This window comes from Rhamphochromis sp. 'chilingali', assembly GCF_963969265.1.
Source record: "Rhamphochromis sp. 'chilingali' genome assembly, chromosome: 3".
Classification (NCBI taxonomy): Eukaryota; Metazoa; Chordata; class Actinopteri; order Cichliformes; family Cichlidae; genus Rhamphochromis; species Rhamphochromis sp. 'chilingali'.
Window position 1 is genome coordinate 8,835,947 of NC_137931.1, and position 121,896 is coordinate 8,957,842.

A 121,896-nucleotide genomic window follows, 5' to 3' on the forward strand; every position below is an offset into this window, starting at 1 on the left:
GCAACACACCTATAGTATAGATTTAAATCCCATGTCGCCAGGGCTTCTTTCTCACCTCTAACTCCTGGAGTCATCTTTGTTGATTGATCAGGTAAGGTAGAGGGTAAACATAATTTCTGGATTTCTTCCATTTGTGCACAGTTTATTTGACCGTGGATTGGTGTAATCTTTAGAGATGGTAATGTAATCTTTTCCAGCTTGATGAACATCAACAACTCTTGTCTCAGGACCTCAAGTGTCCCTTTTTTCACGCACTGATTCACTTCGTCAAATGTGAAGTGAAAAGAGGGGTATCACTCACCACTCATGTACATATTTTTTCCTTATCTACACTATCCAGTGTCAGAGCAGCTTGTGGTATAGTCACGACCTTTAGTCTATTAAATTGTGTGATCACGAATTTCCTATTTCTTTATGTTCCCCAACACGAAAAAAAGAGATGGAGGAAAAATCTAGGAAAGGACACGAAATGAAGGATAGATTATTAATATCATAATACCGTGTAGTTTAGTGGTTAGTCTGCGGTACTGTGATGAAGTTTACAGTGATGCACTGTGTTGGACTAGTGCAGACTGGCTGTGGTGCTCATAGTTCAATGCTAGGTTAAGTCAAGGATAGCAGACAGCTTGAATTCACCAATAACAGATATTTAGGCTGAACACATTCATTAGAATGAGAATTTAAACTAAATTTAAACTTGTATTCTCTTGTAATAACACTATTTTATTATTACATTGTTAACATTGCATGGGGTTCAGTTTCCTTTGGAAGACATTTCTACCTTCTATTTTTATGCAAAGAGCTACATTTTAACTTTATACTCTGAGGAGTGCTACTTTTTCCACTCTTACTTAAGTAAAGAACTTGAATTAGTGCTTTTACCTCTGCTGCTCTCATGCGTAGTCTACTCATTATTAAAAACCAAAAAGGTTGCACTTGTTGGATGAAGAGATCGTGGAGGAGTAACTCGTCTTGACTTTCATCTCAGAGACCCACTTCGAGTCAAATGCATCGATCCTATAGCAAGTAAATACAGGACCATTACTGTCAATACCAATACGACGAGATGAATAATCACCAATTTGCAAATTCTGAGCACTTTTATTCTAACGACTACTAAATCACAGATTTTTACTCATGTGATTTATTTATTATAATTAGTTAATACAACAAAAACACCTTTAAGTGTTTCATGCATTTTTAAACCATTCTTAGAAAAGTATTCACCCTACTGTTCTAGTATCGATACAATATTTTTACTTCCAACCCACCTCTTCTTCAGGTATTAAAAATGACTGGCTCAGCTTTATAAAATATAAGATTTTGTTTAAAATACAGCAATTGTCACATCTTTTAAAACTTTTGTTTGTATGTTTGACACAAGATGTTTCCTGTTTAAATGCATTCCTTGCAATGGCTAAGTGGCAAATTTTTCGTATTTCATGAACTGTCATGAGACGTGGCTGACCTACACGCATGCAATAATGGGTAATTTTCCTACTGGATAATTAAACATGGGTTATCCTTGTGTACTTTTTGGCAGATTTTTGTGAAAACCTGATATTTTAGGTCATATTTGTGCAGAAACATTAAAAGAAAAAAAAACCCAAGCTGGTCACACACCATCAAACACGCCATTGTAGTGAATATAATATGCTAATGGTTTAATACGGCCCCTTAAATCTCTCAAATAAACCCCATAAAAGCAGCACCTGTGCAGACAAAAAAAAAAAAAAAAAAGATTTTTAATTTTACAACTGAACTGCTGAAGCTTAGCATAAACACTTTACCATCAATCAGCCACAAAGCGAAGGCCTCATCTCTGGTCCTTGCATTTTCCACTCAGGTGAGCTTTTTGGGACCTCATTCGAGATAATCTACAAACATGTGCAGATTCAGTTGTGCGAGTTGTGTGCCCCTGTCAAGTCATGGTAGTTAACGCGAACAAAGCGGCCAGGTCTTTGGCCTTTGCTTTCCGGTCTCCTGACTCTCAGGGACAAACTCTGCCCCCCTCCACCTTCAAAAGCTTGCCTCTTGCCCTGAGCAATGCACTAGGTGACACATTCTATCCATCAACTGCTGTGCCGCAACATACGAGGCAAAAAAGTGCAGGGATGGCAAATTTTTCATGCATATGATATTCGGGCTACAGCGCATCCACCCACGATAACCCAGGAGAGCGAGAGAGGAGGGGGGAGAAGCTTTGAAGATGGATTACCAGATCACGTCATAAGAGAAGCTGCTACGAGCGAGCAGCAATTTCACAAGAAAGCACGCAGAGTGAGTGGAGAGTGTGGGGAGAGGAATACGGATACTCATTTGCTGCGAAGAGTTTATTTTCATGTCAACAGAAGAATACCGTGTATCAGCGGTGTCAGACACTTTAGTTCGCAGCTAACGGCGCTCTCCCGAAGACTAAAAATAAAGGCTACTCCTTTAAATCTGAAGTTGTAAAGGCACTCACATATTCAAAGATAAGTGGCGATAACGCAGATGAATTTTTGCTTTCCTGTATTTGGTTTTGGCAATCAATTTTCTTGCAGCTGGGCTGCATTTGGCATGTTAAAAATCTTCACTTCAGCACTGTGTTTTATGACTGTAATTCTATTGAGCGAGAAATTAAATGCATAATTCAGGGCTGAACAGGCTGCCCAATTCATTTTACAAAAGGGGATACAAGCCAAAGGAAGAAGGGGGAAAAAAAGGCAATTTGTGGACTGTTTCTTAATATATCATGACTGAAACCACAGTGACGAAGACGGCAAACTTCAGATGTTGCTCAGTTTCTCCTGCTGGCAACTAGTCTTTAAAAAGCAAATAAAATTTAAGAGGGAAAAAAATACTTTTGTGCCCTTAAATGACAAGGCTATGCTGATGAAGTTGCTACTAAATAAAGAGGGACCAATATAATGAATGCACAGGTCTCCATCTTGCCAAAAGCTGCATTACAGTGCTCCTAATGCTTTCCCCTTGTCTGAATCCAACTATGTGCAGACGTGCTCTGAGCAAGAGCAATTTTAACTCCCATTGAGGAATTGTGAGAGGGAACTGGAGAAGGGGAGGGAAAAAAAGTCCAAGATACATGGCCCCATTCACAAACCATGGGCAGGGGCATTAATTATTATAAGCTCTCTATTATAAGTCCATCAAATCCAAGGTCAGCAGCGCTCACTCAGCAGTGCTTTTTTTCATCGCAAGGACATCATGTGCTTAGATGGTTGTAACACCAGTACTATTATGCAACTTCATAATTTCACTACAGCTGATGCTTCACCTTCATGTCCTTTTAAACTGCATAAATTAAACACATAAATAGGGAGATACAGAAACACGTCACCATAACAGGCAGTTTCTAAGAAAGAAAAAAACCAAGTGGGTTATACGTCCATGTGTCGTGGGCACAAATAATCCCGACTATTAATGCGAGTGAAAATTACATCACTTAAACCTTAATGTTGCATAAATTAAAATTCAGTTATTCTTATCTAATACAGGCACAGACGAGGTTGAAGCCAGATAGTGACTAAAACACATTGATTCAACATATTAACAGCCAGAGGGCCTTTAGAGAGTAGGATGACCAACTAATGCTGGTTTTCTGGGCAGCCGAAAGTGAATTTCAGCAGTTGTGAGTTGCATAACTAACATCTACACAAACCATATGGAAATATGCTTTTGTTAATGTGAATTCCGTTTTTTTTTTTTTAACCTGCTTTAAACAAGCCTTTTATGGCACATACACACACAAAGGCACAAAAATCCACCTGCAGCGGACTCTCTTAAGCATAAAGTATTGCTATGTTCTATTAGGAGTTGGCAGAACCCCGGTTTCCTACTGGAGTTTTGCATTAACAGACAAGTGGATGAAGAAGAAAAAGCTGAATTCAGTTTCACAAGCTACTGATTTGGTGAGAAACTTCGCTAAATTTGAGGAAACACTGAGATTGTCCCTCAAGAGGATACAAAAGTATTAGTTCAGGCAGGCCACAAACTCATGATCAGCCTGCACTCCCAGCACACCAGCCCAAATCAGCTGACCTTCCTACCAGTTTGTATATAGGATGCACTTTAAGCTGCTTTAACCTGCCTACATTTAATGATGCTTCTTAAAGCTGCTTTGCAACCCACGTCCACATGCTACTTTCACTGATGCCTGCTCTGCTCTGTATACTGGGGTTACTTACTGTAGAGTGGTCAGGTTACCTGCTCAATCCAGATCCCAACGGTTCTCATTGGTTTAGCTTGTATTAGAATTAAGCTAAGACCTGTAATGACCTCTTATCATGTTGTAGTGCTGAGCAAGGGCAGGAAAGTTGTCAGGTTTTATATTGAGACCCCTCAATAATTTCTGACCTTAAACTGTTACCCAGTGCCTCCAGTTTGAAGTGCTAACACTCATTTTTAACATCAACTAACATTCTAATTTAACCCTTTAAAACCTACCATAGAACCAAGTCCGCCAGAGCTTATATTATATTTTTACATGTGTGGAGCCATTTTTGGGAGCATTTCAAGTTGCTATACATCAATACAACAATTATAGCCCAGATTTTAATAATATGTATTCATTAAGTGCATAGTAATTACATAAATTGCAAAAAAGTGCAATAAACTACCAAAAAATTGAAAATCGTTTTTGCTTTTTTAACATATATTTCTAGTTAGAGAAATTTAAGAGGCTTATCCCTCAAAACTAAAGACAAAAAAGTTTCCCACCACAGGAAATTTATTTTGAGTGTCTTCATAGTTTTATTTTTGAAATACACCAATTTTTATATACTGCAGGAAAAACGAAAATAAATATTATACTGCAAATTTGCAAAAAAGCAGCATATGCATCAAAATAAACTATTTCCAGCAGTGCAATATGAGTCCTAAGCATCCCAGAAAAGACACAGAAAGTCATAAAGTCAAAGATAACTTTTAAAAACACCAGTATAGGCCCTAAGGCCCTGATGGTAAAAAAAACAAACAAACTACATTTCCGCGAAAATGACGTCACTTCCGGTTTCGGGCAAGTAATGGCGGACATGCAAAACTTCGCGGTGACGTCTATTCCAACGTAGGAAGTGTTATGAACAGCTGATCGGATCGGCAAAGCATGTTTCTGGAATATTATGTTTTTGTTGCTGCAAGTGCTTTTTATGCAGTTTTTGCAAAGCTATATGTGGAAGGAAACTGTGACCGAGGACAAGCTGATGGCATAAGATGTAAGTACAACTCCTCCGGTTTCATATGCAAAAAAAAAAAATAATAATTGCGCTAGCTTACGTGGTTGCAGTGCTACCAAGATTTAAAAATAGTTACGCAAGACAGAGTGTGCCCGCTCCGACCGGCTCTAAAGGGTTAAAGAGTCCAATGTTTAGTTGTTTTCATTTGGAATTTAGTGTAAATATACTCAAGCCACTAAAGCCAGAGATTTAACTCAGAATGTTTTAGAAATATATACAGTCATGGTAAAAAGAAGGTGCCCCCTCTTTCAGTTCCAAGCTTCTTAGTCATTTGGTCCTTAGTAGCTCTAGAAATTAGGGAAATACAACCTCAGTTGTACTATAAAAAAAAAAAATAATGCAGTGTGTCTAGGGCTGCCAGAAACGATTATTTTGATAGTCGACTAGTCAACGATTAATTTTGTGATTAGTCGACTAATCAGATCATGCATCCATTGGACGTAAAACGTACAGTTTATTGCACCAGCATGCATCTATAACTATCATTAGCTTAGCTTTAAGTGTTTCAGGTATGTGCTAACTAAAAATAAAGACAAGATGATAGTTTATTAAATTTTAATGAAATTTGCAGATTGTTTCAGTGAAGTTTAATAAACTCATTGCTATCTAAAATATAACGGGACACCGGAGTAAATTCTCGAGCATCTCACACTTCTGATAATCAGTTGTCTGCTTGACGTTTATTCAGCTGTGTAAAAACTATAACTTTGATCTCAGCCAAACCGATTTACTCAGGAACAATTAAAATACAAACAAAACAAACAATAACATTTTTAAGTTATCTAAGTGACTAATACATGTTTAACCTGAGTAGCGAAAGACGGCGGTGGGTTTGAAAACGATTTGCCGGGAGTCCGGTGTTCTCACGGGCTCTAGTGAGCCTTGCCCCCGGCTAGCTATCGTGCTAGTGGGTAACTATGGGCTCAAAATGTGGTCATAAATATTTTGTACTTGTAAATCGGTTTTGTACTTGTAAAAAGATTTGTATGTGTAAAAAAAATTTGTGCGTGCGTAAAAAAGATTTGTATGTGTAAAAAAGATTTGTGCGTGCGTAAAAAAAAGCGCCCCTCCGACAGCCAAACCCATCTGTTCTCTGATTGGATTGTTACATTTGTGATTGACATGACATTGACCAATCAGATGAAAGGAAGAAAAATAGGGTCAAAATTCGTAGTTGTAACTTGCAGGGGTTTTTGGCTAAGTGCACACACAAATCTTTTTTACACATACAAATCTTTTTTACACACACACACACACACACACAAATCTTTTTTACGCACGCACAAATCTTTTTTACGCACGCACAAATCTTTTTTACGCACGCACAAATCTTTTTTACACATACAAATCTTTTTTACGCACGCACAAATCTTTTTTACACATACAAATCTTTTTTACAAGTACAAAATATTTATGACCACATTTTGAGCCCATAGGTAACAGACGTCTCCGAAAACGTCGGAGCGCTTTTGAAAATATGTGGTGTATTGATAAACTGAGCAGATATTTGAGGTTTACACGGTTACATTCTCACCTGAACATATGTTAAATGTTTATTTTGTGACCCAGAAAGAATAATACGAGTAACATTAAAACTAACAAGCTGCCGCCATTGTTGGAAACTGAGCTGGGCTGCGCTATGAATTCTGAGACAGAGCTACTTCTTCTTCGGGGTTTAACGGCAGCTGGCATCCTTGTACATGCAGTGCTGCCATCTTCTGTTTCAGTCCGTTATTACACTCTTAAATCCTGCTACTTATTCCTGCGTCTTTTGTGATCTTACAAAGCTTCAAACGACGCATCGACTATTAAATCAGTCGTCAACGATTTGATAGTCAACGTAATCGTGACTAGTCGACTAATCGTGGCAGCCCTAAGTGTGTCATTATTCAAGAAAACCTAAGCCAAAATGCAGAAGCAGTGTGTTTAAGTACACACTGTCATACACATCAGCATAGTTATCAGCAATAACTTGAAATAATTGTTTTCTGTATGACTTTATCAATCTGTCACTTCATTGCAGTGGAATGTTGGTCCATTCTTTGCAGATTTGTGGGTATCAGTTTATGCACATTTCAATTTGGTTGAGGTCTGGACTTTGTCTAGGCCATTACAAAACCTTGATTCTTTTCTTTTTTTCAGCCATTCTGGTAAAGACTGGCTGCGGTGCTTTGGATCTTTGTCCTTTTGCGTGACCTAATTCTATCCAGGCTTTAGCTGTCAAAAACAAGGGCTCACATTTTACCCTAGCATACTTTGGTTGACTCAGTGACTGTGAGGTGGCCAGATTCTGAGGCTCCAAAACAAGAACCAAGTCGTCATCCCTACAACACAGCTCTTAACAGGTGGTATGAGGCTGTGATTGCTTTTCACCAGCATGGCGCCGTGAATTATGGTCAAACATTTCCATTTTCATTATTGGAAGGACATTGTTCAGATCTGACTTGCAAACCGAAACTATGCTGCCGTGTAACTTTTAGAGAGAAAAGGCTTTGTCCTGGCAGGCCACATTTGATTGTCTTTTTCTAATTGTACTGTCATGAATTTAAACCTTTAACATGCTGACTGAGGCTGTAGCTCCTGGGGGGGTTTATTTTACAGTTTCTCTTAGCATTGCTCAATCTAATCTTGGGGTGAATTTACTGGGGATGTCCACTCCCGGGAAGACTGGCAACTGTCTTGAATGTTTTCCACTTCTGAATAATATTTCTAACTTTTGGCAGTTTGGAGATTGTAAGACCTTTTCCAAACAATTTAGACTTTAGGCTCAATCAACCTTTGACTCATCACTATTTGATTTGCAGCAGATTGTTGCTACTTACCCTGTTAATTTATATGGAAGCAGTAAAGATATCCTTAGTTTTCCTCACACTGATTGTTCATTTTGGCTCCGTTTTTGTTAAATAAATAATTAAACAGTGGTAATATGACACGGTTATTGTTTATCTGAGGTTGTGTTTACGTAATTTTAAGAACCGCTAAGGACCAGAATATTTTTATTATGAACCAATACATAAAAGGGTGCACTTTTTCTTTTACCATGACTCTAAAGTATGCATTTATTGCTAATATTAGAAGTCGCTTTCCTGAGAACTACTAAGCTCTTCAATATATGACCCAAGATCAGGCGGCAGACTGTCTGGGACACTGACCTTACAACTTATTTTCAAGCAGGGCTTGAGCTGTATAAAGGAAGGATCAGTTTAAATCTGTGGGCTCATTTTAAATTGGGCGATATGAGAGATTTTTATATGTATATAACCTTGTGTGGCCTTGGTGTTGCTTTCTGGCTGCCTCTGGTTCTATCGTCATTCATGCTTCTGTCCTTTTTCCTATTGTGTGATAACAATGTGCCTGACATTTACATTTTGCCCCGCTGATGGAGCCTGGATATAGCCCACACTTCATTGGCGCCACTTTATTAAAGTTAAACTTCAATATAGCTCTTCCTCTCTGTTTCAAACATCAGCTTTTACAATTTTTGCATTTTTTCAGGATGACATTGTATGAGCCGTCTGATGCCAAAGATGAGAGTGGATGCCACAGAGCAATGACATCAAGGGAGATTTAACCTGACGAGTGGGAAGAGTTGGTAGAAGAAGACAATGTATTTGAAGGCCACCTCTGCCAGAGCCCAGCGGTTTGTCATTTGAGTTAGACAACCGCTGCAAGCTCAGCAAGTCAAGTCAAACCCCGCAGCTCATTATGGCACACCAGACCACTGTAGTTTGTCCACTGACTCAGACTGCTGTAACTCATTCTTTAAAATTGGCCTTTTGTTTTAAAAAAAATGTCACCTGAAAATACACTTGAGTCAATACAGAGATCCAGAGAACTGAACATGCCTTTCTTTTGGGTCCTTTGGGACTTTGATCACTCATACCCCATCTCCCACGTTCTACATCCATTTCATTAGATTACCTCTATATACCCATCTGACTAATATAGCCCCATGGGAGCTTCAAGTGAGTTTGGGACTCACTGGCTGCACATCGTTCCCTCAGGTGAAATGCTGAAACAGCAGAGGTGGAGAGAGTCTTCTTTCCTTGCCTGCACCATCATCATTTCTATTCCCTGAGATGGACAAGAAGAGTATAATTAATGCTATGCTTGTCTTAATGCCTTTTCTTCATATTTTCTGAACAGCTCCATTAAAAATACCACAGGATATATATTGTAGTCCATGTTTCCATTTTAAAATCTTGCCTTTTAGATACCGGACTGCTTGAACAGCCAAAAATGTAACCATCTACACACACATACACATTTAACCCATATTCTGATTATTATAGCCTAACCCATTAATAGAGATCTGCACACGGCAGGCTGGCTTTTCCCCTCCATCAGACCAGCAACAGATGTTGGTAAAAATCTGTGTAATGTGAACCGCAAAAGCATCCAAATGCCATTTGTAAATGCCTCGCCGACAAACATAGCTCATAGTATTCACAAAGTACACTTTTAACATTTATTTTAGACTTACAGTTGATGTTTGCAAGTATTTATAACAGTTAGCTTGAGAGACAGAATAAAACGTTAAAAGACTGCTTACCTGATCATTAGGTAAGCTTACAGCTGGCAACATGAGTGCGGGATCAGACAGGCTGTTGTCAGACAAACGAGAAGGCAGATGCACCATCGGAAATAAGCTGGTAAACAGCCCTTCAAGGTAAAAGAGGTGGTTCAGCTGTCTGATAAGAGTTCTGTAGAGCTCTCCATCTACTAGTGAAGCTAAAGAGCAAATGAGGAACAGCTGTGGAGGCAGGTGCCATTCATGATGTGCAAATATAAAGTCAATGAGGGCACACAGTGGACAGGTGACATAATATTTACTGAAATTAAAGATGTGGACCCCCCGATATTGATTTGTTTCACCTGTTGGAAACACTTCTCCGGACGACATCAACGTGTATTCTTCTTTGGCAAACCTGCCAGGATCGGACAATTTAAGCTCGTCACAAAATTGTCTGGAACAAGTTGTTTTCCAGCAGTCTATTAAACTGGAATATGTCAAAACCCCTGCTTGTGTGCAGGGCCTTTTCATAAATAGCTCCACTCTTTCTCAGGGCCAAGGTTTTAGTCATTATCTGAGCTATTCTTCTGCTATGGGTCATTCAATCCAGCATTTAGAAGATCATCTAAGACACAATTAGAGATATTGATAGAAATAATTGTTTTATTTCTCCATCTTGTGTACACATCTTGTGTAGCACTCCCCAATTGCGTCTTTCATGAAATGAATGAAATAATATACAATTATTGACATTTTATTCTAACATTCAGAGGATAATCATTTCCATCACACCACAAAGTGGTGATTTTTTTTTATTAAACACTGCGTGGAGAGAAGTCTACCAACAACTAGACAGAAACAGTAACAGCGTACATTACCAACTCAAACTGATCGGTAAAGAAATTATGAAGAAGCACAAGAAGCACAGCACCACCTCAGGCAACCTAAAAAAACCTGTTGTCTTTTTTATTTTTTTGCCATATCCAAGAAAATTTTAAAACATTTGTCATATAGTTGGGTTTTTTACACTACTTCTGATGTATAAAACAGTGTTGCCATTGACGTTTATCATAATTTCTCTTTATTTTTGGTCATTTTTTTTCCCTCGTGGTATCGAAAATAGTATTTAGCATGTTCCTGGTATCGTTGGATGTGCTATTTAACAAGCAATCAGAGTACAGCAGTTTAACTCGGGATTTAATCAATTGTATTTATACAGCTTGAAATTAATAACAAACACACTAAAATCTAACATTTCAGTGTGTTTGAAATTAAATTTTATTGCCTTGAGTGCTACTTATAAAAGAAGGGAGGGTGTAACTCTTAACTCCTGTAATAGAAAATTCTGAGTTCACTGGATATAAATTAAATATGATATAAGTTAGGTGACAAAGTAATGTGTGAAGTTTTTATCCCTTTTTTTACCAGCCACAGAAAAAGTCCACAAGAAAATTGGAAATTTTTCAGTTTTACATGCTGTATTGCAACTTTTGGAGTATTTTAACTTCCTGTGCATTAATACAACCTTTATAGCCCAAATTTTATTAACATGTGTGTAATCAGGCTGATCCGATCGGATAGCATGTTCTGGGACATGTTGATTGCATGATAAGTAAGTATAACTCCTCCGATTTTCTATACAAAAAGAGTTATTGCTCTATCTTTTCTTGGTTGGAATTCTACCGCCATTTAAAAATAGATATGCAAATGGAAGTGTGGGCGCTCCCGTCGATCATAAACAGTTAATTTATTATACAATATTTTCAGTCATATGAGTGAAAAGCATTTACAACACTGGCACTGTCATTTCCATCACAGTATGTCGTTTCCTTCAAAACTGATGGAAAATGTCGTGACACATTAGCCTGCTAATGCTCCTTTTAGAGTTAGCATTAAATATATACAAAATAAACAGTACAAAATGGTTTTTTCTTCTTACTTGTACATTCAAAGAAAATATGAGCCGTTTGGAAATAACATCCAATAAACACATTACCTTAATTTTTTTTTAATTTCAGTTACTTTAGTGGAAGTAACTCTGTGCTCCAGCTATGTGTTCTGCATTTTAACGTTGGAATCTATAGGGACTGGCTCCCTTTTACAGCCAGATGGTTTTGCTTTTTAGCTCTTCAGCGTGTACAAGATTATAGCTGCAGTCCAAAAACTGAAAACTTACATGTAGATTATAACTATAACAAACACTTTCGCAATTAATTATGAAAAACCAACCCCCTTGTTGAGCTTTATGCAAAATTTAAAATGAGGTGCATCATTTCATCCCAAAATAGTGTACAACTAGCCTTAATAACATTTAGAGAAGAATCCAATCTAGTCTGATTACAGTTTTTCTGAAGGCTGAAGCTGGCAACAGAAAACAACAATGTACAGTTGACAACAACTATTGTAAAACAACTCTTGAATATATATAGACTATATATGTGTAAATGTCTTATCTAGCACATGTCACAGGCCTAAACCTGGCAATGTAAACTACTGTGTGGAAAGTTTCATTAACAAATGTATTTTTCCTGCAGATTATAGGTCTATAGGTCTACCCATAGTAAGTTCAGATCTTCTAAAATTCATGGTACACATAAATAAACTCTTTTGGGTTTAATAATAGTAGTAGAGTAGTCCAGCTTGTACCTTTCTCCTATAATAACTGTAATAATAAAAACACCTGGGGGAAAAATCTTTCACTTTGAGTACTAATTTTATCAGTTTCTCTGTTTTATGCCGCAGCAGATTCCACCACATTCGACGAAGGCAGATGTCAGAGTAATCATTAAATGTGGCGTGTACTCAAAACACAGCCTAATTTGGAGAGGATCTTTACTGTTATGCAATTCTCAGTGATCTAGTGTCATAATCAGACACCCCGAAAAAGCAGCGTGAAGCTGGTATATCTAGCTCCCAACAGAACATATCTAATCAAGTTTGCTCTGTCTGTTTGTCTCTGCATTGTTTTGCCAAAACAATAGAGCAGCGGGGCGTCATGGTGATTAAGAAGTGGTGGATGCTGTGCTCAGGCCCTCATGTTGGCAAGCATCTGTCCCACTTTTGTGCTCGCGCGTGTGTCTGAACGACACGGCGAACACCCCCCCTCCCCAGCAAGCTCAAGGAGAGGTCTGTTGTCGTTACCACCTGGGGAGAATTTCCATCAGAGTCTTGCTAACTTTGAGGAAATGAGCTGGAATGTAGATTATGTGCAGCATTTTCTGTAAACACCATGCAGGAAAATCTCAATATATGCAGACTAGTCAGGGGATTGTACCATATGCTAAAAACGTCACCAACAAATAAACTTTTATTGTGTGACATTTGGTGACTAATTAGCCCCAATTTTCTTTCTGCTATCATCACGTGAAACTGCACCAGCATCGTCACGCCCAAATGATCCACCTGAGGCCGCTTGGCCTGCAAAATTAGACGCTTACTTTGAGTGATGAAATCATAAAAACAGATGGAAAAAAATCAGGCTGATTTGACAAGCAAAAGAGTGATGGTGGCTTGTTAATTCATAATCACCCTGAATTAATGATTGAGTGAGACTGAGAGGCGCGGGGCATATGGAAAAGAGAGGGCTGCAGATGCTCCCTGGCGCCTGGGGGAGCTTCGAGGAATGGGAGCAACTCAGTGCCGTGTCACACACAAACGCGCCTGTGTGCGTGCCCATAAGCACAAACACACATGGATTATCTCAACATGCAAACATCTCTGATATTGTTGCAGTTTTAGTCTGCATTCAGAGCACATCAGACATCTTTTTTTTAGTTTAAATCTTAGTGATTTGGATGCTGATAGCCTGAGGGAACTTGAATGATGAAAGAGAGATATTTTCTCATCCCTGGACAGTAAACTGCAGAGGGAATGTTTGACACAGGGTTGCTTTCCTTTTCCGTTCATCAATTAAACTAATTAAAAGAGAAGAAAGTTCATCCTTGAATATCATTTCCGCAGATTTACCTCAAGTGCCTTCTCTACTTGAGCTCCCCAGCCGTTCATCGCATATCTGTAAACTGGATCGCGGCGCGGTAAACAGACGCCACGAGTATAGGCCACAATTGAAATGAAAACCGCCTCCTTCGTGAATCCCCCTCTACCCACACGCCTCGAGCGAAAAGCAGAAGGTTTCTTTTTCTTTGACCAAAAGGATTATCTGGACAAGCCACAAAGAAAATCTCGGTGGATTCATTTCTTGGTCTGAGAATATTGCACATCCTATCTTCTGACGTACAATATAGCCAAGGGATGCTGGAATAAGTGTCCAGACTGTGGCACTGTGAGCAGCATCTAACTGTCTGCTATCAATATGTACAGCTGGCGTTAAAAAAGGCAGAAGAAAACCCTTCATCCCTTGACAATAAAGCAGGGGATGGATGCCGTGCTGGTATTTTGTAAAAATGAAAGATTGCAACCCAGAAGAAGCTGCCAGCATTTTTTCATGTTCATAAAATCAGCTATGCATAGGGATATAGGAATGACTGCTAGCTAGTTTTACTTCTTTTATTTCCAACTTGTTCTCCAGCATCAAAGAGTGGCCATATCATTAGAGTATCAGCTCATCTAAAAAAGAAAGAAAGAAAAGATGAATGGAATTCATAGCTTCCCACTTGAATGGAGGAGCTTATTTTAAAAGTATATTAAAGTTACCAATACATATCTTACGGATATGCTAGCTTAAAATCTCAATTTTACAGAGCATGTAAAGGAATAGTAGAAAGCTACTAAAGAACTGTGATGTTATTTTCAGTTGTTTTAATGCAGGTTTCATTTATGTAAGAATAACAGACATTTGTTTAAGAACTTAAAGGGAAAAAAATACATAGATTTCTGCCAAACACCTAGTTTTTGACTTTATTGTACAAGGCACGTAAAGTACATAGTCATCCCTGAGTTTCCATACTGAACCTGGAAAATCCCTGATTTGGCACAGCAACTGGGTCCAAACGCCTAATTACCCATGATTCCACTGTTCTCCACTATCTCTACTCAATTCAAGGAATAAACTGGAAGCCTGGATGCCTGATTTCAGATTCTTTCCATTTGTATAAATTATCTAGTTTTAAACAGAGTTGGGTGTAACACGTTACAGGACTAAATTTAGTCATCAAACGATCACACTTTTTGCCTTCCTGTACACTTGCGCTGCAGTCTGCTGATTTCAGTTTATGTGCAAGAGGAGGAAAATGTTGTACTGGTCTATAACTTTTTATGAACATCAACATACTTTGAAAAAAATGCACAAAAGCACAATGGTAGGGCACAAACTGCTTCCAAGACTGAAACTACCGCATTCAGGGGTAGGCAACTCCAGGCCTCGAGTGCCGGTGTCCCGCAGGTTTTAGATGTGTCCTTGATCCATCAACTTGCAGGATACCGGCACTAGAGGCCTGGAGTTGCACACCCGTAATGTCAAAGATGTCAACAAGTTTTATGTTTATTAATTATTTTTTTATATGTGGGTCCTTATTTGTCCCTTACATCATACACAGTCCTTTAAAGGGTTATAAACAGTCCTCTTATACAATGAATGGCTTTTTCCTTTGCTAATGAGGCGGAGGAAAAAGCTATTCAGTTTTGTTTTTGAGACATACTGTATCTGGCATGAATTCACAATATCTCCAAACTGCAAGTACAAAAAAATCAGGCATTACTATGGTAGCCCTGAGAGGTCAAATACACTGCAACTTAAGAAATACAAGCAAACAGGAAAATGCTCCAAAAGCACACAAAGCTAACCACCAGCAAAAGAAAGTTGAATGAAACAATAAAAATAGAAACAATATCAGATAAGCTCACAAAATAACTCCTTTTCACACCTTGACTCGTGTTATTAGGCAGAGGAACAATAGGGGGAACACAACCCTCTTAGTGACACTCCCAATAGGGCTTAAAAATCTGGGACTCTCCACCAATTGCTCTTAGAACTGAAGAAGCTTTTTGGATGAGAGGAGAAACATATAACACAATAACGTGACAGACTAGCTAGCTGTGACAAACTAACAGTCAAAGGCTACTTTTAGCTTTTATAACATGAAATATGCGATTAAAACTCTCCTTACCTTACATCATTTTCTCCATCATAACACAGATGGATCCTACGCTTCTTCTGAGTGTGTCTCAGTGAAATCCTCGGTTTTGGTTTCTGTTACTTGTTTCCGTACATTATCTTCTCTCCAAAAAAATGTCAGTTGCGTTTTGTGAAATTTTGTTTTATTTTTTCTTCTGTTGGATTTATTTAACATCTATTGCGTTTTCTGTGCTTTTGCTGTGTTTTTCTATTTGTTGGTGTTTTCTTAAGTCACAGCTTGTTTGACCTATCAGGGCCACCATACGCTAAGACAGGATACGTCCCATAAGAATCCGACCGGAGAAACTAAAACTCAGAAAATAAAACTGGACTTATGAACAGAATGTTACCTGACAAGAAAATAAAAGACCGGACTAAAAACACACTGAAAACTAAATGCCTAATAGAACATAGGTGGAAAAGGACAGGAAAAAGACAAAGACAGGAAGTAAAGAAACAACAAAAACAGTACAATGAAAACAATTACCAAAATAAAACACAAAAAGCATAGCTAGATATACAGAGGGAGAAACAAACAAGGAAGCACAGGAGACACTAAGGAAACAATCCTACCAAATGAAACTTTTGACAAAAATTGCTAAATTTACAAAAACCCTGACACACTCCTTCTCTTCACCACGTTCAGAAACCCATATTCTGACTTTTTTCCACTTGCACAGGAGCAGAGACGGTGGAGAGTTTGTTAATTCTACATCTCTGACTCGGACTTGCTGCTGTGCAGATATTAGGATCACGCTTTAAATAACTTTGACTTTTTTCTGGGCTAGGTCATGCTGATTAAAATAGGATGGCCTTCATCTTAATAGAATAAAGTCTCAGATGTTGCCTTAGACTATTAGCTACTGCCTGTGCTGCTCTAGTCTTGTAGGAAATGTCCCCCACCCTCAAACCTTTCCGTTTGATGATGACTTCTCTTACCATATTGCAATGTATATATTTGCAAAAATCTCTGCTCACCAGTGTGGACAGGGCTTCTTTTTATTTTTAGCTGGTTACTTTTTTATTTTCTAGTTGCACTCTTAAGTTATAATGAATTCAGTCAGTTACAATATTCTTTTACATGGTCTTTTCTGTGATGTGAATGCAATGAAGTATAAATCACATTATGCACAGCTAAGTCTTGGTTCAGTCTTCGTGTTGATTTAATATTAACAGCAATGGGAAGTCATATGTAGAGCATAAGAAACAGAAAAAAGTCTGGGCCTTTGTTATTTTGCCTCAGATGTCATAAAACAATTGTTTCAGGTTAAGGTATATTACATTTTACACTAAAACTCGCCTTTAAAAAAACAAATTCTATTGCTCCATTTCATATGAAGCAACCCAGCCTGGTAAATACTGTCTAAAAAGGCCAAGAATAAAGCATAAATATTGACTTGTAATTTTAGAGTAGGTAGCAGCTCGCGCTATTTCTTTTATTATTTCTTCTTTGTTTTTGCTTTGGGGAGGCAATAACACTCCAGGTCCAATACAGTAATAATAGGTGGTTCTATAATTCATATTATATTACAAACAAACACCCACATCACTGTATAAGCACCATTTTTCATGAGCCAATTCCATCTCCAGCTTGGTCTTAGGCAGAAAAGCCACTTAACCCAAAACAGGCTGTGGGAATAACAGATAGGGCTCTGTCAATCTGGGAGGTATTTGTATTTGGATTCATTCACGGATCCCTTTGTATTACTGGAGGGATTTTATTACGTTTGCTTAAAGACCAGTTTTACTGCACTACCTATCTCTTGATACACACCGCAAGATGGAGCGTGGGGCACTCTGTCAGTCGAACTTGCATTAGACCAAAGTGTTTTAGAAGATTAAAAGGATGGTCAGGAGTATTAGCAGAAGTGTCTTCAGACATCAGAAGCTTGAGATTCCCTAATGCAGCATGTACACAGGCTGAGGTAAAGCTACTGGATCTTGAAAGCACAAGAGTAATTGCTATAGTTACGCCAGATAATGGAAATACATACAAATTTGTAACACTGTGTCAGAGATAGATGCAGAGAAAACTTGCCATTCCCAACAGCAGAATTGAGATTTTTACAATAGTGGGTGGATTCCTGAGGGTTTGCCCACTCGGACTTTGAAAAACAAATTACATGGCACTACATATAAGTGGAATGTATACTTTCTGGTGCCAGGGATGATGACATGAGGATATATTCTGTTCTTCCACCATTATACTCAAAGTCATTTTTCAGGTTTAAATACACTTTTACAACGTTGAACACATGTCAGACCATTCAATTCTCACATATGTCTTTTGCAATGATGTTGTTCCACTACTGGTGCCCAATTCTGAAGTGCTTTTCCCTGGAAGTCTTTTGAGAACCAGCCTACATTCAGGCAAATTTGAGAACTCAAAGTTACATCCATATGTAGACAGATATAGATATGCATATGTAGAGTTACTAGTGTTTGCAAAGGTTGGGGCCATTTGCTCTCAAAGCTGCAGCTATAAATTATCCATAACTTTTGGAAGGCAGCTCCATCCATAAACACTAACATAAGTGGTCTAAGTCTTAGGATCAGTAAGTTGGTATAATTGCATATTGGAAGTCGTTCTTGGCACCAGCATCATTATTTTCCTATTTTTTTTTTAAATGAAAAATGAATTAAACCAGCTGTACACTGGGCACCAGCAAACATGAGGTTTCCTGTGTGCCAAGATTTGCCAGTTCTTAAGGTAACAACGCCATTGTAAATTTCAAGATTTGAACTTATTCACACAGTTCAATCATTTTGATATCCGGCTGTAACAATAAAAGCTCATGAGGCTATTTTCTGGGCAATGTCTGTCTTCAGTAATATATATGATTATCTAGTAGCAGCTGCAGTTTTACTGGCTTTTCAATGAGTCAATGACTGATTTTTTAAATTTATTTTATTGATTAAATATACACTTTCCAAACCGGTTCTACGACCGCAGTTGCTGTCATTGGTCTCGAATTCTCAACAGCTGAGCGAGTGCGCTGATCCCAGCTCATTATTACAGGAGTATGCTCTCCTCTGCTGAAGGGGTAAATATCAAACTGCTCGTTGGCGTTCCTTCGGAGAGGTAAACCCACAAGAGGTATGAGACCAAAGCTGCACCTCAGTGGTCATTTGGCTTGTTTTTTCACTGCCATTCCTGTTTGCCTCTGAACACAGATGGAGATTCATCTGTAGCCTGTTCCCTCTTGACTCGTTTTCCTTTTCTGTTCCCATCTTCTCCCCAGCCCCCAGTCCCCCCCTTCTCTCTCAAGAGCCCCCTTTTCCTGTGGGCGCCGTCCTCCATCTGTGGCTGTGACAGCCAATCGCCACACCGAGGGTCCATTCCAAACCGTGATTTAGACGCTCAGCCTTGCCAGCACTGCTCTATCAACCCCCCCGGTCTCTCATGTGAATTTTTCACACGCAAGGCACTCTGTCTTTACAATCCTCCATTGCCTGACTTGCACAAAGTTTACCAAATGCGCGAAAACCGACAATTAGCAGCCCTTCCTGTGTTTCCATACCTGTAGACAGATAGGTGGTTACAGCATGTACGTCTACTACATCTTTTCACAGATAGGAAACACGGATATACCGTATTAAATTCAAAGTGGAGGAATGATAGGAAGGGCCTAATGAATAGGCCCTGTGTTTACATCCCTCCAAGCTTAGGCTCTCACTCCCTTAATAGCCTAGCAACAGTTGTACCGCTCAGCACTTGCAAACATCCTCAAGAGGTATCTTCGTTAATATTTTACTCAGTAGAGATAGTAAATAACAAGCAAGGCACTTCCAGAGAGCGCGAGCAAACAGGACATGTCGAGAGAGGGAGAGAGAGCGAGCGAGGAAGAGACAGAGAGAGGGAGAGAGAGGATGGCTGTCTCCAGGGTGTCAGCCACAATTGCTTTCTCATTTTTAACTTGTCAGGAAGGCTTTATCTGTTTTATCGCCAGTGGAACTCCAAATGCACCAAAAGGCTAAGGCAGCTTGACAGAGCAAATATGGCTATTACAAATTTCAATGGGACGGAGGAAGGGGGAGGGGGGGGGGGCACCAAACAACTGTTCTTTCAAAGAAATACAGTAAAATTCAAAACAGACACTAAACAAAGGACAGGTTGCTGTCTGCAATGTTTCATAATGTTTCATAGTGTCTCTCAGAAAAGTGTGTAAAATAAAAAGTATCATCGAGCATTCCCAAGATGCTAGAAAGCAAATTTAAAAGTGAGAGCTCCCTGTGACGAGCAAACAGAACTATATAAATAAAGTAAAACTCGAGCCAAGGTTGAAGTGCACCACCAATCCCCGCACAGCAGGTGAGTGAGAGAGAAACATTTGTGCAAAGTCGGCCGGGTCTAGTCAAGCGGCTGCTACTCCTGGTTCATTTGCAGTTGCCAGCGAAGTGTTAAATGGCCATCTGTGACGGGGTGAGAGCCCCTGTAATGACTTCCTGTCTGGGAAGGAAGACTGGCGTGTAGGGAGGGCTGAAAAACACAGTCCGTTTGAAAACATGAAAGGTGTGGTTGGAAGTGGCAAAACAGTGAATGTTCATGCTTTTTTAGGTGGTAAAAGTCCTGTCACTGTGGCTCTTTGAAGTAAAAATGGACAAATTTGTCAGAGTGAGCTGCTGAAAGTTTAAAAAGGGGAGGATGCTGATAAAAGGAATGAGTTATCGCCGGGACAATACAGCCAAAATGTTTCACATTATACTCCTAATGGACAAACAATGTTAAAGTAATTCTGTAGCTAAAGCGCTGGCTGCTGCTAATATAAAATATGCAAGCATAGCAATGCTGAAAACCCCCCACAATTATAGCACATTTTAATTATGATTAGTCTGTGTTTGCCAAGTACATCTTGATCAAAATATTATACACATTTCTCATCCAAGTATATAATATGTAATAAAAATTGTACACCGCCTAGAATTAAATGAGAGTGCCACTGCTCATGTTGAAGCTATATAGAGAATTTATTTTCCAGATTTCTTCGTTTTTTGTATATTTGTCACACTTAAATGTTTCTGATCACCAACCAAACTTTAACATTAGACAAAGATAACCCATAAGAATACAAAATGCAGTTTTCAAATGATGATTTCATTTATTAAGAGGCAAAAACACCATGTAAACCTACTTGGCCCTTTATCAAAAATGTGCTTAATCACAGTTAATTCATGATTTAACAAGGGGGGCAGTTGCTTTTTCACAAAGTGCAGTAAGATTTGAAAAAAGAAAATCTCAAAAAGCATCACGCAATGATCTAAAGAAAGTCACTGACATTTATCAGTCTGGAAAGACTCACAAAGCCATTTTTAAGAATTTAAGACTCCAGTGAACCACAGTGAGAGCACTCTAGGAGGCTCGTCCCACTTGGGTAAAAAAACATCTTGATGATCCCCAAGACGTTTGGGAATATATGCTGTGGAATGACGAGACAAAAGTTGAACTTTTTGGAAGGTTTGAGTCCTGTTACATCTGATGTAAAACTAACAACATTTTATAAAAAGATCATCATAGCAACAGGCAAACATGGTGGTGGTAGTGTGATGCTCTGGGGCTGTGTTGCTGCTGTGATTGATGGAACCATGAATTCTGCTCTCTACTGCAAAATCCTGAAGGAGAACGTACGACCATCAGTTCATGTCGTGAAGCTCAAGAGCGCTTTTAATTATGATGAAACAGATCCAAAACACAGCAGCTAGTCCACCTCTGATTAGAAGGTGGACTTGCTTATTAGAAAAAAACACTAAAGGTTTTGGAGTGGCCTTGGCAAAGTCCAGACTTAAATCTGATGGCATGACCTTAAACAGCCTGTTCATGCTTGAAACCCCTCCAGTGTGTCTGAATTAAAATGCCTCTATAAAAAAGAGTGGGCCAGAATTCCTCCACAGTGAAAGATTGAATGAAAGTTCTTCAGTTCTGAAGAAGCTTCTCGGATGAAAGGTGAAACGTCTTCAAGCAACTTAAAGAAGTCCAGACGCTTTTCTTTGCAAGCTCCTTTGATGACCAGGAAGGTTTGTATGAACACTGGACTGCATTTTATATTTACTCAGGTTATCTTTGACTAAAAATAAAATTTCTTTGATGATTTAAAACATGTAAGTGTGACAAATATCCAAATATAACAAAGAAATCAGGAAAGGAACTTTCCTGAACACATTTTCATGAAACTGTATATGATAATACAGCTAACAAAACTAGCAACAAACAAAGCTATAACACTTCTCCAGCATATAACCCTGTCCTTCATCCCTTTTTATTGTTTACTGATTTCATTTGTTCATTTTTGGCCTTTTTTCTTAACATATCTATGAAAAATTCCCAGTTGATTACTAACATAAAAGCTATTTTTGTACAATGATATGAGGTAGGATTTTAAAGAAGGATACCAGGATAGCACATACATCCAAGTGAAGTCGGGTAAACGAGTAAATAAACAACTACCTACAGATTAATCTTTGTTCATAATTTTTCCTGATATAATAAAGTGATCAACATGATGCATTCATATATAACCACTCTGCTAGCACACACATGAAAATATTTAATTGGTCCATTTTAAGCTTAATGCCCTCAGTGAGCAACTGACATGCAATTGCATTCACACACATGAGACCGCACAGTTGTCATGAACAAACACAGCAGACGCTCAGCTGTATTGCTGTTTGTATGTCCATCCCATCCAACCTTTGAAATGCGGAAGGTCTCCCCTTGGAGGGCATTTGCGGCTGCATAATTGCCCGTAATCATCTTTTCACCCAGCTTGCTGTGTAATTTTATAGCTTGGCAGCTCTCTACTTTTGTGTTCCACTTTCAGCACCATCAACACTTCTGTGTTCAGGTTCTGTGGCAGTAATTTAGCTTTCACTCCAGATCTTGCACGCCTATCAGCGTGACTCATGATCTAAATTTAAATAGTATCGTCGCTACGACTGAGAAAAGACGGACAGCAGATGTAAACTCCATCTCCGATTGTGCTCTTTATTTACAAATCGGTTCAGCCGTCTTCAGCCTTTGTGCTGCTGATGTACAGTAGCTCCAGGCTACCAGTGCACAATTTGCTTAGATATGTTGAACGAACTCTAATAGGAGCAGATTAATGTAAACACTGATTGTTTTTATGCCTGAAAATTAAATTACCGCTGCCAGTTTTCCACACAACAACATGAAATTGTCAAAATAAGGTAATATGCACTCGTAATATGCATCTGGCAGTGCAGCTGAGGGAGTGGGAGGAATCTTCTGCTCGCCTGACACTGCCTGCGTGGAGCTTATTCCCTTGGAAAGAGGCAAAGTGAGGACAGGCGATGGCCGCGAGCGCTTTCCACTCAGCCATGAAAACAGCATCGCCGTCCCCGCTGCTTGGCTGTCCCATAGTCTGCCACCAATTCAGACTGAGCTAATGACACATGACCCCAGGATGGGACCCCTCGGGGTTGATCAGCAGCTCGTCTCTGTCATTTTAAGACCCCACCACCCACCATTATACTTTCCATCGCAGTTGCCTCTCGCTCACTCTGTCACACACACAGCATTACCTCGGTGAACCCAGGTGCTCACCTGTCTAGCTGCTGCTATTAGAGCACTGCTCTGGATAACGTGTTGTCAGAGTTTTTAGGATTTTTGATGGGTTTTCTGATTTCGCTCTTTAATCATGCTTACAGTTTCTCTGGAAAGTAGGCGGAGTTCAAACTTTTCTCATTTATCGCACACCAAAAATTTGATTTGACTTCATTTAAAAGGGCAATTAGACGGTAACCGCTGCAGCTGAATTTTAACAACCTCCGTGTGATGCGTGTTCAAAATGGGGACCCAGATGCAGGACACAAAGTAGGAGTTGGGTTCAGCTTTAATATAACGCTGATTAAACTTTGAAACACAAGGCGAGTTTAGGCATGAGGAACACGAGGAGAATGGATGAGTAAATCGACAGACTAGAAATACACAAGCAACAGAGCTGAAATCATGAGACTGGGTCCTGTAATCCCAAACACTGGAAACATATAGTCTGCATACAAGGCATAACATACATTTATGCTCACTTTTCACTCTTATTTACAAAATAACCATCTCGTTATATTTAATGTGGTTTAAAACTAATGGCTGAGACCATCACCTACAAAGGTGACAAGCACTTGAACTTCAACACAACAAACTGGCTTCACTATTCAGACCTGGAGGCTATCCATCCATCTTTTATATGCAATCAACAGACAAAGATAAGGAAAAACAAAGTGAAACAGGAAATTATTATTAGGGAGACAAACATGGAAAGTCAGGAACCACTGAGAAAAGGTAAGGCTGAATAGTTTTCAGCCAATACAGTGGGGCAAAAAAGTATTTAGTCAGCCACCGATTGTGCAAGTTCCCCCACTTAAAATGATGACAGAGGTCAGTAATTTGCACCAGAGGTACACTTCAACTGTGAGAGACAGAATGTGAAAAAAAAATCCATGAATTCACATGGTAGGATTTGTAAAGAATTTATTCGTAAATTAGGGTGGAAAATAAGTATTTGGTCACCTCAAACAAGGAAAATCTCTGGCTCTCACAGACCTGTAACGTCTTCTGTAAGACGCTTTTCTGTCCCCCACTCGTTACCTGTATGAATGGCACCTGTTTGAACTCATCATTTGTATAAAAGACACCTGTCCACAGCCTCAAACAGTCAGACTCCAAACTCCGCCATGGCCAAGACCAAAGAGCTTTCGAAGGACACCAGGAAAAGTATTGTAGACCTGCACCAGACTGGGAAGAGTGAATCTACAATAGGCAAGCAGCTTGGTGTGAAAAAATCAACTGTGGGAGCAATCATCAGAAAATGGAAGACATACAAGACCACTGATAATCTCCCTCGATCTGGGGCTCCACGCAAGATCTCATCCCGTGGGGTCAAAATGATCATGAGAACGGTGAGCAAAGATCCCAGAACCACACGGGGGGACCTGGTGAATGACCTGCAGAGAGCTGGGACCAAAGTAACAAAGGTCACCATCAGTAACACACTACAACGGCAGGGAATCAAATCCCGCAGTGCCAGACGTGTTCCGCTGCTGAAGCCAGTGTATGTCCAGGCCCGTCTGAAGTTTGCCAGAGAGCACATGGATGATACAGCAGAGGATTGGGAGAATGTCATGTGGTCAGATGAAACCAAAGTAGAACTTTTTGGTATGAACTCAACTCGTCGTGTTTGGAGGAAGAAGAATACTGAGTTGCATCCCAAGAACACCATATCTACTGTGAAGCATGGGGGTGGAAACATCATGCTATGGGGCTGTTTTTCTGCCAAGGGGACAGGACGACTGATCCGTGTTAAGGACAGAATGAATGGGGCCATGTATCGTGAGATTTTGAGCCAAAACCTCCTTCCATCAGTGAGAACTTTGAAGATGAAACGAGGCTGGGTCTTCCAACATGACAATGATCCAAAACACACCGCCCGGGCAACAAAGGAGTGGCTCCGTAAGAAGCATTTGAAAGTCCTGGAGTGGCCTAGCCAGTCTCCAGACCTCAACCCCATAGAAAATCTGTGGCGGGAGTTGAAAGTCCGTGTTTCTCAGCGACAGCCCCAAAACATCACTGCTCTCGAGAAGATCTGCATGGAGGAATGGGCCAAAATACCAGCTACTGTGTGTGCAAACCTGGTAAAGACCTATAGTAAACGTTTGACCTCTGTTATTGCCAACAAAGGTTATGTTACAAAGTATTGAGTTGTATTTTTGTTATTGACCAAATACTTATTTTCCACCCTGATTTACGAATAAATTCTTTACAAATCCTACCATGTGGATTCATGGATTTTTTTTTTCACATTCTGTCTCTCACAGTTGAAGTGTACCTCTGGTGCAAATTACTGACCTCTGTCATCATTTTAGGTGGGGGAACTTGCACAATCGGTGGCTGACTAAATACTTTTTTGCCCCACTGTAAATAAAAAAAAAACACAAAATAAAGACAAACCCAATGGGAGATGCTACACCTGAATTCGTGTAATTTAATAATGGAAGCTCTGATTCATTCCAAACCAGGTGAGACAGAGGACAGTGGACTCCTCTACATGTCTGAAAAAACAGAATGTCACTATCTTGATGTATTGAGGAAATACAGCTCTACAAACACACATGTACAATAGGCTAACATTTCAAATACTATGTGAATAAGTGATGAATTGATTCATATACTTTTGACAGTTTTTTGCAGAGATTTTCCCAGAAGCACCAACCTAGATTTGCTGGAAAGGTCTGACCGTGCTGAATCAAGCACCACATGATATGTGACTGTAACAGATGTGGTCGATTTTTTTTTACATTAAAAAGACTGAAGAAGAAGAAAGAAGTGCATGTATCCAATGAGCCATTTAATGTACCCATTTAATCATTAGCTATTATTCATCCACAGCTGTCTTCCGTAGTGTCTTTTGTCCTGTCTCCCTCCTGTTGCCCCTAATCAGTCGTAGTAGACTGCCCGTGGCTGAGCTTGATTGTGGTGGTTTCTTCCTGTTAAAAGGGAGTTTTTCTTTTCCACTGTTGCCATGTGCTCATGGGCAATGTTCCCTCTAAGCTGCACACGTGCGCAATTGCGCACTGTTAGCACGGTCTCTGCGCAGAGAGATTCTGCGTTGGGCACACAACAAAAAAATCTAACCTGAATTGAAATTAAAGTAAATATGTGCTGACACCAGTGATTTAGCTAGCAAAGCGGCATGGCTGATGTGGAGTGAAGCCACGTTAATGACAACATGTACAACCACTGGAGATGTGAGCAGGACAGACGGAACAAGTGTGGACTTCATACCAGTTTTTAAATTGTGTTGATAGGCCACCAAAAACCAGAGTTATGATAAAAATATTTGCAATGTTTGGTTTTCTTCCTGAATACTATTGTTGTTCATATTTACTGCGGGAAGAAACGGTAATAACTGTGTTTTATAAGGAAAACGCTCAAAAGCACTCTCCGCCTGTGAGCAAAGACGAAAACAAAAAAACCCACCACACTTTCCCATTGGTCGAAAAAAATGTACCATGTCGACCAATCAACACATGGCATTTAGTTGTTAAGAAACGGGAGGAAGTTTTAGGAGTGACGGCGGTGTTTTGAGATGTGAGAGATTTACAACGTTTAGCGCAAATCTTGTGTAGTTAGTGTGTAGTGTAGTCAATAGTTTTGTTGTGTGTGTCACTGCTGAATGTTACAGGTGATACAGCAGTGATACAGCAGTGATACATCTCCTGTTGTCAGGCCTGCATGTATCAGGCTGTTGTTCTCCTTCATCTCATAGTGGACAGAAATTATTTTTTTGGAGTGGCACAAATAATTTGTGTGGCATCAGATTTGATGCAGAACAGCTGATTGTTCTGTAAATAGTTTGAAATGTTTATTTAAAAACGCCTTGGCTGCATTTTTAGGTAAACAGCTGCAGAAAACTTTGTTGTTTGCATAACTCAGTAACTTTTTTGAGTAACTATAGAATTAATTGCCTAACATTGGTCATTATATACTGTATTTTGTAGACAGAGAAACGTATAGTCTGCATACAAGGCATAACATACATTTATGTTACAGGACTCTCTCCCAGACCACAGACTCATAATACAAGTCAGTTTTATTTAAAAAAAATTTGGAGTTCAAGTTTTTTTTAACTTCCAATAGTGTTGACATACTACACAGGTCATGAACAAGATTTTAAATTTTTTATTGTAAGTGGGCTAAAGCAGTTAATTAAAAGTAGTCTAACATAAATGTAAATGCTGTAATTTGATTATTTTAATAAACCATGTAACTTCGTCAGACGTGTGACCACAGTGCACACGTCTGATGTCGCTCACAGTGGTCCATGAGATCGCTCAGGGAGTTTGTGTGTTTGCTCAGACACATGAAAAATTAGAGGGAACATTGCTCATGCGAGTGTCTGATTGTTGTGTCTTTGCCTTATAATTGAAAGTACCACGAGGTGACTGTTATTGTGATTTGGTGCTATATAAGTAAAACTGAATTTTCCTTCTGTGGGCCAGTTCTGGCCTCCAGGCCTTATGTTCGACACTTCTGATTTAAAATATTCCAAAAGCAACAACATCAATCTAAATGCTATTATCAGGATATTTTCTATGGAAATGAAATCAGCATCCTGGTGTGTTGTGTTTTGTGCTCATGTCGTTACAATTATTCAGTATTATCATTACAGCCACATCTAACGCAACTTAGGACAGCAACCCAGCCTCACATTTATTAGTCAACTATAGCTGACCACACGATGAAATGTTAGACAGACTTTGAATAGTTCAGAAAGTTCTTTGTCTTTCTGGCCACATCTCTATCTCTGCTGTCACACCACCTTCAAATCCCAGTGTCCTGCCTTCTTCTGTTCCACTGGGATAGTTACATGTTCTCTCCCCTCTTTTGACGCCTTTTTATCTTTCAAAATTAACATATAGGCAAGAGATTTTAAAAAAGCAAGGTGTAGCTTTTAAGGTGGAATGTCTTCTTTTGTTTTACTCAGTGCAGGAGTTGGGGTTGTTAATCAATCAAAACACCTTAAAAATCATCAGCTTTGATCATTCCATTTAGTTGCTGTGGTGGTGAATGAATTTAAACCACATTAACCTTTTATTGAGTGAATATTCCATTTCTTGAGAAAAAAATGGTGGAGCATTTTTGTAGTGCGCTACAGCAACACCACACCAATGATTAGCATTATTGTCATCCTTCATTGAAAGTGAGCATTGACTCTTTAGGTCAGTACTGATAATTGTGACTGAGACATGCAGCAAAATATACTCACTTATCCAGTAAATCATGGACATAAATGTCGGCTAAACAGAGGAAATGCGAGAAACTTTGTTCAATGTCTTAAACAAAGGTCAGTAAAGAAAACCCTGACAATCCTTGGTGCAGCTGTTTTGAATGTGTCGTGGTGCATTTGCATCCTCATCTTATCATTTTAGCTTCAGGCACTAAACAAATGCTCCTCACTGACCGGCGCTGCATAAAACAGGAATAAGCTAAAACAGATTTTACAAAAATAATCACAGTTTGTGCCAAAGGAAAAGTCTGAGTGCCACTTTAGCACTGGGACATTGCATCTTTGTAGACCTGACAGCAGGCTGTAACCAGCTTCAAAAAGAAAAGGTGAGGGAGGAAGACAAGCCACACAAAAGGCACGAGAAGAAGAACTGTATTGACAACCGTGCCCGACTGGCCCAGGTGAAAATACAGAGACGCCTTGTAAAAATATCAGGCTTGTAATTAATAACTTCACGCATATTTACCATCCTCTTTATTCATGAGCACCTGCTTCCTTTGACCTGAGGGCTGCGCAGAATCAACCTGCATTTTAAACATTTGCAGTCGAGAGACTAGATGCGGGAGTCAAACATTTTAGAGATCTAAAACAGCTTGACATGATTCGTTTTGACAGTGCCATTACGTGGTCATTTATGCTCTCTGAAACACATCCTGCCAAATGATGCTCACTCTTTGTCAGTAGTCAAAGACATTTTAATATGCTTAGTGTTCGAGTCACGTAACCATCCGAGTCTTACATATAAGCCAAGTAAGCCTGAGCCTGAGCCTTACTACAAACAAGACTTTTGACCTTTGTTACATTCTTCATCCTCCTTTTTTTTGGTCTGCTTCTCTCTGCTGTGCAGACTCTTTAAAAGAAGAAATGTCAGAAAAACAATGTAAAACACAGCAGCAGATCTCTTTGTGAAGCTACATATTATTGCACATTCTTTCATTCCAAGTAGACTAATTTCTTTTGACCTTTTGCCACAAAAAGATTCTTCTCTAAAAAAAAATCGAATCGCATAAATACTGGGTTTACTATCTGGAAATAAAATAAATTGAATGCTTTGTACATGTGAGAAGAAAAAAAAGAACAAAAAATTTGACACCAAACACTTCAACAACAATAAAATCAAAATTAGCGTATTGATTAAAAAAAAGAGTGATTCAAGTGCTCCATTGTGCTTTGAAGTGCAGTTGACAGAGAGGCTGCTGATTACATTTGCATGTTAATCTCAATGTTTGGACACCACACTGCAGTACCATTGGAAAAGATAAAAAAATGATGATATCTTTTTTTTTAAACGTGAAGTCATGATATTGTCATTCTATGGTAATTCTGACTTGATTAAAGAGGGAGTTTCATTCATTTTAAAGAAAAAAATGCTTGTTCACTCTCCTGTCATGAGTTAAACGAGGAGACTGATTCCATTATTATGTGTGTGTTTAGCCAGACACAAAGCTGGATAGCTTATCTTAGCAAGGACGTGTAAATAAAGGGGCTGTCTTGTGTAGCGACCTTAACGCATTCAGTGTTTCCCTAGTTTATGTGAGCTTGATTAATTTAACCACAGTTTGAAAGTCATCATTTGCAGATTCTAACTGATCTGAAATGACTGCAACCTGGGGGGCAGGGAAGTCAGTCCTGGCAAGAGTACTAGAAACTCTGGAAATCGACCTCTTTGATGCCATAATACACACCGTGTTTGGAGGTCAAAAGGCACTGCCTGTCACTCCAAAAGCACCACACCAAATATAAAAGCTGCTTCCATCAACTAGGATGATGAAGATGAAATGAGAGTGGATGTTTCAGCGAGAAGACGATCCTGAACACAGCCAAGGAAACTCAACTAGTTTCAGATAAAAAATAAAGCTGGCCGGGCCAATCATCTGACCAGAATCCAGCCAACGAGCTACAGAAGGAACTAAAGCTCAGAGTTCACAAAAGGGACCAATGAAAGACTGTTTGTGTGGAAGAACACCTGAACAATGCATTCAGCATTCTCAAAGCTGTCATCAGCAAAGGCTTTTGTACTAAGTAATAAATAAATCTCAGTAAGCGTGTTCTATACTATTTCCCTTATAGACATTTATGGTTTGATTTTTTTTTTTTTTTTTTTTTGCATGTGTGGATTGGATGGGCTGTTACCAACGTTGCCTTTAAAATATATATTTACTTAGAAATTTGGTGACGTGTTCAATACTTTTTTTTACCTTCTGTAACTACACATTGCATCAACACAGCTCACACCAAGCTGACTGATTCTTCTGACTCCATGTTTCTAATTGACTGGAAGAGAATAAATTAACTCAAGCAGACAAAATCTACCAACAACTAGTGTTTTGGCAACAAAATTAATGAACAACAGAGGCGCACATCGTGTGAATGCTGGCAACAGTGTCAGCCACTTGTGTGAAGGCACATCTCATAATGATAAATTCAGCTTTATATCATAATCCAGGGCATGACGGCACACACGCTAAAGGACATCCTATATGTAAATGTGCCTTGTCAGTTGGTTTGACTATGTGGTGCTCATTTATGCCCCAGGGTTGAGCATGGTGCGGGATAATGGAATCCGAAGGGGTGTTATAGTGGGAGATTGATCCCGTATGTTGTAAAGAAGTGACTCATTAAGTCTGATCTCAGCTACCTGTAAAGTTTCATGACTGTATCCTTAACCGTTGCTATACTCTCCGACTGAAGTTACACCTAGTAGAAAGCTTTGCGACAGCAATGCTCTGTCTAGCATCAAAAAAGGTTGCTGTTGACAGCAATGGCAATAGGTCAACAATCAAGGATGTTGTTTTCTTCAAACAATTATTGATCATATTATTATGCTTTTTATGAAAACTGAGATGAAGCTGAGGGTAAGGTACATCAGAGATTGTTAGTTGTGAAGGATATTTTACAAACATTACGAGATGTCTAAAAATGGACAATCGCCCAAGAGATATTCACTGCCTAAATCTCTGATAGCTACAAACACGTGCCGAAGAACTCCACCAACAACCACCTTTGATGTAGTTCCCCTACAGTAGGTGTGCTCAGTTTTTGCTATGCTCACACATATACACGCACACACACACAGCAGTGTATGAAACTGCTTAAGTCTGCAAGCAAATTCTTCACCTGTCAGACTTGATGTTTCTCTTAGACCAGAAAGCGCATGTTTTTACTATCAGGTTAGTTTTTGATGCACTTGTATGTAGTTTAATTCTAAGCTACTTACCACCAAAGCACACACACACAAACTGACAAGGTAAGAAAATCAATACAAGCTTGACTCCAAAGGTAGCAAAACCTACTGGCAACTGTAATAAGCTCACTAATTCTCATACAGAATTTCATTTTTTTATTTTGTGTGCACACACAGACATCATGTACCACTGGCAGATAAAAGGAGTGGGTGATGTTGAAAAATCCTACTAGTGGCTTGGCAAAACTGGACTGAAAGCCAGAACAAAGGCCCCAAACGTGGCAGCAAAGGATCAAGGTCCAAACACAAGTTCGATAGACACGGGGTCTAGATCTCAGATGCAGGCTGTGCAAAGATCCCTCTGAGACAGTCCGGACATAACAACAGGGTGCAAGATGCTAGCAGGCAGGGAACGCCATAACCAAGCAGCTGGCATAGTGTACAGGAACATTTGTACCGAGTATGGCCTGGAAGTTAAGATCCTGTGGGACTTCGAGATACAGACGGACAAACTGGTGATGGCTAACCAACCAGATACATTAAGAAGTAGGAACATGAGAAGCTTTAGAGATACCAAGGGTTGAGAGAGGAGCTAGAGAAGATGTATAGGCTGGAGGCAACAATGGTAATTAGAGTAGTCAGAGTACTCAGGGCTCCTAAGCTGGGCGAGTGGCTCCAGCAGATTCCAGGAACAACATCCAAGATCTCTGTCCAGAAGAGCTCAGTCCTAGAAACAGCTAAGATACTTCACAGGACCCTCCACGGGCCTCTCGTGGAGGAGCCAAGGTTAAAGACTATAGATATTTTTAATATATATCAGAACCCCATTTAGAATTATGTGTTATGCAACACAACAATATGTCATATGAAATCAGAGTAACACAGCAGGCATTGTCTTAAAAAAGACTTAACATTGCTGGAAAAGCACAATTAGCTTCCTGGGTAACTTCAATGGAATGAAACCCTGTTGTTGTTACCTGCACGTTCTCCTGCTGTGACATGTCAAAATATTTGCTGGGAGAAAGGTTTACCAGATAATTTAGACCAAAGATGAAAAAATAAATGTTTCAGGTGTCAGGATTCAGAGTTCACGCCATTTATAGAAAACGGTTTCGCTTATTTTTGTTCTATTTCAAACACCTTTGCCTGTGAGCGCTGCAGCCTCAGCGCTTTAAATCTTATCAGACAGAAATGATTAGCTTCAAATCCAAATCAACATTCAGTAAGAATTTCATTAAAATTCCGACAATCAATAATATTCCCCTGCAAACAGTAATTAGCGGCGATCTGTATTATACAATGCCAGATGACTTTTTAAATAGTTAAAGCAACAACTCATAGTTTCAAAAAAACTAAGAGAAAGAATTGACTGCCCCTGCCGGCCATGATAAAACCTTGATCTTGCATGTTTTGAGGTAGCCCATGGAAGATTCCTGGCTCTGTTTTGGATCATTATCACAATGAGATCCTTCCAGAATTTTGCTGGTTTTTAAATGAATCTATCCTTCTCTCTACCATTGCCACAGGCTGCAACTCAAGCCAGCAGCCCGACTGATTCAACCCCATGCTTAAACCTAGGAAAGATAATCTTTTCGTGACATTCGGCACCACTTGCTTTGAAACTTTCATAGCTTGGCCTTTCCTTATAATGATTGTTAACAAGCCATAGCCCTAACAGGCTAATTAGGGTCTGAAAACTTATCTTAAAGCTCAATTCTCATAGGGTTCTCAAAATTGTACATGGTGTTCCTTCCTTTTTTTCTTTTTTACCCATTGAGTTATTAACTTTTATCCCTTTCAGAGATTACTAGCAACAGGAAAAACTAGCTCATAGCTCTGCTAGCACGAAGAGAAAAAAAGACAATGTTTATTATTTTGAAGGAGACTACACTTATACAGCATTATTAAAGTTGAACGGTGTAAGACTGTAAAGGGCATCTCTAGGACTGAGGCAGCAGGTTTTGTCCTTGCTTTTCTTATCACCGTCCTTGGTACCTGCTCAGGTCTTTGAAGCCATGTAGCTGGAATTATAATGATAAATCCAAAGTGCTCTTTCTCCCCCCCTTCCAGCTCTATTTGCCCAAGCTGAAGTGACAGATGTTTGAATGCGAGTGCAGATGTCTATGAGAGGAATTTAGCTATGTTAGGACTATTGAAGTCATGTGCAAACACTCTGTCACTGTGTTCGCTCATTCTGAGCCCCTTCTGTAACTCCTTGGGACTCACGGGTGTTGGTTTTCCATCCTCACAGCTAGTTAATTACTGTTAATTACACTCACCTGGCATCCCAGGTGTAAATCAGTCCCATATTAGACAGCTAGAGAGGAATGAAAAGAAGCTCTGCAAGAAGATAAAACCCACCAATGCAAACCTGACATTCTAGCAGCGGGAATTAGTCATTCCTTGGGTGCACAATCCATCTGTGATGTCCAGGGCATTGCAGGAGCTATTTTAGGATGAAGTGTTGTAGCTTTTTTTTCTTTTGGTACATTCAGTTTTCTTTATCCTGTGTATTTATTTTATGCTGCATTTCTTTTTATGGTTTACAAATTTGCTACTTGTTTTTCTAATTCAGGCGCTACATATAGCAAAAAGGTGTTAATCCTTAATAGGGATGGGTATCGTTTAGGTTTTATCCGATACCGGTGCCAAATCGGTACTTTTGAAACGGTGCCGGTGCTTAAACGGTGCTCGAACCGGTGCTTAAAGAATGGAGAACACAAACTTTGTCCAAAAACCTCTCATGTTCAGCTGTTTGTTTGTTTTTTGTAAAAAGATAACAATGTTAGCCTTTTCTGCAGCTATGGGGCATATATGGTATCACTCTTGGCTGGAAGCAGTGCTTAAACAATGGTAAAAAAACACAAACTTTGTCCAAAAACCTCTCATGTTCAGCTGTTTCCCACTTTTTCTTTGGTCATTTTAGCCTTTTTGTCCAGGGTGAAGGGAGTATCTGCCATCAAACAAGAGGACAGCCGCATGTAGCTATGATGATGTTTGCTATTTCACCTTACATGCATTAATGTAATAACGTGGTTAGCCTACTCAACGTAAATTACACTCGAACAACATTAAGCGACTCACGCAGAGAAGAACGGCTGCTGCTGCATCAATATCCTCATCATTTCTGCTACACTGGCAGGGCTAGGGGCCAGGACTCTATTCTTCGGGTTTTTGGGGGATGTTGCTCCGGGTCCGATAACTGGCAACCCACCCAACGTGCACAGTGTGAGGTCTCGCAGCAAGCTATCAAATACGGCGCATTTCTCGGCTTTTAAAAAAAAACGCTATGCGTCGCCAGGTGTTTCATCGGATTTGAGGGGTTTCCTCCTTTGACAGTATCACAGTATCAGCTTAAAGCACTTGTTGCAGGCTGCTGAGTTTGCATATTTTGCTGTGAAGTACAACCAGACTTTTGACCGCTTCGCCTTGGACATTTTTAATCTGTAGCTCAGAACGTACGTACCTGGCCCCGCCTACTATCTTGGGAAACGTAAAATGATTGGCTAGAAGTGTATCACAGCTCAGGAAAAAAAAGCATCGAAATAAAGCACCGAAATGTGCGCTGCTTTTCGGTCTGGTTACTACCGTTTATGTCAGAACCGGTGCCATCATGGCACCGGACACCGGTACCCATCCCTAATCCTTAAGCTAATGAATGGTCCGTATTTAAAGGTCAGTTCAGGTAAATGTTGCTATCTAAAAATTTAAATAGCATATGGGTATCTTATTTCCAGATTGGCTACAAGTATGTGCTAGTATAAACAACAAGCCTTCCAATTTAAATAACAAATTGTGCTAGTACCTGCCATCCAGGATAACACGTTTATGCCACTCGGAGACCTGGAGCCTCACAGCTTTGGTTTGAATGTGCAGGTGGAAAGAACAAAAGTAGCAGCAATACTGGAGGAACTGCCTCTTCCATCTCATAAGCAGACACACTGTTTATTATGGCTCTATTATGTTTGAGCAGGTACTGTAAGAATTTTCTGTGTTAAATTACAACATTACATCTTTTTAATGTTAAAACAGTTACAGTACTCTGTTGTACAATACTGTTAGCTGTTTGTTAGCAGTGCTACTCCTACTTTAGTGTTGCTACTGTAGCCTCCATAAACGTTTTTTTATTTTAAAATATAACTGCACATCTTAACTCCTGTTACCTGATGGCCTGTACACACATACATGGGTATTTTTGTTAGCTTAGCTTTTCTGTGTGTTTTACACCTTTAACCTACATGGAAACATTTCTGTACAGTTAGGGATAAAAGACTTTTCTTTGTCAAGTTCTTGACATCATTATGGATGAAGATGGGGTTTTTTTTAAAGGAAAACTTCCTGTTTAAAAGACACCCATGCATGTGTAGAAATAAATTTATACACTAATTTGTGCTTCTTTTAAGACAGATATTTCAATATTTCACTGTTTTGTTTTAGCTTTATTATCTTTTGTAAGATGAGACACCAGAACCATGAAGACTAGGTACAGATAGTGTTTCAGGGTGGATGTTTCCTTTGCTGTGGAAAACAAAGTACTCTGCATTTCCAATTTGATATAAGAGACACACTGGAAACAGTTCAACATAAACATAAAAATCTTAGCTCCGTAGAGTAATGCGGCTCCTTAAGCCCGAATTCGAAGGCAATAATTGAAAATGTGAAATATTCTTTCATTCCCTCTCGGACTAACCTCGAGTGACAGAATCTATTGGGGATATAAGCGGGCACTGTTTGGGGTGTTTATAGTGTGGAGATAAAATACAGAATTTACTGCTATGCAGAGAGGCAAGCAAACAGGGAGGTCTTTCTTTGTAGCTCAAACCTCTGTGATGCTGGCACTGTAGTGAAGACAACCTCAAAAACACATCCAAGGCACAGGGGAGCTGTAATGCACTGATAGTTGTTTTTGTGTGTGTGTGTGCACTGCATCGGTGTGGACTTCTTTAAACAATATTTCCTCTACAAGATCACAGAATATTACACACATTCAACATTGTGCATTTGATTCCAAGTTTCTGATCTCGCTAAGGATTTCATGGTGGCTTCTCCAGAGATCCTTTGAGACCCATTTTCTTGTAGTGCTAGTGAAAGGTGAGAACCCCATCATGCCTTTAGGGTATTTGTGAAAAAGCTCAACGCTTACAGATTGAACAAAATGCACAACATGAAATTTCTGTATTACTGCTAAGCTTTTCTTTTTTCTATCAGTGCAGTCTCTGAAAGCTAAATTGTTGGGATGGCACTGTTCTCTTCTTTGGTATTATTTGTTTTGTAGGTTGGAGGTCTGTATGTGGGCTATGTTAACAGAACCAGGACTATCGTGAGCCTAGCCATTTCACTTCCAGCCTACGGATAATAAATTAACACCAAAGTTACGTGAGTGGGTTAGCCACATTTGCATGAGTTGCCATAGGCAGTAATATTAATAGGTTCCACTCTGCAACACCATGGAGACAAATAATTGTATTAATCTTGGATTTTGTGATATCCTCTTACAAAAGCTGAAGATATAACAGGAGATCCAACTCTCCAAACAGAAATAACATTGCTGCAGCAGGAAGTCTGCTTGTCATCCAGCAGCCTCTCACCCTATCATCCGCCCATTCATTATCTCAAACCGTAAATAGCATTTAAAATTATTTAATATTCACTTTACAGAGTGCCATGGCAACAGCTGTTTCTCCAGTGGCATTAATATTGCCTCTCCTCTGAAGTCACAAGCCTGACTCTGGAAACACAAACACCTGTGGAGAATCGTGCTACATGGGCTCCACCTAGTGGTACAAAATGGGAACTCAAAGAGCACGACAACTCTGACACTGCCAAGATAGACTTACGATCAACTTATTGGTCAATTAATTCTATAATGGCCTATCTTTGAGAAACTGTTTCCAATCAACTTTACAAACTGAACAATACAAATCAACTCTCGGAGCCTACAAGCCACAGCCTATGATCCATTTCAGATAAAACTGTGGGCATAGAAACAGAGAGGTTGGGGGGGGGGGGGGGGGGGAACCCCCCAAAACAAAACAAAAAAAACAAAACAAAAAAACAAAACACACCACACTTAGAAACTTTAGAGTTACTACATGAAAACAGCACTGTCCTCAGATCGTCTAGGTTCACAGTGCTTGGCATGCATGCAAAGCACTCGCACAAAACAAAGACACATGAGTGCAGTTTAAAGAACGTCTTTAATTAAATTAGGAGTCTTATCAAAATTGTTCAAGTTTTCAGGACAAACAACAGTGCAATCATTGACAGATGAGTATCTGTACACACAAGATAGATTACTATAGTCTAAGACAAAGGCCACAGCTTCAAGTAATGTAAACAGTAACAAGAACATATATACACTACCCTGCAAAAACAACAAGCAGGGGAAATTTCATACTTTTTATATTTCAGCCCTCGACACAGATGAAACTATATGATGTCTAAAAGTATACAAACATTTTAACAGTAAGCACCAAGTGGATGCTTTTCGGAATGTAAATGCTCCTTCTCCATTTTCATATAGGCTGGTAATGTATGAACAAACTGTTACATTAATTAATACTCTGCCATTGTGCAGTGCAACAACTCTTAAAATAACACTTTCCACATGCTGTTAAAATGCCATTTTCAGCCATTTAGGAAGTATTATTTATTACCCTTTGAAACCGGCATTATTCATTTTGTTCATTTTGCACTTGCCACCGTGCCCTTTGGAAGAATATTGTAGTGGTTTAACACAAACACTAATGTGTTCAATGTTTCTGGCCCATCACCACACATAAAGCACTTTTTTTTTTTTGGTCATCCACAGTTTGCACTCTTTTGCCGGTTTCTCCTTTCATTTTGTATCCATGGATGAGTCATCGAGACATTCCATTATCCTCTGCAACTCCTGTATGCAGGGAACAATTGACTGGCTATACAGCTGAGCCATCTTCATTCTAGAGACAAAAAGATTAGAGCCATCTGTTAGGGTTGATTGAAAAACATCTAGTCACACTTGCACTAATAACTCCCTGTTATATATTATTTTTTGCTCTTAAATAATCTTAAATCTATAAATAAAAGCTTTTTTGCACCAAGTTTATTTAGAGTCTACACAGTGCCAACAGAACATTAGCAAATGTTAGCAACAACCTCAGAACACAAAGTGAAGCTCAATTCACTTTAGCTGCTAAAATGACTGACAGGCGCATGGAAGAAAGTGGAGAGGCAAACACATTCGTGATCTGTGAATCGGTGTTGAAAGGTGTGTAAACTTGCACTCAACAGGTGACAGACTTCAGTAGGATGTCCATGATGCTTTGCTTAAACTTGATATTCAAGTCAATAGTTTGTTGCCAGCCCATCAGCAGAGAGGTTGCGGAAAGCCGTTGGTGTATATAAACACCACCCACATGCATGTACAAGTATTATGTTCTAACCAAACTGAGGTGTTTATAGTGCAATCCTCTGCCTAAACCTCACTACAAGGAAGGGGGCGGGTGGGTGCCGTGGCATCCCGCATCAGAGCAAAATGAGTGTTACCTTCTGAGCAGCTCGCGTCCTCTGTTGGGTTCGGGGGAATAGTGCTGGAGAGCGGTGAGGCTGTGAGCCACCAGGATGCTGTAACACTGCTCTCGAAGGGCGTTGTGGCTCGCAGTGTCCCACTGCGGCAGCTCACTGGTGTAACGCCACGCCATCAGTGAGTGCTCCAACACGGCGTCCCAATCTTTGTTCCTCAGCAGAACTTGGCCCCACTCCTGACACGAAACCTGAGGTGGAAGACGAGGAGGTGTTTAATGTGACATAAATGTACTTAAGAATAGCAAAAGGAGATCTCCACTGGACACAAATAGCAGCCTTAAAGAACCTACTTTTAAAGGCCTAAAAACACAACTGTGCATGACAAAGACTCACTTTGAATGCCACCAGGTGAGGGTATGCCTTTCTGTAACAGTGAGCGTCCCTGTTGGATCCAAACCGTGAGTAAGGTATGGACCTGTAAACATTGGCCTTCTTTAGCTGCAGGTCTTCCTGTAGATACTTCAGGTCTGATGCCATGACCCTGGGCTCTTGGCTCTAGGGTACAACAGGAATGCACGCCTTGTTAAATTATGTCAATCGCAGCGTTTCTTCAAAAACACTGCCGCATTAGCTTTACTATAAGCTCAATTGTCCACTGATGAATACCTGTTCGACCAAGATGAGGGATCTAATGAGCTGCACAAGCTGCTGTTTGGAGAGCGGTGTGTGGTGCTCATCCATCTTCTCACACTGCTCCTCTAGCCTTCCTCTCCACGCTCCACCAACTGCCAAGTCCACTGCAAAACCAGGGAACACCAAGCAAAGTTAGCCCTTAACTCCCTTTCTAATATCAAGCGCGTTTTGTTTTTTGCCATGTAGCTTCCAATAAGGTCAGATCACAAAATCAACCGCATATCAGCTCAGCAAGTATAGCTACAATTAACTTAAGGTTAACAGCGTAACTTACATGACTGCATACGCTTTGTGCTTGCGGCTGTGTTTCTTCCTCTTGGAAGTGGGGACGGGGTCGGGACCATACGTGAACTTAATATTTCCAAGTAGGACCTCCTCATTCGAGCTGTAAAGAATTTAATATTTTTAAAAGTTGCATTGTTAAAATATTTAACATAATTTTACACTCACAGCATGATACGAAACTACCAGAAATACTTTTAATTGTTTTTTTTGTTTTTTCAAATTTGGCGCTGTTATCGACATGTAGTGGGCGCGAGCGCCTCGATAGCTCGAGCAGGGTGGCGCCTCTCTCCAAACAACAAGTTACACATGTTAAATGAAAAGCTAAAAACTCACCGGCAATTTTGGGCTGTGGAGCAGGTATTTCCGCCAAGGCCCGTCGTGGCTGGCACACAGCTGCCATTGCGACTTAACTTACGGTTTATAACACTCGGGGCTTACAACCTGCTTCGGCCTGGGGCGCTTCTGTTAGCCGAAATTTAAACCCCACGGAGTGGCGAACAATAACTTCTCCACGCTGGTAGCACTTTAAACTCGGCAGCCACGAGCTTGTTCCGAAGACGTCCTCGCAGTTCTTTGAGCTCTGCCTGAGTTTAACTTGCTACACAAAAAGTCCTCCTGTCAGGTAAACCTGCTGAAACGGTGACAAAAAGACGCTTGTAACTTTTGGTTCTTTCACTTGCACACTAGTACAATGCTGATTGTGAAGCGCGCGACACGAGTTACCGCGCGGGCGTGGTTTGTGGGATTCGCTGACCTGATTGGTTAGACATCACGACATGCTCAGAACAGGCGCCCAGTATGCAAATTAAACATACTTCTCCGTCCTGCACGTACTCTTCTCTACTTCTCTTTGGCTCTTGGGGAAAACATCACGTGAACGAACAGCCAGCTGTGGCTGAACCCAGAGCCCTTTAGGTAGTAAACTGCATGGCTTGAGACCCGCGTGCATGATACATCTCTGCCATGGACGGAGAGAGGAAGTGCAGTACATATAGCATATGTGAGGCAATGCTTACTTGTAGGCCTGTAAGAATCTTGCAGATTCGAACATTTGATATGGGGATAGTTTTGCATGGCGACCCCGAACTTCCATTTGGTTATTATTATTATTGGTATTTTTAAATGTCATATCTCTTCTCTTACACACAGACATAGGGTTACAGAGACTATAGTACAAACAAAATAGGGTTTTTAAGGCTGACATCAATGCCGATATTTGGTGATTTAAAAATTGGATACTCCCATATATTGGCCGATTTTCTTTTTCTTTCCAATACACAAAACACAAGTAGATTTCCCGACTGTTCTTTATCTGTAGTTATTTACATACTGATCGCCTGGTTGTTGTTTTTGTAGTATTACAAACTTGTATTACCAACTAGGAAGTTGCAGAGTGACCTCTAGTGGACAAACTATGCAACAATTGGGGTCAACGCTCACCATATGTTTGACGGGTGTTTCTCCTGTCTCTTCTTTACTTTTTAATTTCCATTTATGGGTCAGTACCGATAACACCAGCTGCTGCTATGGGGTTCTAATAGAGACACTTGGTTAGCAGAGATCTCTTCATTTAGGATTGTGTATGATTGTCAGAAGTAGTTAGATACTTAATTTCTTACCTTACAGTTACAGTTACAAATCGCCAGATTTGTAGTTTTAAAACTAGCTAAACTATACTTGGATATCTTTTCATTTTAATGCTACTAGGCTGCTTTTGACCAAAGTCAAAGTGGACTAGAAGGATACTGCAGGCACATTAACCTGGGTTCTCTGCTGGAAGGTCCGTCTGTCTCAGCAGGATGACACTATCTCTCCTCTTCTCCCGAGTTGATTCTATTCATCTGGATGTAGTGTTTTCAGTGGGAGAAACGTTTCGTCACTCATCCAAGTGACTTCGTCAGTCTCAGCTGACTGCAGGTTTCCCCAATCTTATAAACAGTACATTTGCATAATGACTGAAACTAGCACCACTGAAGGAACAATGGGCAAATTCTCATGACCATTGATAAACAACCACTGATCAAAGCCCACTGATCAAAGCCCACTGATCAATGGCCATGAATACCATTCACAGAGAGTGGGGGAATTGCTGCAATCACAGCATTGCAAGATGGCAAAAGATGTACTCTTAAGCCCCCTCCTCGATTCAGAGATGGTCTTTCCCTTTTCACGTAAATGGCCTCCTTGACTCCCTGCTCAAACCAGCGTTCCTACCTGGAACAGAATCAACTTTTGGAGATTTACTTACCTGGATGATTGAGCATGCATTAAGATAACACTCCTCTTCTTCTTTTGGCTCCTCCCCTTAAGGGTAAACACAGCAAGCCATCTGCATCCATTCACCCTATCCCTAGCATCGTCTCCTGTCTGTACCAGTTGATTGTTAATGCATGTATGTCAAATTACCTGTAATATATAGCAATGTGCTTTAACACCCAATCCATACCTCCTCAACTGATATAAAGACTGAAATATTACTGTGAAAAGACAACTTAAAATTTCCACTGTGTGAGAGAAATATCAGGAAAATGAGTAGTTTTACACTAGACATTAGTTTAAATAGATTCACATTTCACTGTCAGTTTAAAAAGGGGGGTATTTTAATATATCCCCCAATAAATCGCATGTAAACTGACAGACAGTACCTTTTATGAAACAGACATTAAAATAAATGGCTGTTGATTTTAGGATGGCAAACTTTACAAAACAAATCACAGCATGATTGCATGTTGTAGTAACTCATTCAAACCAAAGCTGCATGGAATAAGACAAGTTTTTCTGCAAAATATCTTTTAATAGGTTGGTTGGTGGGTTGCTGAAAAAAAGCAGTGATTTCTTCTTTGTTGAGAGACATAACCACATCTTGATACACAGCGTGGTTTAGTAAATCATTCACGCACAAAACTCATTCCAAAAGCGATGGTAATAAAAAAACAAACTAAAAAAGTAATCGGATATAATCCACACAGTGTGTTCAATCTGAAATATGCCTTTAAACTTTGCTAAGTTATATATATATATATATATATATATATATATATATATATATATATATATATATATATATATATATATATATATATATATATATGTTGATGTTGATGTTCCCCCAACATCAAATATAAACTTTGCTAAACTTTTGCTAAGTTAGCAAAAGTTTAGCAAAGTTTATATTTGATGTTGGGGGAAATTATATATTTCTTTTTTTAAATATATATATAGCAAAATAATCTAAGTGGTAGTAGATTAGTGGTAGAATACAAAGTGGTTGTGTGAATGAAGTGCAATGTTTAGTGTAACCTGTATGTTCAACACTTTTACTGAATTTTCCAGTCATCTTGTAAAATAAACAAAAACCAAAGAAAGAAAAACAAGCATCATAATGTAATCTGTTAAAATCAGCTCACTGTTACACAGTCATTTTAGAGCATTTAAATATAACTATACCGCTTCCTCACTGGACTGACAATGAAACTTGTTTTTTTACTTACATGTCTAGAGGTACATTTTCTTTTAAAATAAATACAGTTATTGTAAAACTGCTGCTCGTGAACTGATTGAACTGAAAGTGAAGTCACCCCTAGCCCTGCACAGTATCAAAGCAAATTAACCCTCTCCAGGCAGGTGTTGCTGATTTGCAACATTTAAAAACTAACAACCTGATTACCCCACATACATATTTTATGAGTTTTTTTTTACTCAGATGTACCACTGCAGGACTTGGTTGTGCATTAGCAACAAAAAGTTTAATCTGAGCCTGAGAGGGTTAAACTGAATACTCGATGGCTTCTTGAAACTGCTACAGTAAATTTGATAATTAATTATGTACATTATATACACATTTTCTAAATAACTTACATAATGCACACTTAAAAGGGTATAATTTCTATTAGGTACATATCATATTACAAAGGTCTGTGACAGTATGGCTTTGTAAATATGCATTACAATATTGTCATCAGAAAAAAAGCAAGTGCAGTCAGAGGACTCTTTAAGCATCTTATACATCTATTCATTGTAAATGTTATGTAACTTTAATGTTTAGTCTAACTCCTGCCTTTTGCTTTTTAAACTTTGATATGGAGACAGCTCTAAACCTTTATGAAAAATACATGACTCTTACAGCTGACTCAAAGACGACAAGACGCTTAAAGACATACTCCCGCTGACAGCAGAGGCCACACTATAAATCATAAGGAGTAGCCTCTACTTGCTAAGCAGCGTTTTAAGGGAGCGGGTGAGTGCGTTAGCAATGGCTGACATGGTACTAGAGTGGCGGACCAGGGCTTTCATGCTGTGCTCCCCTGGCGCTCCAACAGTGGCAGCCTCAGCTGCTTTGAGCAAACAGATATAGTTCATAACAACCTCGTCAACCTTTGCCACGACTTCTCTCTGTTGGTGTGAGGCTGAGGCTCCGAGTCCCCTAACCAGACACATGCAAGCTTCGCAGAGACAACAAAGCACCTGAAAGCTACAAGTCACGGCTAGCAGCATTTCCTCTGGACTGCTGTGGGCCTGTGCCATCCTCCGGCACGCCCGGCCTAATTCTTTTGACTCAACGGAGAGGAGCTGTTTATACTGTGATACATCCTGGTTAGGCATCTGGATGCCGCGCTCACAGCGACCTATGCTGGATCTCACTAATGCGATGAGCTCGCTGGCATCACGGCGGGCATCAGTGAAGCCGGAAGGGAAACCGTACATGTGGTCTTTGAGGGCGTTGATTCGTGCCAGTCGGTCACTGAAGCTCATGTTATTAAGGACCTCGCCATACAGCTGCTCGCCAGCAGCGTCCAGTGCGGAACCGCAGGGGAATATGGCTGAAGCAGCACCGTTATCCTCGAAATCAGGTCCACTGCGACTTCGTCTGGGCCTCTCCCATTCGATCTCATCCTCTTCGCCCTCACTCTTACGTTTAAAGAAACAGTAACTAAAGGGCCCATTACATCTCCAGGGACTTGTGTCCAGTTTTTGAGAGCCCTTCATTTGTTTCGCATCTTTCTGCAATGGAAAAGCCACAGATGCCCTTCTACTGTCTACCCTACTGCCTGTGGACCAGCATGTGGTGTGGGAAGACACAGAGCCTTGGGAGTAGCTCTTGGAGAGCCTCTTCCTAGTTGGTCTCCGCTGGACTTTGGTGTCACCTTGCGGGGGCAGAGACAGTGACAGGGGCTGCTGGCTCCGGCTTCGGGTGGGCTTCTCAAATAGAGCTTCAACACTACCAGAACTTGCAGTTACATTGCTAGAGCTCCGTTTAAGCTCCCGGCCCCGTTGCAGGCTACTGAAGGGATCTGTGTGTGGTAGCGTCGGGGTGACAGCCTGAATGTGGTTCTGACTCGGCCGGGACTGGACAGAATGATTGGGGTCCTGTGTGCATCCTGAATTGCTGGAACTAGTGTTGACTTGAACAGGCTGGGAAAAAGAAGGAGGTGGTGGGGGAGGTGGTGGGGGAGGTGGATTCTGAGGATTGGGTGTTGGAGATGTAATGCAAGCTCTTGGACCAGCTGATGCCTGCCTGACAAAAGCAGAAGGGTGGTCTCCCCTTCCTAGTGAGATAGTGTTGAGGTCTGCTCTTTGACCACCGGGGGCAGCAGAGAAACAAAGAGAATCGTTAGGGCGGGACTGACGAACTGCATGCTTTGACTTCAGGTCTGATCTGAACCATTCCTCTTTGCTGCTAACTTGGCTTCTTGATCGAGGTGGATGACGGCTAGTGGTACCTCCCCCCTCACGGTTTCCGCCTGTAGCAAGTCCTCCGTCGCGGCTGTTACAGCCCTCTCTCTTATAGAGGGACAGAAAGTGCTCTGGGTCCAGACCACTCCTCTCTAGCTCACTTTCTAGGCCAGAAAAGGAGCTCCTCCTCTCAGAAGTAGCTTTCCTGAAATCTAAAGTCTCATTCCTTCTCTGAGCATGCATATCAGGACTTCTCTTGAGTTTGGTAGGAAGTGTTGCAGAATAGTATGACCGTGCATTTTTGTTTGCTGCCTGCATGGCAGCAGCATTAGGGTTAACTACATTTGGGCTGAGGAATGGAGATGATATGGATGAAGGCATACACGGGCAGCGAGCGATGGTGTTTCCCCTATTTTTAGCCATTTCAACAAGCTGGGGGTTGCTAGTAATAAAACGCCTTGTGTCCTTTTTAACTCCTCCTCCCATGCCCGCACTCTGCAACTTCCCTCCCTGATGCATCTGGCTGACTGTTAGATAGTTAATCAATTGCCTGTAGGCCTCGCTGCCTTCCTTCTGGTTCAGCCCTTTCAGACAGGCCTGTTGTTTAGCATGCTGATCATTCTGGAGTCGCTTGTTTCCTAAAGGGTCTTTATGCTTAGATGGTGTGGCTGAGGACGGCCGGCCCGGTTCTGACCCAGGGGAAGGTTGGTGAATATTGGGCAGCATTTTCCGAAGGAGGGCAGGATCTGCATGAGGGTGGAGGTCTTTTCCCTGAGTACTCTGGGCAGGGGTGCCAAAGGGGGTTCCGGGTTTGTTATCTTCATAGTTTAACACCCTGAGTAACGAGGAGGAGGAACTAGAAAGCGGGTGCCTTTGCAGATGGTGGTGTTTTGATTCAATGGCACCAGGGCCAAGGGGTGAATCATTTGGGGTAGCACAAACGCTACTGTTCGTGCTGCCACCAGCATCCAGTGATGAGCACAGAGAGCCCTGCAGTGAACTGTGTGCTTCTCCTTGCAGATTTGAAATCCTTTTTGCTAGATGGTATTCACACAGCCGGGCCACACTCTGTTGTCTCGAAATGGGCTGATGGTCACTCTGTAGGTCTGATCCCTGGTCTGATCCCCCTGATCTAGATTTTTTGGTTGGGGATAGCAACGATGCTACAACTAGATGTTCATCTTGCTCAGCAGCTGAAGCTCCGTTATCTGCATCACAGCCCCCCAAGTTGACAACATCTGAGAAGCGGTCAGAGATAATGGAGGAAGGGCGGGGACTTCTATGATGATCACGAGGGAGGCTGTTGACTCCATGGCTCTCGGCTACAGAGTTTTCTGCTAAAAAAGAATCCTGCCTTCTTTGGCTGTCTTCTCGTTCGCAGAATGAGGTGCGCTGGTCCAAGTCAAGATGGCTGCGGCTCCCAATGCTCTCTCCTCGATATCCTTCCCTTGTGCTGAAGGTGTTATACTTTCCGCTGGAGTCTGCTGATTTTTTATGGTGCTTGCCTCCTGGTGTGGTGGAGCTTGGGCGCTGAAGAGTGGCTGAGAGATTAGTCTGGGGCCTTACTTCTGAGCTGTCCGGCCGTGATGATGTGGTGCTTAATTGAGGGCTCCGTCTTGGAGGAACTGCTGGAGGATGAAGGTGTCGTGTTGGACTGCGAGGTTTCTTTTGTATTGTTCCTCCGGTACTGGGGGAGACAGGAAATTCAGTTTTTTCTTCAATTAAAGGTTGGTATCCTTCCCTTGTGGCCACCAGAAGACGCATGTGGCTCTCGCTCAGTCGGTGAGTAGCAGCTAGTTCAGAGATCTCAGTCATCTCTGAGGAGTTGGTCTCATTACCAGAGTCTGAGGATGACTCTGGACTAAAGCCATGAGCTATATAAACACCTAGGTGATAAGAGATACAAAGTTAAATGTAGATCATTCAATCTCAATTTATCTGCTGCTGAAAGCTTTGACAGTTAGAACTCTGAACATCTTTGGGTTTTTTTTCCATAGCTTATAGTGAATCCCAAATGAACTTGTGAATCTACACCAAAACAATTTTGTGCAGAAGTAGCAGTTAATATGAAATCTTAGACAGTAGTGACAGAGAACCAAGCTAAACATATTGTTAATTCTATTTAGCAGGCACAATGCACAACACATGTACCTGATATGGCTAACAGCTAACTCTGCTCCATAGACTCCTAAACAAAGGCCCTGACTGGCAGGTAGCATTAAAAGTTAGCAATTAATTGTCGTAAATCTAAATATGAAAGAAAAAAAAAGCAAGCAAATGGTAAAACATTTAAAATAGTTTGCACTGATATATGATGTAAATAGATACATAGTGGTCAAAAAGTAAGGAAAATGGTTGAAGTAGTTTGATGTAGTAGCTAAAAGTATAGTTAAAAAAATAAAATGCAAGCTAAATATACTAGAAATTGACATAGATGTCTGAAAATAGGAATATGATTGATTTTTAATTTTTAAGCCAAGGTATGGCTAACTGTCGAAATTCCTAGCTAAAAGTCTTGAGAGCTTGAAAAAGAAGGCAAGTGTACTTCTACAAGATGTTTCACCTCTCATCCCAGAACCTTTCTGAGTTCTATAAAATGGTGTAGAGTCTCAGGTATTTAACCCCTAGTGGGAGTTGTCCCCTTTGGAAGTAGTCCTGAGCACTGTAGATCATATGAGTCATCACATGAGCTGAGGTATGAAAAAGGGCATGAGTATCATCACATGGGGTTATGGGTGAAACCACTGCAAGACCTTGCCCCAATCCATCATGTGGCCTATGGAGATCACTGAGGCAACATATTGGGGTCGCTGAAGGTTGACACTCCATCATTTTTAAGAACTAATGAAACTGTCCAGTTGTCTTCTTTTTCAAGCTCTCAAGACTACTATGCCCTAGATGACTGGGAACCTAGAAAGACATAACTAGATATTTGTTTTTGCCAACTGGTTAGGGAATATGCATTTTTCCTTAGTGACAGGTGGATGCCAAGAGGTCATTGATCAGTCTTTAGGCTTGCGTGACTAGTACTTTAGCAATAATTTTCTCAGAGACTGCCATTAACTTCCAGCCGCTCCTTGTGACCAGTTGAGAATATAAACTTTTTCCTCATAATCGGTGGTTTTCAGAGGGTTGGACCAGTCTTTAGACCTTTGCGACTGTCTTACATGCTTGATCCCACAGTGTCAACATGGTTGTCACACATCCAAAATGGTGGGCAAGTTAATGTCACGTGGTCACTTGTCTGCAAAACCTTAATTAGCAAATGTGTAGCCAGCAGTTGAAACTGAGCTAAAACGGAAGATGAACATATGAAACTTTTAGCAACAAGTAATAGTTACACTTTTGAAAGTATCAGTAAACATAATTAACAGCTTAAATGGATGTTGAAGGTTAGGGTGGAACTGTAACTAAAACTAGTGGATTAATGTTTGAATTACTCCACTAGTTGCTACTCAATGTTGACCAAGCTAGTAGTTATGTTTAATGATTGAGGCAGTTTACAGACCATAGCTGCTAAATATGTAATTGTTAAGACTAAATTGTAAGCTGAAAGCAATTCAGATCTAGTTTAAAATGAGTTTAAAGTCCATTTGACAGAGCTAGGGAGGGAGAATTTAAGACAAAGAAAAGTTGGTAACCACTGGCTCAGTCAAGTTAAAGTGCTGTAAAATCAGTGCTAAATAAAGGCATCAACATTACTTTGCTGCATTAGTATTCAACAGACCTGGATTGTTACCGCTGGGTGGTGGCGGTGGTGGAGGCTTCTGTTCAGAGACAGAGAGAGCTTGCAGCGCTTGCAGTGTATTCATGACCGCATTTTCCAGTCCTCTCTCCCCTCCCCTGCTCCCTTCCCCCTCCCCATGCGTTGGAATGGCATCGATTAGTGAAACCGGAATATCGTCATTTTCACGTGTGCTTAGAGGCCTTCCCTCGGGTGCAACGTCCTCATCCAAACTGTCGCGAAAGCCTGGTGGTGGTGCTGCGATCGCAAGGTTGAGTGTCTGCAGCAGGGTGTCGTCTTCATCATCGTCAACACCATCATCGCCCTCGGGAGGAGGCAGCGACGTCAGGTCGATAATGTCGTCCGTAGAACCGGAAAGTGTGAGAAAGGTAGCTTTGCCGGCTGCTGTGGGTAGGCCCTCCCCTTGGATACCATCATGTGTCTCATCACCCACTGGCGTCCCCCCAGTGGAATCTTCTTCACAAGAATCCTCGTCTGGATCGCTTGTATTGCCACGATAAACTAGTTCCCTTAGCTCCTCACTACTTTCCTCGCTTATGATGTTACTATAGACGTGCTGAAATGGCTCTCTGTCCTGTTGCTGAAAGTATGTGTTGTTGTGCAAGTAGGGCGGTCCGTAGTTGGGTACCTCCGGGCTCTCTAACAGTCTTTCATAGCGTAAGTTCTTAAATTTATTGAGGGGTGGGTTCCCCTCAAAAATAAATGACACTTTGGCGCTCCGAGGTGAGTCTTGAGTTTTGTGTCTGGTAGCTGGAGGCAGAGGAGGGGGCAACGGACTCCTTCGGTTCTCAAGGTCTCTGTCAGGGTTTGGTGGTTCGTGGAAGTAAGGAGAAATGCTGTTTTCCCTTTGCCCATTGTCTGAGTACTCAGAGTCTCTGCTGTAGATCTCTACTTGACCAGGCTCCTCATTGTCCCCAAAAGATGTGCTGTAAGGCCACTCCAGGACACGTTCCTGACCTGCAAGGAACACAAGATTTTATCGCTTTACCTGTTTTGTATTTGATTTTGATTCAACTTTAAAGACCTGTTTCAGTTAAGCACTCTATTTCAAAGCAGGGTTTATGCAGCACTGTAAAACGTCAATTTTTAAATGTGTGACCTCGCAACAAGTTTTCATAGTTTCATGTGGAGTATTTTTCCAGACCATCAACATCTACTACTCAAGTGAAACTTTAGATATCCACCAATTTGTCCTAAACAGATGGCTTGTAATCCATATTATGTCACATACACACAGACAGGGCTGGGCCATATCATACCATACCATATCCTATTCACGGTAATACCGGTATAATGTTAGGCGATAAGAAAATGAAATATCGCAATGGAATATGGTTAAAACGCGCCTGCGCAGTGCCTTTGTTTTCAGACGCACATGGCAGAAAAAGCATGGCGGCAACGGAGAATGGTAAATGGCCTGTATTTATATAGCGCTTTACTAGTCCCTAAGGACCCCAAAGCGCTTTACATATCCAGTCATCCACCCATTCACACACACATTCACACACTGGTGATGGTAAGCTACATTGTAGCCACAGCCACCCTGGGGCGCACTGACAGAGGCGAGGCTGCCGGACACTGGCGCCACCGGGCCCTCTGACCACCACCAGTAGGCAACAGGTGAAGTGTCTTGCCCAAGGACACAACGACCGAGACTGTCCAAGAGAACCGGCAACCTTCCGATTACAAGGCGAACTCCCAACTCTTGAGCCACGATCGCTCAGAATGGGAAGGACAGAAGCGGTTTGTTGAACGAAACAGATGAACCAGGATTGGTTTGTTAAAATGGTGCAACTTCAGTGGTGTGGAACTGGTTTGGCTTTCGTCCATTAGATACACACCAAAGCACAATTTTTGGTAGCGCATGCAAGCGGGCCGTTGTTATCAGTGTTGGGACTAACGCGTTATTAAGTAACGCGTTACAGTAACTACGTTATTATTGTGGTAACGAGCACGGTAACTAGTTATTATGCCAAAACCAGGAACGCGTTACTCGTTACTGGGATTTAGATAGGGTCGTTACTCGTTACTTCGTGTGGTGGCTATCGCGGAGCTTCCACAGATTCAGTAACATTAGCAAGTGGTGGAGGCCAGCAGGTGGATGAAGGAAAGGGGACGCAGAAGGAAAAGAGACCCGAGGCGGCCGCCGGTCCAAGTGTGAACTGAACTTCAGGTAAGAAGTTATGACCTGCAGTCTATCTGGGTCAGATATAAACCAAGTTTAGGTGGAGTTTATTTTCGTTATTCTGACTTTTTCCGTACTGCGTGCTAGCTAGCATGACGGAGTTTCTATACAGCTGGGTGGGTGCTATGAAGTTAATGATGTTGAACTTTATTTTGTTCATAAGTTATTAGAGTTGCCAACCGTCCCGTCTGGTATTCAGAGAAAATATTACGCGTTTCGTATTGAGGTGAAAAGGAACAGTTTGTCCCGTAATTCAGCTACAATGAAAAAGGCACAAAGCTGCAGTTATTCTGTGTCTTTGTTGCACAGCTGCCTCTTCTTTCATTCTCCCCCTCCCTCTCCCGTTTCTACTTCAATCATGAAAACTGATCAATGATCAGCTGATCGTCTTTTCTCTCTTGTTTGTTTATCGCTCACTTTGCGCCGAAAGAGGAAACCAGCGGATGTCGCGCTAAACAACAGCAGCACGTTTAAGCTTGATCAGCTGTTGTTAGAATTTATTTAATATTAATTTCTAGTATCAGCTGATGTTTGCTGGAGCAACAGCTGCACAAAAGCTGCTGGTCATGATATGGTTTGGTTATCTGGTGAGAGGGAAACATGAAGATGAAACCAGGAGATGTCCTTACTGAATCATGAGAGCTGAACAGGTGATGGAGAAACAGGTTTACCTTTTAGGTGACATGAATGAGTTGAAGGGAAGTTATGAACTGTTTCTGAGAGACAAATAACCCCAGGATCCTTTTTTAGGTAGCTGACAGCTGGTAACTGTGCAGGTGCGGATCTAGTGAAGTGTTGCCAGGGGGGCAGGTAGGGCATTAACGGGGAAAGGGGGGCACAAAGAAATACTTTTCTTTCTTATTCTCATTTAAAATGTCTAGCTTTTAAAAAATAATTATCTGAATCTTACAACAAACGATTGATAGATTGATGCATACAGTGGGGCAAAAAAGTATTTAGTCAGCCACCGATTGTGCAAGTTCCCCCACTTAAAATGATGACAGAGGTCAGTAATTTGCACCAGAGGTACACTTCAACTGTGAGAGACAGAATGTGAAAAAAAAATCCATGAATCCACATGGTAGGATTTGTAAAGAATTTATTCGTAAATTAGGGTGGAAAATAAGTATTTGGTCACCTCAAACAAGGAAAATCTCTGGCTCTCACAGACCTGTAACGTCTTCTGTAAGAAGCTTTTCTGTCCCCCACTCGTTACCTGTATGAATGGCACCTGTTTGAACTCATCATCTGTATAAAAGACACCTGTCCACAGCCTCAAACAGTCAGACTCCAAACTCCGCCATGGCCAAGACCAAAGAGCTTTCGAAGGACACCAGGAAAAGTATTGTAGACCTGCACCAGACTGGGAAGAGTGAATCTACAATAGGCAAGCAGCTTGGTGTGAAAAAATCAACTGTGGGAGCAATCATCAGAAAATGGAAGACATACAAGACCACTGATAATCTCCCTCGATCTGGGGCTCCACGCAAGATCTCATCCCGTGGGGTCAAAATGATCATGAGAACGGTGAGCAAAGATCCCAGAACCACACGGGGGGACCTGGTGAATGACCTGCAGAGAGCTGGGACCAAAGTAACAAAGGTCACCATCAGTAACACACTACAACGGCAGGGAATCAAATCCCGCAGTGCCAGACGTGTTCCGCTGCTGAAGCCAGTGCATGTCCAGGCCCGTCTGAAGTTTGCCAGAGAGCACATGGATGATACAGCAGAGGATTGGGAGAATGTCATGTGGTCAGATGAAACCAAAGTAGAACTTTTTGGTATAAACTCAACTCGTCGTGTTTGGAGGAAGAAGAATACTGAGTTGCATCCCAAGAACACCATACCTACTGTGAAGCATGGGGGTGGAAACATCATGCTATGGGGCTGTTTTTCTGCCAAGGGGACAGGACGACTGATCCGTGTTAAGGACAGAATGAATGGGGCCATGTATCGTGAGATTTTGAGCCAGAACCTCCTTCCATCAGTGAGAACTTTGAAGATGAAACGAGGCTGGGTCTTCCAACATGACAATGATCCAAAACACACCGCCCGGGCAACAAAGGAGTGGCTCCGTAAGAAGCATTTGAAAGTCCTGGAGTGGCCTAGCCAGTCTCCAGACCTCAACCCCATAGAAAATCTGTGGCGGGAGTTGAAAGTCCGTGTTTCTCGGCGACAGCCCCAAAACATCACTGCTCTCGAGAAGATCTGCATGGAGGAATGGGCCAAAATACCAGCTACTGTGTGTGCAAACCTGGTAAAGACCTATAGTAAACGTTTGACCTCTGTTATTGCCAACAAAGGTTATGTTACAAAGTATTGAGTTGTATTTTTGTTATTGACCAAATACTTATTTTCCACCCTGATTTACGAATAAATTCTTTACAAATCCTACCATGTGGATTCATGGATTTTTTTTTCACATTCTGTCTCTCACAGTTGAAGTGTACCTCTGGTGCAAATTACTGACCTCTGTCATCATTTTAAGTGGGGGAACTTGCACAATCGGTGGCTGACTAAATACTTTTTTGCCCCACTGTATATACCATCAAAACAGTGTACATCACTGTCACAACAGTGTTTATTTTCATTCAAAGGCTTTATGATTTTTCCTATAATGGTGGGCTGGTCTCTAGTCAAAATGCCCGGGACGATTTTTTTGTCCCAGTCCAGCTCTGTATGCAGCTCAGCTGCAGTCTGGTGTTACCTACATCTTCCTATTCAGAAGGCAGAATTTCCGAGTTCTGAGTACAATCGAAAGCACCACGACTGCAGTTTTTGTGTTGGATGTAAAAGGCGCACATGATTCTGTGACGTAGGCTAGAATCATGGCAGCAGTCAATGACGGTCCAGGCGTGGGATTTCTCTCGTGGAAATATGCACATTATCTTTTCCTTTCTATTGGTAGGTGGCACAGTGCACTTGTGGCAAGTAAGCAAGCTAGAAGACTGGCAAAGTTATGGAAGCAACACATTAACAAGAGAATTCTGAGTAAAACCAAAGTTACTTTCCCTAGTAACTAGTTACTTTGAAAGTAACGAGTAACTTGAAGTAACTGAGTTACTTTTGAGAGAAGTAACTAGTAATGTAACTAAGTTACTATTTTAAAGTAACTTACCCAACACTGGTTGTTATTACCGTATTTTTCGGAAAATAAGTTGCTCTTAAAATCCTTTGATTTTCTGAAAAAATCGACAGTGCCCCTTATAATTCTTCTGTATGAATTCTGGTTGTACTTACTGACCTCGAACCGATTTGTGGTACACGGCGCTCAAAAATCTGTAAAAAAATGTTTTAGTACGACTTTGCTAAGCTACGAAGCCACACCGCTTGAGGGATTGTCGGAGCATTACAGCTATCGTAGTCGGGAACCTTGCAGAGTGATACGTACTGTGCTTCAATATTACCGTATTGTGTGTGTATAACCTCATTTTTAAGTTTTGTGGATATTATCCATGGTTATGCTGAGGATACGTCGGCCAATTTCCACTGGAAATGCCTTTTGGCTAAACTGCCAGCAAGGAATTTGCATTTTCACTGTTAAATTTTTATGTAGCTTTAATGCACATTAAAAAACAGCTGCTTGCTTTTTTGTTGTTGTTTTTTTTTTGCACTAATAAAGTTGCAGAGTTGCAAAGTATTGTGTCTAGTGTCAATTATATCGTCAGTTATAAAGTTATCGCAAATTTTCAAATATATATCGTGATAAATATTTTTGGCCATATTGCCCTGCCCTACACACAGACATGGATCATACTTACTAAGGTCATCCACTCCTGTGCTATTGCAGTGGGCCATGCTGAAAATAGATCTTCTCGAGTCCACTAGGAGGCGATAGTATCCTGCTGTTAGACAAGCCAGGTTCATTGCATCACTTGACTCCATGATCAGTGTGATGGGCTGTGAAAACAAAAAAGGGAGGATGTGCAGAAAAAAAATAGTTAAAGAAAACAACAGATGCTAAAATTAATGCAAGGCATTTTTGGGGTGGGGGGAGACTTGTTTTCAAAGACAGCTGTGCTCTGCTCTCACCCTGACGTCCAGAACATGCAGCTCCAGCCGGACATTGGTCTCATCCTCAGTGAGGATCTCAATGCGATTCACATGGCTGAAGTCAGCCAATAGGGCCACCAGGTTTGTGCGGGCATTGATGACGTGGCTGATGCCGTAACGTGGGCCCACTAACAGCGTCACCTCTGTCTGTTTCTCACCTTGCTACGGATTTCAAAACAAACAAACAAATTAAAATCAGCGAAAAGCTCAAGAAGAACTGACATTTACTCTCAAATTTTTCACAAGGCTTCCTGGATCAAATGGGCTTACCAACAGTATTGATTTGAACTCCCTCCCTCCAAAGAGTCTGAGTTCACTGAGGTACCTCAGGTAATGCACCTTGGCCTGCAAAGCGGTCAACTGTGCAGAGAGGAGCAAGGACATTAGTAAGAATCTGAAAAGGAAATAGCTTCCACCACAAGCAAATGCAATTTGTCTTCTAATGTCAGGATGTAAAGCACTCTCAAAACTATTTTGATCTGGCCCGCTGATTTTCCATTATATCCCATCATGTCATTTATATCTGATAAGGTTCCAAAGAGCTGCTCCACAGCAGTGCCACTCTTTACACCCTGCTTTTGTGGAGTTGTGCCTCTCCTGTGAGTGTGATTTAAACTCGAGATGCCAAACATTACAGCTGCTTTCATTTTACTCCAGTGTTCATTCATTCATGACCTGAGGTTTTATCCCTTCACTCTTAATTCCAAAGTGTAGTCCAGCAATATTTTACTGTGCAGTCAGCCTCACATAGAAAATGCTAATGGGAACGTCTGATCTCTGTGAATACATTTGATTAGCTAGTGCCAATCGAGCCGCTTGGCCTTATGCACATGGGCTGAAGCTTTGGTGTGTTTCAACTGATATACATTCATCACCTACAACATAAAGCTGCATTACTTTGATTAAACTGGACAATTAAACTGGAGTAATATCAGTTTGCCTGCTGATAATTGATGTCGCCAGCATTCAGGTTCTTTGCCCACTTCTGCTTTAGAGTGGCTCTTTGTATATTATGATGTACAGACGTGTTATAAATCAAATAAGCACAGGCACTGTGCCTGGCTTGGTGCTTTTTGAGACCCAGCCCATGTTTCAACATGCTCGGGAAGTTGTACATGAGCTTATGATGTGTTCTGGAGTGGAGAATGGGGGTCATTTGAAAAAAAAAAAAAATCATGGTGGACATAGCCTTTGCACCTTACTGTTGGTTCTTGATGGATTAGGTCAAGGGTGGTAAACATATGACCCAGGGGCTAAAATCAGCCCAGCAAAGACTCCAATCCAGGCCACTGGATAGCTTTAGGAAAATTTTTGTATTTGCTTAATTGAAGTTTTAAAGCATTTCCTGCTGATAAAGGTGGCCCACATCACCATTCATATTACAACAAAGTACCAGGACCTTTTCTACAATTTTACACATTTAGTTATTGCACTTTAAGCCCAAAGCTGTCAGAGTGCTTTCATTTACTACAGCATTTCTTTATCATGTAGAAAAACTGAGACATGCTGTTAAAATTGTACTTTTTTAGTTAAACTTCTGGAAAATGGGAGTTTCAGTGGTCTCACCCACTTAAGATCACATTGGGCTCCATACAGCCCATCGTGTAAAATGAGTTTGACATCCCTGGATTAAATGACGGATCCAGACAGATGACGCACTATTCTTCTAGGTATTGCCTCACTTTGTGTTTAGATAATGACAGTTGGGCCTAAAACGTTAGCACAAAATGATCCCATAGCACAAGACAGCCATTAAATCCCCTTCCTATAGGAGTCAAAGGCTCAGGTTTTGCTTTGATTTGTCTGTCAGATGCAAATGGTTTCATTTATTAGTTTAGAAAACTGAGAATCTGACTCTAAATATGCATCATATTTCATAGCAAATAACAGAAATGAATGATCAAGAGCTCGGCTGCAATATGAGACTTGTTTTGTGGGGTCGTAAAATGGTATGAAATATGTGTATCCTCGAGGAGAAACTTGCGCATACATAATATTCAGTCGGAATGAATACATGTTTGGTGCTCCAGTGAGCATTTGTGGAGACTCGACTATGCATGTGAGATCAGCTGTGAGCATTAGGGATATATGTTCATCGCAATAAATGAAAATTTCCATCAGTGCAATGCTGTGGTTCATCCATGTGTTTTTAATTGAATACATTTAGCTTTTGTTATTTATAGAAATGAGCTACAGCATGGCCTAGTTCAGTGTAACTTAAATGCTGCACACTATGTGAGATTTGTCCATTCTATGTGTAGAAGAGAAGCCATAGCCTGATATGGGTTAGTATCGAAATCAGCTGATCTGCTGGGATTGTGGCTGAACTTGAGCTGGTGGTCTGTCTGAACTAATGCCATGCTCAATTTGCTGTTTCACAGCATTGCTTTGGAGCTTTTTTAGAATTTAAGAAATAATATCTACTTCCTACATCATGCATCAAATACAACATGTCCAGAGTTGATTTACGCAGCGAGGCTCAGAAATGTGAGCCCATGGCCTATCCCATGACTCTATGGGACATTAAAGTCCGCAAGAACTCACAAACAAGTGCCGATGGCTTACCATGAATACACTCTATCTAACTCTGATTCACTAACAGAATTTGCATGACAGCTGATTGTAAATCACTGGGTGCCGCTGAAACTCTTGCAAGGGTCGGCTGCTGATTTGTACTTGTCAAAGTTAATATGGGTGCTGGAGAATGAGAAGACTGGCAGCTGCTTGCATCATTGAAACAGTTTTTGTTTGTTTGTTTGTTTTTTTAAAAAGCTAAAAAGTTCAGCCCAAGTTTGATTAGCTTCCCCTGACTGGAACATGTGTGCGCTTTTAAATTTAAATATCTTATTATGCATAAAGTTTGACAATCCATTGTTATTCACATTAGCATTCAAGGTCTAGCTTGACAAAGGGTCTTAGGTTGACAAGGGTGAGAACCTTTACAAGGTGGAGTATGGCAGCGATGCTATTTTAGGATATTGCGTCAGAAAACGGAGAGGCAGTGTGTTTGCGTGCATGTGTGTGTGTCAGAGTGTGTCAGCTTATTAACAAGGGCAAGGAAAGACAAAGAGAGCTGGTTACTTTTTTCCCTGGAGGCACGAGGTTCTGGTTGGTTTTGAGGATGTGTGTCAGAGCCTTCTTGACGTTTTTCTCCTTCATGCTGGACAGCACAGCAGGAGGCAGAAACAGTGACAAACCCCACTCTTTTCTGTCGAGAGAAGATTGATTTCAGCATAAAGCAGCCCTTAGAAAAAAAAATCCTTCCACAGTGGTTAAAAAACAGCTACAAATTGGGAGGGAAGCTGTTAGTAACAACAAAACGATGAATTGACTTTCAGGTGGACAGCTTTGTCAAAGGGGAAAGTGTTTCCTCAACAGGACCTTAAAAATGTGAGAGAGCTATATGCGCTGAGACCCTAATATTTACAGTGCTTTACTCAGTGCTGGAGGACAAGTTAAATAAGGGCAGCCAGGCGGATTCCCTTACTTACACTGGGACTGCACAGAAACAGATGTGTCAACATTATATTGCCATATAAAAGTACAATAACAGCATTTTCTTGTAACTCTCAATTGATTAAAAAACAAACAAACATCCTGACTGTTTGCTAAAGTCATGCTTCTTCTAAAGGTGACCGGTTATGCTCATTTACAACTCTATTTTTTTGTACTTAGACTCTACAAGGGTAGCTTTGCATATTTCATAATTCGAAGTACTCTTCATTTTTCTCATACTGAGCCACTGTCTCCTGTTTTAGCTCCTCTCCCTTTAATAATAATAATAATAATAATAATAATAATAATAATAATAATGATGGATTGGATTTATATGGCGCTTTTCAAGGCACCCAAAGTGCTTTACAATGCCACTATTCATTCACTCTCACATTCACACACTGGTGGCCTTTAAGGCCACCCTGCCTCTAACCCAGGTTTCTCTTAATTGGCTTTCTAATTGATGGGTGGGGCTTCCTTAAAACATTCATATTAGGGATATCCACACTGAGTGACATTAAATAAAGTGTGAAACAGAGTGAAAGGGCATATAAAATCCAGCCGCAACCTGACTTCAGCCCATTTGGGCAATATGATGATTTTATTATTTAATCCTTTGGCCATCTTTAATATGAGCATCCACCACTAAAAATAACGGTTTAACTGTTGTCAAAAAACAGGAAATTTACCATTTAAAAAGGTGTCTTTAGTGTTAAAATTTGTCTACGTGGGTAGTAGTTACAGTAGTTACTCCATGTAACCCCGCCTCTTCGAGTACTGAGCACTGATTTCTTTTACCTTTGCTTGTGTCGGGTGACTAAACTTTATTCTATCGTGGTTCCTTTGGCACTCCTTACCTGTGCCTCTGGATGCATCATCATCCTACTATTACAATGTATGTATGTATAATCGTTCCCAGACCTCCCAGAACTGGCTCAATCTTGATTAAACTTGGCCTAAAAACTACTTTGGGTACCAAGATTCATAAATGGTAAATGGCATGTATTTGTATAGCACTTTACTAGTCCCTAAGTACCCCAAAGCGCTTTACACAACCAGTCATTCACCCATTGATGATGGCAAGCTACATTGTAGCCACAGCCACCCTGGGACGCACTGACAGAGGTGAGGCTGCCGGACACTGGCGCCACCAGGCCCTCTGACCACCACCAGTAGGCAACAGGTGAAGTGTCTTGCCCAAGGACACAACGACCGAGACTGTCCAAGCCAGGGCTCAAACCGGCAACCTTCCGATTACAAGGCGAACTCCCAACTCTTGAGCCACGATCGCCCCATAACATCAACATGGTGATTGATTAAAGTATTTATCTCACATAAAAAGTAACTGTTTCTGTTTATCTGTATTTGGATATAGAAGTTGCATGATTAGGGCAGGTTCAAGAATCTATGCCATTTTCAGGTATGCATTTAGCAGTCATTTAGTAGTAATTAAGCTCTTACGGTTTTATGGGTAGATCATGCAACAGAAAAGATATCTATAACAATCAACATAAATAGCTGACAATATTGGTTGTACCACATACACAATGGGGTATGACTACTATTAAGTTACATCTTCCTATTGTATTTCTAATGGGTCCAAATTGTTGGTAATTGAATGGACTTCGATTACAATTCTCAACTGTAACTGTATCAGGTTTTTACAAGATAACTTTTTTAGAGCAAAACTTGCATCAATGGTGATTATTAATGCTGATCACTTAATCACTGATGACGATTTAGAGGTGGGTTAATATCTCAACACTGAACTGCAGAATACTGAAAAAAACATAATTTAAGAAACTAGAAAATATTACCTTTTAAATTCAAGTCTCTTCATTATAGGCGAATATTTTCTAACCCTACACAGTGTGCTCACTGCTAGTCATATATTCATGTACAAAGATTATTCGAAAATATTTTTGTATTATTTGGAGTTTTATTTTACCCGTATCATATTCAAACTAATAATCAGCCATGAGTTTTGATGTAAGCACATCTGAGAATGCCATAAATTTTCTCAAGTTGCCATTAACAACAGCCTGACAGTGTCAGCAAACTATTCAAGGAAACATTTCTTTCTGTTATGTGATTTTTTTTTGTTTAGCCAGAAAGATGCATTCATCCAAGAAGGGAACAAGGGCAACGAATTCGAATAATGCCAGATAAACTTTTGCAAAACCATCAGAAAACTTTTAGAAAAAAAACTCTGTTATTTATTATTAATGATGAGCTGCAGCCTGTACAAGAGTTTTACATTTACAGACATGTTAAGAGTGTCAAAAACACACTCGTACCCACAGCTGCATTTACATGCACACTTACTGGATGTATTTCAGGGAGACCTTCTGACTCTGTCTGGTTGTCATGGTGAGGATGTACATCTGCAATGCAGCCAATCGCAGCGCAGCATCATACTTGAGCTCCTGGCCAAACCGCTCTAAGACCACATCGTTACAACTCTGCAGCAAAGGAGAAAGTTACGTAAGAGTCCTTAAGTTTTTTGGGGCTTGTGAAGCGCATTTCATCTCTACAAAGAGCTATTCGAGCACCAGCGCATCCCCACTGAGCTGTAATAAGTTGTTCACAACCTCTGTGGCTAGAGATCCCTTCAAAGGGATGCGCTGTAGCTTCCAGTCCCAGATGAAGGACTCGGAAACACAAAATAGTGAACTCTGACAGAAAGAAAAAAAAGATGATTAACTTGGCTTCTCTCAGGCTATTTCACTTGACTAATTATCAAAGGAATCCTCAGGAAGCAATTTATTATTTCAGAGGGAAGTAGTTCATACAACAGTTGATATAAAGACTTTATTTGCAAATGAGGATTTTTGTCTTGAAAGGATTAATTCTCCACAAAACTAAGTAAGTCTGTAGATCATGAAAAATAATTTCCAAACCATCTGGCAGCAGAGGATTTGGATGTATTTATATTTAACAGTCGACAAGTCTCACCTCGTGCTCATGCTGCTACTGTTGCCACCGCTCACCTGAACATAGAGGTATTCAAACGCAACAGCGTCTCTCCGCAGCAGCTCCACTGGGTCCCTGGGAACAAAGCTGATTCTAAAGAAACACTTCATCTTGTCACAGCCGGGTCTCTGAGTCACCTGGGGTTGAAAAGCACAGACAAAGAGAAGTGTGAACATGTGAAAACACAGTAAACAAGCTATGTGTAAGTATATGCAGAAACTCAAGTTTTTCAAAAGTTCATGTTGGATCATTACGAGCTTTGAGAGTCATCGTACCAATCACTATCAGAGGTCATGTGGGGTTTTTCAGTAAGTGCAACACCCTATATCATGTCCCATTTTATTGCCTTTTTTTTTCTTTTACATGGGACAAAGATGAACATCATCCTTTAATTAAAAAAAAGACTTGAAGCTAGTTTGATTTAATAAGACTGGCTTCACGTCTTATTAAATAAGATCATAAACCCAAGAAGAAAAGTCTTATTGTTGTATTCATTCAAGTGAGAAGAAGGGTCATTTTTAAAAGGAGATTCAAAGGGTCAATCATTGGTTTCTAGGCCTGTGTGACTGGGGCCTAAGCTGCTCAAATATTCTTTCAATTTCAAAGAGAAGTAGTGAAAAAGTAGGATGACACTCCAATTAAGTCTACTTCCCGGATTTTGGGAATGCACGGACGTCCTGTTATCTTAGTGTTTGTATATGTATGTAGGTATGGGTGGGCCAATCTGAAGCAAGCCTTTCACAGACATCATCACACATACATTACTAAGATCTATATGTTCTTAAAAAAGAGTTATCATGAATCTCAGTCCTTTTGATTTTTAGTTTATTTCATCATCATAACCGAGTGAATGTTATGTTACTTTCCATATGATTCAAATGTCCTACTTATGTCACCTGTTCAAAACTTCACATTTACTAAAATTTGTATTTGCGATTAAATTTTTGTTCGAGTCACTACTAAATACAGAACGTAAAAAAATGGCATTTGTGTCTATGTAAAAAACTAACTCAAACTAATTCAAAGAAATGGAGTTAATAAATAGTTATATGAGAAAATAAGTTAATAATTAATAATGACTGCATGTCAGCTTAAAAGCTCAGGTTCATTTTGTGACAACCTATAGGGTAGTTAACTAGTTTTTACCAGGCGTCGTATTTTAAAAACCAATTAAACTAAATAAACTCTGAAAAATAACCACTTATTATGGGTGTCAAACCAGTGCAAAATCAAACTGCCAAAAATGTGAATCTTCAAGTAAAAGTCTTAAATTTATGAATACATTTATGACCAGTGGTGAACATATATAGCATTGGCTGCAGAAACATTAGTAATGGTACAAAAGCAACGACAGCAGCAGCGGCACTGTTTTGTTTTGTATATTCATAGCCATATTAGTTGTATTAAGACCACTTTGCAACCTAAAGACATGCTTGTGCAATCCAGCAGCAGTAACCTAGAAAAACCTCACTTTGCTTGCTGTGGTTGTTCATGCATTTGCTTCCATCCTCCATTCAAGACAAAACCACAAGACTGGCATCGTCTTTTAAATATTGATCATATTTTGTAAATTATTTAATATTGCGTCGTGTAGAAAGGGCAAGAGTTTTTTTTTCTTTTAATCTATACACTTCAAGAGTTACCAGCTTCCTCAAACACACCTGTCCTCAGTAGTGACACTCGGGTGTATTACAGTATAGAGAATGGTTTTCAGACTCTCAAAGAGTCTTCAGCCATTGTGTGTGCCACGTGCAGAGCTCTTCACATCTGAACTGTGTGGCATGAATATTAATATTGTCCTCCTGTGATGAACCCTATTAGAATATACTGGGCACTGTGTATGTGTGTGTGGTTGTGTAGGTGTAATGTGAGCTGTCGCCACTGCTGTGCAAGTGCTGATAAATGACACTGGGGTCTAAATGCTGCTTGAATACTGAGCAGGAATGTGTGTGTGTGTGTGTGTGTGTGTGTGTGTGTGCCAGTTGTTGTGTGTGAAAGACAGAAAAGAAGGCAAAGAAAGTGAAAAGAACAAGGCAACATCCCCGACCTGAGTAAGCATCTCCTGTTCGTGCAGGAGAAGCAGTTTACTCTCAGAGCCTTCGGTCCTCTGTTCCAACACCAGGGAGAAGTGCTCGATGCATTTGATTGACAGCTTCTCTTGCAGGGTCAGGATAACTTCCTGAAAGAATAATAGAAAAACTCACAATAACAGATTTTAACTGTTCTTGAAAACCTTCCTCAGGATACCTTTAAAATAAAAAAGACTTTTAAGCACACTTAAAAGGGACCTATTACGGTTATTTCCAACTTAATATTTTAAGTCTAGGGTTCTACTGAAACTTTTTATTCTTCATTGGCTATCAAAAAAACCTACTGCTCTTATACTGGGACTCTCATGGGCTTCACCCATGACAGTCAAACATAAGGCATGAGGGCCATAATCGGCCAGACAAAGACAGCAGTCCAACCCACTGGACTGTATTGCAAAATATGACAAAGGTGATCAAAGGTGTTCATAAATGTTGGACTTTTAATTGTGTTTTCATATGTTTTACACATACTATTGAATTTGCACTTCTTTTTCTTATATTATATTTCAGAATTTAAATGTGTTGTTAAACTTCTTCACACTGACAGAAAGAGAGGTTTCACTAATTTGGCGAGTCTGAAATATGTCTTTTTTTTTATCATCCTTCCCTTCAGGACAAATATCTTCCGATTTGCTGCCTGTTTGTGAGAGTCAGCCAATCAGACAATTTAAAGCAATTTAAAGGGTGAGGGTTCCACTCATACCCAAAACTATGTCTTATTGAGATTACTTTCTATGACATCATACATAGCCAAAAGAAGAAAAACAGTCTTAAACTGAGTGATGAAGAAAAGTCTGTAGAAAACTCTTCAACCTTCAGTAATTCTGTTATAGATTTATTGCCTTGCCTGGGTTTATTGTCCTGTTGCATGACCCAATTTGGCCAAGCTTTAGCTTTTGAACAGATACATATTTGACTCTAAAATACTTTGGTAGACAGAGACGTTCATGGCTGACTCAGTGACTGCAAGATACCCAGGTCCTGTAGTTCCAAAACAAGCCCAAATCATCACCACTCCACCACCGTGCTTGATAGTTGGTATGAGGTGTTTGGGCTGATGTGTTATGTTTGATTTCCACCAGACATGATGCTGTGCATTATGGTAAACATCTCCATTTTGGTCTCATCTGTCCGAAGGAAATTGCTGTTGAAGTCTTGTGCATGGTGAATCATTGCAAGGCCTGACTCTGGAGTGAATATATAGAAGTGCTCATACTTGGTGATGATTAGCATCTGATCAGCAACACTTATGCTGCTAATTACCCTCTTAATTCCTTAACATATTCTGCACTGGATTACAATATAAGCATATCTAAGTGTTTAAGTAGGTCATGACTACAGTTCCATGCAGGGAAGATATGATGGCATTACGCCTGAATTTTATGCAAAACTGTTATTTTTCCTGTGTTTGTAACATAAACTAAATGACAGAAGCAACAAAGCGGTGTGGAGTGCAGGATAACTTATTCTGGTGGTAACTTTATATAAAAAGGTCAAAGCATGTTTTAGTAAGTAAGGTGTCTTGCTTCCAGCAGGCCTGTCACTCATCTGATTGCTGCTTGCTTTTGGAGCTTTGGTAGTAACACATTTGCATGAGGTGTACCTCAACAGCAGCAGTTCAAACAGTAGCAGTGTGCAGCGATCAAATAGGTGAGCTCAGGTTAAAAGAAAATGTAGCAGCTGTGACTGAGTTCATCAAAGAATCGTCCACTTTGACCAGGTGCAGCACCTCATTCTGATCCCGAAAATCTCTTTAGTCAGTAAATGCTGTCTCCTATTCACTGTATACCCCAACTTGATCATTTGGCATCACCTGGCAGCTTTATTCTACTGGTCATTTCTGTCCCACCCACTGGAGAGCGGTGAATAAGAAAGATAAAAGGCAATTTCTGTCCAGGTTAGGATGACATCCTTTGCTGTGAGGTTGAGAGAAAAGAAAGTCATTATGCCTCTTGCTTTCTGAATTCGCTCTGGGAGTTTCAGAGGATCATAGCTGAATAAGAATTAACAAGTCAAAAAATGAGAATACGCTCTTTGTCGCCTTGACTGAATAACTAAAGAGCTCAAACAAATGGAAGTGAATTTCACAGTCCGCGCGTGTGTTAAGACTCACTAATTTGGACTCTTGATAATAATAATAATAATAATAATAATAATGGATACTTTATTGATCCCCATGGGGAAATTACTTGTTTTTCTCTGCATTTGACCCATTCACTCTGTGAAGCAGTGGGCAGCCCACTAAGCAGGCGCCCGGGGAGCAGTGTGTAGGGACGGTACCTTGCTCAGGGGTACCTCAGGGTAGCCGTTAAGTGGATTCAAACCGCCGACCTTCCGATCATGGGGCGACCACTTTACCTACTGAGCTATCCCTGCCCCCTACATCCCCCTACTGTAATTACAAATGCAGCAGAAGCTGCTTATTTCATGACGTAAGCCTTAAGTTGTTGCACACGCATACCTTGATGGAGGTACTACAGTCAAAGCGAAAGGACTTTGTCTGCCCGTTCTCCAGGTAGACCTTTAGGACATTTGGCATGAACAGAAGAGAGTTGTCCTTCATCGGGTTCTGCAAAGGAGGGACAGGATTAGTCTTTTCATTCTGTGCACGTGCCGTGGGTTCAATACATGGAAGGAATTCATAAAAGTGCCATGTCGTAACTCATTTATGTGACTGTCTTACATCCATTGAAATCGCTGTCTAAAGTGGAAACCAGCTGGCATTGCCTATATAGGTCATACAAGCTCGTGTGTATGCGCGAGTGCATGTGTTTGTGTGGTAGAACTGACCGGAACCTGGCCGTTTATAATGACCTCCTCAGCAAAGCGTACTTTGACCGGATTGGACTTGAGCATGGCTTTTTTGGCTGCACTGATGAACGCTGATTTAGGGGACTAGGAGGCAAGCGTCCAAAAAGTGATAGAGAGAAAGCAAGCAAGAGAGGAGAGGAAGGGAAGAAAGAGACAAACAGATGGAGAGAAAGAGATCAACAGGAAAATCGATGTTCAAACAAACAAAAAAAACTGTTTTCAGTCCCAGTTTATGGACTATAAGAGCTATGTTTGACTCTTCCCCCCCCCCCCCCCCCCCCCCCCCCCCAAAATCAATCAAAAACAGCACTTTTACAGCAGACTCTTCATACTTTATTTAGCAGAAATGTAACCCAGGAGGAAATTCTGAAGTGTTAGGAAATACAGGATCATCACTTCCACTCCTTTAAACGATTAAACTTAAACTCCTTTGTTCGTGACAGTAACAAATGCCATGAAAACACTGACATCATAACCTTTCTGTTGCATTCCACCTAGAGCACATTTCCTCCAGTGGAAGGAGGAGGACATGTTTTCTTTAAAGAGAAAGAAATGGTGCAGCTGTTAGGAGCTACAGGGAGTGCAGAATTATTAGGCAAATTAGTATTTTGTCCACATCATCCTCTTCATGCATGTTGTCTTACTCCAAGCTGTATAGGCTCGAAAGCCTACTACCAATTAAGCATATTAGGTGATGTGCATCTCTGTAATGAGAAGGGGTGTGGTCTAATGACATCAACACCCTATATCAGGTGTGCATAATTATTAGGCAACGTCCTTTCCTTTGGCAAAATGGGTCAAAAGAAGGACTTGACAGGCTCAGAAAAGTCAAAAATAGTGAGATATCTTGCAGAGGGATGCAGCAGTCTCAAAATTGCAAAGCTTCTGAAGCGTGATCATCGAACAATCAAGCGTTTCATTCAAAATAGTCAACAGGGTCGCAAGAAGCGTGTGGAAAAACCAAGGTGCAAAATAACTGCCCATGAACTGAGAAAAGTCAAGCGTGCAGCTGCCAAGATGCCACTTGCCACCAGTTTGGCCATATTTCAGAGCTGCAACATCACTGGAGTGCACAAAAGCACAAGGTGTGCAATACTCAGAGACATGGCCAAGGTAAGAAAGGCTGAAAGGCGACCACCACTGAACAAGACACACAAGCTGAAACGTCAAGACTGGGCCAAGAAATATCTCAAGACTGATTTTTCTAAGGTTTTATGGACTGATGAAATGAGAGTGAGTCTTGATGAGCCAGATGGATGGGCCCGTGGCTGGATTGGTAAAGGGCAGAGAGCTCCAGTCCGACTCAGACGCCAGCAAGGTGGAGGTGGAGTACTGGTTTGGGCTGGTATCATCAAAGATGAGCTTGTGGGGCCTTTTCGGGTTGAGGATGGAGTCAAGCTCAACTCCCAGTCCTACTGCCAGTTTCTGGAAGACACCTTCTTCAAGCAGTGGTACAGGAAGAAGTCTGCATCCTTCAAGAAAAACATGATTTTCATGCAGGACAATGCTCCATCACACGCGTCCAAGTACTCCACAGCGTGGCTGGCAAGAAAGGGTATAAAAGAAGAAAAACTAATGACATGGCCTCCTTGTTCACCTGATCTGAACCCCATTGAGAACCTGTGGTCCATCATCAAATGTGAGATTTACAAGGAGGGAAAACAGTACACCTCTCTGAACAGTGTCTGGGAGGCTGTGGTTGCTGCTGCACGCAATGTTGATGGTGAACAGATCAAAACACTGACAGAATCCATGGATGGCAGGCTTTTGAGTGTCCTTGCAAAGAAAGGTGGCTATATTGGTCGCTGATTTGTTTTTGTTTCATTTTTGAATGTCAGAAATGTATATTTGTGAATGTGGAGATGTTATATTGGTTTCACTGGTAAAAATAAATAATTGAAATGGGTATATATTTGTTTTTTGTTAAGTTGCCTAATAATTATGCACAGTAATAGTCACCTGCACACACAGATATCCCCCTAAAATAGCTAAAACTAAAAACAAACTAAAAACTACTTCCAAAAACATTCATACACTGTATTTACAGGACTTTTTCTCTATAGTGGCTGAAAGCTGAAGTTTATTCTTGCCATTAGGTAGTGGAATTAAAAAACTATGGGCCAGATTTACTGTTTTAAAAAAGTTGCACTAAACCCAGGTGCAGTCCCAGCACACCAAAAAACAAAACAAAACAAAAAAAACCCACGTTAAATAGCAGTAAATTATTCTTTAAATGATTTAGATCTTGAAAGAGAAACTCCCAGAAATACACATAGAACAGGGTAAGTTGCAAAAATCTCGCACAAAAATTTGATTTTCTTCCACAAGTCTCACTTTTATTTCTTCTTGGAAGACTCCTGAACTTTATAGGCCTACTTAACTGCTAGCTTGTAAGCTGTTAGCTTGCAGAGCGACTCCTCTTCTCTACTTGGTTATAAAATACTACCATTTTGTCAATGCTAGTGACACTTTAGACAACTAAAAACACATCTTTTTAGAATTTACATTTTGTTAACTTTTGTCTGTTTTTGCTTTATACTCTGTCATTCCTTGTGAAGCACTTTGTGATCTTTTTTGTAAATACCAGCAACTTTTTTTAGTACCAAAGCCCAGTTTGTGCTGGTGCAAGACATTTGTAAATGTGGCCCTAAGCAATCACAGACAAATGGGATGACTTCATTTTCTGATTATGCTGAGGTAACACACTGGAAACCTCTACTGTTAAAGACAAGGTTTGACTGACCTGGGGCCAGAAGAAAAAAGCACATCAGGCTAGTTCGCTTGTCATTCCTGTTTGAGTCAGTGATGCTGTTTCTACCAATGACAATTAAAATAAATTGCTTTAAAGGGAACAAAGCCCTTCTGGAAAAAGTCTAGAAGGCGGTAGTCAGTACTTGAGCCATGATAATTTCTTTATAGTTTGCTTCCAACAACTAAGGTGGTCTTGGGCAATAGTTCTCCAGGCTTTCTCAAAGTCTATCAAAGTTTGTCTTTGGACATTTTCAGAGGAATGTTTTTCTTGATTTGCTTTTAAGCTACGTAACACTGACCTATGAATCACTGAAGAAACACTTAACTCAAAGTATGAAACAATGCTGTGTCTACATGTATCAGACAACTTGCCAGAAAGAGCATATCTGGGTGTCCTAAAAGAATTGAGGGTGTGTTAAAGAAGAAAGTTGCTCATACCAAATAGTGACTTTGTAACTCGTTAGACAAAAACTATACTTGCATTCATGACAGCGCATGTTTGAATAAACTGGTGCAGGATCATTCAGTCTCAAAAATGTTATGGTACAAAGTCTGATTATATATAATATCTGCTGTGAACTTTTAGCTTCATATATCAGATAGTTTCCATGATATATTCTTTTGGAAAAAATGGTCAGAATCTGTGATGGTAGAATCTTTTTTTTTCTGTAATACAACTTGTTATATTTGCTCAATTCATGAACTCCAAGCATGAAAGTTGAATGACACATTTTTTTCTTTCATATTTTAACCAGCTGATGCGTAAACATTTCTATCTATCTGTTTCAAGTTCCATTTTCTGACTCATTTTGTTGGTAAGAAAGAAAGAATTTTCAGGCTTTTATGTTTTATATTCACTGCTTATATTCATATTTAAGCAGTGCCTCAGATTTCAATGTGCAAAAAAGAAGAAAAAGTCCTGAAAGTGTGTTACCGGACCATACTTCAAAAATATCTTAAAAAGTATAAAGATTTCCTACCATGAAATTTGTATGCACATTAGAGACAGAAGGTTTGGTTGATTTGAGACAGAATGACCCTGCATCAAAAGAAATGATGGGTGGCTCAAGACTTTTGCACAGTATTGCCGATTTTAGGCATTTTTCTGCATTCATTCCAATTAATTGAAGACTATCTTCTGAGCAACTCTTCTATGCCCTTGGCTGAATTGTAGCCAATTTTGGTAAAATTGGATGAATAAGAAATAGAATGGCTCTCTTAATTTGGCTCTGCACACACACAGTGGGCAGCAGAGAGACCTTCATGGGGAAAAGAGCCAATAACAGCCAATCTTCTCTCCCGGTACCATCCAACATTGCGTTGTTTTGCATAGCAACAACACATCTGAATCAGGAACACACTAAAGTAGCACTTAAATTACTCATAATCATACTGTAATGGGTGTTTATAATTATATACAGGAGCTGGTTTCACTGTGTTGTTGTTTCACTGTTGATTTTGGTCTCTTTATGTAATTTGTTGTCAGCAATAAAAATATTGTATATCACTATCACCTTATTGTTTAAACGCAGGTGAGTTTTAGAGGCCTGCAGAAGGATGTCTTGTGTGATTTTAAATATTTTTTTTATTTGGTTGAACAAAGTAAACAAAAAGTCCTTCAAAAATAAAATGCAGAAACCACATTTCATGTTCTACTATTACATATACAGTGTGTATATATATATATATATATATATATATATATATATATATATATATGAAAACAATAAAAAAATTTAACACATGATAAAGTAACACATTTTAAAAATACGAATGGATGGAAAAAGTGGTTTGTGTATGTGTCACCAAAAACAGAACATTTTTCTAGATTTATAAATCATCCCAACACATTTTGACAAATGTATCTGTATATATTGCGAGATCTACTCACAGGATAAGGTTGGACAACAGTCAACATGATGGATTCTTTGCAGCTCCTGGAACAAGAAGACAGAAAACCGTAAAGTCATCAAAATCATGAAAAAAGAAATAAACAACAACAAAAACCCAATGATTCCACTCAACAATAACGGCAAATAAACAACACGATCTTGATTAGCCTGGGTGAAATGGAATTGAACGCCTCGGGCAAACACTGCTTACAACAGACACAGTTAAAACCAAAAGCACACAGACACTCATTACTTTCCCCATTTAATTACAAAAAAAGGGGTTGTACTTCCTGTGAAGTGAAACACGATTTGTTTCGTTGCGCACTGTTTTCAATGAAAGAGCAAAAGGATTCTCATTTTTCTTGTTATTTATTCAGAATATGTTGGGGTGACAAGCAGAACTGAGTTAACTAACTACTGAGCAGGCGAGTGGAAAGCATCGCTAACACTTGGAAATAAACTTCATAATTTTAAAAGCAAATGAATGATTATGACTTTCGTTTCACTAATGTTGTTGTGTTTTTGTAATTAACTTTTTAGTTTTTTCAACCTGCCATTTAAAGGGACCCTAAACACTTTACCTGGAGCTTATTTATCTTTTTGTTTCAGTTACTTTTTTTGGGCAATCTAGTGCACAGATTGTTGCTTAATGTGACATTATGTTACGCTACTCTGTGTGACTCTGTCACATGTCTGCAGTATAAATTCTCCCATACTGTACTCACTTTATCCAACAATGTGATCTATCTATCTGTCTATGTACATATTGACATAAGACTGCACATTTGTTGACTGCACATCCATACCTCCATCTATACACTGGATTGAGATTTGGTGACTGTGGAGGCCATTTGAGTTTAATTAACTTGTTATCAGATACCAGTTTGAGATGATCTGACTTTTGTGACATGGTGCGTTATCCAGCTGGAAGCAGATGGGTGGTCATAACACAATGGACATGGTGAGCAACAGGCAATTTGTGGTCCTCAAATGGTACTAAGATACCCAAAGTTTGCCGAGAAAATAATCCCCACCCCATTAAACTACCAGCAGCAGCCTGAATATTTAACACAAACCCACATGGATCCATGCTTTCATGTTGTTTATGCTGAATTCTGACACTACAACCTGAACGTCACAGAAATTGAGATTTATTTTCCAATTTTGGTGATCTTGTACAGATTTCAGTTTCCTATTCTTAGCTGACACTGACTGGGGCCCGATGTGGTCTTCTGCTGCTGTAGCCCATCTACTTCAAGGTTCAACATGTTTTATGTTCAGAGACGCTCTTCTTAGAGCTGGAGTTACCGTTGCCTTCCTGTCAGCTCAAAGCAGCCTGGCCATATCCAGTGAGCTACAGAACTGTGGCTCACTGGATATTTAATCTTTTTTGGAGCTATTTTCCATACAAAGTGGCTGGTGAGACTATATACACTATTACCCTGGTTGATGCTCATATAAATTATTCAAAAAACATGAGCAATTTTTCAAACAGCAAGTCCCACATCGCAAAAAGTCATCCCAGTCTACTCTAAACACTGGTTTCAGACAGTATTTTCTACTGGTGTATCTGTGTGATGTCAAATAGAGAAGTCATCCAATGAAAACCGCTCGAACTTTGGGCTCAACAGCCCCACCCACTGGCTGTTCAGACTTGTCATTTAAGAGGGGCGGCCAATCAGAAGAAGCAAGGGAAAGCAGCAGTGGATAAAGTGTGAGGGGGAAAAGTGTTCTCTAAATGTTATTTTTCACCAATCTGGATTTTGTATCTACCTGACGAGATCGATGACTCGTTCTCTAGGAGCCGAACTGACGGGTTCGTCGTTTATCATGATGATCTCATCACCTGGCAGCAGCTTCCCCTCTGATGGACCACCTACCAACATACAAACACACGCAAACAAGCAACAGCTGATCAAAGCGCTCCATGAAAGCAGCAGGCAGACAGATGTCGTCTAGCCAGCCAAAGATTACCTGCAAATAAAATCAAGAGTAATTACAGCTAAATTGACAAGGCGAATGAGTGTGTGTGTGATTTTTGCAGATGTGAAATATGCAGCTAATTTGCAAATACTTTGTTGTTTGTGCTCGTCTAGACACGTGTAATAGGTGTAAGCATTAATCTACTCTCTGCTAGCACATGCGTTTCCTTCCTTGGCCAACCATTGTAAATAGAATATTCATCAGTTCAATTGTCTGCTTAGGATTCAGCACTGATTGATTATTGAGATGCCTAATCACTGTCTGTGTCCGTGCAGCCAATGAAGCTGACACTTAATAAGGGTTTGTGAACTGTTTGTTTGGCAGCAATGTGGCAAGCTGCCAGTCAAATCAAAGTTTTAGTGGAAAATAGACTTCCAAACATGAATTTGTGTTCATGCTTTTTCTTGCCTGTGGCTGCTTACTTGAGGCAAACACAGCCCAACAGAGCGCACGGTTTCCTACAGCAGCAGCTATTTGATGTGCTGATCAGAACCAATCAGATGGGGAGAAAGAACTAACAAAATAAGTCAATCTGCACACTACACTAGCTTAGCTGGATGGCTCATTTTCCTGTTTTGTTTCTAAGTTATATTATTGGCCTTCTTATCAAATCTTAGCAGAGGCAGATTTGCTTTCAGTAAGTAGTGACTCTGAGGACTACTCTCCTGGCTTTCCATCACTGGACTTCTGACTTTGCACTGTGAAGTTTTTGTTGCTCTAAATGCTTTATTGTGATTTTATTTTTATATTCTTATTTATTATAATATTAAATCAATTATTTAGACCACTTTAAGCTGAGACAAGTGGTAAAATCCAATCAAAACTGACTCAAATATTCCAAAATAAAAAGACATATTGTATTGTCTCTGATTATTTGACAGGCATGCCGAAAAAGTGAGAGAGAGTCAAAACTCCCACACGGAATAAAGCTGTACTTGTGTAGTAGAGGTGTATCACTGACTACTGTGTTAGGGGTAGGCAAGTGTACAGTTAGTTTGCAACTAAATAAAATTATAACAGTTGCCCAAATGAATAAATAAAAGTATTCATTTTAAAGATTGTTAGTTTAAGCCAATCTTGACACCCACCTGGTGTAACAGAGCGGACTACCACCGGTTTCTCACTGCCTGCCACAAAGCCGAAGCCCAGGACAGGGTCCCGTCTCATCTCCACCAGACGAGGGGCAGGAGGGACCCCATCTAGGTGGACCTCCTCCAGGGAGCTGCTCTGCGATACTTGGCTAGAAAATACAGAGCGCAAGGAAATTCAAGTAAAATTCCAACACTAATAAACAGTTTTCTGATTGATGTATAGTACTGTGCAAATGATCTTGAGCTTTCTGAAGGTCTTTCAGAGTTTTTCTTTGGACTTTCCAACTCACTATTCCCATTTCCCAATTCGTTCCCATTTCTTCAGTTTAATCTATAAACATGTCAAAAACAACGCAGTTTGACAAACATAAAATACTATTTTTATATCTACAAAAGTATTTTCAAAGAGCTATTTACTGAAACTTGGTATATGTCTGCATGGTGCAAAAGTTAAAAAGCGCCCTAAAAACTGAAATTTTATCTTAAAGGAAGTTGCTATGGTCTGATTGTTGGAGTTTTCTCTCTCTTACCTTACCATTTAAAGCACCTTGAGGTGACAGTTGTTGTGATTTGGTGCTATATACAGTAAATAAAAGTGAACTGAACTGAATTATAGCAGACATACAGCTGCTGGCTGGTTTTCAGCCTGATTTAAAGGCTGAGAAGCAAAAAATCCAATTGAGTCAAGGCTCATGGGTACTGTATTTTAGTACTAAGTGCTATTATGACATAATAAACATTACTTCTAAATTTTCTAACAGTTAGAAGCCATGGTCAGTGCCAGGGGCGTCACCAAGGTGGGGCTGGGGGGGGGGGGGGGGGGGGGGGGGGGGGCACTGGCCATCCCCCAAAATTTGCCCCCCCCGCAAGACTATACCAAAACCAGTAAATGGTTGGTTTTGAAACACAAGAAGGTCTCTGTGTGCTGTTTGAAGTTTCAAAAGTCTTATTTCCACTGAAAGCACTACTGATCTAAGTAATTGATAGCATTTGTTTGCCATGTTATTTATAGTTATTTGATCAGGTTGCAGAAAAGCTTGTTTGTTCTTAACATTAACTCCATTCTCAGAGAGTGAATCTTTGGCTTCTTCTGGTCAGCTCTGCTGAGAATCATTAAAGCATGGTTGGGACCTTCAATCAATCAATCAATCAATCAATCAATCAATCAATCAATCAAAATAGATTATTATGGGTTTCAAAATCTTATTTGGTTTTCATATGTACTTTTTCAACAGTGTGTGAATGGATGGATGACTGAGTGTGTAAAGCGCTTTGGGGTCCTTAGGGACTAGTAAAGCGCTATACAAATACAGGCCATTTACCATTTTCTCAGTGATATCAATTTATATTAATAGCAGGAAATCAACTAGGCATATATTTTTTCTTTCTCTCTTTCTTCACATATTTTTCAAGTAACCTATATTTGACAACAGCATAATAAAACTGGAAATTTTGTTTTTGGTGTGCCACCCCAATATTTTTAGTGGCCTCCATCCAGGCACCCTATGGAAAAATTCTAGAGCTGCCCCTGGTCATTGCATGAGATAATAGAATAGAGCATTTATTCAAGAGACTCCAGTCAATTCTATGTTCAGCATTATTAGAAATTCCATGTAGAAAAAAGCGATGGGGAAATTGTTCTGCTACCCACGAAGCTGCCTGCTTTGCAATTATATTGAGTAAATAAAGGAAGGTTACTGTTTGTTGTTTGGGTGTAAAAAGATTGGATGGGATTATGTAAATCTACCCCACAAAAAACACAAGCTTAGAAATATCATTTTGTATAATATAATTTTCAATATCTCAAATTTAATTACACCATTTAAAAAGGCAAAAAAAAAAAAAAAAAGGACGCCTTTCCTTTAACTTTGGCTTCAATTCACTTTCAGTTCAGACAATTTGCTGACCTACTTACGAAGAGTGACATAAAATAAGTTGCCAAATAGTTTCTCTTCTCGATGACATAATGGGCACAATGACTATTACAGGGATCAAATCTGTCCCGCAGGATAAAGAAGGTTTTCTAGGAGAATATGACTAAATGCACATTAGAATTCAATCACTAAATTTCAGTTGTACAGAAGAAATCATTTTAGCTGAGACAGAGATCCTTAAACTTGGAATGAATGATATGAGCTGTGCAGTCAGCTGGTCATAAATCAGTGCTCTGGCTCAGGTTTCAAACATTTTATGCTTAAAAGCCACTTATAGAAGAGAGTACAGGTCTTCTGTTCACTTAATCGCTCAGATTTGCAGTCTGGAGGCAATTTGTCTTTTGAAGCTGTATGAAAGTCTGCAGGCTGTTCAGGATAAGAACAGTTGGCAGATCTCTTTCATAGATGACCTAAGCCTTCCTGAATCCTTCTGAGGAGTGGGAAACACCAGTTCCAAACTAACATAAGCAACAGGGACACACGGATGCAGCTCAAGAGATAACTGAGGTGGAAAACTGTTTGGAAGTAAGGAAATATAAGTGTTGCAAAGAAGGGATCAAATGTATCTTTCTTTGTTTTATTTTGAAGCAACGATAACTAATGTGGTTAGTAGATGGTTGTGACCACACATACACAGACTAAATGGTAAAATGGTAAATGGCCTGTATTTATATAGCGCTTTACTAGTCCCTAAGGACCCCAAAGCGCTTTACATATCCAGTCATCCACCCATTCACACACCGGTGATGGCAGGCTACATTGTAGCCACAGCCACCCTGGGGCGCACTGACAGAGGCGAGGCTGCCGGACACTGGAGCCACCGGGCCCTCTGACCACCACCAGTAGGCAACGGGTGAAGTGTCTTGCCCAAGGACACAACGACCGAGACTGTCCAAGCCGGGGCTCAAACCGGTAACCTTCCGATTACAAGGCGAACTTCCAACTCTTGAGCCACGATCGCCCATCATCGACTAGCATTACAAAAACACACTTTTAAGCTATTTATATTTTTTGTAAATGTAAATTTCATCTGTTGCGTGACTTTTATAATTATAGCATCTGTAAGCGATGCTAGCATCACAAACTCAAAATGCTTTTGTTTAAAGATAAAAGTCATTAGCTCAGGAAGATAAGTGGTGGACCCAAAAGTTTGAAGTTTTGACTCTGATTTTCATTTCTTCTCATTCTTTTTAATCAGGAAATGTTTTATTTGATTTTATTCCAATCAGTAATGAGATAGCATAAAACAGTTCTTTAACACAGTGCATGTTAGCTTTCTATTGCTAACAATGACATCCAGGAGATATTAAAGGAGCAACTTGAACCGATGTCAGTTCAGCTTTTATTTTGGGATCTTTCAACCGTGCCAAGACATCTAGAAAAGGCAGCGGGCCAATGGGTATTTAACATCAAAATATTTCCTAAGAAGATAATAAAATACTAGCTTTTACTCACCAAAACTAGCATACAAACTTCTTAGACTGTCTGCTCCACATATAAAGCATATTTTTTATTGGATAATTATATTAAAAATGCTCTTAAAACATGCCAACAACACAATCTCAATGGAGCGGTCCAGTTCAATGAGTTAATTAGGCAGAAACACCCTGGATTTTAAGCCATAAGAAAATCCCAACAAATAAGCTATACAAAAATGTGGCCATTAGGTTTAGTTTTTCAGTACTGGAAGTGAGTACTTAGTCATACCCTTACTCCTTTCTCACATTTACTGTGAAATCAAAGGATTTAATTCTCTCCAAAAAGCTTGAAAATGGAAACAACCAGAAAAAAAAGAGAAATTATTAAGAAACTTGCCCTGTGTGTTTAGCAGCAGTCAGCAGCCACGTGCCCCCCAGGACCAACACTACTTCTAAGGAGGGCTTTAGTGCATGTTTTGGTGCTTGGAGAGGAGAGTGGAAGCACGAGAACATGCAAATAGAAACACCCTGCATCAGCCAGATCTTCTTGCTGTGAATCAATAGTTCTCTGCTGTTGGCGGCTATATGCGGTCACCTCTATTAAATATAGGTTAATATTAAATTTTTCACATCGCCATTTTCTTTGTCTTATTGCAAGTCATTGCACTCGGGGTGAAAGCACCACTAAAATGTAAATGTACTGTATTAAATTACTTCTTGCCCGCTGAACCTCAGACGTCTGTCTCAGCTGAGACACTGAGAATGCAGACTGCCTGTTAATTAAGAGCTGATACACACTTTCAGTGGGGTTAACTCATTCTCTCTGTCTCTATCCTAGCTTCCTTTCTCTTTTGCAGCTTAAAAGGCTCCCTTGGCAGCTGCTGCTTCCTGTCTGCACATAAAGTCCAGTACAGGGTGTCTATTGTTGCCTGGCCAGCATCCATCCCATTGTTCAGTGCCTACAATCCATACAGTAGATCATGTGAAATTTCTGCCTCGTGCATACTGACATTTATGTGCAACTATATGAATACTCACAAAAATAATTTCTTTTACTGTCTCAGGTGGTTTGAGACTTTTATTTAGGAACCAGTGAAATATATCTATTTATTATAGTATATCTACAGCTTTGCCTAAATCTGCTCAGAGCATGAAACATGTTCCAAGCATCCACAGTATACCTTCATCTCTGACCAATCAATCTGAATCTCTGCCCCACTTCTTTTATGCCATTTATTCCACATTCTCATTCCCTAGCCCATTATCACATTGATCTCTATTGTACATTCGGCACAGAAATCTCAGAGTAAATCTGTCCGTGACAGAGCATGTTCCAATCTGCAATGCCGGTTCATATTCCCCGTCAGGATCGGTGGGATTTAATCCCGCAGAAGGAAAGACGAGGGCATCACGGGGTCAAGGGAAAGCTGGAAACAAAAGGTCAGATCCTGGTAATGTTTCAGAAATTCCAGGTTCTTGCCTTACTGGCGCGGTAGCCATTACTGAGGTTTCTACCACTAGGCCTCAGCCTAGTGTGACACATGGTAATAGATGCTAGAGAAATAACTGAACGATTGAGCAAAAAAATAATAATAATAATTTAAGAAGTTTATTAAAAAACAAAACACGATTCCTGGAAGCAATGGTTGGCTCTCTTCCTTTCAAGCGCAGATTTAAGTGAGTGCATTTAAACAATAGAGTCATCTTTCATCAGTTAATTTCAATAGATACCCAACAACTGGGCAAAAAAATGTAATACAGTCAAGAACAAAGCAGAGCATATTAGAGTTATATAACAGGCTTAACAGACCCAGCTAACCTAGTATTGACTATCAGGTTCCACACAGTTTAAAGGTGTATGCTGCTATAAAGACGTGTAATTATTGATTCAGTTTTTCTGCTCTGTTTAAATGATTAGGATCGAGTCATTGGACATATGACTTATTGATTACTGAAAAAAAGAAACCTCTTGTCCAAAGAAAGCAAATTAATATTGGAAGTTAATAGAAAATGCTATGGTTTGTAAAATACACACTATCGCAAAACCAGTTCAAAAATATGGCAAGTATATACTGGCTAATAGAGACAAACTCATTTGTTATTTGGATTTTTGACATTATTTATAATTGTTTTGGGGAAACACAAAGGAAAGGACAGCAGGGATGGGTGAGTGATGGGTATATCTGCAACTTGGCAGCTCATCTCAGAGCAAGCCATGGCTCTTCTCTTCTCTTGACAGGCTGCGCTTCATGAAAGCAAAGTTTGTGGCGAGCTTTTGACTTACTTCCAATTTACTTCCAATGCCTCATACTATAAATGAATCAAGGAAAGGGCAAAAGGCCAGTGTGATGGGCAAGATTTGATTAAAAACAATATGAAATGTAATTAAGAAATAGTTTAGCTTGCTATTTATATATTATAGTATTTAATGGTTCTTGGGCAACAACTGTAATAATCTAAGTTTTCAAAATCCTGAAAACTAAAGCCCTCGTAAGACAGGCCTAGAGACCAGTCAGTGATCCCACGGCAACTATCAGTTCAAATCAATTCATTTTTATTTATATAGTGTCAAATCACAGCAGTCAACAGCAGTGATCTCGAGGCACTTAATGCTGGAAAGTAAAGACCCAAAAATAATACAGAGAAAACCCCAAAAATCAAACAACCCCCCTTTGATCAATAACTTGGTGACAGTGGGAAGGAAGAACTCCCTTTTAACAGGAAGGAACCTCTGATAGATCCAGACTCAGGTCTGCTGTCTGGGGTGATGGGAAGATGACAGTATATAAGACACACTGTAGAAGAGAGCCAAAGATTCATAATAACCAATGATTAAATTGATTGTTAAACTAGAACTACAGGTTGCTATGGAAAAATGTATTGCCACGGTTGCCTGTGAAGTCGCCAAGTTATCTGCAAACACTTGCCAACTGCTAGCTTACCGGTGGTAAATTTGTGAAGGGTATGATGCAAACAACAAACAGAGACTGTTCACCTTAAAAGTAAAAGCTGGGCCTTTTGAAATGTGTTGGCAGCAGTAATAAGGCACAGTTTTACTATGAAGAAAGACTTGTGTTTTCTGTTTCTGCTTTGCTTCACACTTTTTATCATTCACTGAATAGTTGACAAGTATTTGCAGATAACATCTTCTACACAAGCACCGTTTTACCACCAATTTCAGCCAGCGACAGGCACCAACCTCCAGTAACCAGTCCCTAGCCAGTTGGGAAAATATACATTCTTCCCTAGTGAATGGAGGTTAAAAGATGGTTACAGAGACTGAAGGTCTGTGAGACTGAAGGGACTCGTCTCATGTTAATAGAGAAATCAGAAATCTTAACAGAATCCCACAGACTCTACACGCAGCTGAGCATGTGCATAGTGTTCTTTATGCCAGCACCTCGCTGCCAGTGAGTTGAGCATGTCCTTATGGCAGGAGGTGTTTTCCTGCATGACAAATTTGCAGAGACAACAGCCTGCATATGCACTGATGGAATGCAAACTACCTCAAACAATGGCTACTTTTGTAGGCCGCTGAAACAATGCCCACCCCACTGCTTTGGGACTGTTACACTGCTTCATGCATACTGCATTTCCACTGTTGTTTATATTCCTTTTTGACAGCTATTTAAATATATAACTGTTCATATATATATATTAGTGCTGCCAGTGTTAATCTTGTTAAAATGACGTTAACGCCATAACCGCATTAACGCGGCAAATTTCCATTAACGGGTTAACGCTAATGGTTTATATATACAGGATGGGCCATTTATATGGATACACCGTAATAACATGGGAATGGTTGGTGATATTAAAGTCCTGTTTTTGGCACATTAGTATATGTGAGGGTGCAAACTCCTCAAGATGGGTGGTGACCATGGTGGCCATTTAGAAGTCGGCCATCTTGGATACAACTTTTGTTTTTTCAATAGGAAGAGGACCATGTGACACATCAAACTTATTGGTAATGTCACAAGAAAAACAATGGTGTGCTTGGTTTCAACGCAACTTTATTCTTTCATGAGTTATTTACAAGTTTCTCTTTGTTCACAGCCATTGACATGTTGAAGAGGTTAACACGTGAGGAGCGGATCGAAATTGTGTTGATATCTGGTGAACGCAGTAACCGGGTCATTGCAGCAGATTTCAATGCTTGTTCTGTGATGAGGCAAACTTTTATGTGAATGGTGAAGTTAACAAACAAAACCACCGCTATTGGTCTGACACTAACCCACATTGGATGGATCCCTCCAAGACTGCTAGAACAACAAAAGTGATGGTTTGGTGTGGTATATGGGGTACAATGATAGTGGGCCCATTCTTCATCAATGGAAACCTCAAGGCTACTGGATATTTGAAATTGCTACATGATGATGTGTTTCCCTCTTTTTGCACTGAAGCTGGCACGTTCCCTGATTTATTCCAGCAAGATGGTGCACCACCACATTATGGGTGCCAGGTCCGAACATTCTCAGATGAACAGTTTCCTGGAAAGTGGATTGGTCGTCGTGGGCCAGTTGAATGGCGCCCAAGGTCTCCCAATCTGACCACCTTAGACTTTTATCTTTGGGGTGATCTGAAAGCAATTGTCTATGGTGTGAAGATACGAGATGTGCAGCACCTGAAACTACGGATACTGGATGCCTGTGCTGGCATTTCTCCTGCGGTGTTGCTATCAGTGTGTGAAAAGTGGGAGAAGAGGGTTGCACTGACAATCCAACACAATGGGCAGCACATTGAATACTTTTTTTAAATGGTCAGAAACTTGTAAATAACTCATGAAAGAATAAAGTTACGTTGAAGCACACCATTGTTTTTCTTGTGACATTACCAATCAGTTTGATGTGTCACATGGTCCTCTTCCTATTGAAAAAACAAAAGTTGTATCCAAGATGGCCGGTTTCTAAATGGCCACCATGGTCACCACCCATCTTGAGGAGTTTGCCCCCTCACATATACTAATGTGCCACAAACAGGACTTTAATATCACCAACCATTCCCATTTTATTACGGTGTATCCATATAAATGGCCCACCCTGTACTATAAATTCCACATACTAGTCTTTTTTTCTCACAATTGGGATGTTTTTTTTTATATTAATGATTCTGTTCACAACTCTTGGTAAACTACTCTAAAACTGTTACATTGTGATGTTGTATATCAGCATTACCAAAGTAGCCTACTATCCATTTCCACTTATTCAATTAAACCTATCCCAACTGCCATAGGGCGAGAGGCGGGGTACACCCAGGACAGGTCAGATTCACATTCACACCTATGGCCAACATAGGATCATCTGTTAACCTAATCACATTAACCACAGTGTAAGTCATCAAAGCAACTAGCCATATAAAGATAATTGCACTGCAAAAACCTTAAACATTTAGACTTCACTGAACATGACTTTTTTCACACTTATGGTTCATATACTGTAGTTTTTCCATGATGCATCCACATGTGATGCACTCATGCAATAATTTATGCACAATTATTGCATGAGTGCATAACTGTGCATAAACAGAATGACAACACACATTTAAACACATGCATGCCAGTGCTTATCATCATACATACTTGGTGAGGCATTCCCGTCCCTCCCTGGCGCTGTTCATGCTGTCCCAACTGTATGGGGGCCCCTGCAGTCCTCCCCAGGAGCCTGGGCCAGGAGGCGGCCAGCCTGATGTTTTGTTCTTATGGCTAAAGAAATGGAGCAAAGGAAAAGCAAGCACATTTTAAGAGAGAATTAAAGCAAATAATGTATTCCAGACTAAAAATAACTGTTCGATTAAGTATCGATTGGCCTTTTGTTTTGGGTAATAAAGACAAACAGCGACCGTCATCTTTAATCAAGACAGTGAAAACCTGGTAAGATGGATAGCATTACTGGATTTCAAGACTACAGTGTAACAATTTTACCCATATTTTACTCCATTTGGAAAATGCGATCATCATACAGCATTTAAATAAAACTAGTATATTCAAAATAAACTCTCAGAGACACTTTGTGCACCTCTAGTTTGATTTTTGCTCATTCCAATTAGTAAGACTTCTTCTCTCCCGGTGTGAGATCGCACTGCTTAGTGCAATCGACCGCAGTCAAATAACAGCTCATCGACTCCGCAGATAGGCAATCGATGGCTGCACGCACGAGCGGCTCCGTGGTGGTCGCTCAGCAGAACGGTACGCACACGGTGAGGGAACACACCGATGTGACAGCTGATTCTCTTATTGCAGATTAAGCTAACAATGCCATTATGGGTTTCAGGAGGGTGGGAGTCCACGGAGTCAAAGGGGAAGAGATGGGAGAAGAGCCACTGTGGCACCTCAGTGGGAATTATACCAGAAAAGAAAATGATGAGAACTGGATGTATCATCCTAGTGACTCAGTGACTTTACAGTAAGTCTCACATGCTACAGTGACTAATCGCACACAGATCATTAAGCACCCATCCCCTAACTCTCCACGGAAATAATGTGCAGCATCTGCATGTGCTCATCTTTACTGTTTGATTTGTTTTGTTTAGACTACTCCCTCTGCCGCAAACCAGGAGAAGTTTATGCCTGCCGGAGCATAGCTACGGTAAGAATTAGTCTTAGCGGCATTTCAGTGGCAAAATGCAGACTTGTATTTGATCGAACAGCTGATTCTCCAGTGCTTTCTGCACATTTAATGTTCCCGCTCTTGCTTTTCTCAAAAGTGACTGAGGCAAGCTGTTCAGTCACTATCTGACACACATTTTTAAAGCAGGTGAAATTGCATACTAGATGAAGACATTATCGCCGTACGAATCCAGCCAATCCATTCCCATATTGTGCTCTTGATGGGTTGAATACATCAGTCAGTCATATCATAGCGTGCTGTATATGAAACAGAAAACTGTCCTTTGACTCAAAGTGTATGCTGGCCTTAAATAAAGTCTAAAAGGGATGTTTCAGCTGTCTCCCGACAAATATTTCGCATTTTGCAGAGCTTAAAAAGATGAACAGCTGATTTTGGAGTTATCCTTAGAAGCAACAGATCCATTTCAACACTTTCCGGCTTTTGAGTTCCACTCCTCTCTATTCGGTTTCCTTCCACGGATTACGCTTAGATGCTTCTGTTTCTGCTGATCTTCAGTCATCTGGAAGAAAAACATATCCACTCTCCACTTTAGAATCCCAATCAGAAGCTCTTGCACCCAGAAGACACACTGGCCATGGCGTTAACGGCTGTGCAGATCTCCAGTGTGCAGCCAGACATTCATCTATTTGTCTTTGTGCTGCTGCTGGTGCTGCTGCTGCTGAGAGCAGCTTTGGTCCAACCTGAACTAAACTGCTGTGGCCTCGTCTCCTTTATCCCATAATCCCTCTCATCACAGAGAAAACAAATCCACGCTGTGTGTGTCTGCGAGTGTGAGCATGAGTGTTTCTGTGTGTGAGCGTGTTCAGCTGTATATAACTATGTGAGGATGTGTGTGTGTGTGTGTGTGTGGAGGGGGGAAGTAAGAGGATTTTGGGAGACCAGCACCGCGTGTATGGAAACGCCGCTCCAGCTGAGAGCTGGAGTCACACGGCAGGAAGCAGGAAGAGGAAACTGAAAGTTCACCTGGACGCCATCGCTGCTTTACTTGCCACTTTTGGTCTTTTTGTAGAAAAGGGGAAAAAAAACCAAGAACTTTCCCTAAGTAGACAGGAATGTCGTACAATAAAACTAAAAAGATGAGCGAGTTATAAAATAAATGCTAGTGTTAGCATAAGAAGTTAAATGTGCTTAGAATGACAATGCTAGCATGCAACCCCTCAAAAGATAATGATTTAGCAATTGTAATTTGATTACTTAGTGTCAAACCTCTGGTAATACACAGTGGCCAAAGTACAGCCAAGACTTAAGGGGGTGCATGAGGAGTTTTAATGGCTCAAAAGCAGCATTAGCTTTACAAAAAGTGATATGTGTAAAAAAACAAACAAAAAAACCCCACTAGTATCATTTCTGTATTATCTGTCCTGTTGTATTAAACATGTCAAACATACATACTGTGAATGAGTACTTGCCCCATTTCTTATTCCTTGTAGTTTTGATATGTCATATCAAACATATTTTTAATATTTGTCAAAGATAACCTGAGTAGATACAAAATGCAGTTTCTTACTGCTGATTTCATTCATTTAATCCAAGCCTATCCAGGCCTGTGTGAAAAAGTAATTGCTCTCTAAACGTAATAACTGGTTATGCCGCGCTTTGGCAGGAGGAACTGCAATCAGGTGTTTGCTCTAACTGGCAATGAGTCTTTTACATCACCGTGGAGGAATTTTGGCTCCCTTTTCTTTAAAGTATTGTTTTAATTCAACCACACTGGAGCTTATTCTTTTTTAAAAATCATGAACAGCCTGTTTGAAGTCATGCTAAAGCGTCTCATTCAGATTTAAGTCTGTAATTTGATAGTCCACTCCAAAACCTTTATTTTATTGTTTGTTTACTTTTCATAAACCTTTCCAGACTGATCGATGTCAGTGACTTTGTTTCTCAGCTGTTTCTTTAGATAGTCGCTTGATGTGTTGCTTTTTGAGATCCTTTAGCTTATTTCTCTTTCATTCAACAGGGCCTGAGTGTAGCTGGTGAAACTGAACTTTGCTTCCCCAAAAAATTTGATTAATCACTGTAACGTCGGACCCAAGAAACATAAGCCGGGCGAATATGGCGACAGCAGAACTTTTATTCAATACTGTGGTTTTGCATCGGGACACAGACACTCCCGCTCTCTCCCACTGCTGTCACGTCCGCTCTTCTCTCCGACTGTCACTGCCAACATATAGAGAGAGACAATCAGTGACAGGTCCCCAGCACACCTGTTCACCCCGCCCCTGCGCCGCCCTGGGAGCTCACTGCATCACCCCTCTTCTGCAGCTGGCCAGAGACCACACCCACGCCACAATCACAAAGGGGACAATTGCTTTTTTATACAGGGTTAGGTGGGTTTGGATAGCTTTTGTCCCTTCTACTCCTCCTAATATTGAAATTTTGTCAACACTAGTGACACCTTTTCAGTAACTGTTACAGTAACTTACATTTTACGCTGTTACTTTACAACTAACTTTGTACGTATGGACAACATGGACAGTTATAAATGACCCTTGGGAATTTGGGTATTTTTTAACACATATTCTTAATGCCACGAAAGGGAAACTCTAACCCAAATGAACCGTTTTATAGCTAACCAAGCAGTTCATAGCACCTACAATTAACCTGGGGGTAAAAATGAAAATAAAACAATCACTAAGGAGGTGTCCAAGTGGGATTATACGTACTGTCAACTGCTGCTAAATGAGTCTTTCAGATCCTTCAAAGATGAAAAATGTCAACTTGCTGGGAAAGGTAAAGCCAGAGTTACTGAAATTAAGGACCATATATCTGTATAATATAAAAAACTTCATAGTTACTGTATATCAGACAGTTTTGTAGACATTTAGGTTTATAACCAAACTCTAACATGGAAAATAAAGCCAGCAATCTTATTCAGTCCAGCCTGGGTAACACCTGGACCATTACTGCTCTGCAGTGTTGGTCAAGTTACTTGAAAAAAGTAATCAGTAACTAATTACTGATTACTTCCCCAAAAAATTAATCCCGTTACTTTACTGATTACTTATTTTCAAAAGTAATTAATTACTTAGTTACTTAGTTACTTTTTAAAAACACGATTTACAACCTGACGAGGTGATAAAGCGATAGATCTTTCAGCCCAATTCTACTTTTTCTACATAATCCATCATACAAAATGTAATCAAATAGAAAAGTATCTTTTTTTAACTTGTTTTATCAGTTTTAATCTTTTAACTTTATGCAATCAAGCAAAAATTTAATTATATGCACCATTCTCTGACTTGAATAAATTAGTTTAACATTTAAACCTATTTTCTGCACATTCCAGCACATAAAATAAAATATTTTTTGTGTTTACACTCACTCTTTCAAATAGATGCAAGTAAAACACAGCAGAAAATAAATAAAGTCAAAGACTCAGCGGTCCTGTTGCTCTATTTTCACCTGTAAAGCAGGACTGCGGTAGGCGGAGGTTTACCCTGGTGCAGGTGTGCCACGGTCAGTTGAAGAATCCGCGAGTTTCTCTGTGAGTTTCCCATTACGTCGTTGCGCACTCGGTGCTTGCTTGGAAGTTTAGGGGGTTTTTCGCTGTAAAAAGAAGTTTTCGTCCCACGCACGATGGACGCTAATGTTTTTGTCACTTTTTATGGAATCAAACTCAAACTAAGGTCAGTACTTCCACGCTTTAAACGCTCGCTCATACTCTCTCCCACAATCGATATGTGATCCATTGTTGGTCTGCACACAGCTGTTGTCACTAACGGCGCACTCGCTTACGTCACTGTCGTGAGACATTCTCGCAAAAAATCACGGTTTTAGTAACGCAGTAACGCAGCATTCCTACGGGAAAGTAACGGTAATCTAATTACCGTTTTTGCAATAGTAATCCCTTACTTTACTCGTTACTCGAAAAAGTAATCGTTACAAGTAACGCGTTACTGCCCATCTCTGCTGCTCTGTATCAAAATCTGTCAAAATAATTTTTCAAAATGGAAAATTATAACCCTTTAATTCTATGTTCAATCACTAAATTACCATTCGTAACTTTGTTCGGCATCACAAGTGTTACAGCAGCATGTTTAAAATAACATTTTTATTATTAACCGCACTGAAATGTTTTCTATCCCTACATATGATTCAGGCTTCTTTATTGCTTCTCTCAATAATTCCTAATATTTCCAAAATGGAAGGTATTTCTTACTAAATAACGTCTGTGGAGAAACGTACAAACTTACATAAAAATTAACCCTGAAACCACACCATGTCTCTGTCTAATTGAAGTGGTAAAGCTTAGTTTGTGTACACAAGCCCCCACTCATTCCTGTTTCCTCCTTTGAAGAGTTTTACTTCAACCTGCGGTCAATCCAATATGCATTCAAAAGAGACAGCAGGGTCCTTTGTTCATAGGTTTGCCTTTGCTGAAAAGGACAGTGTATTGACTTCAAAAAGGTGTCTTTTATTTTAAATTGATCAACTCGTGTTTCTCTCCAAAACTTTATCCAAGGGATTGATTTCTCTCAGTCATTCACACCACTCCTCAAAGTCGTTTTACAAACTCCATCAAAGTCTTTCTCAGTCTTTCAAAAATGTGTACAGGCAAAAACTGTATTTAGCGAAAGAGTGTTAGCCACAACTGAGTGAAAAGATAACTTTCAGACTTTATCACGATAAGACCATTAAGCATGGATTAAAACGGTATTAAACTGTAACAATATTTTATTGATTAAATCATTTTAGGCTGAGTAAAATGTTTATAAATGGACCACCTTTATGCTAGAGCTAAATGCTACAATTAGCTTGTTTTCTAGATATTCCATTTGAGAATCTCTTCAGAAATGTATCACTTTCTAAATTTTGTATTTACATCAAAATGGAAACAAATATTAGCTGTCTGAATGCATTTAGCTTTTCTGATAACCATGAGCTTTTTTGTTTTTGTTTTAAGTTTTGACTTTTTCAACACCCAATGAAAAATGTTACCTACAAAGGTTTTTGAAATCCATCATGTGGGAGATTATGAATATCATATTTGGTGACAAATTTAACCAATTTATCTTAAATAAATATTTTACCAAGAAGGTTAACCCACTTTTGATGCTAAAAATAACAACTTTTTTTTGTTTTTTTTACATATTAAGCTCCTGAATTTTATAACATCAGTAAAGTTTAAGGCAAATTATAAAGTTAGTTGCCTGTTAAAAAAAATCACACTAGAAAGACAAAACCTACAGATTTTAACAGAGGAAAACAATATTTTTCATCTGCTGCCTAACGTTTAGATGACTGTGAGTTTTAACTTACATCAGTTTTATCTCAAGGTAATCTGTTAAAAACTAACATGAACAACCCATGATAACACATGAAGTGTTGCTAGCTAGATAACATGAATGCCATATTTAGCAGGAGTTCTACTGTATAGAATTACAGCTACCTTTTACTCTACTGATAACATATTTTACTATTAGAAAAAAAAGAATACATTTACATTTAAAATAACACTGAAAATGAAAATAAAACAGTGTGTTTTTTATGTATTAAAAACATCAGCCTACATATTGATATATATTAATATATCATTCAGTTTAAATTTTAACACTCTTGCTAAAATGAACATTGTATTTTTGTTCTAATAACTTGTGCTGTTAGTAAATATATATGTTACTTTTATCAATGACTAATATAGTTCACGTCATCTGTGAGTTACGAAAAAATTAAAAAAATATTAAAAGTGCCCCCACTCTTCTGTACTTAAAAGGACTTTACATAGAATATTTCTTAATTAGTTGTTTGTAATTTGGCATTAAGTAATCGACACATGATTATGGTGGTATTTTTGAGTGCATTAGAATCCCCTTGCTTTCTTCCTGTAGTTAATCTCTGCTGCCAGTGATTTGTTATGGCCGGTCTTTCATTGACTCTCATTAAAGATATCGATCCTCTCAGTCTTTACATTAGCCTGTTTTAAACACTAAGAACAAAGAGTGATTTATTAGACTCAGTCTATATCCTCGTACATATACAAAGGCACAGTATCAGTTTGTGGGACCTTATTACACCTGTATATATTTGCACACATGGTGAATAAATGTCTGTGCTTGCAAAGTAACAAAGACTGCGGTTGGTCAGATTGCTTTTTGCTGTATCATATGTCAAACCCCCACGGAAAACGGTAGAGCCAGCTGGCACGGACTTTGCTCCTCGGCCACATGCTCCAGTCAGCAATAACGCACAGCCCCAAACACTGTGCTCAACAAATGTTTCATTTCTTATGTCCTGCAGCGATTATTTGGGCTGTTACTGTCCAGTAAAATAATCCTTAAGGGTCAGACAGCACGTATGCCTTATATACAGTAGTCTATCAGATTGGATTAAAATGCTTCTTTTTTTTCTCCAGTATGATTGTTGAAGAGTTCGTATAATATCGTGCAAATCAAAAATCACTAGAAAATAGCTTGAATGATTATTGACTATTGGAATCTGTGATAGTGGTAACCTGAAACTGAAGGCTTAGGCTTGGGGTTAGAGTCGAGCTAGTCTAAGAAATTTATGACATTCAATATTGTGTCAAAGTTTTAGACGCTTCAAAGGTTTTGATTCTTATCCATCAAGCAATGCTATGATAGAGCTCTCTGGTCAGCATCAAATTCATCCAGCATCATGACAGCAACCCCAAACAATCAGTCATAAAAAACCATTTCAGCGACAAAAAGAACAAGAAATTCTACAACAGATGGTATGGCCCCCACACAGCTCTGATCTTAACATCCTGAAGGCAGTCTGGGATTATATGAAGAGAAACAGCTAAGACCAGCTAAGTCCACAGAATCGTAAGACATTTAAAGGCATTACTTTAAGATCAGAGATCAGCCATACTGTTATTTTCTTTTCTTTTTTGTCCTCTTCGATTCTCAATTACGTTATGCTTATGTGCCGTGTCTAAGCGGGTTCTCTGCTATTCGCTCTTACCTTATATGTCTGCTTTGAACCACTAAACCCTGACATTATCGGTCTCTATGTGACACTCTTTGAAGGAAAATGGGGTACAAAGAAGGGTCTGAGTCACTGAGCCATTTCTGCATTGGCCTTTACTGACACACAGTTTCAGCTCTGACTTCGAATCAGCAGAATTATGATTCAAACAAGATGCTGTAACATTTCAATGATCCAGCCTCAAGAATGAGGCCATTTGAAGGACCGTCTCTGCCAGTGGCCTGTCTACTTATTACTGCATGGAGTGAAAATAATTTTGTTTGACCTCCCTTTTTTGAATAGACTATAGACACACAACACGCACAACCACAAGGGGAGATATTACATTTTCAAATCCCCTCAAGATCTTTAGGCAGACTGAGTGAAACTGCACAAAGGCAAAGCTCTCCCAAGATGCTTTAGCCTACATTATAACAATACTTACTGCAGTCAGTAGGGTAAAATCCACCTCCCCCATCTTGAGTGGCCTTGCCAATTCCCACCACTTTACACTCTATAGAACAACTAGGGTAATTTCAGATCAAGCACACTTCTGTGGGAGACTTGTTTTCTTTCTTTTACAAGCTAAGCAGGATGCATCTCAGAATACAAGGATGTGTAGGTCAAGTGGTTGGGAGGAGCTTTGTGAGTTCCCTTCATCTTCAGTTCCCTCACGTTATAACATGCCAGTCGAGTCTTCAATAAAAATTGTTCGTCACAATCTATCTTTCATAGACAGAGAATTATTAAAGTGATTTAGGAAAAAATCTGGTCGTAGGTATTTCACCTGAATGGACTTGAGATGGCATGCAAAGAGAATGTATTTTTACTTTCTGTGATTTCACACTACCAAACACGCAAAGGCTCCTTTGCAAAAGCTTCACAATTAGCCTGAAGTAACGGTGTGCATGTTTCGAGAACACCTTCTTTTAACTCAGCAGGAGGCTCCATTAACAACACCCTGGCTCTGGTTTAGAGGTCCCGCAGAAAAGCATGGGATGAAGGCTGGCTGTCTTTCTTCTGGTTTAAAGTTTCAGAAATAAAGAGGAGTGCGGGAAGCAGACTTAAATCCCATACAGACTGTGATAACAGCTTGTGGGTTCGTTGCGTTTTACACTGTGCAAGCAAGCACCGTGTAATAAAATCTTGGTCACAATCTGTGCCGTGTTGTGCTATAAATTTTGGAGCGTGTCAGATTGTGTGATGGATGCCTGGGAAATTGGAGCTTGACAGCATCACTTAGAAAAATTGCAAACAGAGACGTATCATAATATCATCATCCTAAATCATCCTTTGGCTCAGTAGTCTATCAAAAGGGAACTTTTAACCATCGCAGCTACATTACTATATGTATTCACATACAGTGGCTTGCAAAAGTATACACGTGAGAAGTGGAACAAAAATCATACATGATTCCAAACATCTTTTACAAATAAATAACTGCAAAGTGGGGTGTGCATAATTATTCAGCCCCCTTTGGTCTGAGTGCAGTCAGTTGCCCATAGACGTTGCCTGATGAGTGTTATAGACTAAATAGAGTGCACCTGTGTGTAATCTAATATCAGTAGAAATACAGCTGCTCTGTGACGGCCTCAGAGGTTGTCTAAGAGAATATTGGGAGCAACAACATCATGAAGTCCAAAGAACACACCAGACAGGTCAGGGATAAAGTTATTGAGACATTTAAAGCAGGCTTAGGCTACAAAAAGATTTCCCAAGCCTTGAACATCCCACGGAGCACTGTTCAAGCGATCATTCAGAAATGGAAGGAGTATGGCACAACCGTAAACCTACCAAGACAAAGCCGTCCACCTAAACTCACAGGCCGAACAAGGAGAGCGCTGATCAGAAATGCAGCCAAGAGGCCCATGGTGACTCTGGCCGAGCTGCAGAGTTCTACAGCTCATCACTCTGAACACACCATCGCCACTGTCAAATATGGTGGTGGCAGCATCATGCTCTGGGGGGGCTTCTCTTCAGCAGGGACAGGAAGCTGGTCAGAGTTAATGGGACGATGGATGGAGCTAAATACAGGGCAATCTTGGAAGAAAACCTCTTCAAGTCTGCAAAAGACTTGAGACTGGGGCGGAGGTTCACCTTCCAGCAGGACAACGACCCTAAACATAAAGCCAGGGCAACAATGGCATGGTTTAAAACAAAACATATCCATGTGTTAGAATGGCCCAGTCAAAGTCCAGATCTAAATCCAATCGAGGATCTGTGGCAAGATCTGAAAACTGCTGTTCACAAACGCTGTCCATCTAATCTGACTGAGCTGGAGCTGTTTTGCAAAGAAGAATGGGCAAGGATTTCAGTCGCTAGATGTGCAAAGCTGGTAGAGACAGACCCTAAAAGACTGGCAGCTGTAATTGCAGCAAAAGGTGGTTCTACAAAGTATTGACTCAGGGGGCTGAATAATTACACACACACCACTTTTCAGTTATTTATTTGTAAAAAATGTTTGGAATCATGTATGATTTTCGTTCCACTTCTGTACACCACTTTGTGTTGGTATTTCATGTGGAATTCCAATAAAACTGATTCATGTTTGTGGCTGTAATGTGACAAAATGTGGAAAAGTTCAAGGGGGCCGAATACTTTTGCAAGCCACTGTATAAGCTGTGTATCGGTGCTCGTTTTGGTTGATCTGTCTGTTTTTAATGTCAATCAGCATTAATCAAACTGTTCAACTGTTAATGGAACAGCAACTCAAACAAACACTCATCACAACCAGTGTATGCAGAAGAGCATCTCTAAATGTATAACATGTCAGAAGAGCACACAGCCAGAACTGACCATATTTGGATAAGACGGTGGCGTGCCAAGTTATCAGTTAACGTTAGCAAGCTAGGTTAGTACGGTGAATCAATAGTGTATGATTACATCTCAGAGACATAGATACCTGCTAATTAGTACTAAGCAACATACTATACTAATAAAATGGTAGAATTTCTCTCACTTCTTGGATGGTCTGTTTGTAGAATTAGCAGGCATAAACACAGAAAAAGGTCCAGGTCAGTGATTTGAATTAGCTGTGAGTAATCACTCCCTGTTTCTGCTCCCACTTGTTGTTCCATTAGTTAGGTCTACTTTTAAGCCTTAAACCATCTAAATGAGGTAGTTGTAATGAAATTCACCCCCCATACTTTTGTTCTAAACAGATGAAATAGCTACAGAGATGACAATCAGGCAGTAACCATGTAACTTGAATTTAGAAAATGTGTATTTCAACATAGGAGCATATGAGGATTGAGTGGCTTTTGAAGGCAGCCTCAAGTGGCCATTTGAGGAACCACAGGTAACATTTTATCCCCGATAGCTGTACCCTCGTTCGTTGCATTATATCATATCTACCTTTAGTGCAAAGCAGAAAAATTAACCTCCTGATCTAAGATGCTATTGCACAATATACAGTGTAAGTCTGGTGAGAGCTGCCAGTCTCATCAAAGATGATGTGTTTGCACGAGGGCTGCAAACACATCATTTCATAAAATTCCGCATTCGTCGATGTGGAATTTTATTGTCGGCACGTCACGTAAATGTGTTTTTGTAAACTGCAATAGACTACAGGAAGTTATGTTGGCAGCAATGCCTATATGGTCTACCAAGACTGCACTCTCGCTACATTCTGCTACTAACGAAGCAGAGTGTAGCGAGAACGGCAAAACAGAAGAATGGAAAAATATGGAAATGAAGATTTGAAAAACTGTTAAAAGCATTCCTCACAAAACAAACAAAGTTAAATGCAGACTGTGTAAGGCGAAGCTTTCCTTCCACGACAGCACTACTGCAGTGCATGAGTATTTAAATGCCGGCACCCTGGAGCTGTGACGTCCATTACAACCATTAAAGAGGAGTAGCTACACTGCTTCCTAGGTGTTTTTTTCCTCGCATTAATATTAGTGTTTATTCTGAATAGTAAACCTCTGCCACTTAACATTAGGTAGTTGATTAGTAACAGTCTTCTCTAATTTTGTTTTGTTCTGTTTTACTAGTGTTAACAATGAGCGTATAGATGAGTTTGACCTGCTCATGAACCTCTCAAAGGGCTGAAGTCATGACAGAGAGCATCTTTACCATGGCTACCAGCTGCTGGGATCATCATCCAAAAAATAAGAGCAAGCCTCACTCCAGAGCATGTCCACTGCAATCTTGGATTCATGAACTGAACCGTATTACCTAATATTTTGACTTGTTTCATTTTTATCCTGACAGTCCCATTGAATAAAGTTAAAAATGCATTTGCTTATTTTCAAATTCCCGGGTTATTATTTTCATTTGGTGTGGGATGAGGTAACAGGGTGATATTCACAGGTGGGCAGGCTGGAGCCTAGAACAGGAAGTTTGCCCACAGGAAGCGGAGATGAGAGTTATTGAAATAATAGTTGACCAATCGACTAATCGAAGAAAAATTAGGCAGATTAGACCACTATCAAAATAATCGTTAGCTGCAGTCACGCTTTGCACACTGCAGTCAAGTTAACATCTCATCTAAATTAACTGGATTTGCACTACTGTCAGTAAAACAGGAGCGTCCATTGATCTGGCATCGATCTGTCACTTGAAATTTCTTAATTGGCTTGCTAATATGGCTTCTCCCTCTTCCTGATTGTACTCATTAAAACTCAGAGTTTGCACAGTCTCGGGTCCTAACCAGATAACTCCAGCTCCTGAATGTCCTCCCGCGCCGTCCTCACCCCCCTCTCCTCTCTCATTCCATTTGCTGCCTTTCCCCTCATCTCTCCTACTTATTCGGTCTTCCCGCTGTTCATAAATGAAACATTGATGAACGCTGTTAAAAGTTGCCCTAGAAGTGCTCTCACTTTATACAGCTTTACTATCTGAACACGACATGCTTCGGCTCTCAGCGCATTTTCCACACACGTGCGCACACAAATGCCTTCTTTTTGTGTGAGCCGTTGAATATTAAATCTCCATTCAGAAAGCTCCCCCAGTATCTTTCAGAGTTTGCTTAAACAAGCATAACAGAAATAAAAAAAAAACAAACAAAGCACACAGACACACAAAACACTGCAAGAGTTTCACAAAGTTGCTAATTTGCAGCAAAGGCTTTGGAAACTCATAGAAGTTACACATATGCAAATTCAATGAATGCAGGAAGAAGTATTTTATTGACTCATCAACTCCACGGTTAATGAATTAATGCATCCAGATGATCCCTGCTTACCTTCCAACCAACAACTTTACAACCATCCAACATCACAACCTCCCAATCATGCTTATCATCTATCCCCAGATAAACTGTAGCCTGACCATGTTTTTGTGCATCTCGCTTAGAACAGCCCAACCTGGCCTAGACCTGTCACCTTTACACGTTGGTTGCTACTACCTTTCATACCAGTGTCTGGAACAGGAAGCTGCTGTCACAATTTGCAGTTACACAAACAAATAAGCTATAATATGACTGTTTTGCTGTTTGTGAGCAACAACACCAGAGCTACATAAATCACCGAAAAATAATCTGCAGCAATTTTCAGTGGACTGGAAGAGGCTGGTGTTAAAGCCATTTATCAAAATGTTTTTTTCTCTAACAATAAGGTGATTTATTTCGTTTTGACCATGTCCTCTCAGGCTGCCATGACTCTAAACGACCAGATACAATCATTTGTATTTCCCCGTCAGCCAACCAAGCTGCTCGGTCTGTAGCCTAGCGGCACTAACTGCCGAAGCAGTGAGTCACTGCTCTTCTGCTGTTTTATGGTTGCGGGTGACCATTGGATTTCGGGTGCCATGCCGTACCGCAGTGGTGCACAATAAAGCCATCCCTCTGCAAACAAATTGTCCCCGCCGATCATAATAAATGCTGAACTTTACTTGCAGTTATCAGTTTGATTCGCATCATTCTGTCCTTCGGAGATGAAACCGGGCTCGTTACAAACCCTCATTAGTCTCACTGATGTGGAAACATGCCAACAGCCTGTGATGATGGAATCAATTAATAGCTCGCCATAAAAAAATGCTACTCCAAACAAAGACATCAAAGCAGGCAGGCGGGGGAGCTGCTCCTATTCAGGCTTGCCACTCAGACAACTTCAGGACCAGGGACAGCTCCCGTCTTATTCCACGGCGCCTACAGAATGTGAATGCTCGCCGTTCAAGTCGATGCACATACGCGTTGTATAAGCAGACAGAGATGTCAGGGTTATGTCAATATGTACACAGTCAGCTGCATCAATCACAGCTGTCCGGCCCGGTGAAACCTCGGGGCACTGCAGCCTCATTTAACAATGAAGCTTGTGCTGGAAAGCAGGCCACGGGTATCACCTCAGACAGCGTGACAGCAGCCTCAACAAATGCCACATTGGGTAAACTCTTTTTAAGGGCTTCACGGCTATTTGTTTGCTCATTCTTTATCTTTTCTGCGTCTTTGCAGCTTTAGTCAAAGCGAGGACGCCCCGTCCTCTCCCTGTGTAAAGATTAACTGCAATAAAAAACACGCATTTATACACAGATCTCTGCTCAGGGACTGCCTTTAACTGCACTGCCAAATGTCATTTTACAGCATTTGGCAAGCGTCAGTTTGTGGAAATGTCACATTTCTACAAGGGAGTGTCCAGTTATAAGACATGAGGAGATCACTGATGAAAGCTCAAGATCCCAGTGAGGGAGTTAAGATGGAAAGCATATGGTGGGTGAACACCCATGTGCACTTTTTAGTTACTCATATCTAGGAGGATGCCTTACTAGCATCGTCCTAGATATGAGTATCAAACGTAAGGTCCTTAAATGACCTGGCAAAGTCTGGCCCACTGGACAGTTTTCGAAAATGTGAAGGAGGGCATAGATTTTTTAGACTTTTAACTATATTTTCACAAGTTTTGCAGCTTTTCCTGCTGATAAAGACCTCACTCATTGTCATTAATACTATACCAAAGTAGTTGATGATGAATAAACAAGGAAGGTGGAGTTCTGCTGGTCGTTCAGCCCACTTAAGATCAAAGTGGGCTGTATGTGGCCCATGCTGTAAAATGGGTTTGTCATCCTGCCCTAACAGTTCTCTGATGACAGAGTCACACTCAGGACAACAGTGGTTGAAGACCACAGCATGATCACAGTAATTATTGAAATTGAAACATTGTTTCCAGTGAGATGATTGTTTTGAAAAATGGGGACCAAGTCTGCAACCACTCACAGTCAGTTGCCATCTTCAACTGTTGGTTGAAGATGGCAGTTTGGTGTGCCAACTGTAGTGATAAAATGAGAACAACTCAGAGCCATCAGTCTGCTGAAAGTTGGCAATCTGTGGTAATACAGCAATGAGCTATAATGAATACTTGAGAATCACAAATCAGTTGCTGTCTTATTAAACAGAAGTAAGATAAGACAGGACGTAAAGCTTTAGTTTCTAAAAAGGGGCTGAAAGCTCACCTGGGCTTTTCTTTACGTTTTAACAAAACATGCCCTATAATGTTCCCCCTCAGGGTCCCATGAGAATTTTTATATTTTTGCGTTGTGTTAATGATTCTTTTATTGGATTTTAATGCGTCTACTCCATGTACAACACTTACACAGGAAGTGCTGTAAATAAAACATGAAGTTTGCTTGGTTTTAACATGCCAACCCCATACCTGTGTAAATATACATTTTGAATTCTTGCGAAGTAATATAAATGTAAAAGGGCATCTGCACTATGGGCTCTGTGTAAGCCAAAGCTTGATGAGCTAACAGGGTCATCTTAGTGTGTTGAAAATGGGAGCTGAAACAAAGATCAATAGGCAGCATGACTCCTACAGCTCAACAGGAGGTCTTCCTTCTCTCACCCCAACCGGTCGCAGCAGATGGCCGCCCCTCCCTGAGCCTGGTTCTGCCGGAGGTTTCTTCCTGTTAAAAGGGAGTTTTTCCTTCCCACTGTTGCCAAAGTGCCTGCTCATAGGGGGTCATATGATTGTTGGGTTTTTCTCTGTATCTATGAAGCGCCTTGAGGCGACTTATGTTGTGATTTGGCGCTATATAAATAAAATTGAATTGAATTGAATTGAATGCCTGTTTAGCAACAAGTATAGCTTTAGATCATATATTACCTCAAATGTTCCGATATAGATGGTTCCCCTTTATTCATTAACCACTCATTCTGGACCAAATAAAGTCAGTAGTCAATAAGTAAAACTGTGATTAGGAAAGACTTATTACTGTTCTTCAGTAATAAGTCTGAAGAACAAAAACAGAGCAACTACAAGGACAACAGAGAACAAGTGTAATGCCATAAGTTGTTTCTGGACAAGATAACGGTGATGCTTGTTCTTGTGTCTACACTGTGTCAAAGTGTGGCACGCAGATAGCGTCCTCTGTATCAGCAGCAGACCCAAAACACTTTACAGCGTCGCTTTTCAACCTTTGCGGCACAGCGGTGCGTCTCTGTTGGACAACAGAGTCCACAACACCTCATTGATTCTCTGTAAATGTCACGTAGAGCTCTGTGGAATCAAGGGGCAGAAAATACAAAAGGGTAGCAGAGCAAGTTAGAAATGATAGTTTTTAACATGATATTTCTTTTTTTTTTTTTTCTTTTTTTTTTTTCTAAATGACATCAGAAACAGCAGTATGCGACATTACGTGATGGCAGAGCTTCAGTTCATCCTTTGTCTTTTTTTTTTTTTTTTTTTTTTTTTTTTTTTAATAAATAGGACAGGGGGAATGAATGAGAGAAAGAGGGGGAGAGAAAGAAAGAAAACCAAAGGGGAGAAGAGACGGTGAGAAGGGGGGGGAAGAGAGAGAAAGAAAAAAAAAAGAACTCCTGGGTCACCTGTATGGAGAAAAAAAAAAAAAAAACAAACAAACAAAAAAAACAAACAGAGGAGACAGCAAACAACAAAGAGCAACATAATAATAGAGAAAACAAAGCACCATCACAATAAACTAGCTAGTCATAGATATCAATATTTACTAAATAATAAACGATATTGTGCAGCACGCAAGATAGACAGCGCACAGTGTGCTTTGAGGCAGCAGCCAAGAAAGCTTTAGTCCGCGTCTGTGAATACCCATGTGTGCATACCTGTGTGGATCAGCATGCTTGCATTCCAAAGGTTTCTCCATGTAATGATCTGCTAGGGAGTGTGGGGGGGCCACAGCCCCGTCCTCCAGGGTGTGAAGCGGGTATGGAGGAGATCAAAACTCCAGACATCCAGAGGCCCCGAGAACACAAGAGACCATGGAAGACCAACAGAGGGGCAGCCGCGCCACTGTTCCAGTAAGAGCTGAGGAGAGTCCCAGATGAGGGCTCGCCCAGCAGCCGCGGAGCAGAAGTCAGGGGGAGTTGCAGTGACGCGCCCGTGAGCTCCGCCGGCCCCCAGCTGTGCCTGAGTGACCGAGCCCCAGGCCGAGAGGCCGGGGGCACCCCACCTCCAAAGGGGCCCGAGCGAGCCCCAGGCCCCAGGCCCCGACAAGCGGCCGCCAAGGAGTGAGCCGGTGTGTACCCGGACGCCCACCCCCAGACACAAAGAACCACCAACACACCGACACCTGAGGGAGTCCGCCACCGGCAGGGGAAGTGGTGGTGGGTGGAGATAGGCCTCCAAACCTTGGAGGGCCTGAGGTGTCCCCAGAGAGGTGGCGTCTGATACCCAACCTGACATATAGACACAGACATACAGGCACACACAGATACAAACATCCATTCCCACCCTCATGCTCTCATATGCACTCACTCCACACTCAACCAACGTGGAGACAGACATAAAGAGACGCTGTACACACAATCACACTCCCCATAACATGATATTTCTGCCGTTGGTGGATCAATGATTTCTGCATTTGGCCGAAACACCCTCTGGAGTATCACTTGAACTCACCGAGGGCAAAACTAGGATGATTACAGAGATTTTATTCCACATCACAAAGCGCCGGTGTTGTCTGAAGTTAGAATAATTGCCAAAGCCTTAATTTAACTTTAATTGCTTTAACTTTACTGTATGTGTTGAGCTAGAAGAGAAAACCAAAACCTGTAATGAGATTCAGCATTTTGATGGCAGTTTGCACCCTTATGGCTGCCGAACCAAGAGTAAGAAGATGCTTAAACACTGGGGCAGAGGTAATTATACTCACCAGTCAGCTTATTTTCACACTTTGTGACGACCAAAGCCCTTGAAATGTTTTATAAGCCTTAGTATATCAATGTTATTCGGTTTTTGAGACTTCTAGATGACCAGTCTGATTCCTCCCAGATTGGACAATATATTTTTAAGCAAAAAATTTGTAAATATGATACAATTTAAAACTCATATATAAAAATACATTTTTAATGTTTCTTTTTGCTATGGCAGAAGGTTCAAGAAATACTCCACATTTAAAACAATTGAATATTCTGGAAATTAAAAGTCAAGTGAAACTGGTTTGCTCTTAGATTCTCAGAAAACCACACGTATGAAATAATTATGTACGTTTCTGTAATTGTAATAACTGCATCATTTCTGTAAGTATGCATTTCCTAAAATTGGTTTTAATCATTTGTATTTGTTCTAGATCTTCTTAAAATCCATTCCGCCCTGTGTCAGAGCTCTTTATGCTCTTAACTGAGGCCATGCCTGTGGGGAGTTTCACTATCACTATGTTTCTGGTTGGTTGGCGGCTCTCGCGTGATGCAAAGCCTCGACTACTCTCCGTCTATTTGGTTCAAGTCAATTGGAAAGGTTAGAGGGAGAGCGAGCGAGGGAGCGTGTGTGAAAAGAATCCATAGCTGCAGAATGTGCAAATGTACGGCGCTAAATACGATCGAGCAAAGCCGTTCGTCACCGGGTGCATTCAGTCCACGTCAAAACACACGCGGGCTGCAAAACATTATATCTGACTGGAACATCTGCACCCAACAATGAAGCATAATTCCACAGGCTAAAAATACCCTCGAACGCTCCCTAAATAAGATTACTCGGGAGAATGGGGATCATTAGGATGAATAAGGAACACTTATGGTCATGTCTCGCTTCTTGAATCATAATTTCCGAAAGAAAATCTCTCTCCACTCTCGGATTGTATTTACACAAAAAAAAAGGCACAAAAAAACCCCCAGACAGAGACAGAAAATAAAAACTGCAATCAAGTAGTTTATGCCGTTGATAATAACGTAACGGATGAATCCCATCACAGTGATGAAGCCACAAGTGCTCCCATCAAAAATCTTTTCTTAACAAAAATGGCAAAAATGCAACAAGTTTTTACAGACAAAAGAGTTGCTCCCCTATATTTATGATCTAATGCTAAACTATGTTGAAAGAATTCTAACTCCACATATTGAGAATCTGCTGTGTAATGAGGTGCAGTGAGCTTTCATTCTTCTCTTAAATCCAGATGCTGTTGGAGTGTTACATGCTTTTCTGGTCAACTGGGAACACAATGCCCAGAAAACCATGCGCTTATTATTGTGCCAGGTGGAACAAAGGACCTGGAGAACATGACTGTCTGATGAAACGGCAACTTATATATTTCACACATGACGACATGTCAAGTCACAAATGACGATAAAGCTACTTGATCTCTGTTTAACTCATTTCCAGTCTCCAGCGTGTACCTGACTATTTTCAGAGGACTGTTTTTTCTTTGTAATGTCTGACCTACAAATCACTCAAGCATAAAAAGCCACCTAACTAAAGGGATGAACCAGTGTTGTGGTTACACACAGCAGGCGACTTAGCAATGAACCAATTTTAAATTGTATCTTTAGGCACTTTGTTACTATCAGCCTGTCACAGAACAGATGTTTCCCCATTTCTAATTGATGCCAAAGACAGCCTAGTTTGACAGGTGAGTCCCAGAGAGCTACTAGCCGAAAACTTGGCATATCTCGGCACTGTGTGCAGTGTGCCCTTAAATAAATTTGAGGGCACTGAACAAATGAGAGACAAAAGAAGAAGTGACAGGCCTAAAAGCTATCTACAGCAGATGAGCAGTACCTGAAAGTCCTTTCCTTAAGAAATAGGAAATAATCCAGCAAAGATTTGACACAGGATCTGTGTCACATGTGACCTTTCAGTTGATCCATCTACTGTTTATACTTCATCAGTAATGTCTCAGTGGAAGGGTGGCTGTCATGAAGCCATTCTTGAGAAAGGAAACACATTTTGGGGCCGCATTTCAGCCAGTAGTGCTTGGGATCTTATGAAAATGGATGGAATAATGAACACAGAAAAGTACCATCAGATATTGATCCAGCATCTAGCAATTTTTCTGTCTGAAAATAATCTTAAAATGTATTAAAGCATACCTGGATAGAAAAAAACACTATCAGTCATGGATTGGGCTCCCAAGAGCTTGGGCGTCAACATTATTGCAGCGGTGTGGAATCATCTTGAGAGAGAACGCCAGCCAACATCTAAAAAAGAGCTTTAAATGTCCTCAAGAAGCCTGGACAGCTATTTCTGATGACTACAGAAACTGTGTGCGTATTTTATAATGTATATGCAGAAGTCATAGAAGTGTAAGCAACAAAAAATACAATAAACTCAGTAATATCAGTTTGCGCCTCGAGGCAACTGTTGTTGTGATTTGGTTTCTATATAAATAAAACTGAATTGAAGCACCAGTCTGGTCTTATGTGGAATCATTTTTCATAACAGTTGCCATTTGTGATAGTTGACCCATAAAAAGGGGTAAAAGAGGGTCTGTAATACCTTATAACACCACAGATTTTGATTGAGTGCCTTGCTAGGAGTTTGCTTTGCGGTTTGTTTCGGGTTTCACGTGTCAGCTGTTCTGAACCCAACATTATGGAGTTTTCCTCGGCTTCCAGTTTGTTGCAGGGACACGTGAAAAAATTTAACTCCACAGTAACTTTGATACATTTTCAACCAGCCTCGCACTGACACGATTAAAATGTTTGGTTCGGTTTTTCAATTTACCTGAAATTCAATTAGTCAATTCATTTAAAGCTAATTAGGGGAAATAATAGCGGTGCTCAGTCAGTAGGGAAAGGACTGTGTGTTTATACCATCACATGAGGCTGTGTGATGTGAGGGCTCATGTGTGCGAACTGTACGGCAGGCTTACAGTACATTTAGTGTGTGTGTGTGTGTGTGTGTGTGTGTGTGTGTGTGTGTGTGTGTGTGTGTGTGTGTGTGTGTGTGTGACCATGCTGCTCTGAGAGTACACATTGGCACTTATGTATTATGTGTCAGTATTTGGAGCAGAACTAATGCTTCCACTAGCCTCTTTTTTGAAAACACACGTATTAGCAAACAAACAACTGGCTGAACTCAGGGTTTGGTTTATCTTTAGCTTCTGTTTTACTCACTGACTGTAACAGGATTTTTTAAAATTCCATTTAACCTTCACTGAATCGGATTCTTTGACTAAATGAATTAGCAGATGAACGAATTGAGTCAAATTACAGTATGTGACACTGACGTAGGAAACCCCTCATCATAATAGGAAACGACACGCTCAATGCAAGTGCATAACAAGTTTATGTAACTTCATAAAAACATTTCCCCACTTGTACATTTGACGTTAAAGATAAACGACAAGCACTCGTCAAGTGCACATTTTGCTGTCATGTTTGATTTATTTGTTTCCCGGTGCTTGACTGAGACAGGAATTTGAAAACATGCAACATACAAGATGTTTTGCACTTTGCTTTTCCTGCTAGGGCCTCAGAATCGCTCAGTGCACGGAGTAAAACCAAAGCCAAAGTGATGAATTATTAACCGTCCGCTCGGAAAAAAGGATGTGTTGTTCTACTTTTTAAAAATGTATTTGCAAAAAGAGAATTTATGGAAAAAGAACAGAAAGATAAGTTATTAAGATTGTGAAAACTGTGTTGTGTGCTGGTGTATATCTGTGTGTCTGAGGTGGGATTATTTGTTGTTTTGAGTTGACGTATCTGCCTGAGCGAAGCGGCGTGGAGAGAAATCAGCTGCCAGGATGGAGATCAGGTGGGAGATTGTCCTTTAGAGCTGACGAGAGCTATGTGTACGGCCTGTAAACATATCAGGGCGGTAGCTTATAGATAACTTTGTTCTGTCTTTCCAGTTGAGTAATATGTTTTGGGGTTTGTTTGTTTTTTCCCTCGGCCACTGCTGAAGCTGAAGTTGAAGATTTGTAGATGCTGTGGGATTGTAAATGAGGAAATATTGACTGAAAGGAAGACTGAAGGTGAGAGGGGAATACTAAGCATGTGCAGAGCCAGAATGCATGGAAGCAGTAGTAGCAGTAGTCCACTGCAGTGGAACATTCTGTACAAGTGCTGTGGTCTATGAAGCTCAGAAGCTTACAACTCACAACATGACTCATGACTGCTTTAGTTTCTGGTTGTCAGAGAGGAGTGAAGCAAAAATATACTAGTCAAAGTTTTTGTTTTATATAGCTTAAAATAGATTTTTATAGAAGAACAATATCTGTATTTACGTGATGCAAGCAGTCATTCCTGTTGCTCTCATAGACATGCAAGGACACACACGCCATTATCAAGTTGGCGTGAGGCACTGATGGTCACAATGTGCATACACTGTTTTTTTGTGTGTGTAGGTTCAAAGGCCACAGGCTTAAGAATAGAGTAAATGCTCAGAAGCTCAGAAGCAATTCTGAGGTGTACAAGTGAGTTCATTTGTGTTTGGTAAAGGTCAGAAGGAGCTGCTTTGTGTCTTTGTGGATCTAGAGAACGCATATGATGGGGTGCCAGGAGATGAACTGCGGTGCTGTACAAGGAAGTCGGGTGGATGAGTTTTGGGAGTAATTTGTGACAGGATAGCAGCAGGGATGGTTTAAAAGATCGTGGTGAGACCCACTATGGTGGATAGGTTGGATTTACACTGACAAAAAGACAGGAAGCTGAGCTGGAGGTGACAAAGTTGAAGACACTAAGATTTTAATTGGGAGTGAGCAGGATGGACAAGATTAGAAACCAGTACATCAGAGAGACAGCTCGGGTTGAGTTGTTTTGGAGACAAAGCTAAAGAGGATGGTTTAGTTTCCAGTGGTTTACAGATGTGCAAACGAAGGCTATATTGGACAAAGGAGCTCCCAGGAAGAAGGAAAAGTGCATGACCACAGAGAAGATTCATGGATGTAGTGAAGGAGCACATGGCTGAGGGATTCAAGAGATGGGGTGAGATGGAGGCAGATGATTCAGGTGACCATGAAAGGAAGCTGCTGAGAAAAGAAGAAAAAGAAGAAGAAACAAAGAACCAGTATGGCCACTGAATAAACCCAATCAGCTTGAAGATTGAGAACTATTCACAGAATATATCTGGGTTTATTATAAGGGTTAAAATGACTTGCTGAGAAGTGTATTTAAAAAACACATTTTCTTCTTAAAATAGTAGATCTAAAAGTGACAATATTGGGCTATGCTGTATGCATGCTTAAGTAAGGTCAAAGGTCACGACAGAGCTAGCACTGGAAAGGGGGCCTATAATGGTCACCCCCCTCCATTTCCATGCAGGGACGTTAATGAGCTCTTTATTGATTTTAAACAGAAAGCATAAGTAGAAGGCCATACTTTCAGGTTAAGTATGCAATTTGCTTCCAGCAGGCAGTGAAGGGTGTGTTTATAGTGTAAATCTGAAGCAGCTGTGGGAGTTAATTGATTAATACAGAAATGCATTATGCTGAATGGAGAGACACTTGCAGATGGTGTGTTCAATGTCAATCCAAGGAGTAATAGAGATGTTTATCCAGTGGGAAATGTAGTTAAGTTGGTGGACAGGAAAGTAGTAAAAATTCAGTGTCATACTGTTTTAGAGTGTAGTTATTTTAATCGTAGATTGTTTGTCTTTTCAATGCAGTTTATGTCCTGGTGGATTAACAAACGGTGGAGTCAGTTTAAAGGGAGTGACGGTAAAGTAAACTGAGTTAAACTGAGTTTAAATTTTTACTTTTGGTCATGTTAAAATATAGATTCTGAGATAAATAAATGGATTGGGTTGTATGGTTATTGTTATGATTAGGTAGTATACAAATGGTCGACTTGCTATATATAACAAGATATCATTGGCATATAGGCTGATTTTAAGATAATGTGGAGTGGTTTTATGCTAAATGTTTTTCATAGCTACACTTAAAATAATGCCAAGATGTGTAATCATTGTGCACATTTCTGTTTCAACTGTGATGACCAATCTTTGCATATTTCTAACTAATGTTTAACTATGGTTAAGAGTTTATTATTCACCTAACACACCTCACTTATCACCTGAGTATTGCAAACTGGCGTTAGGGAAATGAGAAGGTGGTCTCAGCAAATAGGCTGGCAAAAAGGCCGTTATCCACTGATACAGCAGAGACCTATGTGCCCATGTGTCATTAAATAACACGCCAAGCATCCTTATCAAGGCTTCCATGCAGAACACATAACACATGAAAGAGCTAAAAGAGAAACAGATGCTTCTGCATCACATCTGCAAAATGCATGACGCACATCTCTGGGCGAAACTCAATGAAAACGTCACTTTTTGCGTCACTGATGCGCGCTGCATGTTATTTTTCAGTTTCAATGTGATTTGAAAATAAAAGTGTAACTGCTTGCTCTGAAAACCATTTGTTTTTGTGAGGCAGAGACGGGGGAAATTACAATCTGAAAAAAAAGAGAGAGAGAGTTAAACTTCATTTGCATAACAGATCGAATTTGGGGGCTCACGTCAAAGAGGGGCGGAAGCTGACGCGCATCACTACAGCCATTCAGTATTATCTGCTGTGAGAAATGAATGGAATTATGGGAAAGAAAATGTGGTAATCACGGCACAAGAGAACATTAGTGTTCACCAGGAAATGAATCCCTGCAGAAGACACTGTTCGGAATGCAGGACTGATTAAAGCATTTCATTTCAGAGCTTGTATCTTTTATCAAATAAGCACTGACAGATAACTAATGTGTAATAGACCGGGATGAAATTAAACGTCTGAAATAGGGGGAAAAGAAAAACATCACAACATCACATGTTAAGATAAACAAAAAACATCTTAAAGTAGATGTCAACACACTGATAAACTCAGAAACAACCTCACTTTCAATTTGAAAGGTGCAGGTCACCTGCGAAGCGGACCTGTGCCTGGTTTAAATTACAAGCTGGTAAAGTACACGGATAAGTGGATGGATGGGCTGCGATATGAAGCAGACAGAGAGGTAAGAGAAAGAGAGAGATATGTGGCACAGCCCCTCACCACCCCCACCCCACGCAGTGATAACCGACCAAATCCCTTAGGAGGATTATCCAGACTCAAATCAAGAAAAACGTGCAACTTTAAGGGTTATAGGCAGAGAGTGAGAAAGGGAGAAATTGAGTGGGGGTGGTTGCCCTGTAGTTTGGTGTTATTTTTCCTTCTCCAGTATTTGATTTTTTTGTGTGAGATACTGTACAGTATGTGCTCTGTGCCATCCAACAAACACCTCTGAATTTTAGGAAGCAAACACTGTAAGCTTTGTGCCTCAATCACACAGAAGTAAAAATAAATAAGAGTTTTTTGCATTCTGCGACTAAGACGGCATAACATTCTACGGCTGGAACTCAGACACAGAAAAACTGATGAGTATTTTAACCTGCTTTGTAAATCCACTTTAGATTCATCTGCACCTTTTAAGCCAAGGACTAGACATGGTACTCAGCCGTTACCTCGAATTAATAAGACAATGCTGGAGGGCAGGAAGGAGGTGGAAGAAAACAAATGATTAAAAACTGAAACCGGTAATGCTTTCAATGAACAGGTTAAAGAGGAAAGGACCAACTAATTTTCTCAACTTGAATTCATTCTGATAAGCACAGCCACAAGCTCACAGTGGATTCTCTTCTAAATCCTGTATGTTAAAATCAGATTATGGCAGCAAGTAGGAAATGCCTTCACATTCTATACTTTTTTTAAGGACAATGACATAAAATCCAAATCAATAATCTCTTACTCCATGATATTTTATCTTTTTTCTCTCTATGGATTAGCTTTTTAAGTGCTGCACAAATAAACTTTATTTTTATCATTATTTTATGATTAATATATAGCCATAAGTCTTTTTGCAATCACAGGACTTGTGCCCTTCTGGTCAACAGAAACGGTTCAGGGCTGGGGTGCATTGGCTTTTTATAGCTCCAGCATGACTGCTCTCCAGTCCACAAAACAAGCTTTACCAGAAGAGTTGAAGTGGTTAAGTTCATATGTGAGCTTGGGTAGACAAGCAAATAATTTTGGCAACATAGTGGATGTTTGAAAATATGTCAGCCCACACTGTCATGAACTAAGTCGTGCTACCAGTTTCTAGTCTTTATGCTAAACTAAGCTATATTTTCATGATTTTAGTTTATTTTTTGCCCCAATATCTCTCAGAAAAGAAATGTTGCATATATGTTATACATATAATAAACATTTCAACTTTTTTTTCCAATTTATATGTGCTTGGAGTCTGAAACACACTGCTCAGTAATGCTGACAGTCGGGCTCTGGGGAGGCCAATCCAGGACTGATAGTGCCCCACTGTGTGTTTTTCTATCCAGTTATACTTTTACCTCATAGGCAGTGTTTTGGAATTGTTGTCATACCGAAAACCATCGATCTCTGCCCAAGCCACACACTTTCCATTTGTTATTACATAGTGGATCAAAATCTAATTGTACTTTTCAGCAAGAAAAAGTCTGGCCTCTTGGAAGCTAAACATAAAGAGATGAGGCATGGCTCAAGACTTTTGCACAGTACCATACAAAGGAATAAGGCTGATACTAAATAAGACAATATTTCATATGCAGACAACTATGTGTGGGTGAATGAGTGGAATTATAAACAGAAATTCCAAAGATGCAATCGAGATTGTTAATAGTTAAAGGATTATGGGTCATTTTATGTAATGAAGCCCTTGAATTACTGAAAAATGAATAAACAATTAGGGTGCCATGACTTGTCAGATGGCTCTCTGTACAATGGAACTATGCCCTCTGAAGAAGCAGCATGTACTGGCATAAAGCAGACGGCAATTTGGCACGGATAACTGTAATCTGATATTCAGAGCACAAACAAGCACTGCTGGCTAGTTTCACTGCCAAATTCCAACACACTAAAGCCAAGATTTTCCCACCCTATAAACACTGATAAAGGTCCTGTGTTTGTCTTCACAATGCATGCATTGGATTTGATAAGACAGACTGGGTTAATGTTCCTGAGATAGAGCCAGATGTGTGACGACAAAACTCTCATTAGTTCCTAATTAGAATGAAGACAACAAACAGAAACAGAAAGATCTCCGATCCCCTCACCTGCTGCAGCTGTTTTACTGCCTGTCTTACAATGAATGATTTATAACAAGCATTCAAAGGTGATGAAAGATCCACGACTCATTAAAGTTTATGGAGCAAATTTAGCTTGTGCGCCATCTGCAAACAGAACGGTCTGACACTGTATTGTGGCAGATCATGGATACACACCAGCCATCTGGGTATACGCAAAGTGCAGCACTCTCTTGATGCCTGTTAGTGTTATGCTTTTATTAATTTCTTGCTATTTTACCTTCTGTCTACAATATATGAGCCCAATGTGTAAAAATAGATGTGCCGTACATTGCGACTGGCTGACAAAACAGTCGAACATAAGGAGTTGTGCAATTGGCTGCTCTGGTGAAAAACACGGGGAGGGGAAATTGAAGCTATTTATTTAAATTAGACACCATATTAAGATGAAAATGCAATGGCGTGCAAAACATGCACTCTGTGGACAGTTGCTTCTGCATTGCATCCATTCATATAAATGCGCCAAATATATGTTTTTCATTTTATTTATAAAAAGCACATTTTGAATGTGTTGAGCTCTCAGGATTTACAAGGATAGTTTAATACTGTGTTTTGGAAAAGTCTGCAGGAGCACGGTGCCTTCACTTAAAGGGTACATCTTTCACCATCTTACAATGCTGTGATTGCAGCCATTCCCCAACTCTCTGTGAATGGTACTCATGGCCATTGATCAGTGTTCTTTGATCAGTGGGCTTTGATCAGTAGTTGTTGATCAATGGTCAAGACAATTTGCATATAAATGATCAAGGAACTGACCTCACAGGCCATTGCTCATTAAGTGGGCTAGTTTCAGTTATTGTGCAAATGTACTGTTTATAAGATTGGGGAAACCTGCAGTCAGCTGAGACTGAAGAAGTCACTTGGATGAGTGATGAAACATTTATCCCACCGAAAAGGCTACGTCCAGATGAACAGAATCAACCTTTTGGTTTGGATTGAATTGGTTGCTAGTAAATTGCCGCTGTCTCCCATAGTTTGTATGGAAGACACAGATTTGTCTGCAAACACTTGCCAACTATATAGTGTAACAAGTGAGTTGCAGTGGCCCTGAGAGGTCAAATACACTGCAACTTGAGAAAAATGCTGCAAAAGCACACAAAACACAGCAGTGGAAATGTTTTTTAAAATTGCGCAGTAGCTCATGGAAAAAAGACGTAAAAGACAACAGAAGTGTTTTTGGAGAAAAAATAACATGATGGACCAGCTGCAGAAGGGACGAGCTAACGGTAAACGTATGAAACATTTTACTACAGCATTTTGAGAATCATGCAATTAAAACACCAGTTACCGATGTAAACAGGGAAAAGTTGTACATTTTAAAATATGTTAAAACATTTGTACAAGATGTCAAAACACTACAGGCAACCACATCTACTGAAGCAATCAAAAAGGGGTTTACATCTTTACCTTGTGACCAGAGTTTGCCACAGGGTTGCTGACCAGTCTCTACACCTGTGTGACTGAAGCCTTAGATTTTAAACCTTTGGTATATTTCTTGTACAAAGTGTCAAAGATTTAATGTTACCTTGCAATGCTTTAGAACAGTTGCTAGCAGTGTGTAGTATTTCCTTTCAGACACTTGCTAAAGTAGACTTAGCAAGTATCTTAGCAAGTGTTTGTTTACCAAATGACTTAGCAGCATATTTAAAAAAAAACAACAACTTTTCCTTAAGTTTATACTCCAGCTTCTCTAGATGTAAGATCTTTTCCATCATTCATGTACTTCTGATGCTAAACACAGAAAAACTTTGCATATTAGTTGAAAAGACTGGTCATAAGCCACATTTGGTGGACTTAGTGATGTGACGACACATGAATCAAGGATCATGTGTATCAGTGAGTGTGAGCAACGGACACACAGTGAGTCACATTAAGCAAAGAGTTGGCTTTCTAATGTTTCCTCACACATTAGCTCAATTCAAACAGCTTGATACCTGCAGATACTCAGTTCAAATATCACTCACATCAAAGACCAACGATATATTTGCCTTAAGGTGGAACTTTTAAAACAACTTAATGCTTTCTTTCTTTTTTAATTGATAAAAGTCATTGCATTTGCAGACACTGCAAATTCATCCTCCTGTTAGTAAGATCAAAATGTGAGACTGCATGAAACCTTTTTCCAAACAGATTTCCCATATGAGGTCTGACTCTTCTACCTGTGAACTCCCAAATACATGCAGCAAGTATGCACATTTAAGGGGATCCAAAACCCGTGCTTCTTTTTTAAGTACTTGCCAGTCTCGTTTCAGCTCTTTCTTTGCCTCACACACCTGGCTCACCATCCTTCCTTTTTAGTAAGTGTCTGTCCTCTCTTGCTTATCTCTTCCCTAATCCTTTCAAACATCCAGTGACTCCTTGTACTGTAGTCTGTGATCCTATTCCTGCTCTCATTTTCCACATTTCCCCAAACCTTTTTTTTTTTTTATCACTGAATATTAAAACAAGTCAGAGGCTACCTTGGAGAGTCCCAAATAAGGACTGCTTAGTCACTCAAACTCAAATAATAGAAGAACAGAAGAAGGAGAAAAAAAGACCTCTCTCAAAGACACAGCAACCTCCATTAGTTATCCCCTCTTGTTTTTAGCTTTGATACCAAGCTGTACTTCACTGTAAAGGTCCAGAAAGTTTTTTCTAAACAAACCAAAAATTGAATGCAAGGCTGATTTTTTTAGGTGCAAACTTGAATAAGAACGGAGACATGCTTTTTTGAAGAAGTCCATCTTTCACAAAATTTGAAAAAAGGCTATTTGTATGATAACCTGCAGCCATGTGAAAGCAAACGTGTGAATTCCAGGTGTAAAACTCCAAACGCGCACTCACCCAGACAGCTTTGGCATCTTGGAGAAACCAAACATGTCCCAGAAGGTTTACGTCCCAAAGCTCAGGTGCTCCACATCAGTATTCTAATCCACACCCAATTCCCCTCACAGTTAAAACCAGGACAATCCAGCGTCAACCTGGATCCATGTCCGGAGTCGGCAAAAGTCTGTTGAATACCTCGCAGTTACAGGAAACAAGCGGCAGCAAGTATCACCCTTGCTGAATGCCCCATCCGGGGTAGAGTCTTAAGTGACTGCAGAGACAGCAAGGGTCACCCTGCACCTCTCTCCTGCTCTCTTTAGGACGAGTCAGTCCGTTCTGCAGCTTTCCACCTGGATCGGTTGGGCTGCAATGAGCCCTCTGTGTGTGCTTCCCATCTCAGCGCACGCAGGAGTGCAGTGATCGTAACCGCGGCGAGGGAGGGAGAGAGAACAGGAGAGGGAGATGAGAGGGAGGGAGAGAGCAAATGGATGATGGAGCCTCTCTGGTTCTGGTTTTGCCCCCCCGTTCATCGGGGCTGTGCGTCTCTTCGCCAGGCAAAGCAGAGGACGCATGGGGGGGTACAAGAGGAGGAAAACAAGATGAGAGATGGAGGCGGGACAGAAAGGAGAGTTAAAGTGCATTGGTTGTAAAGAGAAAACAAGTGATGGAGACAGAAGAAGGGGGGCTAGAGTGGTGACGGGCAGAGGAAAGCTGACTCTGCAGAACAGGACGCTGATGGGAGCGGGACCCCATCGCTCACGGTTTGCCTGTTAGGTTTCACAATGTGAGTTAATGCATGGGCACTCTCATCCGGAGCGCCATCACCATGACGCAGAACACAGACGGCTTCCTGGTTACTCATCAGATTAAACATTTGGCTTTCCATCGATTTTAAGGCGTGTCGCAAAATGTTTTTCAATTTATCCTTTTTTATTAAAAGAATGCAAATTATGTGGAAAAGTTAGTCGATCATTGATTGTCTCTGACAGGAACAATAAAAGGCTCTTGTTACGTTACATCGCATCATGTAATGAAAACCTGAAATGAAAATCGAGTCAGGTCTAACAAGTGTGTGTGTGTGTGTGTGTGTGTTAAACGCACACAGATGGCTCAGTTTTAACAAGATGCTCGACCTGATGGCCCCACGTCACAAGAGGTGAAAGAACAAACAAGTGAGATAGTGACGAATGAGCTGAATGCAAACAAGTGCCGGGGGGGGGGGGGGGGGGGGGGGGAGACTTTTTAGCATCATATGCAGTATAACATGCATGTTTTTTGTTTAGTTGAAGATAATAAGGAAACGGTTCTTTCAGACCATTATTTCTCTCTGTGCCGACTGTAGTAAGACTTGCAAAGATAAGGCGGAAGTCACTACGTCAGCTGGTGACCAACTTCTCATTTCTTTTTCATTTTTTTTCATTTCTTTTTCATTTCTTCTGCTCTTCTTCATCTACTTGGGTGCTAGTCTTTTCTTTTAATGGGTTCTTTGAATTCACTACTCAGCTTTGAGGCTCAAGTAGTTCACAAGTACCATCCTGAAAAGCGCAAGAAGTGTGAAAAAGTGCTTGCTGCTTTCCTGATTTCCTATGTCTTTGTGTTTGTCATGCTTGTTTTGTGTTTCAGATCATTACATACATTTAAATATTACACAAAGATAACACAAGTAAACACAATTATTAAGGGCAGAGAAAAAATCAAAGCCTACATGGCCCTTTGTGAAAAAGTGATTGTCCCCTAAACCTAGTAAGTGGTTGGGCCACTCTTAGCAGTTACTGCCAGGTGTTGCAAACACTTGCTTGCAGTTGTGAGTCTTCTACAGCACTATGGAGGAATTTTGGCACACTTATCTTTGCAGAATTGCTGTAATTCAGCCACATTGGAGAGTTTGACCATGAACCACCTTTTGAAGGTCATGCCACAGCATCTCAATCAGATTCAGATCAGGACTTTGACTGGGCCACTCTAAAGTATTCATTGTGTTTTTCCTTCAGCCAGTCAGAGGGAAATTTAAAACTGCTGGCTAAGGGTAAACGTAAATACAGTAAAATCATAATCCACGTCGGCAGTAATGACACCAGGATACGCCAATCGCAGGTCACTAAAATCAATATTGAATCGGTGTGTAACTTTGCCAAAACAATGTCGGACTCTGTAGTTTTCTCTGGTCCCCTCCCCAATCAGACCAGGAGTGACATGTTTAGCCGCATGTTCTCCTTAAATTGCTGGCTGTCTGAGTGGTGTCCCAGAAACGATGTGGGCTTCATAGATAATTGGCAAACCTTCTGGAGGAAACCTGGTCTTGTTAGGAGAGACGGCATCCATCCCACTTTGGATGGAGCAGCTCTCATTTCTAGAAATATGGACAAATTTATTAAACCCCCCCAAATATGACTGAGTTGGGACCAGGAAGCAGAGTTGCAGTCTTACACGCCTCTCTGCAGCTTCTCTCCTCCTGCTACCCCCCCAAAAACCCATCTCCATAGAGACTGTGTCAGCTCCCAAACAGACAAAAAACAAACTAAAAGCCAGCAATAAACTACTTAAACATAAAAAATCACAAAGAACGAACAATACAGTATCCACATCTGAACCAAAGAGTAAAACAGTGAAATGTGGATTATTAAATATTAGGCCTCTCTCCTCCAAGTCTCTGTTAGTACATGACTTAATAATTGATCAACAAATTGATTTACTTTACCTTACAGAAACCTGGTTGCAGCCGGATGATTATTGATGATTATTATCCGATACAGTTGACCATAATATCCTATTAGAGCGATTAGAACATGCTGTAGGTATTACAGGTCCTGCACTGCAGTGGTTTGTATCATATCTGTCTAATAGACTCCAATTTGTACATGCAAATGGAGAGTCCTCTTCACACACTAAGGTCAATTATGGAGTTCCACAGGGTTCAGTGCTAGGACCAATTATGTTTACATTATACATGCTTCCCTTAGGCAGCATCATTAGAAGACATAGCATAAATTTTCACTGCTATGCAGATGACACCGAGCTCTATCTATCCATGAAGCCAGATAACACACACCAATTAGTTAAACTGCAGGAATGTCTTAAAGACATAAAGACCTGGATGGCCGCTAACTTTCTGCTTCTTAATTCAGATCAAACTGAGGTTTTTGTACTCGGCCCTGGAAATCTTAGAAATATGGTATCTAACCAGATTCTTACTCTGGATGGCATTACCTTGGCCTCCAGTAACGCTGTGAGGAACCTTGGAGTCATTTTTGACCAGGACATGTCCTTCAACGCACATATTAAACAAATATGTAAGACTGCTTTCTTCCATTTGCGCAACATCTCTAAAATTAGAAATATCCTGTCTCAGAGTGATGCTGAAAAACTAGTTCATGCATTTATTACTTCCAGGCTGGACTACTGTAATTCATTAGTATCAGGATGTCCAAAAAACTCACTGAAAAGCCTTCAGCTAATCCAAAATGCTGCAGCAAGAGTCCTGACAGGGACTAGAAAGAGAGAGCATATTTCTCCTGTTTTGGCTTCCCTTCATTGGCTTCCTGTTAAATCCAGAATTGAATACAAGGTCTTAAATAATCAGGCCCCATCTTATCTTAATGACCTTGTAGTACCATATCACCCCATTAGAGCACTTCACTCTCGCTCTGCAGGCCTACTTGCTGTTCCTAGAGTATTTAAAAGTAGAATGGGAGGCAGAGCCTTCAGTTTTCAGGCCCCTCTTCTGTGGAACCAGCTTCCAGTTTGGATTCGGGAGACAGACACTATCTCTACTTTCAAGATTAGGATTAAAACTTTCCTTTTTGCTAAAGCATATAGTTAGGGCTGGACCAGGTGACCCTGAATCCTCCCTTAGTTATGCTGCAATAGACGTAGGCTGCCGGGGGATTCCCATGATGCATTGAGTTTCTCCTTTCCAGTCACCTTTCTCACTCAGTATGTGTTAATAGACCTCTCTGCATTGAATCATATCTGTTATTAACCTCTGTCTCTCTTCCACAGCATGTCTTTATCCTGTCTTCCTTCTCTCGCCCCAACCGGTCGCAGCAGATGGCCCCGCCCCTTCCTGAGCCTGGTACTGTTAAAAGGGAGTTTTTCCTTTTGAGGTCATGAACTGATGGCTGGACATTCTCCTTCAGACCATCACTCGATCATCACCATATTTTACTGTTGGTATGATGTTCCTTCTCTGAAATGCTCTGTTACTTTTACAGTGGGGCAAAAAAGTATTTAGTCAGCCACCGATTGTGCAAGTTCCCCCACTTAAAATGATGACAGAGGTCAGTAATTTGCACCAGAGGTACACGTCAACTGTGAGAGACAGAATGTGAAAAAAAAATCCACGAATCCACATGGTAGGATTTGTAAAGAATTTATTCGTAAATTAGGGTGGAAAATAAGTATTTGGTCACCTCAAACAAGGAAAATCTCTGGCTCTCACAGACCTGTAACGTCTTCTGTAAGAAGCTTTTCTGTCCCCCACTCGTTACCTGTATGAATGGCACCTGTTTGAACTCATCATCTGTATAAAAGACACCTGTCCACAGCCTCAAACAGTCAGACTCCAAACGCCGCCATGGCCAAGACCAAAGAGCTTTCGAAGGACACCAGGAAAAGTATTGTAGACCTGCACCAGACTGGGAAGAGTGAATCTACAATAGGCAAGCAGCTTGGTGTGAAAAAATCAACTGTGGGAGCAATCATCAGAAAATGGAAGACATACAAGACCACTGATAATCTCCCTCGATCTGGGGCTCCACGCAAGATCTCATCCCATGGGGTCAAAATGATCATGAGAACGGTGAGCAAAGATCCCAGAACCACACGGGGGGACCTGGTGAATGACCTGCAGAGAGCTGGGACCAAAGTAACAAAGGTCACCATCAGTAACACACTACAACGGCAGGGAATCAAATCCCGCAGTGCCAGACGTGTTCCGCTGCTGAAGCCAGTGCATGTCCAGGCCCGTCTGAAGTTTGCCAGAGAGCACATGGATGATACAGCAGAGGATTGGGAGAATGTCATGTGGTCAGATGAAACCAAAGTAGAACTTTTTGGTATAAACTCAACTCGTCGTGTTTGGAGGAAGAAGGATACTGAGTTGCATCCCAAGAACACCATACCTACTGTGAAGCATGGGGGTGGAAACATCATGCTATGGGGCTGTTTTTCTGCCAAGGGGACAGGACGACTGATCCATGTTAAGGACAGAATGAATGGGGCCATGTATCGTGAGATTTTGAGCCAAAACCTCCTTCCATCAGTGAGAACTTTGAAGATGAAACGAGGCTGGGTCTTCCAACATGACAATGATCCAAAACACACCGCCCGGGCAACAAAGGAGTGGCTCCGTAAGAAGCATTTGAAAGTCCTGGAGTGGCCTAGCCAGTCTCCAGACCTCAACCCCATAGAAAATCTGTGGCGGGAGTTGAAAGTCCGTGTTGCTCGGCGACAGCCCCAAAACATCACTGCTCTCGAGAAGATCTGCATGGAGGAATGGGCCAAAATACCAGCTACTGTGTGTGCAAACCTGGTAAAGACCTATAGTAAACGTTTGACCTCTGTTATTGCCAACAAAGGTTATGTTACAAAGTATTGAGTTGTATTTTTGTTATTGACCAAATACTTATTTTCCACCCTGATTTACGAATAAATTCTTTACAAATCCTACCATGTGGATTCATGGATTTTTTTTTCACATTCTGTCTCTCACAGTTGAAGTGTACCTCTGGTGCAAATTACTGACCTCTGTCATCATTTTAGGTGGGGGAACTTGCACAATCGGTGGCTGACTAAATACTTTTTTGCCCCACTGTACGTGTGATGTAATGGGACTCAAAAAATCTAAAAAAGTATTTTCTCAAAAGTCTTAGAGATTATCAAGATATTTTCTGGAAAAACTGAGGCAAGCCTTCATGTTCCTTTTGCTCAGTAGTGGTCTTGCCTTGGAATTTTGCCATGGATGCCATTTTTGCTCAGTCTGTTTCATATGGTGGAGTCATGAACACTGACCTTGATGCAAGTGAGACCAGCAGTTCTGTTTTTCTGGGGGTCTTTTGTGACCTACTGGATGAGTCATCGATGCCCTCTTGGAGGATTTTGGTTGGCCTGTCACTCCAGGGAAGGTTCACCACTTTTCCATGTTTTCCTCATTTGTGGATAACGGCTCTCACTGTGGTTCGCTGGGGCTACTCTACTCCACCTTCAGGCTGGTCGTATTTAAGTGATTTCTTAACCCTTTAAGACCTACCATAGAACCAAGTCCGCCAGAGCTTATCTTTATATTCTTACATGTTGTGGTGCCATTTTTGGGAGCATTTCAAGTTTCTATACATCAATACAACCATTATAGCCCAAATTTTAATAATATGTATGCATTAAGTCCAAACAAACTACATAAATTGCAAAAAAGTGCATTAAACTACAAAAAAATTGAAAATCATTTTGGTTTTTTTTACATATATTTCTAGTTAGAGAAATTGAAGAGGTTGATTGCTCAAAACTGTAAATACAAAAAAGTTGCACAAAATAGTTTCCAATCACAGGAAATCTATTTTGTGTCTTCATAGTTTTATTTTTGAGATACACCAATTTTTATATACTGCAGGAAAAACAAAAATAAATATTATAATGCAAATTTGCAAAGAAAACAGCACGTGCATCAAAATAAACTATTTCCAGCAGTGTAATTTGAGTTCTAAGCATCCCAGAAACTATTCAGAAAAGAATAAAGCCAAATATGACTTTTTAAAACACCTGTATAGGCTTTTAAGGCCCTGAAGGTAAAAAAAAAAAAACCCTACATTTTCCACGAAAATGACATCACTTCCGGTTTCGGCCAGGTAATGGTGGACATACGATAGTTCGCGCTGAACTATCGTATCTATTCCAATGTAGGAAGTGTTGCGAACAGCTGATCGGATCGGCAAAGCGTGTTTATGGAATATAATGGTTATTTTGCTGCAAGCGCTTTTTATGCAATTTTTGCAAAGCTTTATGTGGAAGGAAACTGTGACCTAGGACAAGCTAATGGTGTAACATGTAAGTACAACTCCTCCAGTTTCATATGCAAAAAGAAATATTGCACTACCTTACGTGGTTCCAGTTCTACAGATATTTAAAAATAGTTACGCAAAACGGAGCATGCCCGCTCTGACCGGTTTTAAAGGGTTAATTGAGAACAGGTGTGGCAGTACTCAGGCCTGGGTGAGGCTAGAGAAATTGAACTCAGCTTTCCAAACACGTGATACCTTACAGTTAATTTATGTTATAACGGGATGGGCAGTGTACACAGGGCCCTGTCGGTTTGCTTTTTCCCCTCTAAATCATAAACACCTTCATTCAGAAACTGCATTTTGTGTTTTCTTGTGTTATCTTTGTCTAATATTTGACTTTGTTTGATGATCTGAAACATTTGACACAAAAACAGGAAATCAGGAAGGGGGCAAACAGTTTTAAACACCACTGTATTCTCAGGTGGGCTGTGGTATCTTTACATTTATATAACTGTTAATAGAAATCTATCCAGAGCGATGAAAGAAAAGTCAGCAGCTCACCAAAATTTCTCCTGGGATATTTGTAAATACTTATCATATCAAATATCAATGGGAGTCTCTATAGCTGACACAGAAAGGACACGGATAACGATACACATGATGGCATCTTTTGGAAGGCAAATATTCATTCAACTTCAACTTCCACAAGGCTTTTATAACAATGCCAACATTCTTGCACAATGCAAACACATACATTTTTATGTTAAAATGAACTTCTACCCTTTATCAATGTGCTGTTCACTGGTGTGTCTGTGAATTAAAGGCATCACATGTCGCCTCTCTTGCTCGGAGTGTGAAGCACCAAAGACATAAAGCAGGCTTTTTTCATCAAGCAGCTTTGATGCAAAGACTCTTTGATAGCCTTCTCTGTCCCTTAGGCACACACTGAAGCACATG

The 121,896-nt window shown here is 40.4% G+C and overlaps 2 protein-coding genes across 2 annotated transcripts; both read right to left on the minus strand.

The window, feature by feature from the left end:
- Positions 1-37,982: 37,982 nt before the first annotated feature.
- Positions 37,983-41,003, minus strand: LOC308394119 (uncharacterized protein). The gene is made up of 6 exons (XM_080878291.1): positions 40,616-41,003; positions 40,272-40,382; positions 39,971-40,101; positions 39,698-39,859; positions 39,326-39,552; positions 37,983-38,739 (listed from the first exon to the last, which is right to left on the minus strand). The coding sequence occupies exons 1-6, from the start codon at positions 40,680-40,682 to the stop codon at positions 38,637-38,639; spliced, it is 801 nt and encodes a 266-aa protein (XP_080734417.1). The 5' UTR covers positions 40,683-41,003; the 3' UTR covers positions 37,983-38,636.
- A 2,468-nt stretch (positions 41,004-43,471) lies between these two features.
- Positions 43,472-113,997, minus strand: LOC308394118 (FERM and PDZ domain-containing protein 4-like). The gene is made up of 16 exons (XM_080878290.1): positions 113,966-113,997; positions 83,957-84,079; positions 75,024-75,175; positions 73,726-73,828; positions 71,952-71,997; positions 67,289-67,393; positions 66,960-67,067; positions 64,456-64,587; positions 62,426-62,545; positions 61,761-61,897; positions 59,022-59,148; positions 56,211-56,300; positions 55,920-56,102; positions 55,649-55,787; positions 49,683-50,657; positions 43,472-47,841 (listed from the first exon to the last, which is right to left on the minus strand). The coding sequence occupies exons 1-16, from the start codon at positions 113,980-113,982 to the stop codon at positions 44,489-44,491; spliced, it is 5,910 nt and encodes a 1,969-aa protein (XP_080734416.1). The 5' UTR covers positions 113,983-113,997; the 3' UTR covers positions 43,472-44,488.
- Positions 113,998-121,896: the final 7,899 nt, after the last annotated feature.

Coding starts and splice junctions, on each gene's coding strand:
- LOC308394119 (XM_080878291.1), bottom strand. CDS start 40,682: ATGGCAGCTGTGTGCCAGCCACGACGGGCCTTGGCGGAAATACCTGCT. Junction 40,383..40,615: donor TCCACAGCCCAAAATTGCCG/GTGAGTTTTTAG, acceptor AATTCTTTACAG/CTCGAATGAGGAGGTCCTAC. Junction 40,102..40,271: donor CACAAAGCGTATGCAGTCAT/GTAAGTTACGCT, acceptor CTGGTTTTGCAG/TGGACTTGGCAGTTGGTGGA.
- LOC308394118 (XM_080878290.1), bottom strand. Junction 61,898..62,425: donor TTGAATACCTCTATGTTCAG/GTGAGCGGTGGC, acceptor CCTTTGCTGCAG/AGTTGTAACGATGTGGTCTT. Junction 59,149..61,760: donor GTCTCCCTGAAATACATCCA/GTAAGTGTGCAT, acceptor TTCTCTCGACAG/AAAAGAGTGGGGTTTGTCAC.